At 39.0% G+C, this 130,137-nt stretch overlaps 6 protein-coding genes and 1 long non-coding RNA gene across 11 annotated transcripts; 4 read left to right on the top strand and 3 right to left on the bottom strand.

The window, feature by feature from the left end:
• The first annotated feature begins 10,993 nt into the window (after positions 1–10,993).
• On the top strand, positions 10,994–18,992 carry wdr41 (WD repeat domain 41). The gene is made up of 13 exons (XM_074690414.1): positions 10,994–11,403; positions 13,782–13,897; positions 14,666–14,714; positions 14,802–14,930; positions 15,017–15,079; positions 15,531–15,642; positions 15,761–15,823; positions 15,900–16,004; positions 17,224–17,408; positions 17,494–17,615; positions 18,331–18,416; positions 18,505–18,638; positions 18,710–18,992. Exons 1-13 carry the CDS (start codon positions 11,356–11,358, stop codon positions 18,848–18,850), a joined length of 1,353 nt encoding a protein of 450 aa, XP_074546515.1. The 5' UTR covers positions 10,994–11,355; the 3' UTR covers positions 18,851–18,992.
• Positions 18,993–20,793: 1,801 nt separating this feature from the next.
• On the bottom strand, positions 20,794–67,577 carry pde8b (phosphodiesterase 8B). 3 transcript variants are annotated; one of them, XM_074690193.1, is made up of 22 exons: positions 67,341–67,577; positions 51,048–51,104; positions 43,608–43,798; positions 43,449–43,508; positions 43,303–43,360; positions 42,946–43,034; positions 42,774–42,852; positions 41,217–41,357; positions 41,053–41,141; positions 40,904–40,958; positions 37,819–37,870; positions 36,059–36,136; positions 33,698–33,774; positions 32,660–32,824; positions 30,466–30,511; positions 29,631–29,760; positions 29,354–29,552; positions 28,975–29,192; positions 28,750–28,888; positions 26,195–26,362; positions 25,969–26,098; positions 20,794–23,831 (listed from the first exon to the last, which is right to left on the bottom strand). In XM_074690193.1, exons 1-22 carry the CDS (start codon positions 67,431–67,433, stop codon positions 23,722–23,724), a joined length of 2,424 nt encoding a protein of 807 aa, XP_074546294.1. In that variant the 5' UTR covers positions 67,434–67,577; the 3' UTR covers positions 20,794–23,721. The 3 variants fall into 3 exon arrangements, with proteins under 3 accessions (XP_074546294.1, XP_074546295.1, XP_074546293.1); XM_074690194.1 differs by lacking the exon at positions 67,341–67,577 and adding an exon at positions 66,471–66,531; XM_074690192.1 differs by lacking the exon at positions 67,341–67,577 and adding an exon at positions 63,131–63,808.
• Positions 67,578–67,863: 286 nt separating this feature from the next.
• Positions 67,864–80,927, top strand: crhbp (corticotropin releasing hormone binding protein). 2 transcript variants are annotated; one of them, XM_074691019.1, is made up of 8 exons: positions 67,864–68,040; positions 75,931–76,042; positions 76,153–76,246; positions 76,618–76,775; positions 77,092–77,302; positions 77,754–77,899; positions 80,565–80,682; positions 80,773–80,927. In XM_074691019.1, exons 2-8 carry the CDS (start codon positions 75,950–75,952, stop codon positions 80,925–80,927), a joined length of 975 nt encoding a protein of 324 aa, XP_074547120.1. In that variant the 5' UTR covers positions 67,864–68,040; positions 75,931–75,949. The 2 variants fall into 2 exon arrangements, with proteins under 2 accessions (XP_074547120.1, XP_074547119.1); XM_074691018.1 differs by lacking the exon at positions 67,864–68,040 and having other exon boundaries at positions 75,828–76,042.
• Positions 78,758–100,039, bottom strand: LOC141805826 (uncharacterized). Of its 2 annotated transcripts, none has more exons than XR_012599737.1 (3): positions 99,738–100,039; positions 80,224–80,996; positions 78,758–79,280 (listed from the first exon to the last, which is right to left on the bottom strand). It is a non-coding gene; the product is annotated as an uncharacterized LOC141805826 (long non-coding RNA). The 2 variants fall into 2 exon arrangements; XR_012599736.1 differs by lacking the exon at positions 99,738–100,039 and having other exon boundaries at positions 80,224–80,357; positions 80,548–80,664.
• A 1-nt stretch (position 100,040) lies between these two features.
• LOC141805824 (5'-AMP-activated protein kinase subunit beta-1-like) lies at positions 100,041–109,821 on the top strand. Its single transcript, XM_074691020.1, has 8 exons — positions 100,041–100,193; positions 102,484–102,666; positions 102,752–102,921; positions 103,947–104,040; positions 104,219–104,333; positions 104,594–104,727; positions 106,642–106,710; positions 108,332–109,821. The coding sequence occupies exons 2-8, from the start codon at positions 102,517–102,519 to the stop codon at positions 108,407–108,409; spliced, it is 810 nt and encodes a 269-aa protein (XP_074547121.1). The 5' UTR covers positions 100,041–100,193; positions 102,484–102,516; the 3' UTR covers positions 108,410–109,821.
• A 1,913-nt stretch (positions 109,822–111,734) lies between these two features.
• LOC141805653 (phospholipase A2-like) lies at positions 111,735–112,385 on the top strand. The gene is made up of 3 exons (XM_074690798.1): positions 111,735–111,783; positions 111,861–112,142; positions 112,267–112,385. Exons 1-3 carry the CDS (start codon positions 111,735–111,737, stop codon positions 112,383–112,385), a joined length of 450 nt encoding a protein of 149 aa, XP_074546899.1.
• A 5,189-nt stretch (positions 112,386–117,574) lies between these two features.
• Positions 117,575–119,264, bottom strand: LOC141805820 (protein phosphatase 1 regulatory subunit 3C-B-like). The gene is made up of 3 exons (XM_074691015.1): positions 119,198–119,264; positions 118,994–119,056; positions 117,575–118,654 (listed from the first exon to the last, which is right to left on the bottom strand). The coding sequence occupies exons 2-3, from the start codon at positions 119,005–119,007 to the stop codon at positions 117,613–117,615; spliced, it is 1,056 nt and encodes a 351-aa protein (XP_074547116.1). The 5' UTR covers positions 119,008–119,056; positions 119,198–119,264; the 3' UTR covers positions 117,575–117,612.
• Between the last annotated feature and the right edge of the window lie 10,873 nt (positions 119,265–130,137).

The raw sequence follows: 130,137 nt of genomic DNA, 5'->3' as shown, positions 1-130,137 counted from the left end.
AGGTCATCCCTGCGCTTTTGAAGCCAGAAGTGTGCTGTTAAAATTCCTGTGAGGTTCCAAGTGATCTGGAAATAGTCTCACTTCTTTATTTTGACATGATATTTCTCAGGATCTGTGATCAGATACTAGAGCTGGACTGACAGGCAGAAAAAAGACGTCAGAGCAGAAGAAAGCTTAGCAGGAAAGTGATAGAGCACGGGCTAAACCACGGGTTAAACTGTTTGTGATATTGTTCATTTCAACCTACATGCAGCAGTTATTCTGCAGTGGTCTGTTCCAAACTTAAAAAGTAAAATAAAATGAGTGAGGTTATGTTAGCTCTGCTTGGTGAGGTTAGAGTTGGTAGATGACCACTGGTAGGACATAACCAGGATTTACCAACATTGCACGTTAGGGACATGTCTTAAAGCACTTGGCTGTGAGGAACACTACACACAGATAGTCTGCTCACACTTAACTACAAACTGGGTTTACAAAGTTTGGTTGTTGCCACCCTTAAAGCGATAAATAAATGCATCGCATTGCCGCTTTGCATCCTGGGAAAAGTAATAAAAAGAAAAGTAGGATCAAAAAAAAAACTTAAAAACAAATGCCTTAGAAAGAGTCATGTCCTCATCACAGTGGGTGCTAGTGCTCATGGGAAATGGAGTCTTTATGATGTAAACACGCTAGCTCTTCCAGAGAGACGCCACTAGCAAGTAGAATGACCATTTTCAAAATTTTTATTTTCAATGCCTAAAATCACCTCAAGGGGGTAGGTGTGCAAAAAAAAAAAAAAAAAAAAAAAATGACAGCACATCAAGAATCAACATTTTTTTCGTTTGTGTCTTTAACAGCAAATATTCACAGGAAGTGTCAGATTGCAATGTTAAAAGTAAAATAGACAACTTACACAACCGCAGGTAAGAACCAACACAAGAGGTACTGCTTTGTCTACAGGGGGCGCCATAGTGAACACAAACAAAGGGTTTACCACTGGAGCTTTTAAACCTCCATGTACTGTGTTTCTAAATTTACCTGCTTTTAAACTCCTTGGTGGGTTGAGTGCACGCTTCATGAACAGAGGCTGTTGCAGTGCCCCCTTTTACATTCCACGTAAAAGTGCAGAGAGCTCTTAAAACAGAGCCTAATTGCAAAATTTAAAGAAACTATCACAAACATAAATTTTCATACATTCCCTGTAGTGTTGATCAGCACACAGCCTCCCAGCTTTGTCTCATGACCCAAGCCAGGGTCCTGATCCCCGTGTTTGATCATACAGCAGCCTGTTCAACTTATGTAATTAACACATAAGCACATTAGTCTCGGACTCATTTTACACCTAAATTTAAAGTTCTTGAGGTTAAAGTCTCCATGTTCTGTTCATGCAGAGTTTTTCTGATATCAGAGTGGTTTGAACAACGAAGACAAAGCGATCCTGACGCTCCAGGATAAAGATTTCTGCACTCAAACGACAGACGTGAAATAATATTACATAAATGTAATAATTTGTTTCACTATCACCCAGGTTAATTAGTTTGTGGAAATGTGTAACCTATTTCTCATTGGGTAATTTGTCACACGCTGACGAGGTAGCCAATCAGTGACCCTGCTGCTGGTGGGATCATTTCTCCCAGAATGCTGTGCAGCGAGTGTGTCGCAGAAAATGTGTGAGCGAGCCAATGTTTACCTCCGATTTATTCCACACAAATAAATGAAATCAGTCAATAAACCATCCAAGGGTGAATATGGCTCTCTCTCCTGGATTATGAATGAGAGCTCATTAATTTTCCTCTGTGTGTGTGTGTGCGCGCGTGTGTGTGTGTGAGTTAGAGAGAGAGAGTGTGTGTGTGTGTGTAAGATGGAAAACATTATATGTGTTAGTGTGCATGCATGTTAGTATTTGAGAATGTTTGCTGTTTTTTTATATCAAGAAGTGTCTCTAAATTTGGATTTAATTTTTTGTATGTATATATATATATATATATATATATATATATATATATATATATATATATATATATATATGAAGTATAACCTACTGCATGTGAAACATTACATGATTAATTGCAGAAGGTTGACATTTTTGCAACCTTTTATGAAACACTTGCTCACTACTTTCCACTACCTTAATGAGAAAATATAGTTTATTCTTTATTTTAATTTGTACTTAGCCATAAACTCTAACTTCCTTCATTCAGATTAAACGATTTTAAACTAACTGAGGCTGCTTTCTCAGGTGTCTTTAACTTTTTGGGGATTTCTTTTTTTGGAACTAAAGACTATTAAGTCAAGTCAAATGATGTTATTTATTAGAATCTATTACTTTATACATTTTGACTGTAGCCTCTGCAGTTTTACAAGTCATGTTTTTGCTATTATGTTAAAAACAACATTTGATGGAGAGTTTGGCAGATGAAGCTATCATTGCGTATTTATAACAAATTTGGATCTTAATGCCAATTTGATCAACAAAGAAGACACTGTTTATTCATCTGCACATGATGGAGATAGGATTCAAGCCAATTTGAAGTCAAAGAGAGTAGGAAACAGAACAAAATTATATGATACAATGGCCACAGGAGACGTTAGTAAAAGAAAATTGGTGGTGAGTTGGTGGTGCCTTGCTAAATGTTCATGGAAGCCTCAAGTAGACTCTATTTTCTTGTGGTCATTAATTGAAGTCCATCTAGAAAAACTCTTGTGAAAAGAATAATCTACTTACCTGCAATAAGTTGAATTTGGTGGTATGTCTCTAGAAAGCCTCTTTCTTTCATGTGTATACATTAAAGGCCAAGTCAGGTAGAGCAGCAGCAAAGAGCCCAAGGGTTCAAAACAGAGCGAGCATCAGTGAGGATAGAAACGACCCTGATCATATCAGACACAGCAGAATAGGAATAGTAGAAGAAGTTGAACGCACATGTTGCTTTTAGCTGAATGGATGTGTAAGTTAAAGTAGCTTTTAATTTGTGGGTGGGGCTTAAATTAACTTAATCATACCTGAGAAAATAAGTCCTTTTTTCCAGGTTAATGGTAAAATTACCCTGCAATCTGGAAGAATATATTAGTCTTGACTTGAGGCTTATTAATCAGCTGGTCAATGCATACAATATCTTTAACAGCTATGTTCTTGTGGAGGAAAAACAAAGTTTGAGTACCACATAATTAAAAAGCTTTTTGAAGAGGGAGAACAGATTAAAGTCAATATATTTCAGTACTGCTTCATGTATATCAAAACAACATGGGGTGCATCATTCAAAAACTGTCCAGCAGAGGGCGCCTCTGGCATGTACAGAATATTAGTCTGACTGAAATGCTTACATAAATTAATTGAAAAATGAAACTTTTTTTTTTTTTCCAAAAAAATGAAAAAAATCCTTTAAGATATAAAACATAAAATTATGGGTTTTACAGGGTGGAAAATACGAATTAAAAATTAACATTATTTTGGCCTCACACCCTATACTTTCATCGACAGAAGCATGAATCCAGTCTTTAAGGTTCCTCAGGTTTTACATTAGTGGCTTCACTCTGGAGTTATGAATCCGAATTCATGAGCGCTTTAATTTTATTTGACAGGCAGAGTCTAGGGGAGTCTTGGAGATTGTTATTCCAGATGGCGGTGAGAAAATCCCATTTGAAGGTTTTATTAATTTCTGTTAAAACGGAGCGCTTGGCCTGTGCTGTCTGCTCTCCCTCTGACTGACACCTCGCTGCTCCCTCCATTTGTCATTGTTTGAAAAGGTCTTAATTGTATTACATGCAAATGAAGAGATTTGATTTTTGCCCATTATCTATTCATAAGAGAAAATGAACAGAACATTAGTGGGTCAGCCAATGAGGGAGGGAGGGAGAAGTGAGGAGGGAGGAGGAGGGGGAAGCAGACAGTGAGGATGAGTTAGAGACAGGAATTTGAAAGAGAAACATCACTGAGCGGTTTGTCTTTAAACTTTTTAAACCTGCACAAAAATAATCTTATCATCGTATTAAAGAGTGTGTGTGAGAGACAGTGTATGTGTGTGTGCAGGAGGTCAAGGCTGATAATTAACCCATGATGACTGAAACACACCAATTACAGTCAGACTCATGTGACAAATCAAAGTGACAAGCTTGAATGCTCTCAGTCATCCTCCGTGGTCAGCTTTAGACCATGATCCTCTTTCATTTACCTACCTTATAGATTTAAATCAGAGCCTCATCCACCTTCTTTCATTATACCTTAAGATATTTTAATGTCATCTACTGCATTTGAAGGACCTGTGCTCATTGGATCTGCTTTAAACCAAAAAAACTACTCCTCACAAAGACAGCTGTTTCACTCTAAATTATCAGGATGAAATCAGGAAATTTTTCCCATTTCTGTACCCATCTATTTCAATTTCTTTGCATGTGATCAAGCAAGTGTAACATCATTTAGTCCATGCACGCCCTTAATGTCGCTTTTGTGAGTATTCCCCCAATCCTGAACCAGTGACAGAAGCTGTAGACTCAGTGCTTGGAGCCCGTGCTTAAAACATGAGAGCATCACAACACTATACGTCTGCAGGACCAGAAGCTACAGTTTCAGGGACAACTATGATTATGTTAGACACTAGAAATGAAATCTGGTGGTCTGTAGACCTCAAGTAGGTCTGAATCCAACCTGCAGCCTTTTTGCGGCACATCACTTCCTGCTCTTACCCTGTGTCCACTATCCTGACCTCTCCAAATAATGGCAGAAAAGACCCTGCTTTGGTCCCTCAACATTCAAATCTCTGTTAAAAACTCACCTTTTTACGTTAGCTTTGGATTTGTGACTGCACTGTTGTTTTGTTTTGGTTGACTTGTGCCTTTTTTTTTTTTTTGCTTGTATTAATTTTAACATCTGTTCAGTGTCTTTGAGTTTTTCAAAAGCACTTTATTAATAAAATGTGTAATTATTATTATTATTATCATTATTATTATTATTATTATTATTATTATTATTATTATTATTATTATTATTATTATTATTATTATTATTATTATTCATTTACAGGGAAAAAAAAGAAAAAGATAAAATGAGGCACTAAAGGATATCATCATGAGGGTCTTGAGTCCTGCAGTCCTGAGTTTGCATCCCTAGGGGAGTTGGCCGACTGGTGGCGCTAGTTCTCATATGTTGACTGATTTTAGCCTGAGCATGTGTACAAAGAGTTTTTTTTTTAATTACTAAGAATCTAAACCTTCTGTTTTTAAACAGCCAGATCCATCTTATCACAAACAACTGACATGGAAAACACCAAACAATAGATAGTACTGCAACATTATTACTACTTCATCTGACACCTTTTCCTGCAGCAGAGGTTAAAACAAGCAAAGCGTAACAGTCAGACCCTTTTATAGTGTTTACTTCTTGGGTTTTTACACCTTTGTTTAGGGATAGGACAGTGGACTGAGTAACAATATGATAATATAATATTTTAATTATGGAGCACATTTCAAAATCTGCATAAAAGTTCTTCAAAATCCACCAGCTTGGTGCATAAAACCAAAACAGTGAAAAGAAAAATCACTCAAGAAATAGGATCAGCACACTATGTGACAAGATCCAGGGTAAAATTTGTACAAAAAAAGGGTCTTAATGTGAGTAAGAATGTCAAATTATGACAGACTCTTTTTGACAAACATTACTCTGATGCATGTGCCCAAAGAGAAACAGAGCAGGAGAAGGAATAGACCGAGTCAGGGATGAGATCCTGTGAGTAGCCTGCAAGTCTGAATCCAGCCTGGGATTCACTTCAATTCAGGGACTAAAATTTTTGTACATGGGGAGCAAGATTTAAACTGCAGAGCTAAACTGGTGCACAAACAGCTTTTTAGCTTTATAGCTGCCTAAAAACCCCTCACAGGAGCTTTAAAGTGTATTTTTTCGCATTTAAGTTAAATACTTGATTTTGATTGGCTGTAGGGGGTTTATCAATTCCAAAATAAATAGACCCCAGCTGGAAAATATCACCCACTATCTAACTTGAGTTAAGATGTGGTCAAAGCCTCTTTATGGACAACTTGTTTCATATTCTTGCCCAACTTCTTCATGAATGTTATGAAAGTCCACTTCAGACCAAATCTACTTCATTTGCTGATGACATGCTGGTTGTTCACTTTGATTTGATAATGTCCCAAATAGATACAATTCTTGCTCTTAACTTTGAGAGGTGTTTTCTTTCTTTGTTTTAATCTGAAGTTCTTGACTTGTAAAAAAAAAAACAGCTGTTCGCTCTTAGAAAAAAAGAGGAGCAATATTTGCTCAGCCTCCTGCTCTGAGTCCTGCAGGTCATCCCTGTGTTTTGAGGTCTGTGCACAGCTCCCATGTGATGCAGAGGCCGCTGTAGGTAAAGCAGAACACAGTGAAACCCTGATGAAGAGGGACAGTGAAGTGTGTTGGTCAGGAATGAGCCTCTCTCCTCTCCAGGACCCCTTGGAGCAGCGACGGAGCAAGCCTCTTATTGAATACTGTTGTTGGTCCATTGTTAAATTACAGCTTAATTCCTTTTCCATCATCATAACCATTTGTTTTCCTTACAGGAGGAGAGAGTGGGGATGAGATCAGGCTGAGGGAGGCAGAGGTGGACCTGTTTCTTTGCTCTGGCTCTGTGTTTATGGCCGCCATCGCATCATGACTTCACCTCTGGGCTGATTCCTGCCATTGGTCAAATCTGACACCTCGTCCACTTCAGGCTGAAGCTGCTGCGCTCAGGAAGAGTCGACTTTTTATTTCCTGTTTCTTCACAGTAAACCCACAAGTCTGTGCTCACCTTTTCATCTTTTCTCAGCACTGTAACGTGTTTGTAAAAGTTGCCTTTGAACTTACACTGCAAAAACTGAAGTCTAAGCAAAGAGTCAGAGCACCAAAAAAGTTATAACATCACAACAGCAGAAGATCATGAATATTTGTATGACATTATGTAGAAATCCATTCAGCTAATGGTCACATTCTTTCAGAGTAAGTCACTAACTTAAACTAACAATGACTCAGATCAAAAGTCAGTAAACTACCAGTGTTTTTAGAGTTTTATCACAAAGCTTCACATTTTTATTTTGGCCAGAATTTCACGACAATTCACACAACAATTATTAATCTACTTCAGTATAGAGACATGTGACTATTGAGGACAAAGACAGTATCGAAAAATATGTGTAAGGTTAAGATTTATTCATAAGAGATACACTCCAAAAACAGAACTCTGAGCAAGTGTCTGTCGTATTTTTATTAAAAACGGTCTCATCAATAAGAGTCACATCCAACTGACAAGTCCAGAAAAATGTCCAATTTCAAGATATTAAAAACAAGATATTTAATCAGGAGGTTTTTGGATCCAGTCTGGATCATTCTATTAGGCACATCGACTGAACAGTGACACCAGGGACCATCTCAAAACCAAGGTGCAACATCCAGTTTAGAAAGATGGGGCCTATGCAGAAGTGCTAAAAGTTACACACCAAGCCAAAACATAAGACTTTAACAGCATTAACAAAACATATTTCCAGCCGGGTTAAAAAAAATCAAGGGTCTGAAACACTAATTTCTCCACCGGCACACACTGCATGGGGTTATTTTCTTCCTAATTCATTAGTTTGTCCAGTCAAAACTACAGGTCAGCTCACGTGATAGAGAAAGCTCAAAGCCAACATCATACCCAGTTTGGTGACGTAGCAGAGACGTCCATGTTTGATACAGTTGATGCTCAAAACCCCACATTTTGATCTTAAATACTCTGCAAAAACACAAATCTAAGCAAGAGTTTCCGTCTTATGTATAGTAAAAAATGTTTTTATTGGACTGACGGGTTATTGTGTTATAGCCACAACAACCTGACAAGCCTGGAGAGCTACTTACGTCGTTCATAATACATTTTTGCAGTGTATTTCTCAGGACATATCTCAACCTTACATCTGTTTCCATGTCCACTTTGACACTGTAAAAACATTGATGTTAATATTAAAGAATTCAAATTATCTTTTTTTGTGTGTGCTTACAATCCTTAGAGATTTATAGTTGGAAGACCTTTTTTCCAGGTTGCTTTAACAGTTAATGACTATTAAGATTACAAAACTTAGTTACAGTGCTACCTGCATGGCTCTGATGATTTTTGATGTTTAATCTGAGAGATGAAGAGCTAAAAATACTGACTTATTTTAAGAGAAGTGAGTTATTTTTCCACTTGGATTTATATAACATATGAATATTCTCCATCTTCAGATGATGTGCCAGTATGAATTTGGTGATGCTGTAATTCTCCTAAAAATCCTCCATGAAAGTTAATTATAGGGTTTTGAGACTTGCCTCTAGTTCCATTGTTTGGTTGATTTCTCTGCCAGAATGGTCCAGACCAGATCCAGAAATCTCCTTAATCATATTTCATTAAATCATAATCATTAAACATCTTGTCTTTGAAATCTGGATACTAGACATTTCTGGACTTGTCCGGTGAATGTGGGTCATCTTAGGTCCAGTAAGACATTTTTTTTTTAATAAAAAAACAACAACAGTTGCTTTGATTACAGTTTTCGCAGTGTATTTCTTTGGACAAAACTTAACCCTTAAGCAGTCTCATTTTTTTTTATCCATGCAAGCATCATGGCTCTACACTGAACAACATAAACAAATGTTGCCTGGATTATCATGAAATTTGGCAGAATAGAATTAGCTTGGACAGGTGAAAATGTTGGCAATTTACTGATTTTTAATAGGAGTCATGAAGACTTAAGGAAGGGACTTATAATGAGACAGTTTGACCAATTGCTAATTAGATTTTTCCACAGTTTCACACAAATATTCATGAGTATGTGATAATATAGCAGTAGAACTGAAGTGACACCCTCATTTCTCCTAAAGAGCCCCCATAAAGGACTCTGGTGTCAGTGTTTTGGTTGATTTGTCTTCCAGAGACATCCTGACCTCTGTTTGGATTAGAGTTTGGTGCAAATATTCAAATTTTAGCTTGTATCAGTCCTTAAATTCAGCTTCATTGAGCTACAAGCATGACTGTAGTATATCATCTGAATTATATTCCTCCAGATCTTTGAAATATTCATCCACTGACCCAAAACACTTCTCTTTGTCTACATATGTGACCCACGCCTTCAGCTGTCTGACACATAGTTAAACAAACAGAGCATCACCCATCTCCAAATCTAAAACCCATCCACAGCACCTCTACCAATCCCTCTCTCTAACCCTCCTCCTCTCTCCAGCTGCCCTTGAGCTTTTCTATTACCGCATGGAAAGCACCTCGCAGCCCCTGACAAGCGCGGCGGATCGACACTAAATCAGAAATCAGTGCCAGCCGCAGATCTGAGCCACCATGAAGGTCACAGGCCCTACACTGCGTGTCGTCTCAATCGGGGGAGCAGGAGTAGAAACAGCTAGGGTGATGTGTGACTGTGGGTGTGTGGTGAGTGTGTATCTGTGTGTTAACAGGGTAGACACTGAGTGAGAATAAAAAAACAGAGGAAGAGAGACATTAAGAGGAGAGAGAGAAAGAGGTGAGAAATAAACAAATAAAGCTCATGAAGGGTTAAAATTTCCTAACATCATTCAAGAAATGTCCTCACAGTTATATAAGCGCAGGGAAAACATTTGTAAACCTGTTATTTCATGGTTAATGAAGGTTTGAATGCTCTCACATCTCATGGGATTGTTACACACTGCCATCTAGCTGTTCAAAGGAGCATGACACCCAGTGAAAAAGAGGACACACATTTATGAACATCTTCTAAAAAAGAGAGAAGCTTTGCATGCCATGTTTTCACTTGGAAATCAAAGCTATTGGAGATTATTTGGACATTTGTCTGGAGAATAGACTCATATTAATCTCTCTCTGTCTGTTAATAGTCCTGTACATGCCACAAACATTACCTTTGTGGATGTTTTGTGCTACATGACACATTATCCAAGTCAACATCTCTGACTCCAGAAATAAAATCAAACACCTATTTGACTTTCTTTTAAGGAAAAACTGCCCAAACAGTTCATGATGTGACTTTTGCTCAATTCCTTGACAGTATCCAACAAATTAAAATCCACTACAGTACAGATCTTTGTTAAAAACAGTGGTTGTTCAATAAAGATCAGAAAAAAATGACATATTGTGTCTTTACATATAACTCTGTGCACAGTATTGACTAGTATCTTTTGGAAATTTTGAACAAAACAGACCAGGAATGAGTCAAGTCCATGATTCATATTTTTCCACTAAACTTGTTAATTTAGATGCAGTGTGGTGTGTATATTTTCTCCGCTATTCTGTCATTTTTGACTTTATTGGTTGTTTTGGTTTTAGCTTTTCCTCTTTTTATAATTCTAATGTGGCACATTTTGAGTGTTTACCCTCAGAGATCACACAAGTCTAAAAATCTGCTTCAAAGTAAGCCTAAATCTTTCAATTTGAATCTATTTTTGTATTATTTTCTTGTCTTCTAAAAGTCTTCAATACCTCAGATATTGTTCTCTTTTATGTTGTAGCCTACAAAGAAAAGAAAAATACCTGTGCAGAAAAAAATCAACAAATCTGGCTTTGAACACAGTGCTTGCAAGCTCATTCTAAGTTTTAAGAATCAAATCTTTTTATGCATTAACCCTCTGATGCATGAAATATGAAAACCTGTGTCAAAAATGTCAAACATGTCTACTCCAGTGGACCATAGTATTCAACACAAAGCAAAATGAAATTCATTTTAACATGAATTTAACTTTTTTGTGATTCTATGGGTAATTATTTCATAGTATGCTTTGCAAAAAAATTTAACATATTTTCATGTGTCATATGCCACCCCGGTAGTAGCTAATGAGCATCCAAATAAACAGTGTCTCTAAGGATTTCAAACGAGTTTTCGAAGAATTTTCTGGAAAAATAACAACGAATAAATATTCTAACACAAATATGTATCGTTGAGTTTCACAAAAAAATGCACAAAACACAAAATGTTTGCTGCTGCAGCTCTTGTACTCACAGTGTCACGCTTCTCATCCTGGATGAATTTTGTCCCTCCAAAGCTTCCGTAGTCTGAGTCACATGAATGATTTGTTGTGGTCTTCTGACTGAAACTGAAAAAAAAAAAACGCTATTTAGACATGTAGCTCTCTTATAATGCTCTGTTTTTGAAGCGATTAAGTTTCCAGATGTGTTTTTTATGACGGACTGAAAAAATAATCTACGAACAGCTCTTTTAGGGTTGATTATTTGTCGTTTTGTTTAGATGTCGAAGCGGTTTCGTGTTCCTCTACAGCCTGTTTGTTGTGTTACTGTTGGGTAACGAAGCTTGATGCTAAGATATGTTTGCGACACATTCTCGGAGCATATGTGAGTAAGTCTAATAAATATTTATTAACTTAAATCGGTGAAGAACGAAGCCATGTTTCGGTGGATTCTCGGTGGTCGGGAGGCTCAGGGTTCAGTGGAGGTAGGATGTAAATACTGTACTAATACTGTTAGCTGCACCAAAAACAACACACATTTACCTTTATATGTACATTTTCATCCTTATTCGTGTCTTTTTTATGGTAATGTTATACTGTACTCACCTCTTAGACTTCACTTAGCTGTATTTGACAGGAAACAGCAGGTGCATAGCTCATTAATTGAGCGTTTAACACATTTTCTAACACATATTAAGCAATATGTGGTCAGTAGATTGACTGAAAAAATGCTAATGCCATCAGATAACCTGATACAGTATCTCTTTTGCAGTTCTGGGTATTAAAACATTATGGATCCACTGTTTTCAGTTTGTTTAAGTAAACTGTATGTGTCCCTAATAGATGCACTATGAACAAATAACAGAAAACTCATATACGAGGTTCATTTCAAATAATCTGAAGTCATCTTTTGGGAATATGAATCTGAATTTGTTGTAGAGCTGTTTCTGTAAAATGTGCTGCTTTCAGGAACTTGAACAGATGAATAGGAAGCAACTTTCCAGTCCCCAGCTTTATACAGATAATGTGTTTTAGCTGGTTTTAACTCAAATACCCAGTCCATTATTCAGGAGAGGATGATCTGCATCCTCACAGCCAGCTCCATAATTTTCTAAGATCTGTCAGAGGCGAGCTGGGTGTGTTTTCACTACCACTCCTGGTGCAGGGAAACAGGTGAGGGGGAGAGGGAAAAGCAGGGAGATTTTCAACACTTAAATTTCTGAGCTCTTTATCACCGTACAGCACAGATTAGTACAGAAAAGCTGCCTGTCTCTGTATGATTTTAAAAAGGTATTATTGTCATCACTGGGGTTCTTAACCTGTGTTGAAGTGTTTTTATAGTCAATGGTAAGGCAGCCCTGTGGGGCTAACAACAATCGAAACAGTTGAACCCATATAGAATACACAGAAACCACTTTCAAATTCTTAATGAAGGGATTTATTGTTAATATTATTATTTTTATTGTTGTTGTTGGGTTTTTTTGTGAGTTAACTTTGTGTGTTTTGGTATTTGGTTTAACAATGACTTATTCATTGCTATACCCCTTCATATGTCACTCATAGAAATTCAACATATGAAGCCTAAAGTGCTTTTGGAGGACCAGACAAGAATTTCTTTTTTTTTTTTGACTGTCCATTGTGTTAATTTTTTTATAGTGTGTACAGAAGTTAGCAAATGTAGTTGTTTTTGGGTCAACCTCTCTTTTATATATTTCCCTGCAGGTAAGACAACAAGGTTTGACTGCTGCTAGGTTTTATTTATGTGTGTATTAGCCATTTAACTTGTTTTTGTTTATTTCACCACAAGGAGCACTTCAGGTAAACAGGCAGGTAAACGCTACAAAAGTTGCTCAGGTGAAGCAGTGGTGGCTGGGAACAGCAATAATCATAGAGATTATTGTTACCCTCACCACATGTATCACCACTGAAGTAACTTGTATTCACCTGTTTTTTTCTTGGCTCAATAAATGGCAAACAACACCCCAACAATAACCTCAGATTTGACAGTGGACCCTTTAGAGAAGTGTCAAAAACACCTCACTCCTGCACCCAGACTGTGACTAAAATAGGTCATTACTGTATTATTTTTTAAACTCTGTTACTGCATAATATGATATTCTTCATGATTAATCCCATCATTAAGCATGAGTCAGCTGTTAACCAAAGTGAAGGATTTCAGTAATACTTTTTCAAAACTTAAGGAGACGTTGAACTTTTCAGCACTAACTTGTACTTCACAGTGACACAGAACATAAAACATACCAGATTTGCCTTTTTATGACCCAAACTCACTATGAATCGATGAATTCTTGCACAGGAAAGTAGCACTTTACACCATTATCCCCTCTGGGGAGTTTGTAGGTTGGAATATCTTCTTTTTAAAGTTGCAGTAACTTGTTGACATCTGAAACACAATGATCAAACAAACGCTAAGGTAGGAAAGTTTGGTAGCGAACGCCTTAAGCTTCAAAAATGTGTGACACAATAATAATACATTTGTTAAAGCTAGAATAACAATGATTTCATTATCGACTCAGCTGCTGGTTATGGATTAGTGTTTAGATTGAAACTTGAAATGAGCTGAGAAGTATTTCTAAGAGGGCAGCGTCACATCTTTGATTCATTTTGTTCGTCCGATTAACAACCAAACCTAACTCACAGTCTGTAGTTTGAATCTGAAGTGATGCAGTAGTCAGAAAATCCTGAAACACGAAAATCAAGAGCAGCATTTTCTGTGTTTTTCCTCATAACTGAGCGTCTGATCCTTGCAGCTCTGAATCTTGTTGTGATAATACTGTAGTCTCTCTGCAGCACGGCCTCTGTGTCTCACACTACTTTCTCTTTCTCTTTCCCTCGTCTGCAGAAAAGCCCTGTGTTGTGCATCGGAGAGGAACAGCCCAAAAACTGGTTCACTGAGCTGCAGGTGCTGAAAGGACATTTTGACATTGTTCGATTTCTGGTGCAGATTGATGACTTCAGGTAAGCAGACCACGACCCCCCTCCTCTCCCTCTGCCTCTCTAACCCCGCTCCTCTCCACCCTCCGCTGGCCTCTATCCCCTCTGTGATTGACAGGAGATCCTCACCTACTGCAAACTTACAGAGCATGACAAGAGCCCAATCATCACCGCTGTGTGATTGTGTGTGCGGAGTACAGTAGAGCCGAAGCCTTTCACGACGCACACACTGAAAGCTTTTTGCACCTGCTCTCCTTTGTGGAAGCTTGCTGCACATCGGCATGCTACAGTGGGTCTGCATAAGTGCTCAGATTGGGGTTGTAACAGAACTAAGTGTGTGTGTGTGTGTGTGTGTGAGGAGGTGGAGGTGGAGGTCGCTTCACGCCTGGTCTCCTCCAGTAATAACCCCCTCCTCTGGGTCTCGTCCTCTCCACACACGGGTCCACAGTCGGGGGCAAAGGCCAGAAAATTCTCTCCAGATTGCTTTTGAAGCCCAAAAAAATGTATCCTGGACAGTTCCTCTCTGCTCATTTTACCTCTCTTCTTCATCCGCTCATCCTGTCTGTTGATTTTAGAAGCAGGGAGTGTGTAAAGTCTGGGGTCAGAGGGCGAGTGGAGGTGTAAAACCAGCAGGACAGATGTTATTTTTAAGGTTCTGAGGTGGAGATGAGCCTGCAGGAAGTCATTTCTCACACACGTAGAGATTAACAGGGTGGATTTGCTGCCTCTTTCACAGTCTTACTGTCTGTTCCTGTGAGAAACATCTCTTACCTGTCATCTCGTCCTGTCCAGGTGTGCCTCAGCAGGCGATGACGGCCTTATTCTGGTGTGGAACGTGGAGGTAACACTTCCTGCAGGTTGATAATTTCACTGCATTGTGAAATTGAGCTCAACACAGCTGCTCTAATTGCTTTTCTGTGTCTGTTAGACCGGAGAGCGTCTGCAGGAGCTGAGGGGACACTCTCAGCAAATCACCGCCATCACCACCTTCAGGTGTAATAATGGAGTCCTGTCGCACACATCGCTCATCACAGCCTCCTCGGACAAGAGCCTCAGTGTATCCTGGAATAAAAAGACAGAGATATTACATCCAACACTCGTATCAATCCCTTTATGTTTGATTTTCTTAATGTTATCCTTCAGCTGTGGGATCCTGACACAGGCAACAGAGTTCAGACCATTTCAGACATGCAGTCCTCAGTGAAGGTAAAACATCCTCTCCTTCTAAAACTCATGATGATCTTCCACTCATACCACATCTGGTTTCTGTAATAGCTGTTATCCGGCTCAGAGGAATCCTCAGCATTCATGAATCAAATAAATAAGACATAAAAAGTCAAACATTGTGAGTTGTTTTGAAGGTTCCAGAGTGATAAACGTCTCCTCAGTGCAACCTGATAGATAAAATGTGCAGCTCTTCTTCCTTGTTGTGATATTTCCTTGGATTTTCCTCAGTGTCATTCAGCTCTGGGTAATTAACTTTGTGTTGTCTGGATGTAAAACGCTCTAATGAAAAGGTTTGACTCCAAAGATTCTTCTGCCAGTTATGCTTTAAGATGAAATCACTGATTAGCTCCTCTTTAAGGTTAATTACAGCATCTATAAGATAATTAACTGTGATTCCTTTCACATTAATTCGTGTGTGTGTATGTCTCAGTGTCTCCTGGTGCTGGAGCGGCTGTGTGTGTGGGTGTCCGGTGGAGGGGAACTGTGTGTGTGGAACAAAGACTTCCAGCTGCAGTGTCAGAGACCGAACCATAGTGACACAGGTGAGATAAAAAAGAGAAGAAGAGACACACACTCAGAGATCCCCGAGTTATTTTGTTGTTACACAAACACTTATTGACCTCTGACCTCGCTGTTTGAACACTTCCTGTCATTTTCAAGGAGTAACGGCTTTGATTGAGCTGCCCAAGAACTGCATCGCTGCTGCCATGGATAAAGAGATCGGTAGGAGATGAGAATATTCAATAACTTGATTTTAAAAAGAAGAAACACAAACGTTATATTCCTGTCATCTCTGCAGTGATCTATAGGCTGACCGTCTCCACCGACTCCTCTCTGTCTCTGTCTGAGATCCGCTGTTTGTCCGACCACCAGGAACAGATCCGAGCTCTGATCAACATCAATGGTCAGTCTTACTTTTCTCTAAAGTTTTTTTTTCATAACTTTTTATGCTTTTATTCAAAGAGTACAGGTCAGTGGATAGAGTCTGATGAGAGTAGGAAAGAGGCTGGACTCAAACCCATTTTAAGGGCTAACCTCTAAATCATATCTGCACCCTGTTTTCATCTAGTCAAGATTTCCCTTATTTTCTACCGGTTTCCATAGAGGGGTGAAGTTTCGGTGCAGATCTAAAGATGATCCAAATCTAGGATTCATTTGTAGTTCAGGGAACCGTAGGGCACTGCACACAGGAGATGTACAGCCTGCACTGCAAAAACTGAAATCTTTTTAATTTTTTTAATCCTATAATCAGTATAAAATGTCTTTTTAGACTAAACATGAGCCACACTTACATGACTAGTCCAGAAAAATGTCTTATTTCAAGTTATTTGAAGACTAAATGAGGTCTGAATTGCTATTAACAAGTCAAAAAATCTGCCAATGGAACAAGAGAAAAGTGTCTTGTATTAAGACATTATTCTAGTTTCAAGCAATTTTTCTGGCAAATTTTTCTTGTTCCATTGGCAGATTTTTTTTTAACTTTTTACAAGCAATTCAGACCTCATTTTTGTCTTAAAACAACTTGAAACAAGACATTTTTCTGGACTGACCAGTTGAACGTGGCTCATATCAAGTGTGATAAGACATTTTTTTACTTTAAATAAGACATCAAACCACTGTAAAACATACAATATTTAGTTATTTTTGCCTGAAATGGACAGGAAAGATGTAGAGAAACAGGGTGAGGGGTAGAGGAAGTGTGGAAATGGTCATGGCTTGGAATTTGTAACTCTGTAAGGCATCAAATTTCTGGTAATGTCTCTGGATGTATTCATATAAGGGTAAATAAAAAAAAAAATCAGCTTCGGTTGATATCCCAAGAGTCTTTGGGGAAAAAGAGGATGGAAGTGGAAGTTTTGATGTGAACAAACATTATCAGTTAATCTGGATCCCCTCAAATATTGGCCTGCAAATCTCAAGACCAGTTGAGAAACTGCACAATTTTACATTTTGCTCCTTTGGATCTTTAGAAGAACCTAAGTAGAATTTTAAAATACAAAATGAAGAAATGGGAGGGAGACAAAAAATGGAGTAAGCAATTTGTTTAAAACCATTAAAGTAAAATAGCTTGTACGTAACAAACATAAGAAAAGATGATAGTAACTTTGTGTTTCTTTCGTCAGACGGCCTCTTTGCCACTGGCTCCCATTCAGGTGAGTTAATATTATGGGATGCAGTTGACTGGAACATCCTGGCCTATGAGCACATCCTGTGGGAGGAGTCACAGTCCTCCGCTCAGGCTGAGATTCGATTGGCCGCCCCCAAACCCAGCGAGATGTCCATCCAGCACCTGACCACCAACGGGAAGGTGAGAGCACAGGATGACGTCACCTTTGTTTTTTTTGTTGTTCTATGTGATGTGTGTGATGACTGACGTTTGTGTGTTTTTGCAGCTCATCCTGGCCGCTGTGGGCAGCGGTTTGTACGTTTACAGTGTCGTGATGAAGATGGTCGTGGCTTACAGGAAGGTGGCTCATGACTCCAACGTCCTGCACACCATGCTGTTATCTGACAGGTAAAGACATCAAATAGAGGCTGAGAAGCTGTAATCTTAGAATGAACTCTCAAACCAGCTTCAAAGGCTGAAACCACTGATTATGTTTGTGATTTGACCTGTTTTCTCCACCTGAGGGCGCCACTGCTTTCCTTCTTGCTGAGTATAAGGAGCCTCACATCTTTCTTACATGTCTGCATTCAGTTGTCTCCTGTTAATGCTCCACACAACTCTGAGGAGCTGCTACTTGAACAAGAATTTCAAAATAAAAGACTGCTCAAAAAAGAAAACTTTACAAAAATAAAGTTTTAGAATATTTAAGTTGAAAAAATAATACCTCCACTTGCCATTTTTTCTTGCACATTCCTTCACCCATTTTATTCCTCTTTATTTAAGGATTTTTACTATTAGTTTGTCTTTAAATTCCTTATTTTTTCGCTGCTTATTAGTCCACAAAAATACTTTTGAATTAAGACTGGAGTACCTCAAGGAATGAGACATTTTTCTGTAAAACCAAGTTGTTCAATTCAAAAAGAAAACCTTTAATAAGATTAAATTCATGCAGCAGGGTTTTCATTCTAAAAGAGACTGTCTCTTCAAAATAAAAGCTTTTCCAACTCAATTCAACATAGAACCCAGTACAGAACTTTTATGATTAATAGTTCCTTAATATTTTGTCCTCTTTTGTTTCATTGTAATGTGATGTTGTGATGTTATGACTCTGTATTTGTTTCAGTGAGCTGATGTCGTGCTCTGAAGACGGCAGTGTGAGGATGTGGGAGATCCAGGACCTGCCTTTACCTGCTGAGCCAACCTCTCCAGGTGACACACACACAGAAAAAAGCTGCAGAATTTAAAAAAATACATTCAGTTCATATCAACTGTATTTTGTGTTTAATGAATGCTCCAGGCTTCTTTGGGATGTGGACTTTCGGCCGCTCGAACAAACAGTCCGGTTCTTCGTCAAAGAAAGTCGCAGACGTCCCACACATCAGGACTCTGGAGCTGACTGGTGATCTGATTGGACACTCAGGGGCTGTACAGGTAAGATTTAACACTTAAACTACCTTAAATCTGATAAAAGAGCAAGTCTAATAATCTCCATGTTCTCTCAGATGTTTGTGAGCTTCAAGGAGAATGGCCTGCTGACGTGCTCCACAGACCACCTTCTCATCCTGTGGAAGAACGGAGAGAGACAGGCTCACCTGCGAAGTCTGGCTCTTTTCCAGAAGCTGGAGGAGAATGGAGGCCTCTGACCTGACCCTTGACCCCTCGTGCTACTGCCTTAAGAACAAACAGAGATGTGAAGTTGTGTGTAGATGATTTGCGCTTCCTGTAATGATCGTTATTTGCACTTTGTGATGATGTGATTGGTTGTTTTTTTTTTTTTTTGCTTTGTGCCTGAAAAGTGTTTAATTTAAACTCAGTAAATACCTCATCTAAAAACAAACTGTGCAGTGTTTGATTCCAGGTGATGAAATCATCGTGCAGCTTTTCTCCTGTGGTGGTGGGTCATTTTCTGAAGGCTTTTCAGGGATCAGGAGGTATTCTGTCGGCCTCTGCTGTGTGAGCACCTTCCTGATTTTGGCCTCTTCACGTTTGGAGTGTAAGCCTGTTTCACAGCTCTCTTTTAGGAGATTTGGAGGTTTATTTTCAGCATCACTGCAGTGATTGTCATCCTTTAAGCTGCTGCTTTCTCTGCAGACTTGCTCCTGCTCCATAATATCTGACCATTTAGAGCCATGAGAGACCTCTTCTCTGAGCTCCAGTTGTCTCTGTGTTGTTAGCTTGGGTTAATAGGAAAGGTCAGACATTTTCTTGCCGACCTTGTTGAGAGTTTGGGGGAAAACAGCAGGTCATAGTAACAGTCCGTTAGTTTAACCAGGAGGAGGAGGAGGAGCTGGAAGGGCTAGTTCTGGCTTTAAAACTATCTCTCTAAATGTTTTACTTAGTTTAAAAAACAAGAAAAGATTGAGAGAGAAGAGACTCAGTAGAATCCATAGTTCAGGCAACGTCCCATAATTTAAGTTGGACTCTGTAATTTTGGCAACATTCCAGCATATCGCAAAATTCCAGAATTAAAGTTACATCCTTTGAATTCAAGGAACTTTTCAGAATTACAGAAACAGTCCCTAGACATTTAAGAATTCTAGAAGAAGTCTGGAAATATAGATTACATTCTAGAATTTTTGCAACATTCCACATTTCAGGTAACATTCTGGAATTTAGGTTACATTCCAGGATTTTGGTATCATTCCAGAATCTGCCATGTTCCAGAATGTATAAGAAATTTAGGTAAGCTTCCAGAATTACAGGCACCATTCTAAAATTCCAGAAATTTGGCAACATTCCACATTTCCAGTATAATTTCAGAATTTCAGGTAACATTCTGGAATTAAGGTTACATTCCAGAACTTTAGTACCATTCTGGAATTCAGGTTGGATTCCGGGATTTTGGTAATATTCCAGAACACCAGTAACCTCCAGAATTTTGGTAACATTCCAGAATTTGCCATGTTCTAGAATGTATTTAGGAATTTAGGTAAGGTTCCAGATTTACAGGCACCATTCTAAAATTCCAGAATTTGGCAACATTCCACATTTTCGGTATAACTTCAGAATTTCAGATAACATTCCAGAACTTCAGTACCATTCTGGAGTTCTGGCTACATTCCAGAATATTGGTTATGTTCTAAAACACCAGAAACATCCAGAATTTTGGTAACGCTCCAGAATCGGCCACTTTCCGGAATGTATTTGGAAATTCAGGTAAGGTTCCAGAATTACTGGCACCATTCTGGAATTAAGGTAACGTTCTAGGATTTCAGTTACTTTCAGAATTCAGGTTACGTTCCAGAATTTAAGTACCAAACCAGAATTCCGTGAACATTCCAGAATATTGGTTATTTTGAGAATACTGGTAACTGACTTTCAGCAACATTCCAGAATAGGCTGCATAAGAGCCTAAGCTCAGGATGTGTTTTTGGAATCCTGACATTATTGGTTAGAACTATTCCAGAGAATCTGTGCTGCTAAGCACCGCTCAAGCAGTAGCCATCATCAAACTCCTCTGATCGGTCCCCTCTCTTCGCGACCCTCTCAGAGACTGATTTGAATATCTAAAGCTCTTCCTGTGGACAAAAACTGCTCAAAACATTTTCGAATGGGAGGAAACATCCAGACTTGAAAACACTGTTAAAAAAAAATCTTTTTTTGTTTAATGGAAATCTGTGACATAAAGCAGCTGATACACAAGCACACTGTGTAAAACAAAGCAGAGCAGAAACAAACATTAGAAGACTATTTACAGCAAGAGCAAGTGGCTTACTGTGAACTTTAGCAACAGGAGACAAACATTGAGACCAGAAGAGCTTTAAGGCTTTGATTAAGACCTCGGTCATCAAAAAATCAACTAGACTTCATCATGAAACACTGAACGTGGATGTGACTCTAACTCTGCAGGGGACTGAACGAAAACAAAGAACTGAGGTTAGATCTCTTGCGCCTCTGGTGTCAGCTGAGAGGAAAAGACAGGAAGAAGTCTATATCCAGAAATCTATAATCCATTCTTGCTTATTTGAAACATCTGGGATTGGTGTAGATAGATAAGGAATCAAGAAGTTTGATAGAAAAAAACAAAAAAAAACAAAAAAAAAAACAGAATTCAATCTTAAAGCTCCTGTAAGGAACTTTCAGGTTGTGTTGATTCTGGCACCCCCTGTGACAGGAGGTTTGTCGTATGTCTTTCCTAATTTTTTGAGTTTATCAAGTATGTTTGAGTAAATTTTGCCCTCAAACAAGTCATCAATTGTAGAAATTTGCAGTGGAAAAGCATGCAGTTAGTCACTTTGTCACCTATCCCCAGCTGTAGAATTCAGATATTAAAAACAGCAGATAAAAACTTCTCATGGTAGCTTGAAGAAGCACCGAGTGCTTACACAGATTTCCACACAGCCCTCTCAGTCTCATCTGACACCAGGGGGCTCCAAAAACTCCTTAAACATCTCAGTCATTCGGAAGAAACCCTGGTACAGACTGCGGACACTGACTCAAAACTTACACATCCACAACTCCTCAGATTTTAAAGTACTTTTATGGCTTTTAGAGGAGGGAAAACCTGTAACAGCAGGAAACAACTCACCAAAGACTAAGGCACCTGTGCCTTTGGTTACTGCAGGGATGAACACACAAATACTGAACACTTGCTGTTTTACTCCTCTCTGTGGTTTAAACAGAAGTTTCAGTAGAGATGCTTCCACAACGGTACAAAAACTCAGGCTGATATCAGAATGAAGCAGATTAAAACCAAGAAATCGCTTTAATACCAGTGTTACATCTACTCCTGGTTGGGTTGTTTTGTTTTTGAAATTGAATATATGGCATGTTCAGTGTGAGAAACCCAGATTTAATATTGATCCCAGGGCCTGAGATAAAGTTTTAGGTCGAGAAACAAGACAAAAATCACATCAAAGGAGCTCAAATTAGAGAATTTGGGCTTCTCTGATTCTTAAAATATCTCCTCAGCTGTTTTTTGGTTTTAAAAAATAGTTGGCAATAATCTAAAATCTGCAGCCTGATACTGTGAGTTGTATATCCATCACATAGCTCGTAACACTACTTCAGTGGACGGTTTCAGCAGCCATACGACTACACATGATGCACCATTTCATAGACTGAGCATTACTGCTGTAGCACCCTCATGTAGCCAGCAGAGGGCAGTCACATCATAGAAATCTCCACATGCGGATCTACTTTTTTTTTGTCTGGTAGATCCAAACACTTTGATCATATTTCCACAAGATGAACCATAAGGAGCTAAAAATTTTAGCATTGTTATTTTGCAGTCATATCCTCTTAGACTCAATATGACCAATCCCCCATCATAAGACTGAATAATCATCTTGGGTCGATATGCAGCAAACACAAATTAAGGCTCAAAATTCTTGGAATGACCTAAAATACTTCCCAAATGACATTTAATATCTTTATATAATTTTTTTTAAAGAATTGTTACTTAAATTTGATCCACATTGGCAGAATATGAGAGTCTTTATCGATGTGTTGCAGCTGGCAGCAGCTACGTCTCGACATCTAACATCCTACTGTGTCAATAGGGACACGCGCCCCCTGCAGGACTGGAACAGTAACGCAGCAGAGAACAGTCAAAGCAGTTCTTATTTGGATGAAACTTTCTACAGTTAGTGTCACAAAACTGTTCAACATGTGATGAAGTTTTGAAGTATCAACTCTGACTTTAAAGGCTGTGTAAGGACTGAAGCGTTTTCCCCAAGGATAAAAACTCCATTTCCCATGAGCACCATTACTCACTGTTCTGAAGATATAACTCTTACCAAGACATACATTTGTCTTTCTTTTTAACTCTACTTTCTTCTGCTCTTCTGTCCTTTTTCTGTCTGACAGTCCAGCTCACTGATCTAGTCCTTACAGTGCCTCTGAATGCAGAAGAGATAAGTTGCCAGATTCATAAATATTGTGTCACCATTTGGACCCTGAAATATTTAAAAAGATAAATCTGATGACCTTTCCAATACAGTGCAATTGCTCTCCTTCTCTTGTTCTTCATACAGATGCTTTCACAGTGCAAAAAGCATGATTCCACAACAGCAGATGTTCTTCCACTTTTGTTTCTTTGTAATCCTACGATTGAGCATCAACTCTAAGGGATCTGGTGCTCTGGATTCTTCTCTTTCTTAAATCTATGCAAAGAGCTCTCCTATTACAGGGTAGACAGATGCAGGGATAAACGGTCAGGGTTTTCAGATGAGCACCTTCAAAAGTTGGCAAATGAAGATTCAATCACATCACAAAAGTTGTGTTTAGAGGCGAAAGAAAGCAAAACTATTGAGAGGGAGCCCAAAAAGTTAAAGTGCAGGTTCGTGTTACACTGGATGGTGCAGATTGTCAGTTTCCTCAGAAGGTCCACAGTTTCCTGGCAGCAGAGAGGACAACCTGTCAGTGAGGAAAGAGGCTGCGATTGTTCGTGAGTTGTGTTTTCTGCACTTTGAGTCCTCGATCCCACAGAGTACGGCAGTGAACGTGTCCATGAGTTACCTGTGAGGGCAGAGCTCTGTTTATAACTTCAGCTCAGATGAAGAGGAGAAGTTGGTCAGGAAGGAGGTGGAGGACGTAGACTCTTGCACTTCATCTCATCTAAACTCTTCCAGTATTTGTAGTTTTCTGAGAGATGCTCCATGAGATCGGGCAGGGTGGCGAAGGCTGAGGAGAGACAGTGAAGAGAGGATTTGAGAGAATTCAAACACACAGTTCGCACATTTCGCACAGCTTCCTTCACGTTAAAGGTCTTACTGCTTTCTCCAGTGTGTGTGTATGTGTGTGTGTGTGTGTGTGTGTGTGTGTGTTCCTACATCCTGCCTCTCTAGGGAACACTGACCCCACGCTGACCTCAAACGGACCCTGACAGCAAAGGATTGATCGCAGCTGCTTGTGTGTTTTTCTGGTTGTGATCATAAACCCTCATCTCTTCTGTTTTCCAAACTTTATCTCACTCTTTTTCTCTCCCTGCCGCTGACATTTACAATGTTTCCGTGACATCAGATCCGTGTTGACGGTAAACAAGTTTCTCTCTAGGGGAGACTCAAACTGGAAGGGAAATTCAGAGGGACAGCTCTGTGATATTCCTTCTTCTTCCCGATTCTTCTACTCGTACTGTCTACTTTGTCTGTCCTGAAATCTTCAAATTTAAAATACAGAATGAAGAGCACTGGGCATCTTTGAGGATTTATAAAGTTAGAAGAATCTTTTGTTGATCCTCCAAAAAAAGTTTGACAAAATGAGGGTTTATCTATGAAATAAATAATGGCACAAAGTGTCGTATCTCATGGTCCTTTGGAGGATAATTTTAAGCTGACCTGCTTCTTAATTACTGAGCTGTCCTTTTTTGGTTATTTTAGGTTAAATAAAATATTCTTGGTGCTGAGTACACACTGTTTATTAGGGTTGTAGAGCCTAGGCGTGGTAGAAACCTGGGACTACTGATTGGTATTGTAGTGGTTAAAATCCCCATCCCTATAAATAACTTTGCATGCAAGAATATTAAAACTCCTCTATGTCTTAAAACTATACCTAAATAAATAAAAAATAAAATAAAAATTAGAAAAATAGATAAATAAATAGTCAGAACAGCTAAGGCAGGGGGAGCACACCTCTCCTCTCTTTTATGACCATTTACATACAGCGCAGGTAGGCAGAGTATACCTTCCCATGCTCATGAAAAGTAAAGCTCTAGAGCACACACTTGCCCTCTCTTTCATGTCAAAAAGCAGAGGAAAAGAGAGCACACCTCTCCCCTCTTTGACGCGCAAAACTAAAAATCCAAGGCATTTTTCATTAGCATACATGAAAAGCCGGTAGAGCACACCTGCCCTCTCCTTCATAAGCTTTTATAAACCTGGGCAGGGCCTCACCACTTTTACTCTTTGGCAAGTGAGACAGGGAGAGCACACCTCCCTGAGTATGTATGAAAAACCAAGGCAGAGCACACCTCACCTCTTGTTTATGACAGTTTGTTTAAATATAGACAGAACTAACATCCTTCTCTTTTACCACACTACATACATTCAATAAGCCAAGGCAAGGCGAGCACACTTCCTTGTCTGTTTTATGAGCATTCATGAAAAGCCAAAGCAGGGAGAGCAATAGCAAAGACCCCCAGATATACAGAACAGAGTGAGCATCTGTGTCGATACATACAACACTGGTTTAATTAGACACAGCTTGAATCTTTGTGGCCTGCCTGAATGAAGGCTACACTCAAGTTTTAAGAAGCTTTAACATTTTCAGTTTTTGTTGCCATGCCTCAAAGAACAGATCTGTAGCACTTCAAAATCATTTTTTCCAAAAAGTGGTGTTTCAAAAAATTTCTCTCACTGCTTTTCTAGCAGTTTAAAGCTATTAAAAGACTGATAAGTCAGTAAATTTACTGACTTATGTTCAGTTTCTGATGGAGACAGATATGGGTACAACTTCTTTTCAATCATTTTCAATTTGTTCCTTCAAAGGTGTAAAAAAAGGAAGTTTCATCGCTGAACACAGAGAAGGTGGAACTTTTAATGGAGGGAGAATCAGGAGTGAACCTGAAAGCAGACACCAGACGTCCTGCAGGTCAACAGTCAAAGAGAGAGGTGAAGAAGCTCCGCTGATCCAATTACTGTAAGTACTTAAGTTGTTTGAGAGTAAACGTTTAAGCCTGTAGAGAGGCCCTTTCACCTTCCACTAACACAATCAGACTCCTCGTTTAAATACACAGAGATCCCTCTCATTTAACTGTCAGGGAATGGAAACAAAACTGATTAAAGACAACAAGCAGGTTATAGAAAAGAGAAAGTGATCTCACCATCCCAGGCATCAAACATATCTGTGATGAAGTAGTCGATGAAGGAGATCTGAGATTTGGGCACGCTGCAGGTGTTTCTGTCAAACACGGGCATCACCACGGGCAGCCCCTGCCTCTTCTCCTCATCTGTCTGCAGAGCACGCACAGAAACATGATGAATGAGTAAAGACTTAGCATAACAAAAGGTCAGAGCGTTTGCATCTTCATCAGACCAAGTTATTCTCACCTGTGCAAAGTATTCCTCTGAGATCCGTCCGGCCCATTCGATGCAGAGCTCCAGCGGCCTGCAGGGGTTGGACACGTCTGCACACTTGATCAGCATCCTCTTGATCAGCAGGCGGTTTTCTGGAGAGTTCCTGATGTTGGCCTGACCCTCGCTGTCGCTGTTCACGCTCTGTGGGAAAGAAACCCTTTAAAGTTAAATACCAACAGCCTGATCAATAAAAAACACATGCAAACTTCATAGCATCTGCAAAACTGGTTTTCTGACTGGGCGCACCGCAATCCATTTAGCGTGTTTGCCCTTTGTGAATATGCAGAATATATGCACACTATCAGAACAGCAAAATACTGGGAGGAGGAGATGTAAATGTAAACATTAGCACCTACTTTGTGATTTATTAAACCTGAAACTGATGGAGATTGGTGTTTTTGTGTCTACATATCTCACGTTAGAAAGGCAGGTGCAAACTGGCACAGTGTTAGAATCTAACAGCTGTGGTCACTGTGGCGAGTAAGAGGCAGCGGTGCAATGACAGATGGCAGGCAGATAGAGAATCTTCCATATGTGTGTAAACACATTTGGACTGTCAGAAATAAAAACAGTAGAGACATATCATCTGTCCAGTAATACCATTTCTGAGCTGCTGGATGACCTAAGGGCTGATTGGGTGCTAGTCATAAAAAAGAGCCATGCCATAACTCCTAAGTCCTAAGTAAAAAGTCCTTGCAGCAGTACAACTTCCTGCGTCTGGATTTGGAAGAAAAGGATGACTGGCCAGACGCAGGACAGATTAATGCTGCAGGACTGCAGACACAGGCCAGTCTGAGTCAAAGCCATTTCTCATGAGGCATTTGAGGTATGTTTTTTAAGCAGTTAAACCAAAACAAAAAACACCACAAACAAACTTGAATATTATGATATGTTCTGAAACAAAGGAAACCAAACAGAAAAATGAAAAAAAAAAAACAGAGAACAGAAAACCATTAAATATTTAAGAGTTGTGAACACAGTTTTTATAGATCACCCACTAACACACGCAATTAAGGGCTTTTCATTTAGTTATCTTAGCAGACCAAGACCTAAGTTTCATAAAATAAACAAGTTCTGACCCAATAATTCAGTAACTGCACTGTAAAAAACTGAAATCTTATCAAGTGGTCCCCAAATTTCATTACACTAAGGATATAATTAGACCAAGGTTTTTTTTATTTCTTTGAAATTTTCATGGGATCATGATGAAATTAGCACATAACTTCTGGACAGTTTCTGTTTTGCAGTGCGCCTGTAATCGCAGTGTCTATCACAATCAGGTAAGGCCAATTTACAGCCCCACTCTTGGTGAATATCACATCTGAAGCCTTCTGTTGTTTCATGTAAAACATTATAGGCCTAATCATAAAGGTTTATTATTTTGCATGTGATCTCAATTATGGATCAACAAACTCAGTACTAAAGAACTTGGCGAAATCAAATAACAAATAGCAAACTGTCAACTGCTTATTGGGAAACTGAATTATTAACTTAACATTTCAAAGGTAATTATCAGAGGAAACAATGAACCTAACTTCTGCATTCAAGAACTAAGCAGCTATTTATCACATGCTTCCCTGGAAATAGCAGAAATATTGGGAAACTTCTAAAAACATTTTGTGGTGGGTTGTGATTTAATTTCGAATAAATTATTTGCTAATTGTCGCCTTCTTGCAATTAAGAGTACATTTCAAAGAAACTGGAAGAAATAGTAACCGACCAATTGTGTCTTGCAACAATAAGTTTGGACATTTTTTTCAAAGAAGTAATGTGCTAATTTCAAAGAAATAAGAAAAAACTTTGTCTAATTATTACCTAAGTCTGAAGAAATTTGCGGACCTCTAAAGTAAAGTGTTACCCTTATTTTCAGTAGATAATCACTTTTTTGGACTTAATTTGAGCCACATTCACCTGACCAGTGTAGATAAATGTCTCATTTTAAGATATTAAAAGAAAAAAATGAGATCTGAATTGCTTGTAACAAGAAAGAAAATCTGCCAATGGAATAAGAGAAAGTTACTTGTATTAAGACAGTAGTTTTTTTAAAGTTTTTTTTTTTCTATTTTTTCAAGCAAGTTTTCTAGCAATTTTTTTTTTAACTGTGTGCCTCCTTCCTGTGGCTGTAGGTCATCACATTAACCTTATGAAACACTGATTTTCTGTATTCTTACACAAGTAACTGATTTCTCTGATGCTTTAACACCAGATCCCACACTTCCGACCCCAACAATGATCCTCTCTTGCTTCATGTTGTGCTGCAAAAACTTAAACCTGTTGACTCCTGGTCTTGTTGATGAAGTAAAGCTATGTACAATCTGTTTTTGTCACTGTAAGTTTTAATTTACAGTCACCAGATGTTTTAATGCAGTTTCAGCACCTGACTTCCTGTCCTGCTCAATCTGCCCTGTGCAAATTCATGCATTGTTGCTCCATTATCCCGCAAAAATAAAAGTCTTGTGTATCTGCTACATGACATTTCATGTGCTCTTTGCAGAAATGTCTCTCAGACTAATCCCAGCCTCACTCACGTTGGAGCCGGTCTCTTCTATGGCAGCCATCGGTTTGTTGATGCTGTTCACAAACTTGCTGACATGTTCGAAGTGTCGGGTCATCTCTGTGGCCAGAACCATGTCGATGATCGCCTGACGCAGAGTCCTGAACTGATTCCTGACAGAGAAATGAAGAAGATGAAGTGAAGATCACTCCTTTGGCAGAAACATGCTGTAAACTCTGTCTGAAACCCTCTGACAGACCTGTCAGTGTTCTTGAAAATGTTGCTTTTGCCGTCCCGCATGGTGAGCTGGAAGGCGAGTGCAGCGTGGTGGCTCTCCAGGACAGCTGTGTCGTTGTAGAGGATCGCCAGCTCGCTGCCTGCGTTACACAGGAAGGAGTTGGTCCGGCCGGGGTGATCCACGTCATGAACTGTGGCTGCGATGAGAGATGCTACCTCATCCAGCTGGTCCAGACTGCCCTGAAAGCAACAACACGGGTACAGAGCGAGGTCAGGAGGAGACCAAACATGGCACACACATGGGTCTCTAATACAAGAATATCAATGCAAAACTCACGACAGAGTTGAAAAGTGAAGGAGCTTCAATGCATGTATCTAAAAACCACATTTTTTCCTCTCACCTTGACCCTCTCCTTGCGCAGGAAGAAGGCCGTAGCATGCAGCACGTCTGCAGCATGCGTGGAGTTATGGTATGAGTTGGAGGAATGGTAGCTGCTCTCAATGAGCTGCAGCCAGGAGCGCAGCGTGGCCTCGGTGCAGTTCAGGAAGTCACACACGCCAAAACTCGTGAAGATTTTCAGCCCGAGGTACGTCAGCGGTCTGGAGAGGACACAGATGATTAAGACTTCTCTGACCTAATTATTTGAGTTTTGATTTTACGAATCCTTATCTTTCTACCTCTTATGTGTCGCTGCCTCCAGCTCCAGGATGTTGAACTCCCAGCACTCCTCATCGTTCAGCATCTCAGCGATGGACGGAGGGACGTCGTTCAGAGTTATTGGGATGGCCAGCTGGCTCTGACTCATATCTGACAGAACACACACACACACACACACACACACACACACACACACACACACACACACACACACACACACACACACACACACACACACACACACTTAAAAGGTAATCAAACCTAAAAAGGAACCATCATGCTGCTCAGTGTCCCTGTGACTTTAATCACTGTGACAGAGATTACATAAGTGAAATGTAACACTCCAAAGCGCTCCAAGAACATCCTAATTCCTTCAATGAGCTCAATAATTTGAATATTTATTCATGAGATTCCTCCAAAGCAGAATCAGATCTGAACATTAGCAGAGTGTGACTGAGTCCAGCAAGCAGGAATTATATCTTGAGGTTTTCTTGTAATGGCATTACTTATTGAGTATGAAATGATTTTTGCATTCCATTTCCACAGAGAGAAAAAACGTTTTCAGTGACTTCACCAAAAAACCTATATTGTGCATTGCTGAAAATCTACTCTAACTTAACAAGATGCATCCTGCTGGAAAGTCTAGATCGCTGAATGCAACTCTAATAAAAAGACTTCACTTAAAATTAAAACTTTTGAGCATTTCCAGTTATGTTAAGCTAAGCTCATGAACTCATAAAGCTATGTAAATTCTTCAACTTCACCCTTTAAGAGGCTAAGAATATGTCTAAAACACAAATGCATCATTGAATCAGTGTTGATGATTCTGTCGTATTTAAGCCCAGTGAGACTTACTTTTGCAGAAGACGTATTCATTCCCAGAGAGTCTCCTTAAACCGTCCTGCAGTGAGGAAAACAAAGGTTTCAGTAAAATGGTTTAAAGATAGGAGTGCTCTTGGGAAAAGCACAACACAAGCTTGTGTTATGTAAAAAAAACTCCCCCAAATTCCAAATGTCATGTTTGCATCTTTTCAACAATCAACTGGTGTGGAGCTATGATAGGTCACACCTGATCAAAGTCTTAAGACCAGTTGAAAAATTGCAAAAATCTACATTTTCAACTGTTGGATCTTAAAAAAGTAGTAAGTACTGCTTAGCTTAAAGCTTATGAAAAAAGAAGGAGACAAAAAATTGAGTAAGCAATTCATTTCAAACAACAATTAAAGTGAAATAAGCTCCTCCTCATCAGATTCTTAAAAAAAACTGAAAACCCATTAAAAAGAAAAAAAAGTTTGAAAAGCGACTCTGTAACGAGGAGCTCCACAGCTCTTGTTGATCATTTCAACAAGGACACTTGAAGATGGCTTCATGGAGGGCATCCCCTGTCAGGAACTGATGTACATTTTTGTAAACTTCCCTTCCAGATGTTCTTAATGTGATCAGGATCAATGCAAGTTAAAAAATTTGGATTGCAACATCCAAGCTACCCAGGACAGGAAAGGCAATACGGGCACTGGCCTATCAGAGCGCTGTCTGTCAGTCATGTGATCCACGCAAGAACGCAAGGCAGCTGAACCAGCGGTGTCTATGGACTGGTTCAGTGGTTATATTTTCTTTTCCTGTCCTGTGTAGCCAGGATGTTGAACCTGAATTTTCTAGGGTTGGTACGATATACTATTTCTGTGATTCGATTCTATCACGATTTTTGGGGTGCCGATTTGATTAAAATTGCGATTTTTCAATATTCATTTTGCGATAACTAGTTTTTTTTTTAACACTAGACAATGTGAAAAAGTTAGATGATGATCATGTCTACAGACTATATCAGGAGCCATATTTTCTTCCCATTGAATGCACATGACATGAGTCAGAGAGAAACATTTCACCCTTTGCTGGAGAAAAGTGGTAATGTTTTTCCGATCCAGTTTTTAAACAAAGACTGCAATGAAAATTTGAATGAAAAAAAAAAAGATTTTTGACAAAGAATCCTGATTTTGATATTGTCAAACCAAAACTCCAGATATATCGATTTTTTCTTTTTTTTTCTCCCACCTGAATCTTTTTCCTGTTAAATTATCGAACTTGAATTTTTGGATCCAATTTTTAAATAAGTAAAATCTAGACAAAAAAATTCAGATACATGGTTTTTTAAAGTAAAACAATTTAATACCAGGAATTTAGAAGGGATTTTAACCTTCAGTGGCTATTAAAATTCAAATAATTACGAATTTAATTTGCTCCCATAACCTTGGAACAAAACAGGCGACAGAGTCTGGGGTACAATTACTAGAGAGGACCTGGAAACAAAGCCTGTTATATGTGCATATGTGCTCCATTAATGCTTGACATTGTTTGACACAATTTTCTATCTTACAGGCTTCTCACTGCTGCTCTAATAAAGACAATTTCAACTGATGACGATAAGAAAGTTATCCAGCCCCGTTAAGATTTCAGGCTGTAATTCAGGCCTTTGGAAACTACTATTTTATGAAAAAAGAAATGTCTTTTGGGATGTTTCGTCCCCTGTTTCTCAGTACTTTCAGACTGGTGCACCACGTGTCTCCCTGACCACTTTTATTCAGTGAGGATAGAAATCTTTTTGGCACAGTTTGAAACACTTTTGATTTCTTAAAGACAAATATACTTTGTATTTTAGTGTTTGCGATAAAGTATTCTAGCTGAAGTTTTCCATCTCCTTTCAGTCTATCTTCGTTGCATGGTACACTGTGAACCTGGTTGCTGTGACAATTTGTGGTCACAGATTTTTGAAAGCATTTTTTGAGCTCATGCTGTGATTTCCACTACAGAGTCATATCTTTTTTTTAAAGCCACCTGGGAGATTTAAAGAAAGCAGCCAGATTTGTTTTGAAACAGGGGTTGTAAACAAGTTGTCTTCAAAATTTGTTTTTGTGGTTTTACAAAATTGCTGCTCAATTTTTGATGCATGGGGTCAGATTATCTTTAAAACATAATAAAAAGCCTTTTCTCACAAATTCTTCAAAGCATGTGATTTCCTGAATTTACTAATAAGTGTTTATCAAACTCTTACACTCATGAGACCTCCAACCAGGTCGTTGGTGTGGGGGTCGTCTTCTTTGGAGGCGAGCTGGGGGGAGTAGAGCTCAGTTGTTCTCAGGATCTCCAGCACGCGATCCAGAGCCTCGGCCACCGTCACCGGGCTGCTCTCCTGAGCGGCGTTTATTATGTTTATTACCTGAGGAGAAGACAGAATTATGGTCCCTATTCAGCTGAAACAGACACACACACACACACTGAAAGGATCCTCTGCAGAGACAGAGCACTCTTTTCATGTGTCATACAGAGCCATGTGTCATCGAGCATGCATGTGATGCTGCAGGGAACTTTGCTGAAAGGGGAATCTGCCAAAAAAAGAGGCTGAGAGGACTCACAGAGTATCACAGGACCAGGAGGAGAGGACAGAGTTACACTGTGTGAGCTGTGTGTTATCAGAAGTCTGATCTGGATTCAATTTGACCTGCTTTAGTGTAGCTCCAAGTGTCTCTACATCATGACAGCTGAGACACAGAGCATTCAAAAGCGAAGCCTCTTTTTCAGGAACATTTCCAGAATAACTACGAAGCACTTCATCCTACAGAGCATGCTCAGGCACTGAATAAAGCTTTTTAACCTAACTAACTCAAACACTGCAAATTAAGGATTTTGTAACACCGATTTTCCTCCTGCATCTCATGAATATCTAAAACGACTCTGAGGGTTAGCTGGGTGTCTTAGTCTCTATCATCGAACACTGACAACTGTCACGATCTGTCATCATGTCTTCATCATCCCGTATCAATCAACAACACCACACGCTCTTTCTGCTTTCATAGTCTCAGCTAAGTATCTGAGCATGCTCAGTCTCCTTTTTCCGTCTAATGCGGGGAAAGGTCAAAGCTGCTCCAAAGATGTCTTTTCATTGATGGGATCTTATTTATTTATTCATGCGATAGCACAGCAAGAGGATGTGAACAAATTAAATTTTGCTCTCCTTATGCTGGATTATGCAGTATTTTCTTTTGGATGTCATCAGTAAAAGTGGTTTTAACGCTGAAATCATCTGCCGTACCTTGGTGATGGGAGCCTCGATGGTCATGGAGTGAATCCTGGCGACAGAGGAGTATCGGCGGTTTTGTAAACTGGGAGCTGCAGGACAGAAATTAGGATTTTTATGAATAAAACTACTGAGAAAGGAAGAGGCATTAAACACAAGGACCCCATGTTTTTGCAGTTGATAAATGATAAAAATGATTTGTAAACTGATGTAGAAGATGTAAAGAAAATGTCCATATAAGAGTAAAAACATAGACTGTATCAAACATTAATGGAGGCTAACTTTCGGCTAGTTTATGAACCAGAAAGAAACTAAAACACACCAGCATCAATCAGCCAGATAACGGTGAAAACCAGCTTATCTTCTCAACTCGTTCACAGCCATACATGACTGGATAAATGACAACTTACCCCAGAAAAATGCCAACAAAACAGAACAGGTTTGCCTCTGATAGCATTGCAGCAACTTGCATTGTTTCCTTTTCACTCAGTAAAAACAAACTTAAGATATACAAATAACAATATTTCTCTACATTTAGCTAAAAAAATCACTTTTTAAAGAGATTACAGAAATATTTGTGAAATATATTTGTCATTTTTTATATAATATTGAATTTTTTATCTAAATGTTAATTTTATTTTATTTTATTTTTTTAGAAATGTTATTAATAAATGTCCTAATTCTAAATATTTAGCTAAATTTATATACATTTAGCTAAGACTAAATATTCATCAAAGATTTCTAAATGTTAAGCAAAGATTCCTAAATGTTAAGCAAAGATTTCTGAATATTTGCTAAGGTTTCTAAATTTATTGTCATGATTTCTAAATATGAAGTCAAGATGTATAAATCTTGAGGTCAGATTTCTAAATATTTAGCTAAAATGCAAATTCACAAAAATAGAAGTTTGAGAAAGGGATCCAGCCAAGTGGGATTTTGAGAATGACAAATGCACAAGGCTAAATCAGCTGTTAGAAAAGAAATGTGCCAAGTGCTGTGATGGCACTGTTGAAGATCCTGTGGCCGACGTTGAAGGAGTAGAGCTTGGCTTTCTCAAAATCATGTTTTTAGGACAAATATTTAGATATCTTTTCTCAAGATTTAGAAATCTTGACTAAATATTTAGAAACCTTACCAAATATTCAGAAATTCTGGCAAAAGATTAAGAAATCTTAGATAAATATTTGGTCTTTGCTAAATATTTAGAATGAAAACCAAATGTTAAGAAATATAGCCAACATTTATTTCTAACATTTAGACAAAACATTGAACATTTATACATAATGTTTGACAAAGATATTTCAAAAATATTTCAAAAATATTTCTCTAAATCTAGATAAAAAGTGATGTTTTGGAGCTAAATGTGGAGAAATGTTGTTATTTGTAGTGTCTGCAACTTAACAATTGGTGCCCCATACAGATATCTTGGTGTCAGTTTTGATCACAGAGCACTCTGTGCACATTGTCTCGCATGCAGAAACAAACAGAGACGTTGCCTCTTGCATTTTTGTTCCTCCTGGTTTGATTACTGTAATTCCCTTAACTCTGAGGCTTAATATAATCCAAATACAGACGTGAAAATGTGCTCCTGTCTCACTGTCACATATAAAGATATGAGGTAAAGAGAGCAGAACTGTTCTTTGAATCACGCCTGTAATCATCTACTCAGTTCGTGCTGGTGGCAGACAAAGCAACTTTCCAGCTCCTCCTGGGAGATCTTATACCACTGGGATTTGCAATTACTCTAGTGCATTCTGCTTTAACTCCAGGGTCTCCTCTCTGCTCCAAATTTCTAGAAAATTTCCTGAGTGAGGTACCAGGAGGTATCCAACAAGATGCCTCGGGATCACCTGAAGGTGGTGAGGCTGAAAGCAGATCGAGCTTCAGCTTTAGGCTCAAGCTCCTACATCACTGCTGATGTTGCACAAACGATCAATTTTCCTCTTTGAACAAGACCTGGAGAGTTATGACCTCATGTTTGTTTCTGCTGTTATCAGAAGTATCAGAGGACTTTACTATGAGCTCTCTGGAGCCAGCCTCATGTGGACACTGGAGGAACTGCAGCTTCATTTTCCACCACTGAAGGTAAAGTCTTTGGTAACAAATGAACAGATGATTAGAAAGTGGTTTGGTTCCTGGAAATAGCATCAGCTGTGACAAAGCCAGCTGACGAAGGGCGGTCTGTGACGTCACCAGCCCACGCCATCTCTCCAACAGATCACTTCAGTTTAAGTACTGATCATAAAGCAGTGTGACTCACACTTATCTCCCTGTATTCATCTTCTCTCTCTTTCCTTTATCCTCACTCTCTTCCTCTTTCTTTATCAGAATCTGCTGCTCCCAACAATTGCTGCACAGACAGATAATGCATCTTACCGTCACTGCTTCTGGAGCTGAGCGATCGGGACTCGATGGAGTCTTTCCTCCTGTCCCGGTGACGTAGAGAGTAGCACTCTGTGGAAAGATGAGAAGAAGAACAGATTTTAAACATGCATTATGTTCAGGGTTGTTAAGAGACAGATTTATGCTGAGAAATGTGAGAAATAGAGAGTTATATTCAGCCCTGCTGAAGCTATTATTAAAACACAGGGTGACGGTAAAGATTATTTTTTACGAATAGGCAAACTTTGAAAGTCCAGATTGCTACATAACTTTTCCTTTCCTTTCTTAGGGGTGATACAAAATAATTCAGACTTAAACAATGTAGCTCTCGTTTCTATCATCCAATAAAAAACATGTCTTCCTCAATGTTAAGCGCCACCCAAGTGGCTGCCTGTTGCCACAGCTCTCTCTTCTTTGTCTGTTTCTTGTAATTTTTTCCATCTATTTTTCATCATCTTTGAGTATGAAGTGGGTCATTACTTTGTATGGCTGATTTGCTCTCATGGACACCAAACTGGTTTTGTCTTCAATTATATTTTTACTACTTTTGCTCCTGTGTTTGTCTGGAGATCCTACATGGCTGCATTGTTTACATATGATATCAGCTGTTAGCAGCCTGTAGCATGTCAATGCTAACCAGTGCAAGGCCTGATGTTTCCCCGCAAGGTGAGGAGAAGAAGGTGAAAACGGTGTACAGGTTCTAAGGTATGAGCTGAGAAGTGACAACATGGACCTGTACTTCCATCCATCGTTATTGGGAACGCAAGATCTATCTCCAGTAAGATGGACAAGCTAGCAGTGCTAACCCAGCCACAGAGGGGATACCAGAGGGCAGATTAGCATCATTTTATTCACAGACATGGCTAACAGAGCGAATATCGGACACCAACACCTCACCCCACCTCTATTCTATTCTATTCTATTCTATTCTATTCTATTCTATTCTATTCAGCTTCTTTTGTATAATATGAGTTGCATTATAATTAATTTAAAGTGATATAAAGAATACCTTAATGGCTTATGTTTTTTAATGGTTTGATTTCATTCTTTTATCGAAAATCAGTGTTAGGTGGCACTCTCAAACAGATTTACGTGTATAAAATAAGATTAAAATAGGGAAGTTTCCCCAAAACTTTACAAATTTTTTTGCTAATTAGAGTTGTTCAAATACTTAAACATTTTTGGGGGGAACACCTGAAGTGACTGTTTTGTGACTTTTTTCATTTCGATACAACATAGACAGAGAAAACAAAAGCAAACACTGAACAATATTGGCAGACGTTAAACATTTACAGTCTCAGGTGAGTTCCACAGTCATAATTTTTGTAAAGTATGTCTAAACTTTGTAATGTTTTTAAACGGTATGAAGTGGATCAGACACTCCTCACATCCTGAGGTGTCCTGTGTCCATTTTCCCACCTTTTAATATACAAATCTTTTCTCAATCTCAGCAGGAAAGTCATTTTTTCCATCTCATGAATTTCTGTAATGATTTGAAGCCAATTTTTTACCGTGGACAAATTAGCCTGTTACCATTTATAAGTGACTGTTTTTTTGGCAGCAATAATGAATATTTTTAGGAGATTCTTAGAGTCCCCTGATATGTCTTCTGGCAAGTCACCCAAGTAAAGAAAAACAGAGGAATCACCAATCCATTAATTTTTTTCAGAATATTCAGAATATTTAATTGAGAGACCGCTGCTATGTTGAATACATACCAGACACTTACTCTTGGTTTCAGTGTATTACATTACCTGATTGTGAATGTTCCCCGCTGCACCTCTCCTCCTTGTTGAATTTGTGAACCTGACAGAGAAATAAGCCATGACTTAGACAACACCAGGAGGAAACACTAACCCAAAGTAAAACCCTTCAGATTACTAAAACACATACATCTTTATCAGAAATATTCAACATTTTGACTTTTAGATAATTTAATCTTCTGACTTTTTCTGCCAAAAAGAACATTTTGCTTTTCTGGATCAAAGACAGCCTGGCACAACCTTATTATGGACAATATCCCGAATGAATCTATTTCTTGTTTGTTGCACTCCTTGCTGGGCTGTTTTATCTGCCCTGGGCGCCATCATTTGAACACAATGGACCTCAAAGGGCAACCTTTGTCTAGCTTCTATTCTTATTACTTCCTGTTTTAATGAGCCTACTGCTGTTTCCATGAGCACTACTGTATACCTTTCTAAGCCTCTGTGAATGATGCCTGACTGCAAAAAAATAAAATCTTATTGAGGGTTTTTGTCTTATTTTAAGTAAAAAATTTTCTTGATTTAGTTGGAATAAGCCACATTCACCTGACCTGTCGAGTCTGAATTGTTTGTAACAAGTGAAAAAACCTGCCAATGGAAAAAAAAATTGCTTGAAAATTTGCTTGAAACTGGAATAAGGTTTCAATACAAGTAACTTTTCTCTTGTTCCATTGGCAGATTTTTTTAACCTGTTACAAGCAATTCAGACCTCATTTTTCTCTTTGAATAACTGAAAGTATGATTTTTTTCTGCACTGTTCAGGTGAATGTGGCACATTTTAAGTCTAAAAAGAAATTTATTACTGAAAATAACATCATAACATTTGATTCTTTCTTATTAAGATTTAAGGCATTGAAAAAAATCTCTCCACAGTCAAATCCTGTTGGAAAAATGTAAAGTTGTGAAATGAAAGAGTTCTTAATATCTGTAATGTAAGGTTGCATGTGTAGGGAGGGTTAGTAAACAAACAGATTGACCCACAGCTTCTACAGATTGTAACAGAGATATTTTTCTGCACTAAAGTGCAAACTGTGGTTCAAGCTTTTACTCTATAGAGGGATTTATGCAGCCATGTGGTGAGTCATTCTGGTGTAATTCAGAACCCTTTATTTATTTCTAATGTGCATTAGCGCTGGTTTGACAAACCATACTTTGCAAGGCAAATAACAACTTTTATGTTATCCAGTAAGATGCTGCCCAAATGAGACTTAATTCATCAAGAAGGAAAAATAAAATTCTTGCTCTTGCAGTTTTTCTGGACACTTTCATTTTTAATGGATGAATGATGCGTTGTGTTGCAAGACAAACACCTAACACGATGGATGCCAATGTTCCTGATGATGCTTTTCTGCAGACAGAGAACGTCCAGCACATCCTGTTCGAGGTTACAACAGATATGAAGAGCCTCTAATCCTGTTATAGAAGATTTCTCTGCACCTCCACATGCTGCTGACAGAGCAGCCTGCTCCATTATGCAACATTATATAAGCCCATCAGACCACAGTTGTCACTTCTTGTGTAAAAAAATAAATAAAATCAGTCTTTTTCTTTCATTTCTGAGTCACCCCTCCCAGGTCTACAGAGCATCCAGCGCAGAGTACACAGGATTAAGACAGCACAAACACTCCTGATGACAAACATTGCTGCCACATTGAGCTGATTACAGCTACATGGTTTTCCAAACAGATCTGAAATTAAGTAGACTAAATCTGGAAAATACTTGAGATTTATTTGGGAGGAAAAGGTAAACACAAGCAGCCGTAAACCTGCTGTAGGTCTGAAGTGATTCAACAAATACTGCTAACTTAATTAGACAATGAGACGGAAAATTCAGCACGCAGCCAAGTATTTGGTTGAGTAGGAGAAAATGTTGGTTCTAAGGAAAAATGAGCCATCCTCTAAAATCCTCTTTTAGCCTTCATTTCTTTAAATACATAAAAGTTTTTCTCTTTGGATAATTTTGTTGACAGTATCATCAAATCCCAAACTTCTGTTTCCTGCTTTAAAAAAAAAAAGCTTGAAAAGAGGATTGCTCTGTTCAGTTTGACATTGCACATTCCAGGTTATCAGGTTGACTTTCGGGAATGGGATCAGTCTCCTCCACGTCTCGGGATTCCCGCTCCCAACGAGCAGGACCGAGGCTTTAGCAGACAGATGCCAGCGGCTGACTCACCCTGTGCACACATCATGAAAGAGAGCAGCGAGCTAAAGCGGCTCTCTGTGCAGCTTTGTTGGGGTATAAATAGATCTGGCGCCTGGCTGTTAGCCCTCACAGGCCTTAGCGGGGGATCCTGGGGTTTAGCCGTAGCTTAGCATAGTATGACGTTATTGGCCTCGAACACAGCTGAGAGCAGCGACACACCTGCTGTGGAGAGAAGTGTGCACGCTGCTGAACAACAAAGCTGGAAATCTGCACGGCTGCAGGCCCAGTCTTTAGATCAGACTTTGAATTATTTTTTGATAAACTGGAGAGTTCAGTCTTTCATTTCATCACCAGGCTTGATGAAGAAAAACAAGCTGAAGTTATCCAGGTTTCATGAGAGTGAAAAACTAGAAAACTCAGAAAAGCACTCAGAGAGCACAGACCTCCACCAAGCATACTGTGATTGTGACACAACATTTTGGTCAGACTTTAATGTTATACTCCCTTTCAGCAAACTGTCTGCTACGATTTGGTGTTAGTTGCAGGTTTGTAAGTTAATTTGATGACCCAAGATATATTTCATATTTCGGATCCAGAATATTGCCAGGATCTGGATCGTACTTTCACATCTGTCAGAAATTGTGGTGACCTTGTTTTGTTTTGTTTTGCAAAGCAATCCAACCATTTATCACAGAGTTATATACACATATGGTGAAAACCGCCCTATCTCACAATCATAAAGAATCCTTTAAAAGAATACTGGATCCAGGCAGTGATCTGGATCACCTCCAAAATTTAATCACTTCTTCCTTATCCCATTTTGAACATTTCCTGAAAATTTCATCAAGATCTGTTCATTACTTTTTGAGTTATGTTGTTCACAGACAAACAAACAGACAGACAAACTCTCTGTGTAACACTCAGGGATCTCACCTGGTTGTTGTTGTCCAGGTGAGGTCTCTTTATGGCGACGAAGTGTCGAATCTTCCTGTGAGGAGAACAATAAATGCATGTTAGTGTTTTGTGATAGCTTAAAAAAAAAGAAGAGTTACACCTTTGAGTTGAAAACACTCGTGTCTCACCCTCCTTGGCCCACCACAGGTGTTATCTTCACGTGCTGCTGTATGCTGTCCCCTGACTTCTTCCTGGCGTAGTAAATACCCTGCCACTCCTTCACAGACAGAACAAACCATCAGGATGTGACACTCCTAAGAAAGAAGAATAGATGAAAAGAAGGACTGCTCACCTTTCCTTTCTTGATGCAGGTGTTGATGGTGTCGAGGAGGTCCGCTCGGTTCTTGTCGCTCTTTGGGAGTTCGGTCAGCTCCTTACCCATCAGCTCCCCCTTGTGGTAACCCATCATGCGTTCAAATGCTGGGTTCACGTACTGTAAAGACACCAGGAAGAGGTCAAGAATAACAAAGACTCATCCTAAACCTTTAAAAAGTACAAGCTGTCTCAGATCCAATGCATACGGGGTGAATATCTGTTTTAGAATATGGGCATAGCCTTCATGACATCACCCATTTGTTTTTGATATAGCGATCCGAAGCCGTTTGACATCAGCTGCCATGTTAGAAATGCTGGTTCAACCTCGATTTGTTTGTGTTAGGATGAGACAAAGAGTCTCTTTGCAGACAGCTACGGGGTGCCCACCTGTCAGTCAAATAAATCATGCCCTTAAATGGGCAAAACTCGTATGTTCAGTGAATTCGAAAATAAGACATTCTGAAAATCCAAAAAATGAGCTTTGAAAATCTCAAACACCTGCAGTTTTTTAACACTTCTGCATCACCTTTATGTTTTTCAACCAGAGACTGCTTCTTGGTTTTGCGGTGCCTCAGTCATACTGTATCCTACAATGCACGGTGCTACCGCTGTTTGTCCATGCTGGTGGCAGGTTTTGGTGAATTACCGCCATCTACTGGAATGAGTCGGCATTACAATTACTATACAACAGCACTAATGTTACGTTCTGTGAGATAGAAACATGGGTAAATCTCATCACTTCCCGTTGTAAAGAGGCGTTTACTTCTACAAATTCATTTAAGCTCATTTAAACCACTAATTCACTATTTTAACCATGGATTTTAACATGGATTCTATAGAAGTGGTTTTTCCATCAGCTGTAAAAAAAAAAAAAAAAAACCTTCTTATTTATTTTCAGCAATCAATATAACTTTTGGTGTAAGATTAGAAATCAAGTATGATGACTCTGCTATGACATGATTAACAAAATAACTAAATGCCGAGATCTGGCCAGAGTATGTGTTGTGCATTTGTAAAAAAGTTAAAAAGTTAAAAAAGTTAAAAAAAAAACGACATTTGTAGCTCTGCTTCTCAAAACAGGAAACCAGCATATTAAACTATAAAACAGACCCAAAAGAACAGCCATACTATTTACTGCACGCTAAAGCAGTAGCAGTAGTAGTAGGTAGTATGTAGTGCCTACTACATACTACATACTACATTCACATGTAGTATGTAGTAGGAGTTTGGAAAACAGCCCTAGTGAAGAGAAACACTTTGGTCAATGGTGGAACTTTGTTGGGAAAGATCCTGAAAGTGGGTCAGAAACTGTAAACATTTTTTTGACGTTAACTCAAAAGATCATCTGAGCAGAGGTCAAAGGGGAACTCAATCTCAGCTGGAAGGCACAAAGGAGAAATGAGGGTTTATGTGAGTGCTCTTTAGTGGGTGCATTTTTTGACATTCATCCCAACAAAAAGGATAAATGGAAAGATGTTGTTTAGAGTGAAAGTATAGATTTTAATGAGATACTGAAGCATGACTGAGCCTTCACCTGGATGATGTGATCCTCGCTGGTGATCTCCACAGCCTCCTGACTGTGCTCCAGAGCAGTGAAGACAGAGTTACAGGCCCTGAGGAAGAACAATCCACAGCAGCTAATGTTTAATATCTCTGAGCGTGAGCTGTGAGATATGAGGGTAAAACATGTTTTCTTTCTACCGTACCTGAGTTTAAACTGGCAGCGCACCTCTCCGTGCTCGATCTGTATGAGCTCATTGTAGCAGGCAGACACACTGCTGTTCTCCATGAACCTCTGCAGTACGAGCGAGGTTAAGTGTTTGGAGGGGAGAAAGGGGGAGAGAAATGAGTCAGGACTCACTCAGCAGACACTTGTTTTGTAATCTCCTGTGTCATTTTCACACCATCAAACATAGCAGATAATAAGAGCCTCTTTCAGAAGCATGAACATGTTTCTATTTCTGTGTCTACAATCCCTGAGGGGCTAAAATAAAAGCATCCATCAGAAACAGTTTAACACATCCAGTCTGTTATGGCACAAAGTCACAGGTTAGGGGACGTACTCTGCTGAATCCGGCACAGAGGAGAGGAAGGACTGACGGCTCCTCCTGGTCGGACGCTCTGCACAAAGAGAAAAGTTTTAAGAGCTTTTCAAGCCTAAACCTCAAAAAAGAAAAAAAAAACAGACACAAGGTGGAATCAAACTTACTTTTGTGGCACAACAGCGAGAATAACCGTGTTTTCTGACGGCTTTGTGGCTCGGATCAACCTGCAGACAAAATAAAATATCTTGAAACTGTCATCTATTTCTCAGACTAATTTCACAGGTCGCAAGTTTAAATTTCTGAGCGACAAAGGTGGTGCTCACCTGCACACGGTTTCAGCCTCAAGGTAGCGCGAGTGTCTTCCATCGATGACGACGATCTCGTGGTGTTTGTCCAGGAAACATTCCACAGCAGAGTCCGGCGTCCGCATGATGTTACACCTGTACCCTGCTCGGTCACAAGCCCACCAGAAGGCGTCGCTCTGGCTGTCCTCTTTGGCAAACACCAGCAGGACCTGAGGAGACCCGAGGGAATAGACAGCGGCCCTGGTTAGACGTTTATATCTGTGCCAGCAGAGCCAAGTTAACTGCTTAGACAGGAATTTCTCCAGAGGGGCAGGCATCCAAAAGTGAGCATGTTTGACGTTTATAGGTCTGATGTAGCTGCCAAAACCTCACAAACACTTCATGTGCATCTATAACCCCGACCAGGGAGATATTAGGTTCATGCTCCAACAAAGTGGAACATGTGTGGGAAATTACTGAAAAAAAAGGAAGAAAATACAAATCTTTGGGAAAAAAGTCTCAAATTTGTGAGACTAAGATGCAACTTTTATGAGAAAAAAAACAAGGAGATTTATGGGAAAAAATAGCCAATTACTTTGAAGTAAAAAAATTACAAACTTGTGAGACTAGAAAATTTCAGATTCTTAAGAAAAAAACACAAATTTGTGAGGTATAAGCTGCACATTGACTGTAAAAAGTTGCTTGTTTGGAATTGAGTCCCACCTTTTGTCAGAGAAAAAGTTGCAAATTTATGAGGAAAAAAAAGACAGGTTCCTTTAAATAAAAGTCAGAATTTTGTAAAATCAAAGTAAACTTGTAAGTGAAAAAAAAATCAAATTAAAGTAAATTAAGTCATAAATTCAAAAATTTAAAATTGTAAAGGTAAAAAAATTGACAAAAAAGCACATTACAAAATGTTGCAAATTTGTGATAAAATAGTCAATAAAATGTGAGGTGAAATTTGCAAATTTGTGAGAAAATAGCCAATAAATTGTGAGGAAAAATTTGCACATTTGGTAGAAAAAAAGGGCAAATTCATGAGGAATTGAGTTGCAACTTTTGCCAGAGAAAGGTAAGATTTCTTTCAATAAAAGTCACAATTTTGTGAGAAAATTCACATAACTGAGAAGGGGGCTGCAATTTTGTGAGAAATTTAGTCTCAAATCCTTAAGAGATTTAGTCACAAAGTTTCATTTAAACTGTTGCAGATTTTTGAGAAGTAAAGATGCACATATGAGAGAAATAAGTTGATTTTTATGCGAAAAGAAATCCCCAATTTTTTTTTTGTTCAAGTTGCAAATCCTTGAGGGATAAAGGTACAGTTTTTTTGAAAACTCTCTTTTTTCCCCAACAGGATACACAAAAAGTGGTTTAGCAGCTGTTAATTTGTCAGTTACATAGAAAAAGAGAAGATATGAACAGATATATTTACTTTTCTCCCAAGAACCCAAATTAGATGAAAAGAAATATGAATATTTGGAAAGTTTCACCAAAATTCCTTGGCTCAATATTTACTCCAACATCTCTAAAAGGAAATAAAACAAATCCACTTGTTTGATCGTCTGTCTGAGTGAATCTGATCCAGTACATCAACCTCACCACAAGTCTGAGCAGAAGACAGACTCTCTTCTCTCACACAACTTATCTTTGGGACCTCTTAAATTTCATTTTATGTTTTTTTCTAAACTTAGAGCAGTCACAGACCCCTCGGGAAGGGTCTGTCCTCTTTTCTTTGAGGAGTTTTTCTCTGAGTATATGTGGATTTCCTCTCACAGTCACATGACAGAAACAGCTCAGGGGGGTTGAACACCATGATCTGTCTGTAATTGAAAGTGTGAGCTTGCATCTCATTTTCTCTCCTGTGAGAAGCTCAAAACCTGTGCGCGACTCCTGTTCGCATTCCTGCATTAGATCCGCAATCACTGATTCATACATGTTTTTGATCCACATCGAGATCTGACTGTGAACACACAGCTGACCTTTGGTTACACGCTTTCATGCACACACACACAAACATGGACACAAAAGCATCTGGTCTGCAGCCAGAAGAAACAGCACTCAGCCTGCTTGCAGCAGCTTCACCTCCTGACTCTTAGCGCACAACAAAGGATAGAGTGACTGAGGGAGAGGACAAAGGGTGAACAGAGAGGAGAGACATCAAGCTGTGAGGGTGCACAGTGTTTTTTATGTGGTTTTAAAACCAGTGAGACAGGATTTCATCATGTTTCTAGGAGCTGGACAGAAAATAGAGTGAGCTCTGGTGAGTGTGTGTGAAAGGTCCACACTCTTTGATCCCGCGCTGGCTTGTGTAACCACGGTGCTAACATGTGAAATTCCACACACACAGCACTCAGATGACGACGCTGCAACCCGCACACATCTCTGACCCACCGACCAAATATACCACCAAAGATGAGCCTGCAAGGCGGCGCTGCTGGTCTTAAAAACCCATTAATATCTGCTCAGTCAAACACAGAAAACAGACGGCTGCAGTCTTCACATGATGTCTGTCTGAAACACACACGCCTCTGAATGTAAATCACGCGTAGTAACACACTAATGGGTGTCAGTTCAAACATTTCCAGGGATGAATAATTTAGATTCGTCATGTGTTTGTAGCAGCATGGTTGCCTCTACGGTTCCTAGAAAAGCGGTGGAGTGTTGGCGCCTCATCCCTGACGGCTGCTTGAGTCACATTCCCAGAGTTCAGAGGTTCATCAGTCATGTTTGCACACCAAGAACAGATGCTTTCAAACACAGACAGAAACCCCAAACACTGAAACACAACAGTGAGGAGTTAGACAATCAATTGAGAGCCTAATGAAGCTCAGGACTGGAACCAGCAGCCACTACATCAAGGACTTCAAAGACACATATCCAGTAACAGTTATGGCTCTCTCAGTGAGGTGTTTCAGTATCTAAGAGGTTAAAAGTCTTCAGGACTGAGAGGCAGAATAGTTAAAGTCAAAGAAATCTACACGCTCCGTCCAGCAGAGCGTTTAATCTCCCTCTCCTCATCTCTCTGAGTATGGAAACACATCCAGCAGGAGGCTGATGCTTTAACTTTATTGGGCTGCTTTGCGAGGGCACTTTGAGGGTTTATTGGGCATGATACGAGCTCTTAGAAAGACTTTTAATGAAAACCTGCTCCGTCCACCTGCAGATTCCTGGAATGATGTTATTTGGCATGCTGAATAAGGATACTGTAACTCTGCATGCACATAAGCAGCATGCCAGGCCGGTAACGTCACCACTTGGGAGCGGGAACTGAGCTGAACTGAGAAACATTTGGAGACGAGTCAAACGAGTGCAGTAAAAATCAAGGAAAATCACATTTATTCTAACAACGGCCACTTTTCTTTGAAACATGCTCACTGCAGGAGGCTTGAATGTTAAAAATACTGTACCTCTGTGTTACAAGCTGTAGGCCATGTCAAACAATAATCATTGAGTGACAGGAAAGATGTTTTATAGTTATGATCAGAAGTGTTTTAGGGTAAAACACACGCAACACCTGCATCCTCCTTTCATGCTGTCTCTAAGGCCATGTCCACACCTTGCCAGGTATTTGGGAAACTGCATATATCTTTACACGTTTAAGCCTGTCGTCAACATGAAACCGCTGTTTTATTTACATCACTGGAAACAATGTTTTCTGAAAACTACGGCCAAAGTGAAGATTTTGGAAAACTCTGCTTTCGTGCAGCAGCCAGGACACTAAGTTTTTGGTTCTCAAATAACACAGTTGAATAACGGGGCTTCATCCTGATTGGATGGCACAGGTTTTACATCTGAAAACACTGCCAAAAATGGGACTGGCATACTTTGAGCCACACTCAACGGTGGATTTGCCCAGTGCATGTGGACGAAAGTATTTTTAAAAACAGTATGAGGGAGGATATTTGTTTTTGAAAATACCTGGCTACGTGTGTACAAGGCCTAAATTTACCAGGGTCATATGCTGTTACTGGCTGCGTTTCCATGCAGTCATTAACCCTTTCATATTCAGAATACTAGCAATAACCTGGTTGCGCAAGGGCCATGTGAACACCAATAACCCCTTTAAAATATCCCCATCCAAAGGAACACTGATTTGTGTTCTGCCCATGTTCTGTTTGAAAGGAAGTCCGCCGTGCTACTGCTGTTGTTGCTGCTGTTACCATAAGCTGCGTTTCCACCAAGCAGTCCGGGTCGGTTCAGTACAGTATGGGACGGTTTGGGACAGTTAAGTCTGATCCCGTTTGCGTTTCCACAGCAAACTGTGCCCTCTCGTGGTGGGCGGGGTGTAAGCTGGATGCTGGAAGCCGCAGCTAAACAATAGCGCGACGCCGTAGCAGCTTACCCCACTATCAAATCCAACAAAGAAGAATACGCGACACAGTAAACAAAGAGCACAGATGGAAGACATGCAGCATTTCGTCCTCTCTGTGATTTTCATGTAACTCTCTGTTACAAAGTGCAATCAAGCTTTGTTTCAGAGAAGTCTCTGTGCTGCCAGGAGACATGCAGCCGCTGTCGGGGTAAGTGATGATTCTTTTGACCAATCAGTGGTCTGCAGTGTGTTGCTCCACCTCCCGAGAGCGGATCGGTTCAGTCTGGCACCCATACGAAAGGGTCCCAAAAAAGTGGGACGGCTCGTCTCGGTTTTTAGGGATGCGTCCCGGGATGAGTCAGTGGAAACGCCACTAAAAGCGCACCGTACCGAGACGAACCGACCCGGACTGCTTGGTGGAAACGCGGCTATAGATACAGCAAGAGGAAACAGAAATGACCCACATTGCATCATGATGTTACCCGTGCGTTGCTGTTTTGATTGGGATACCATGTACAAAGGAATAATCCTGTTTTCTCACGTAGGTAAATGGATTATTCTGAATGTTCCAGAAACCAGGATATTGACTTTAACCTGGATATTGACTGCATGTAAATGTAGCTACTGATGCTCATTGGGGTCTGTATGTTTTGGGGTCTTTGCTGCTACTTTACCTGCCTTAGGTTTTAACTTATGCACATAAAGAGGAAGGAAGGTGTGCTCTCCCTGCCGCTGACATTTCATTTTCACTCATTTAAGAGAAAGAAGGTGTACTCCCCTACTTTAACTGTACTTTATATACAGTTATCAAATAGAAGAGGTGTGCTCTCCCTGCCCTGGTTTATCCTGTATACCCATAGAAAAGAATGAAGGTGTCCTCTCCCTACCATTCTTTACAAATATAATCATGAAAGAGAGGGAAGAAGTAGTGTGCTCACCCTGCTTTGGATTGTCATGTATGTGCATGGAAGAAAGAAAATGTGTGCCCTCCCTGCCCGGGCTTCTTCTGTATGCACATGGCAGAGAATAAAAGTGTGCTCTCTCTGCCCTGGTTTTAAATACTGTAGTCATGAAAGAGAAGGGAAGTGTTTTTTTCCCTTCCCTGGCTTTTAAATATTGTTAAGGAAGAGAAGGAAGGTGTGCTCTCCCTTGACTGGTTTCATTTGCATAGTCATGAAAAAGAGGGAGGGTGGGCTTTCCATGCCGTGGCCTGTTGTGTGTACACATGGCAGAGAACAGGTGCACACTCCCAGGACTCAATAAAATGAAATGTATTAAAAATAAGTTGTTGCTTGTTTTTGTAAAAGCTGTCAAGACAGAAATTAAAATCTAAATCTGAATTTATGTTTGACATCCTTTACAACCTATTAAATGCTTTCTTTCTGTTAACTATTCTTAACAGACAATGTTTTATGCCTACATGCACAGGGTAAGACATTCATGGTGCTCTGCTGCAACCATTTATTGAGAGCAGCATAAGTCTTCTATATAACAAACTTCACTTCCTGTTTCTTAGTGACATGGTTACAGAGGTCACTCTCCTTCAGCAAATAATGTAAACAAAGAATTTATTGTTTAAAAAACAGCAAGTGCTAGCACTCGACAGCTTGACAAAAACTGTTTACCATAGCATGTTTCATCCCTTACTGTGAAAATAAAAACAAAAGTAGGGGTTAAATTCATAGAAAACCATGCAAACAGGAAATGTTTGATCTGTTTTCAGTTTCTGTAGCCACAAGACCCCAAGCTAAATAAACCATGACTATGATGGTATCAGAGGCTGAATTATCTTAAGTTTTTGTTTTTATTAGTCTTTGGGTTGGCCTATTAGATTATTCCAGCAAAGGTAACCAGCACCAATTTTTTAGGGGTCATGGGCTGAAAAGTTTGGGAACCCTTCTTCTCAAGAAAAATGATTTTAAAAAGAAAAATGGCCTAATATCCTCTGGATTATGTACTTATTGTTGTTGCTTTTAAATCAAGATGCAGTGAAATGATTCTGACTCATCAGTTTCCCTTTGTTTATATGCAAATCTGCATCACAGCATTTATAAAGATTAGACAACATTAAGTGTCCCAACCTGACCATGAGGTCAACCAGGTGAACGGAAGAATGCGGTGTTTACCTTCACCTCACTTCCCTGATCACTTCAGGGAACTCTCCGTTTCTCTGTTACATAAGGATAAACCTAAGCAGCACACGGCCTAATCCCCTCACCGGAGGATGAGCACACTCAATCCCTGACTCAACTCACCCTCAACCTGCAATATTCACAAGCTCCTGGAGGGAAGACCAGATCCCTGCAGGACTGAAACCTCAGAGACACAACAAGGTGTCTGAGGTCGGCATGAGGTTAACACTTAACATGAAAACAGCTTCTGACTGGGAAGCAAAAAGAAGAGTGTTTTAGAGACAAATATCCAAATTCGATCCCTATTTTCCAATGTAATAGTCTCTTTTCCTAAAGCTGTGCTGTGTATTTTTGTTTTTCTTCATGCATTAACTGTAAATAACTCCAATGATTACATCCTCACCCATGAGGATCTGCAGCACGCATAATACTCTAATCTGGCAGTATGCATGTTTAAAACTTACATCTCAACACTGCAGATGCAAACTGACCTCTGTGCATGCTTTAGTTTTTGCAGTATGTGCAGAGTAAAGATATTCTGACAGCTTAATCTTCAAGACAAATAAAAGTGCATACATTGGTATTTGGGTTCACTGTGGAGCCATATCTTTTCATAAGTCTCTTAAAATCACCAGGGTATGAAAAACCTGGATGAAATCAGCTGAAATTGTTCTATTTTGAAGCATATTGTTCATTTAATTCTGCTGAAAAGAATTTAATGCTGCTTAAACACACTTACAGAGTTTGCAAACTGAAGAAATACGACTTTAGACCATCCAGGTAGTCTAAAATGTACCTCCGTGTCGTCAATCAAACCCATTACCGAAAGCTATACACGTCATTGTGTGTGTTGCATGGAAAAGTGAATTCAAAGACGATAGGATCAGTCAATAAATCATACAAATAACATGCATCCAACTTGGTTAAATGCCAAAAATACATGACTCTTGTTCTTGTCTGGCTAGAAATCACACAAAATTTAACCAATACACTCCCTTAATGGCACAAATGTGACCCCAGATACTCTGTTCCTACCTGAATCGGTTCCTGAGTCAGCCTCATTGGTCCAACACATTCTTCTGTAGAAGAAACCTGCAAGAAACAAACAAGACTGAGTGTAAATCAGAGTTACAAGTATAAAAAACAAACACCAGAAGAAACAAAACACAGAGCTGGGAACCCCTTCTTACCATTTTGCCGTTAATGTCCAGAAGCATATTGGCATGTTGGTTGTTTTCATGCAAGACCTGTTCTCTATTAATCTCTTTTCTCAGCTTCTCTCTCCCAAAAGATGAGAATCTCCTCTGATAACTCTGAATTAACTCAATTACCTGCAGGTTGTTTCTCTCTATGCTGATGATACAGTTATTTACTCGCAGCGTTTGCAGCAGAAAGCGGAGCTGTCCTCTGCAAACAGGCATTAGCCAGCGAGCACAGATTGAACTCACAGGTTTACCTTCATAATCCCTCTGCTGGAGCATCACAATCTGAGCCGTTTATATATGTGTGTGTCGGCTTATTTAACCCTCTGCGTCACGCCGGTGTGAATAAGCAACTCAGCTCCATGTGTATCCTTTGTACAGATGCTCGAACACACACATGCTGGATCAGCTGTGCAGCGTAGGTGCAATGTTTGGGAATTAACCACCTGGTGTCCGGTTATTTGTGCTCAAACTGTGAGAGTGAGTCAGTCTGCTGATTAGACGGTTTTAATGAGAGCTCACTCGTAACCAACACGGGAGTGGTCTCAGGAAAACATCTGTGTGGTTTCCCCGGCAACAAACAGGGAGGATAAAGAAAGAGGGGTATGTGGGATTTCTGCTAATTCTGCCGGACCAGGAGCGACGCACACAGCTGTGTGAGTAAGACAAGGTGAGGTGGACAGGAGACGGTGACTCAGACGCAGACACACATCAGTCTTATTTGTCAGTGATAATTAGGCTTAAAGGTGAACACACTTCAACCCACATGTAGGCTCCTATGGGCTCAAACGTCACCAAGAGCTGCACTTAAGGAACAGAGTGGAACTAAAAAAATACAGCATTAGTCAGGGTGAAAAATACAAATATGACAAAGAGTCTGAAAAATTCCAACTGGGTGTAAATAAAACATTTTATAACATGTTAGCATCATGAGGTCATGACAACATGCCAACAACAAGAAGTTTTGAGAAAATGTTTTCAAATGTTAAAAACTGCAACAAAATTCAAGATGGATATAAATTTGATTTGAAAGCTTAAGAAGACGAAAGGACACCACTCTCATCCTTCAGTACCTTCAATGGCTCCCCAAACCTGACCGAGCTTCATAACCGCAATATCTAGAGGCCCTGTGATGGAGTAACACCAGTATCATTTGATGAGAAAGAGGCAATGGCTGCATGGCGAGACTGATGGTTGATTTGAAACCAGTTAACAAAGATGATCATTCTTTTGGCAGTTAGAATCTGGGCAGTTACACAAACATTTCACACATTTTCTGTGTCTCAGAGTGCTTTTTTGCAGTGATGGGTTTTTAAAAATACACAATACAGAGTGCATAATTTAAATCGTTAGAATCAGGACCGAGGGTGTTTGCAGCACTTCTTACATCAAAACGAATGCCATCACATTGTGAAATTTGAAGTCATGTGTTCCTCTATTCTGAAGTTTCAACTCAGTAAAAACAATTTTCTTTAATCTTCAAGTACACTTTTTATGAATGAACATGGTTTTATAACATGTGTTCATAAGTGTCTGTCACACTGGAACTCAGATGACCTCGCAGTCTAAGTAAATGTCCACCCCATGAGGTTCGGCCTTGAGCAGATGGCCAGGCCTGTGTCCTGCGTCCTGCATGTCATTCCCCTTTCTCACCCTGTTTCCCCTCTATCCACTGTCCTTTCCTCTCTAATTAAATGCACCACATGCCCCCCAAAATAAAACAAAAAGCTGTGAAAGTATCTGAAAAATTTGATTGCAGTTTTGTAAATGGATTGTTTTGGTGTTAATGACTCAAATTTTTCCCTTTCATTCATTTTCCCTTTTATTTACATCTTTAACAAATTGATTATATCTTTTAAAAGTAAGTTATGTATTGACCCAAAATGAATTCAAAGTGGTTCCAAAGTATAAAGACTATAGTGTTTGACTCCGGCCTCCCACTGTGCTCTGAGATTTATCACAGGTTGTAGATGCTTTACCCACCACAGGACACTGTATGCTAAAACGAGCATGCTACCCTTAAATTAAAGGAATCATACACACTGGATGACTCTGGTATACAATACTCTTTCTGACTTTATCGAGTTGCTTGCATTTATTATTAATTTTTGTTGTTTTTTTTAATCAGTTTTATTTACTATGACATGTGCTGCTGCCCCTCTTGGCCAGGTCACCCTTGTAAAAGAGGTCTCGATCCTAAAGGGTCTTTTATCTGGTTACATAAAAATAAAAAATAAAAATATAATTTTGCAACTTCTTTAAATATTCCACTTTGAGAAATACAGCTGTGAAATTGAAATTGAAATGGAGAAAAACAAAATTTTCTTTTCTTTTTTAAAGTTTTATTGCACTCTTAAGCAATTTATTGTAGTAGTTACGACATTAGACAATTTATATCAAAATTTGGGTTAAAAACGTAAAATTGATGTAAAGCAAATAAGAATAGTAAAAAAAAAAAGTATGTAAAAATGTAAGAGTATGTCCTGGTATACTTGCAAAATCGTAGGTCTTAGCTTTTAATATCTTTGCAAATTCTTCACAAAAGGGGCAAGATTCAGCTGTCCAGTAGTTTTCTAGAGCTGGGACTTGGACCTTCAGATTCATTCTGATCCCGAGGACATGTTACACACTCCAAATGATGTCCAGAGGTGTATGATGTTTCCTGTATGAGAAATTACTAACTCTGTTTCACTTAAAGACAACAAAGTTGGACATGGAACAGAACAGGAAACAGCGATCACTGCCGAAAACAGCAGATGGTGGAGGTAGAAGCAGGCAGAGGTTGTGTTTGAAGAAAGTGCCAGAGAGGACATCTCTTCTTAAAACAGGCTTCAGTAATCTAATGGAGCAACAAGAAGGGGAAGTATTAAAAAGATTTAGGACAGACAGACAGGAGGTGGTCTGAACACTCATGAATCAAGAAAACTTCTGAGAGGAAGGTGAGAGTAAAGGAAGAAATGGATCACAGAGATGTGTGACAGCGGAGATTTGTTGTGGAAAAAGTAGTAGAAGTGAAAGAAAAAATAGCTTCTTGTAATCTGGCTGGATATTAGAAAAAATATGTATGATGTTTGGCAGTTTTGGTGCAGTTTACTCATGTTTTGTGTCAGATAGAAGGGATAAGCTGTTAGCATCTCCACTATCTACTGCACAAACTTTTTCACATTCAGATAAAGAGCTGAATGGAGTGCTTTATTTAGAACTCAACAATATTTTGCAGCATCCATACAAAATTCAAGCTCAAATGCTGGAACTAAGATTGAAAACAAGCACTGAAATTGACAAAGGTTAAAACTTTCAAGGATTTGAAAAGGTTGCATGAGTTGAGATACAAAAATGTATAAAAATTAACACTCACTGAATCAATAAAAAGTTAAATAATAGGGATAGAATCTTGATTCTCCCCGGTTTTTGGGGTGCCGATTCGATTTATTCTTTGTCTAATCTTTAATCTTTGTTATTTCCAATTTTTGCGATTTTTAGTTAATTTTTCAACACCCCACCAGGTGGAAAAGCTGAATTATGGTGATAATCTCTAGAGACTATATCAAGAGCCAAAAATGCATACCATGAGTCTGAGAAAAACATTTTGCCCCCTGCTGGAGAAAAGTGGTACCTTTTTTTAATCCAGTTTATAAACAAAGACTGAAATGAAGGATTTAAATTTGATTTTTTTTTTTTTCACAGAGGATCCTGATTTTAATATTGTAGAACAAAAAAATCCTGATACTCAAGTGAATAGATTTTTCTCCCAATCCTTTTAAATAAAACCATAGATGCAAAACAGATATTTTCAAAACAAATTAAAAACTTTGACCAAAACTCAAAGACTTATTTCAGTGCCATTTATTTCTTCTTCTTCTTTTTTTTTTTTTTACATCTAGAAACCCCACCAAAGGGTAAATCTACTTCATGGTAAACCATGCAACAGCTGTTCAGATAACAACTCTTACTCTGAAGATGTCAGAGTAAAATAGGGATTCTTTTTCAAGGAATCTTGTCACACTCACAGCCTCTTCACTTTGCTTTTCTTGGTGGTGTAAATGTTAAATCTGAAGGTTGGATCTGAGCTGAGTTCACCCACGTCAGCGTATCATCTGATTCAAGTGAGTTTATCATGACTTCACCCAGAGCAGAGAGAAGTCTAAAGAAAGATAAATGTGTCAGCGTGCAGACTGAAGCTGACCTCAGGTCTGTCTCTGGTACAGAGGACTGCCTGTGCTGCTGATAAAATGAGGCCACGTCACAAGGATGAGTTTCACGTAAGACACCAAGGCCGAGCTGTCAGAGTGATGAGTAATACGAAGCAACGGCAGCGTGGATTTTATCTAAAAAAGAGCCAGATGAAGAAGGAACTGAAGATTCAGTCCTGAAAATGGACCCACCAGCAGGACCTTGTTCTGATTTATCTAAAATAAAATCTATAAAAGTAGGAACTCAAAATCTTCATGCAGCAGAGACAAAACCTCCGCACCAATGTCTCCACTTCTGTTGCAAAGTTTACTGATTAAACTTAACTTTATGTCATTCTTGATTCCTTCACAGTCTCAGTTTCAAAATAAAAGTCTTAACAAGGTCAAGTGTAATTCAGAGAAACCCCTTCCCCCTGAGAGCTCAGCTCTTTCTGTTACTTTAGAGATGAAGTAAACAAACACGTCATCTTCATCATCTGAGATCACTATAAACACCTTCAAACAAAAACATCAAACATGGAGTAACTCTGTTAAGTTGAATACATTCAGAAGAATAAACCTTGACTTTAAATGAGTTTAAATGTCAGAGTGGGTCTGTAGAATGAAAGCTTTGTTTAATCTGTTTCATAGCACTGTGTGTGCTGTTTATACAATGACATGAGGTACCTGGGCCCAGCGCTGTAGATAAAGGTTTGTTTATACGTGGCACCTTCAGAGCCAAAGTATACGAGTTTTACTGAAACAATAGATCGAGCTAAAGTGACTCCAGAGGTTTATAAAGTAAGCATTTAGATCAAGATTTAAGACGGAGGGGGTTAGAACTTTGGAGCAGCAAAAGAGACACAAAGTAGGGTTACTGCTCATGTTAAAAGGGTAAGAAGCCTGCTGGTGTCCTAATATGTATTAAGTTAAGCGACTTCTTTCTTTATTCCATCTTAAATCCTTTAATCAGTGAAAAAACTTAACCTGAAGATGATACACTCTACTCCACATTGTAGCAGTTTGTTTTGGAAAGCTGGAATCATAAGACTTCATTATTTCAGATTAGGGCTGCAACGACAAATCGATGAAGTCAATAAAAATTGATTAGTAAAAGCGTCAACAATGTTTTTCCATGATCGCTGCACTGTGCTGCCCCATTACTGTATTGGTTTTTCTTCAGTCATTCTGTCTTCTTCCTTTTTGTTGAATTATTTAGCAATTAGTAACTAGCTGAAGGTGCATTACCGCCACCTACTGGACTGGAGTGTAGATTACCTGGGCTGCTGGGCTGTACGCGTCACATGTAAACAGATCAGTGTGGCAGAGGAGAAGCCGAGCCGGCAGGTGAGGGAAACAAGTAAACACAAGAATAATGGCAGAGCTGGAGAAGCTGTTTGTCCAAAAATCCCAGAGTTTGGGAGTGTTTCACACTGCTATTATTTGAAAAAATTACCTTGGATGGCACGGCAGTAAGACTGCAATGATCCAGTACTTAAAACGCAAACATGTTGGGCTCATTGACGACGAGCTGAGGAGCTCAACAGTGAGGCAAGGAGCTGCAAAATCCCACATACACTCCTTCTAAATGTTGTGAAATGCATGTCTTTTAGAACTCATTTAGTCTTTTTATTAAATCGTCACCCTGTTTGAAGTTCATTAAACTAACGTTAGCATTAGCGTTAGCTGCTGCAGATGGTGGTAGGGTAGAGGGGGTTTACTGTTTGACCTGCAGGTGAAAGACAGAGGACACATTTTTATTAATTTCCCTTTCCGGCCCACTAAGTTTTTAATCTGATGACTTAACAATATATTTTCTGTTATTTTGCCCATACTGTTGATTCTTTAAGTGACAATACATTCATGTCATTCATGATCTTTTTTTCCTCTATTTGATAAATCATAAATATAATCGTCAGAGTAATCGATTACTAAAATAAAAGCAAGTTGCAGCCCTATTTCAGATGCACCTGGCTGCGATGTGTAACATTTGCTCCACCAGTATAAAACTGTACCCAAGGTTAAAATAGTTAACTAAAACGAAACTGAAAACGAAAACTGAAATTTAAAATACATTGCAGTTAACTCAAAATAATAAAAACTAGAAAAGAAAACAAAAATAAAAAGTAAACTATAACTGTATCTTGTGTTCATAAAACTAACTCTAACTGAAATTATAGACAAAATTTCCTTAGTTAGAGTTTTTGACAATATTAATAGCCTTCAGAATTTAAATTAATCAGACACATTTTCCCAACCAATTTTAGACAGCTTTCGGCAGTTGTCAGCGCCGTACCGCACCATCATAGTGACGTACTGGGACGTGCTTGTTTACTGCACTGACTGGCTGTGCTCTGTGCTGCGACAAAACGTAGGGGAGCAATGAATCAGAGCATCTGTAATAGTTTCATTGCATGTGAGTCTGACTTTATTGTTACAGAGTTCAAATTTCTAATTATTAATGCTCATATTTTACTGTTTTACATGATCTATGTTTATATTTGTTTATTTAAGTTTATATTATTTTCTTGTGTTTAAGGCAGCAGCCAACATTTCAGTATCAGCATTGCCTGAGCAGTGAGCACTGTAATGGACTAGAAAATAAACAGTATTACAAAATATTTATTCTGACCTTTTTGAATCCTGCACCTGGTTAATAAGGTATGAAAAAAACTAAAACTAAACTGAAAATAGACTAAAACTAAACTAAAACTAAGCCGTGTTGCAAAAATCAAAACTAAATAAAAACTAGAATGCCCGCTCTAAAACTAATTAAAACTCAACTATAATGGAAAAAAAATGTCACAACTAACTAAAACCAAACTATAATGACAAATCCAAAACTATTTTAACCTTGACTGTAGCTCAGTCTATCTGATGAAAATCTTTATCTTTGGTACAGGATGTCATCAGGGACACCGTTGCAGGGTGGAAAATCCAGGGTTAACCCAGATGTTACCTCGCAAAGAGAAAATTGCAAAATCACACATCACACACTTGATGTCGTATTATGCTGTGGCAGATGGAGTATTGCTTGCAAAGAAAAAAAGCTGGTGTTGCATGAATTTGGCTTGAAATTTCACCAAGAATCTGTAGCATCCAAGTAAATTTCAAGAAGAGCAACATATCAATCAACACTTATAAACTTATTGTTCAGTTGACTATGTGCTGTGAAAACTCAACTGTTCATGTGCCACAATGTCAATGTTTTTTCTTACATAACACATTTAAAAAAAATATCACAAAAAGGAGAAAACTAAGAGCAAGGAAACATGACTGAGCAGAATAAGAATCCAGACTATGCTCCTTTGAGGTAACTTTCATGTAAACACACACCTACAGGAACTTCTGTGGAAGTAAACACGCGTCCCGTTCCAACATTCAAACCATTTTCCACTGCAGAGTCTGGACGACGTCTCTGCACTCACACATCCCCCTCACAACCAGTTGCAAGAAATAAATCTTAATTTATACTTTTCACAATCTCATTACTTTGCTTTGGTGGCTGTAATGGATGATTTTGAAGCATCAAAACTAGATAAACACAAGCTGGTAAAAAAGATGCTTTAAGTTGATTTTCTTCATCATCTATAAAGATTATACCCTGAAACTACTTCCTGCTAGATATGACAAAATCTGACAAACCGGATATAGTTAATCAAGTGTTCATTTCCTTTTAAAAAACTGTTTTATGATCACTGAGATTTCGATGATGTGGAGAAAATGCTGATTTACTTTCCAGACTGTAAACTCTCAGAGTTAGTATTTGTGTTCAGACACCCTGCAGGGATTTGTGTACAGACCACCAGCATCAGCTCCTTCACATGGCGCTGCTCACACTGCTCACAGGACTGACCAGAGGGGTACACAAACAACTCCCAGACACAGAAACACTCACACACACAGGGGCACAATCGGCATCCTGGCAGTTTATGAGGATCCTGCAGGGAAAGGCAGATGGTTTTAATAACAAATGGTATCATTGATCCTGCTTCTGTCACCAGAGATGGAGAAGGAGCAGCTGACTAACCACACACTCAGACACACAAATAGCCACTCTCTAAACTACTGAAAGAAATCTCTGAAGGTATAGTTCATCAGATTCAAATGGGATTCACACTTTCTATGAAGCTTCCTGTTTCATTTTCTGCTCACTAATTATCCACTTGAGCCAGAAAGGACTCATATGTGAGAGAAAAAGAGCATGGGAGCAGCAGAGCCTCTAATAAAAGTATGAAAATAAGGCTCGAGTTTATCAAAAACACATATTCAAGACTGTTTGATAAAGCAAAGTTCAAGAAGAGTTGAGTAACAGTGTCAAAGGGTTGAAATAAAAAGTTATCATTATTAAATGTGTTTTAGTTGGAAATCTCCTCCAGATCTGGTCCAGGCCGGCAAGGGTTAATGTGTGTTTGAACGGTCTGATGAGAGGATCATCTGCTGTGTGACTTCTTAACAAAACACAGCTCTATCCTCTGGGGTTCAATCATAAATATCAAGAAGTATCTGTTCACATGCTCCCTCATGGCAACACATGGACACAACGGAGGAGCTTTATGGCCTGAAAGCCGACGATCCGCTCTCCGTTTAACACTCATTAACAAAGTTTACTGGGAGATAAAAGAGTTTCTATTTGTGTCTTGAGCTTTTCAATAAAAGATAATGTGAATTTAGGATGTGCGGGTTAATCCCTGACAGGGAAAATAAAGAAAATCTTGGCTCATGCAAACCAGATGACACACAGACATATACACACACACTGTCCCTGTTTGAGGTATCCGACACTTCACACTTACTTTTCATCATAATCGCTCATTTGCACTTTTAATCTTTCATGCAAACAGTTACACAATAGTCTGTTTGGTGAGTCACATGTACCAGCAGCAGTGTTTTAAGTGATACAAACACTTTCATAAAGGGAAAACTTCCTGTGCTGTCTCTGGTCCAATCAGATTGCTTGGTTGGACCTTACTGTTGTGTAAATACTACAAAGAGTGTGATGAGTGATTTCTGTTGTGATTTTGCACCCACATCTTCTCACAACTAGACTACATAACATTGTGCTCAACCCTTATAATGTTAATATTATGCTTTGGTACACTGAAGAAGGCATTACAGTAAGGTTTTACTCCAAAGTGACCTCCTAGATAAGGTGAACTTGTGTCACAGCACATCTAGATTTGCATCCGTTGTGTTGTTTATGGTAAATTAAATGAAGCAAGGCTAGTGCTAAAGTTATTTACCGATAACAGCCTATTAGTTATGATGTGATCTTTAGGAAGTAAAACAGCAGCAGTCGTGGAGCCAGGAGGAGGCCATGACCATCCCTGGAGTCTGTATTTCAACCACAGCTGTATTATACAAGAATATTGTTTCAGTGACATCAACCATTTGTTTCTGATGCTGAGTTTCGAAGCCTATTGTCGGTAGAAGCTGTGTTGGAAATGTTGAATTCAACCTGACATTGGAGGAAAGTAAAAGTAAATAAACTGGTGAAGAGGGCCACCTATGTCCTGGGCTGTCCTCTGGACCCTGTGGAGGTGGAGGCTGACAGGAGAATGATGGCCAAGCTGTCATCTCTGAAGGAACAAGTCTCACCCCTTTCTAAAAAATGTTTACCATTGCAGTCTGTGCATATTTCTTTGTATTAGGGCTGGACAATTAATTGGATTTTAATCGTGATTTCAATTTTGCCATCTGACAATCATAAAAACAATATAATTGAAGAAAAACAATTAATATGCCACACAGTGTAGATGTATGCAAGTTCCTGTGCTTCATAGCTCTTCTGTGTTCCATGTGCAGCCACAGCGAGTGTGTGTGACTTATGTGTATCAATAATACTGTATGTGCCACTTGCTGGTTCTTTAAAGTTGTGTTTAAATCAGTACTGAAGTTTTTGAATAAATGAATAATTGTGTATATTAATTGTGATTTCAATATCACTTAAAATAATCGGGATTCTTATTTTTTACCATAATCGCCCAGCCCTACTTTGTATATTGTTTTTTTTACATATTTGCTGTACATATGACACTTATTATATTATTCTATTTGATATATTCTTATTGTCATGTTTGACTACATGCTTTTTTGTTTATTGTTGTAATTCTTTAAGTGTCCCCACTGAGGGATGAATAAAGGATTATCTATAAGCTATTTAGGCTAAAACTGTATTTTAGTACCAGGATATAAACATGTTTTTTGTTGCTGTAAAGATCTGCTCCTTTTAGTTAGTATGTATGTGGTTTGTGGTGTTTCTGCAGGCAGCCCCAGGTGGAGACTTGAGGAACTGCAGTTTGCGACTTAAAAGTTGCCTCTTGGTTTCAACAAGCTACTTGTTGCTACTTAGAATATCAATGGGTCATTTTCTTTTGTTGGTACTTTAAAAAAGCCATCTTTGGTGATATCCTTATTTGGTTTTAGTTAATGTGTGAGCCATTTGATGCACTTTAAAAAGAGTGCAACACAATAGGGTGCACCAACAGTTTTAAGGGCACAAACAAAACATTTGTGCAAAGAAGGCACTTTAGCAAACTTTTTTTGTTGTTTACGAGAGATAACTATGATGTTTCAACCAGAAAAAGGGGAAATTTAGTGTGTTGTGCCAACCCAATGCAACCAAGAGGGGATGCGCTTCTTCTTCAACAACTAGGCCATTGTGCACACACCACTGGTCCAACACCTGTTGTGAAACTCTTATTTGGTTATTCATTTGCCATTAGTTGATCCATCAAAAACATAGAGTGCAGACAACTCACTTTATTAGGTGAGGGTATCAGTGGTTCACCTGCACTTTAATGTAAAGTTACCCATGTGGCGGTTGTAAAGAGGACAGAAACAAAGACAAGACAAGTTAAATGACTTCTCCAGTGTCTTTGGACAAATATCTTCTTTTTAGTCTGCAGTTAATTTAGTTCTACAAGTTTAAATGTCACCACTCTGTTGTGCTAACTTTTAAGGTTGATTTATACAAAGACACAACATTTTTACTTCGATTCTTAATTTTAGAAGTTCAATGATTTCTAGAGGAGATTATCCTCCCGAATTTGAGGCTGTCATGTGTACGTATGGCAATCCCTGTAATAGTTAATGCCCCAGTTTGTGAACCCCATTCATAAAATGTCCACCCCATAAGAGCAGTTGCACTTTGTGCATAGGACTGGGCTTGCAAGTTCAGAAAATAGTCATCACATATTGTTTTACTGTAAAGTTTGCAGTTGTATGTGGGTGAAAAAGAATTAGACAGGATATGATACAGTTTGTTGTCCCCATGGGAAATTTGTCTAGAACTCAAGAGCTGCAACACTTTAGGGAATATCAGGTCATTAAACTTCAAAAAGCCTGAGTTACATCCTCTGACTGCCAAAAGACTGTTTATTTGTAGTTTGACTGCAGGGGGGAAGGGATATAATGAAGCTTTAAAGCATTAAATATTTTACTTTTACAACTGTAAACTGTCTGAAACGATTATTTCTGAACTCATGATCATTCATCTTTGATTGGTTGCGGCTCTAGCATCGGATCTTCAGATTTCAGAGGTCCCAGCTGACTGCAGGGATTGACTGACTGATGAGGGTGGAGAACAAGAGCAATGATTTTGTGTCAGAGCTCCCCATCAGAAGGCTCAGGCCTCCTCCGGTAACAACAAACAACCTGCTCACGTGTCACCTCCCCTCAGTAAACCCTCCACAGCCTGCTGTGCATAATAAATGACCTCCTCTCTGTTGTTGTTGCTCGGTACCTTGACGCTGGTGTGGCTGGTCTGCGTCTCGGCCTCGATGCGGACGTGTCCCCCGCTGTTCTCCTTCCGATCCCGGTGAGAGTTGTTGCGCGTGTGCCTGCTCTGGTAGGTGATGACGGAGGGGATGGTCTCGGCCGCATCGCTCTTGATGAAGAGCCCGTGCAGCGTGGCCGCGGTGCCCTGAGAGATGGTGGTGGTCTGATGCGGGGAGTTGGATTCGTCCGAGTCCCGACAATAGATCACCCCGCTCTGAGAGACGTGGATGCTGGGAGCGCAGCCCATCACCTACGGAGGCAGATCCCGGATAAGATACGCGTCGGGTACCACCTTCCTGCCGTCCACACAGGCGGATGTGTTCTCCGGGCATCGGCTGCTTTCTCTCCGGTGTGAGCGCGTAAATTTCGGAGGGGAGCCAAGCTGGGTGTTTGATTCAAACGTCCTCCACAGATTCCAGGATCATTTCCAGGACAGAAAGGTGTTCAGGATCTCATCTAACCCTTCCTGATGGCCTGTACCACCCGCTGCACGAACTCATACATGGACTAAACCACCTTCATCACCTCTCCGCTCTCATCCTCAGTCACAAATGCTGCATTTAAGGCCCGTGGAGAGTATCTGGATTTATGAAATCTCCGTTTCTCCACTTTCTGCTGCCTGTAGATCATTGGCTGCAGTCCACCCCCTGTCCTCCTCTCTTCTCTCAGCCTCCCTCCTTCTCTGTGACATAATATCACTCCCATCTCTTCATCATGACCCTCTGATCCCCCAGAGGCCATGCCCTGACTCCAAGGGTCACTTAAAGCCTCAATTTGCAGCTTAATGACTATGGAGGTGAGGAAAAAACACTCAACTTCCTCTCACCTTCCACTGCAGATGTTATTTAACAAAGATTACACAAGCAAAGCAAGAAATTAACACACACACATGTTCTGCTGCAAACATGCAATCCTCTGTTAGGGTAACCTCTGATATCAAAGATTATGAACCAATAAAAACCACTTCTCCAAAGTGTTTGCAACTCTTTATGTCCTGATAATGGTTGGTTATTTATGTAACCATTAAATGTAAACGAATAGAAGAAACTGTCCAATAAAGAGAGATTATTTTCCCCCTTAGTTGCACCAACATCTCTGACAAATCTTTATCATTACACTAGAGTTACTGATGCTCATTTCAGACACTAAGCCTAAACACAAGACCTCACTTTGCATGATTTTTACAAGATACTCAACTATCAATAAAAAAATGACACATACAGGCCAGAGATGGAAAAATTTGAGAAAAATGGACAGCAATTCTGCTCCACTATGGATTTATAGCACTGTTTGCTACCTAATAAAACAGTTTTTACAAGCTAGAGTAAATGGTGATAAAATATTAATTGATCTTTTGAAGCTATAATCTTCCCTGATGAGTAGTTTAGCCACATGTTTACATATAACAGTCACAAGGAATTGAAATAAAATGAATAGACCGTGACACTGCCAAGGACTAGCAAAAAAAAAAAAAAATGAATTTGAGAAAATCTCTCCAGGTTTGTAGAAAACTTAAGCATCTTTCAGCCTTTGTTTTTGTTTTTCTCTACAATTACAGCAGCTTTACATTTTATAACAAACAAACAGACTGACTTGAAAATTTCTTAAGTGATGTAGCATGCTTTTCAGAGAGCCTTGATGCCTGATTGAGCCTCTGGATACCCTACCTGCAATGTACCCTAAAGAAGAAAGTCGAGCATTAAGCTGAAACAAAAGACTTATACTCTTCCTGGCAGGTGGAGGAGACCAAAACTGAGCTAAAAGAGTAGTTAAACTGGAATCCAGATCAAAATTGCTGGTTTTGCCTTTTACCTGCTGGACTTTTTCAGAGCAGACATTAGACACCTCAAAAGCAAATAATTTGTTGGTGTTCTGTTTAGAAGTTGTTGTACTTTCCTTCAAAGCTTAGGTTTTATTGTACATGCTCGTTACAGAGGTTTGTGGACTTCAAAGAGGGTAAATTACTGATAAAAGTCCCCAAAGCTCTCTTAATGCATAAAAAGCGATTAAATCATATTTAAATCTGAACATATTAAGAGTAATCTTTTTGTCACGCCACATAAACCCATGATGAAACTTTTTTAATGATTAAGCATTCTGTATCATAAACCAAAAAGTGAAAGTGTGATCCAGTTTCAGGGATAGTTTTGGAGAAAACACTGGTTCAGCAAACCATGAAACACACTACATGTACAGTATAACAAAGCCAGAGCAGTGTGGATTTGGTAAAGTCTAAGTGAGTGGCACTAGAGGGACTGATCAGTCTCACTCCATCCACGTTTACTGCAAGAGTCTCTGCTGATTTATTGACTCCCCTACAGATCCCTGGAGACAGATACTTTATGTATAAGAGCAGGGAGAAAAGCCTTACATATTCTATGGGGTCAATGCACAAAGTAAAGGAGGCTGAGGCCAAACATTAAGCTGACTGTTAAAGCAAAAATAGACTTTTCTTCTGAGGGATGTTGTACTTGTACTCTAGTGCAGTACAGTTCTGAAATATGGCGCTTAAGCTTGAGTTCCTGTGATGTTTCTGATGTTTTTGCCCTGCATGTTTTTCAGATGGCACTGCTCTTGCTTTCTTTTGCACTAAAGTTGCATAAATAAAATAATGTTAATGTGCTACTTTATGTTAAAATAAGAGCACTTAGAGCATGCATCCAACATGTTCAGCACTGTCAAACCTGCTGTGTAAACTGCACACTGCCCCCTGGTGGCAATGAGTGCACATAATCAAACATAAACTGTGTTAGATCACCATTTAAAGCAGCAAATTCAGGAAAAAGAAATATGTAATATCAGTAAAGTGACAGCTGACTTTCAGGGCTGTTAATCTAAAACTAGAAATTTATTTCAGACAGTCTGGGAAAGCGCTTGAAATCTCGCAAAACAACTGTAAACAAATAAAATCTTATTAAATTATGCCATAATCAGCTATGATGCTTCCCGTTTCTTAGTTTTTCAATCATAATCCAGCACTAATTTATTACCTAGGCGTGATTTAGACGACAAAAACAGAGAAACAGTTGATTTTTTTAAGCGAAAATGAGTTTTTAATTCAGTTTCAAGCTTCTGTTAACCCTTTCCTCCACTTTACATCTATTTATTTAGTCATTTCATCCTTCATTAATTTACTGACACATTATCCAGTCAATGAGTGGCAAGTTCACAGTCATTATGAGTGGGAGAAGACTGGGTGTGTAGTTTAAACTGATTATTTCCAGCATAAGCAATGAAAGGTCGGTAAAAGTTCAGGAGATTTAAGCCTGAAGCACAAAGAAGACTCAAACAGTATGAGCTCTTACCTTTCGTGGTCCGTTTGAGAGTGAAGTCTCTGTTGTCAGTCCACTCATGTCTCAAAGAAACGATGTTTTAAAGTTAAATTAAAATAATAAAAAATGTATCGTAAATGTGTGAACTTCAAAGGGGAAACACATACTCTGAGTAACAGTATGACAGAGTTATGGAAGTCGTACAGGTACTGGTCGCTGGAAAGTTAGCTTAAACTCGGCCCCCAAACTTCCCCATGGGCTCGATGTCCGTCAGGCCCTAGTGTCCTCTACTTAGACCACAGGTCGAATGTTGAATAAAAAGATATCAAATGCACATTATCACCGTGTCCATTACTCTGAGTGCACTTTAATAACTCCAGAGCATCGATAATACAAGTTAACATTCAAGCTCTAGTCCTTAGCACATCCTGCTTATCAATCAATACGAAATACTTAAAAACAACATTAGTTACTATATATATATATATATATATATATATATATATATATATATATATATATATATATATATATATATATATATATATATATATATATATATATATATATATCCAACAGGTTAAATTTTCTCTTAAATAGTACCAAATTTAGTATTGTGTGTTATAAGTACCAATTATAAGGATTGTACTGTTGTAGCAGAGTTTGACACCTTAATTGGACTGTTTCATTTGACTCTGTTTCCTGTGATACATCTATTACTGGAGGTTTTCTTGACAGTTGAGAACTTTCATAGCTTTCTAGGTCCCCAGAAATTTTTTTTTAAAAAAATCAAATACAATTATATATATATATATATGATTCAACTAGATGCATTTTACAGCAATTGATGTCATATTATGCAAATTCTTTCCCATAAATAAACACAGAAATAAATCAACTTACCTCGTAAATAGAGTCATGACAGCCTGTTGTATTGTGGTCAAACTTTTCAGTGACCAACCTAAAAAAATATCTCCAAATTGTAGGAAACTTCATGTGTTGGGTAAAAGAGTGTTGAGTTGCTTTTGTTAAGGTGTGTTTCTTCCTTATTTGGCGTTTGTTGCATTTCTTGTGTTTTTTTTTGCTCTCTGGGTTACATTTTTGAATTATTGCAGGCTGGTGCTTGTATATTCACCAATGTTTCTTAAGGCTATAGTTCTTGGTTCCTGTATGTCTGGTTTAAATACCCTCCTCTCTAATTATCCTCCTACTTTTCACCTGTGTCTTGTGGCACACCTGTGTCTGATTAGGTGTGACACAAGACACAGGGCGGGGATTGGGTTTTATTGTGTCATTCATTAGATTTACCTAGATCTATTTCTTTATTTGCTTCTTACAGCTAAATGGTTTGTTTAGCCCTATTGATCCCCAGAGAAGCCAGAGAAGTTGTCAGGTTAATAGAGGATATAATTCCTTTGCAGTGTTTGGAATTGGCCAGCAGAGGGTGTGAGAAGCACAGCAGATAAAATACACTCAGGTTCATACAGCCTGAGCTTTATCTGCTTTTTAAATCTTGTGGAAGAAATGAAGTGAACGTAACAAACCAATGAAATAAGGAGAATTGACCAGATGGGAGAAGATAGCCTCTTTACCCAAACAAAAGGTGAGTAATATGAGCTGAGAAAAAGTGCTTTTAAAAACAAGTTCCTGTAAACTGACACTTATGAATTGCAGGTATTAATCTTGTTTTTTGTTGGTTATATAAAAGCATAAAACCAGGAAAAGATGAAACAAATCTAAAGATGCTGAGTGCGTCTCTTCCGGTTTAGCAGCAGCTGGATTTCCGCCTCTTCTGCTCACCTTGCAGGATTGTGAAGCTTACCCTGTTATGACATAAGCAGGCCTTTGTTTTCATAAATCTGAATTATGCATGGCTGAACTGAATCTGCCTCACATACACACACATACTGCCAGCTTAAGCTACACTCTGATGCATGAAGGAGGCTTTCATACCTGTTTGAGCATGCATGTGTTTACACTCGAATGTTTGGCTGTCAAACATCACTTATTTGCATGCTTGTGATTTTAGATTTCAACAGGAAAATGTGAAATAATTTTGCAGATTCTGATGCTAGAGTTTGAGAAATCATCTGCATCTTGCTGCATTTGCTTTTTGTCATATTTGTCTACTTTATTCAATCATTTATGATAGTAACCTCGCAGAGAGGCTTGAAGCTAAGACAATAACAATGCTTCATTTTGTGACATTTATAAAAGTGAATTTACATAACATAGTTTGTCTACATTTTTTGATCTGAAGGTATACCTCTGCCCTTTTTGGGGACTCTGCAAAATTGTAATACACTTAGTCTTTTTAAATATATTTTTACAGTCCAATGACTCATAACAAACTCATAATAACTTCCTGCACACGACTCTCGCAGTGTATTAAGCTCCAAAGTTTTACCAATGTGCCTCTAAAAGTCAACTTTCTTTCTGTTGCATCAATCATTCAAAGATTTCTTTGGATAAATTGTGCATAGCACACATGAAAACCTGTGTTTTTTTTGTTTTTTTGCCTTTGCAGGATTTGGAAAGGCTGGGTATCTCATAGGGTCGGTTTGTACACACTCTCTGTTTGCAAGTTCTGCATAAAATTGCAAAATCTGGGAAGGACTTTGAGTCAGAAGTTTACTGGTGTCCACAAGCATTAGTAGTACTTGTTGCTTTACACAGGAAAACAATTTGCAGTGAGAGCAAAAGGGGAATAAATGACACTCCAGGAAGTCATATGAAGTCAGAAATATTGCTGTAACTCAGCCCAGGCTGTGAACAGAGGCAACGGCTGACATGGAAGCAGAAAAGTATTTCTAACCTTTCACACTAGAGGTCCCAAAGTCTGTCAAGTCAGATAACAAGAAAGTTTCAGGATTGCTTTTTGCAAGACTGTAGACTTTTGTTGAGAATACCTTTACACTGCATACTGGGGATGGATGCTTCAATTTTAGCCACTGTTCCCTTCTCAGGGACTCAGAGTAACTTCAGTAACCCTGAGCTCAAACTTTAGGATTGCTTTTCCCTGCAATAACAGGAAACATAGGGTACTTTAAATTTAGTTATTTGAAACTTGTTGTCTTGTTTTGTAATCAAATCAGTCACATAGATAGGATTGGGTATGTTTTATCTCTGAACACTGTGCTATCGTTTCAATTGGCTAAGAGTGTGAATCACTGCAGGGGCTAATGGCTAAAACTTCTTTGAGTTGTTTCAGCTTGTAACTGGAAAAGGGTCAAATTGGATCTGACATCAGAGGTTAATGAACCCAAGTTTCTGAGAGCAACTCTGAGCAAAGAGGGGACAGAAACTTTTATCTTAGTGAGGTGGTGTGGTTGACCCCATTGCAAGGTATGATGCAGTCTTTCGAAAGCCGTGATTGATAGTTGCAAATGGATGGAATCAAATGGAAACGATCATATAATTTGGACTGTATCCAGACGAAACTCAGCAAAACTAGATTAATTGTGACACAACTTCAAAATGTTTGAATGAACCGCATTCATTCATGGTCTTTTGCTGTCTAAGCTGGTTATCTTGCAACTTCATGTGTTTGGTTTTAATGGTCGAAGCAGACTCAGCTGTCAGAACTTTCTATGATTCATGGCATCCTTATAAAAATGGTTTTATTTGTTAGAACAACCAAAACAATGAAAGAAATGGATTAAAAAAGAACCTTAAAGCCAAACTGGATACAAAGCAGTGCCTGCTGTTGGCACGTGAAAGACAATAAAAGACTATCATGAGGGAAACTGGGTCCAGGGATCACAGCACAAGGGAAGAGGCAGACTTGGGAGCACAGTGCCCAACAAACCAATGAATAGATCCCTTTTCTTGGGCCCACAAGCGACGAGTGTGACTGTTCTGTGTCCGTTAGGAAACTGTCCTCCTAACATTCATTGTGGCTGTTCTTCCATTGTGTTGTGGCTTTTGCAAATTGTCTGACAACTATTGGCCACCGTTTAAAACACGTTGTGAATAACTTTAATCTTACCAAAGGAAATATCTAAGGACAATCTTGGAATTTGAGGAGTTCCAAGATTTTTCAAAGAATGACATCACTAAGAGCTACTAATACAGGCCCTGGGGTCTAGCTAGCACTCAACTGGCTCTCCTTCATGGGTATTCAAAACTTTAAGGCCTGTGTTCATTGTTTTGATTATGTTTTTACATCTCTGAGCTTGGATTTTGTAAACTGCCAAGAGCATTACATGTGTTTAACTTTAACGGGACAGCAGGCGAGAAAATGACTGAGATGACCAAGCTCAGATTGGCTCCAAATAACTGTCTTTCTCCAAGCAATCGAGATAAAAGGTGGAGGAAAACTTGAGCCATATGCTACTGATTAGCATTCCTGAATTTCAACAGCTGTTTTTTTGATGGTACAGTTCCATGAATGTTTTGATTCATCACTCCTTTTTTTTTTGTAACCATGTCACATGTGATGTATGAAATGAAACTCGAAGTTTGAGTCTTTTTCCTCTATCTGTCCAAAGATCCAATAACCCTTTCTCATCAAAAGCTGGAGATCAAGTCACAGATTAATCTTGTCTCAGCGTGTCTGACACGTCAGAGAGGAGGGAAGTGATGTCATTCAGAGCTCTCCTCTAAACCCGGACAGATACGATCACACCTGAACCTGGTGATCTTCTCACCTCTGCTCTTTTCTATATTAGTCTGAGCATTGAAGTGTATCAACAGGATATCTGAAGTGATAAGAAATGCAATTTTCCTCTTATTGAAATGCTAAGGAATTGAAATTCTACATTTAAGTTTTCATTTTGTGCAATTCCAGGGGCGTGTGAGAGCTGTTTGTCAGTGTCAAAGAAACCGTCTCAAGCAAATCAGGCTTTCAATATCTTGATATAAGACATTTTTCTAGACTTGACAGCTGAATGTGACTCATATAAGGTCTAAAAAACATTTTGGCTAGAAATAAGGATGTAAACGCTTATATTTTATTATTTGCAGTGTAGTCATTTTTTAAATATTTGGCTCAAATTCCAGGAAATTAAGCTAAATTTTGTTAGATAAAATGGTTTAATATGTACTAATCTAAAGCTGCCAATCGCAGAAGTGTTCCTCATTTCTAATAAGGACATTTTTGTCTTGACAGCTCCAGCTCCATGTGAATACTTCCTCCTGCATATTTTTAAAATCTCATTATCCAAAGTGGACATTTATTATGCCAGAGTCTCCTCAACTGAGAGATAATGTACAGGACTCCCAGAGAGGACACAATGGGATGCATCTAATTCGATGGAGCCTAATGAAGCTACTTTAGCAGCACTTAATGGTTCCGCTGTTCAACAAACCTCTCAGAGCTGAAATTAAAAGCTACCGAGTCCCTTGAGTGGCCGACATCTCTGCAAATACATCCAGAGATCAAATTTAAGCTCCTACGCACATCAATTCAATGAGGTAGAAATAGCTTTAATGAGCAGCAAAATGAGGAGAGTCTGCGAGTATAAAAAAAGCTCAAATATGATTTATAAAAAATACAATGCTAACATTTCAGAATGAAGCAGAGGCTGTGATTCAAAACAACAACAGTAAATCAGCTCTAATGGAAACAACAACAATTTGTTTCTGCAATTCTCACATGGTTGGCTTGATACAACTTCCTGACCACTGCATCCAAAAGGAGCTCTATTTGATTGAGATCTGGTGACTATGGAGTTTATTGGAGGAAAGGGAACTCATCGTCATGTTCAAGAAAGCAGTTTGAGATGATTTGAGCTTTGTGACATTGTGTGTTACCCTGCTGGAAGTCTCCATCATAAAGAGATAGACATGGTCAGCAGCAGCTACCTCTGTCTGCTCGTCTTTCTTCTTGTGTTCCTTATCTTTGTATTTGGGGTCTCTCTTTATTTTTTATGGCTCATTTGTTAGCCATGGACACCAAACTGTTTGGGTTTGGCATAGTGTTTTTACTTTTTTTTTTGTTCCTCTGTGTGTTTAGAGATCCTTTGTGCAACCATGCACTTTATACCAATGAGATTTCAGCTGTGAGCAGTCTATAGCATGTTGACGCTAACCAGTGCTAGGCCTGATGTTCCCTATGACCTGATTCCCAGGGGGATACCAAAGGGCAGAGTAGCATAATGCTATTCACAAACATGCCTAATAGAATAACACTGGACATTAATACCACATTAGAAAAATTTAATACAGGAGAGTGAGGCTGATCAGACTGGTGAGAGACCAGCTCAGTTCTGGACCCTGTGGAGGTGGCGGCTGACTGGAGAATGATGGCTCTGCTGTCTCCTCTGATGGACTTTTTTCTTTTAGTTGACATTAATCCTTTTAATTATATCTTCTTATTTTTTGTAATATCAACCTTCTTGTATTGGTGCCGTGGCTCTGAATTTTCCTTCAGGGATTAGTGTAGTGTACTGTATTGTATAACATCCCCAGCAGCAGCAGCAGCAGCAGCAGGCTGAAGCGTTGATCCAAGCCAGGATGGATCCATGCTTTCATGTTGTTTCCTCCAAATCCTGAGCCTACCATCTGAATGTGGAACAGAAATCCAGACCCATCAAGACCAGGCAATGTTTTTCAGTCTTCTATGGTCCAGTTTTGGTGAGCCTGTGTGAATTGTAGCCTCAGTTTCAAACCATACCATGTACAAAAGTCTCTTAAATCACTTTTCTTCTTCAATCTAATGCAGAGTTTGAGCTTCAGAAGTTTGTCTCCTTCATGTCTATATGCCTAACTGCATTGAGTAGCTACCACGTGATTGGCTGATCAGATATTTGTGTTAACATGCAGTTGAACAGGTGCAGCTGCTCAAGTGTGTGACACTGGAATGAAGACAGTAACAAAGATATCTTAAAACACTGTAGGACAAAGTTGTGCACTAACTCGAGAGACAATGCAACATCTATAAATCATGTTTAATTTGTCTGGTAATATCTTATCTATCAAGTTTGAAGTAGAGTCTTACGCTGCCTCTAATTGGCCTGATTTAAAATGTTCTCTGAACTATTTGCACTCTGATGTTCCAACTTTGGGACCAAAGAGGGACTAAAATAGATCTGTGACACATCTTTAATTCAATAAGGAACAGGAAGCAGCTTCAGGTGCATTGATGATCTCTTTGCACCATTTTTAAATCATAAATCATCTCTATATCCAACCTGAATTGCCATCTGCCTTCGGGGTCCTCTAATGAATTTCCCAAGTTTTGAAACTTGAGTGCCTACGCAGCACTAATCCAGACACAAACGTGTTGTTTTGTACCACTCACCTCCAGGACGTTGAATAACACCGTCATCCAATTTCTGCGTCTAAATCGACTGACCTTTCCAGCAGCCTGAGGCACCTGCAGACCGCGGGGACGGAGCTCAGACAGGTGGAGGATGAGCTCTCAGTGTCCTCAACTCCTGATGAAGTGTGGATGTGACTTTTTATGAATCAATCTGATCGTTGTTCTGAATTGATTAATTCTATTTCTGGTCCATTTCAGATGTATACCAAGCACTAAAGCTCTGTGGAATGCATCATATCTACACTGATGTAACATGCAATCTACATGTGTAATAATGGCATGACAATTCACTTTGACCTTTGACCTTGTGCTCAGTTAGCATCAATAAAAATAGATGAAAACATGTTGATGACCAGAAGAGCTGCAAGTGCAGGAATGGAGGCAAACAGAATATCCTGTTTCACTCTTTGATGAATACAGAGGGTCAGTGTCTTTGTTCTTGATCTTAATCTAAACTTTAGTTGAGTATAACTTTTTTCCTAAATCCTTTCTGAATAAAAGTAATCTGTTCTTATGTTCTTCTTGTGCTGCTAAACCTTGATGTCATAAGTCTCATGGTTGAGGATCCTAACCCCAACAAGCCGTATGTTTTAAGTTAGGATCACTTCAGTGGTGGTTGAATGTAAAGGGGCTGTGAGGACTTCTTAAGTGATCTTGAAGAAGTCTCCCTTCTAGAAATATGTCTGACTGTAATCTATAATTTCAAAATGAGATTATCAGTGCCCATATATGTTCGTAAATACTACATCTTAGCTTTCCTATTAGGTCGAGCAGGACTAGATTGATTAATGGCACATCAAAGTCTCTATCACTACACCGCTCCGGCTGATTAAGTTTAGTAGTTAGATTAGAGATCTGAGTTTTTCTCTGCTAAATGTATTTCTGGATTAGTTTTGTAGTAATGATGGAGCCTAAAAAAGCCCCATTTCCACCGAGCAGACCGGTACAGATCAGTAAGCAAACCATACCCCCTCATGGTAGGTGGTGTGTGAGCTGGATGCTGATAGCTGCATCATCCAGTAATTTGCTTTTTTGTGATTTTCATGTGGCTCTTTGTTACAAAGCATAATCAAGCTTTGTTTCGGGGGAGGCTGTTGGTGGGGAGAAGAAATACAGTTGCTGTTGCTCGGTAAGTGACAATTCTTTCAACTAATCAATGGTCTGCAGAGTTGTAGATCCACCTTCTGGGATTGGATCGATTTAGTCTGGAACTTGGACAGAAGGGTCCCAGAAAGTGGGACGGTTTTTCTGAAGAGCTTGGTGGAAATGGTGCTTAACTGTCAGACATCCAAGGTCAGAGGAGCAAAAGAAAGCAAAATAGCTAAAACACAGGCTGAAACCTTAAATGCTAAATGCTAAAACACTGGTTAAACTTAGAGTCTTTCAATAAAATTAGGTGCCAGGTTACATTCCCTCTGTTTGGTTGATGAGCACTGGTAGGACATAACCCCAAATCACTAACGTTACACATTACGGTCTTTGTCTTTGAGCACTGGGCTTCCAGTGGCGCTACATATAGCTGGCGGCTAAACTACGGTACAAACTTACATTTGCTTGTTGTCACGTTTCAAATCGTAGCACTACATCACTGTTGATACCTTATCTTATTGTATTGTATTTGGTATGAATATGTATTTATAAAAAAAACACAACTTGCTAAAAGCCACCTCACAATGCTGTGCGAGAGACTCTGGGCCACAGGGTGGCGCTGCAGTCCAATATAAACGGCTTTTCCTCACAGCACGTTTAACACAAATTACATTTTAATTAAATCTCATCTTTTCTGATGTAACACTTATTTTTAATCTTATGGTTAGATACCAGTAAACTCTGATTTTCCTCGATGCAAAATCAGCACTGATGCCCTTCAACTCCTCTGAGGGAAAGTGGCAGCATCCTGTCGTGTTAGCACGAAGTAATTTCTGATTATGGATCAGTTTTCTCTTTTTCTGATCAGCAGCTCTGAGACACTTTGCAACAAGATGACGTCGATTTCTGTGGTTGTAGCATCTTTACTCATCAACTGACTCTTAACTCGCCTGTCCATCGTTCTGGCGCTCTCGTCATAAACACGTAATTGGCTCAAGGAAGCAGGAAGGAGGGTTGAGTGGGGGTGGGGGTCTGAGCCCACAGTGGGTGACAGGGACCATGTCCGCAGCTTGTTCCAGGACTTGTCTCTATAAAAAGGCTCTGTGGTCTTGGAGCAGCTCAGTCTTTCTCTCCGCTCAGGTGCGTCCTGCAGACAGAGATGCGCGTCATGATGGAGCGCACGTTCCGGGAGCAGCTCTTCTTTCTGGTGTTGAGTCTGTCTGTGCTCAAAGGGGACTCCAGGTACATCGAGGTAAGACTTAAAGGGAAAAACGAATACTTCAATCAAACTTATTTAAACTTTGAGTGTTCTGAATTTCTTTTTTAAAGTCATCTTATGTTAAAAACGTTTTTTCTTTGCAGAACAACGAGATCTCAAAAGATGAATTATATTCATTTTTCAACCCGGAACTGAAGAGAGAAACACCTGAAGAGCTCATGTACCGTCGACCTCTGCGTAAGTCATGCAAAATGTGTAACTTATCTTACAGCTGATACCAAATAAGACAGAAAATTGATGGAAAGTGTGTTTTTTAATATTCATCTTGCATGCACACCCTGAAATATTATAGAAACAAGATGGAATATTAATCTTTAGTATTAAAAATGTTGCACTAATTTGATGTACCAGGATGACCCGAAAACCATCTTCTGACATCATATTTCTGTTTGCCAGCTTTATTTGACCTGGATAAATTTGCACAATCTTTCAAAAAAAAAAAAAAAAAAGGAATAAAACGATGCAAAAAGCAGAAAAACTCATGAAGCAAGAATGTAACATGGAAATATAACTCGTGTATTGTTTTCATTTGACTGTCTGTGTCTCAGGTTGTCTGGATATGGTAGCAGTGGAGGGTCAGTTCACCTTCACAGCTGAGCGTCCTCAGCTCAGCTGTGCAGCTTTCTTCATGGCAGAGCCAAACGAAGTGATCAGCGTGGATTATGATAATGTGGACATCGACTGCAGCGGGGGAGACTTCATCACGGTAAATTCATCATTTGACATTTTAACGTAAAAGTGCACGCACTAGTCCTGATCAGTGACACATGAGTGTATGAGTCATCTGTCATTTTATGGACTCTTACTTGTGGTTTGCTTTCATGACACCATTCTGAGGTCTGTTCCCTTCTTTTCCTAAGATTAGAATCACTTCCAGATTAGACAGAAAGCTCCTTTAACATAAGCAGTAGCTTTAACCTCCCATGCTGAAAAACTGACCCTCACAGCCAACAGGATGTTTCCTAAAAGACTCAAATGCCTCCTTTACTAACTCAGGAATCCTTCTTTAACGTCTGATTCAGGTGTTTGACGGCTGGGTGATGAAGGGAGAGAAGTTCCCCAGCTCTCAGGATCATCCTTTGCCTGTGTACGAGCGTTACGTGGATTACTGTGACTCAGGGTCTCTGAGGAGAAGCGTACGCTCCTCTCAAAATGTGGCTATGGTCTTCTTTCGCATCCACAACGCCGGCAGCAGCTTCACCCTGACGGTCAGGAAACACATCAACCCTTTCCGTAAGTTAGATTCACATTTTGTCTTGATCAGGGTGCAAATTTTGTCCTATGTTGACTTAAAGACTAAAGAAAGACAAACAATGTTTAAAATGTCTTGATTTCTTCCTTTGTCTTTGCACCAATTTGTTTGAATTAATAGTTTTTAAGCAGCTATAATTCACCAGCTCAGAGAAATGAGCAAAAATGCTTAGAATAAATTGTCAGAAAATCTTCGGCCTGGCTTTAAAAATCTTTGTCCACGTCATTTTTTTGCTCACACCTCAAACTACCAAAGGTTTGACTCTAGTCTTGACATTTCACTTCAGTATGTGGGTTTATTTGATAAGTAATGAGTGTACTTTTGAGTAGTTTATATTTTTGCCTGGAGCATCCATCCATCCATCCATCCATCCAGCAGATCCCTTGTAAACGCACCTCCTTTCTGTCTCTGTGTCTCTTCTCCCTCTCGTAGCGTGTAATGTCATCTCCCAGTCACCAGAGGGCAGTTACACAATGGTGATCCCACAGCAGCACAGGAACTGCAGCTTCTCCATCATCTACCCAGTGGAAATAGACGTCTCGGAGTTCAGTCTGGGACATGTGCACAACTACCCCAAGGTGAGAAAAGCATCACATGATTTTACTTATACAAAATTCATCCAAGTACTGTCAAATCTTGGCTTCATAGTCGAAAACTGCTAATATCAGTCAGAATACCTCAGAAATAGTCACAAATTCTCATACTTTTCAGGCCACCAGTCTAAATTTGACATCAGCACCAGTGAGGTTTTCTGAAGGATGGTGGATTTTTTTAATCTTTAAATATACACTTAACACACCTGATTTTTCCAGAAAGAAGTTATATCCAATGACAGAATGTCTGCTTATGAGTTCATCATGTCAAATGCAAAGGTGAGGAAACAATTGGTGAAATGTTGGATTCAACTACATGATCCTACTTGAAAATCAAGAGTTTGGAGCAGCAGTTTTGTATTTCCATTTCAATGACTAGTTCTGGCCTCTCTGTCTGTTGCGTTTGGTTCCATAATGAGCAGAAGTTTATCTTAAAGTAAAAAACAAAAGTCTTTGTTTTTGTCAGTGAGCAGACAGCAGGAGCTTTCTTTGATTACATTAAGATGGTTAAATATCACAAATGAGGAGGAGGATCACTGTTCAGATCTCCAAACAAATGTTCAATATTAAATCCATAAATCCAAATAATCCAATAACTTTAAAAGGAATGACAAGACCATAAAGATAAAGGAAAAAAAAAACAAGATCGCTAGGAACACAGTGGGAAGGAAACACAAGGACTCAACACCAGTAACGGAGGCAATTAGTCACTGCTGAAACAAATGGTGAGGCACAAAACAGGCGAAATAGGATGATTAACCAAAGGAAAACAACTCGAGGAGGCCAAATCAGTTTATTCATACAACAAATAAAACAAGGTAAGAGATATTTCAAACGGGAAGAGCTAACATAAATACAAAACATGAAGTACCAGGGAACAGGGTGAGAGTTGAAACTACAGCACCTTTAAAGTCCTGTTAGAAAATAAAAACAAAATCCGGTGTTTAAAAGAGTCTTAGAACAGGAAGAGAAAACATTTTTCTAAAGTATAATAATGATAACATGAATTCTTTTGGAAATGTGACTCAAAGCTCATAGAATAGAATAGAAAAAAACAGACTATTATTGATCCTTGTTAGGAAATTTGGCAGTTACAGCTGCAGAAAGAAAAACTAAGTGCAAAATGCAGTAATAAAGTAAGAAAAAGATACTCCACACTAAACATTTAGAAATTCCATTTGGACCCAAAAGCAACTTGGAAACAGTTGAAGTGAGGTTTATTTTTGAAAGGTGAAGTGGAGGGTGATAAACACAAGACCCAAGGTGAGAGGGAGGCCGGAGAAGGTGAGGTGTGAGGCTCAAGGCAGAGGCGTTTGAGAGTCTGGTAAGAGCTTGGCAGAGTTTGGGCAGGGGGCTCAAGGAGGCTCTGGAGAAAAAAGAAAACAGCTGCTGTTTGTCGAAAGTGAATCAAAAATGTAGAAAACATGAAACCTGCAGACACTTAAAAGAGCTCAGGTGAGTCAGCGGACATACCACAGGTGAAGTGGGAAATAATGTGGTACTGGACCTTTCTTTCAGGCCTTGTACACATGTAGCTGGGCATTTTCAAACATTGAATATCTCCCCCTCATTCGTGTTTAAAAAGACACCTGCCGATAAGTGTGGCTTGAAGCATGCCAAACCCATATTCGACAGTGTTTTTCTGATGTAAAACCCAAGCCAGCCAATCAGAATGAACTGTCATTCAGCTGTGATATTGAATGTATTGATCTATGAAACCATGAAACCAGAGTTTTCTAAAACCTTCACTTTAGCTGGAGTTTTCAGAATTGTACCTCCAAGCTGCTCTTGTTGTCCTTGCTACCCAAGCTCCTGTTATTATTTTAGTGTTTCAAATCAACAGTAACATCAGGGTTCATGTGACCACTGCTCATGTTTGATAAAATACCGACTGTACAACCTTTGGGCTTTGGGCTCTGCTAATAAAATTTTATTAACATTTACAGGTCTAGACCTGTAAATGTTTTTGTAAAGGGTCTTGAGATAATGTTTGTTATGATTTGGCGCCATACAAATAAAGATTGATCGATCAATTGATTGACTGATTAATTGATTGATTGGTTGATTGATTGATTGATTGATTGATTGATTGATTGAATGGGCGGCCAGGTGAAGTTAGTCATAAAAGATGGGCCTTGTGTCCATTTTTGGCTGGCTTAACTATCAACAATGCTCTTAAAAAGCAGTGTTCACCAAAAGATTCAGACCCCAAACAGAGACACAAACATAAACAGTATTAACTATAAAGCATTATATAAAAAGAAAGGACATAAAGGGGTTGTCACTGACCTTGCAGTTCAAGTGCATACCTGGTTTACAGCAGCTGGTTTCTGGTTGGACTCCCAGTCTTGACCTTTTGCTGGACGTCTCTTTATGCTCTCTGCTCACTACATTTACTGTCTCTCTTCAGCTTTCCCATCCAGGAATGGGAACATACCTTAACCTTGAAAAAAAGGGATACAAAGGTAGAAAAGAAAAATAAAACCTCTTCAAAGGCCAATAAAAAATCTGTACCAAACTGCTTTATTGTAAGAGTCGGGTTAGAGTTTTAAAGTTGTTTTCCTTCTGAATTGATTCCTCATGTTGCACAAATAAATCATATTTACTGTTTAAATATAATAAGTGTCATTAACTGTGTGTTGACTTCCAGAGGTCCATGCCCGGCTGTGCAGACTCAGGAGACTTTGTGCAGCTTCTGGGTGGCAGTGGCATTGACACGTCCAAGCTGCTGCCCATCACAGACCTCTGCATCTCCTTCACTGGACCCAGTGAGTCCTCAGTCTCCTTCCATACCTCTAGTTTGATTCCTGATGAACACCTGTCTGATTATTCTCCTCCTCTTCTTTCGTCCTCTGCAGCTCACATGAAGATCGGCTGTGACAACACGGTGGTGAGGATGGTCTCCAGCGGGAAGTTCGTCAGTCGAGTGTCGTTCAGCTACAGACTTCTGGATAGCCAGGAGCTGCAGACCATCAAACTCAACAACGTGGAGGATTTCTGCTTCAGTAACTGATTCAAACAGGACAAACATGTTATGTGACTGCAGATTTATTTTACTGAGATCACCTGGTCATCACTCCGTCTGAAACCCAAAGACAGAAAATAACAGTGTATTAAAGTAAAGTTATCTACGTTCACAGTGATGTGATCATCATGACCTTTTGAACCATTTCTTTGTTTCCTTATCATGGACTTATGGTTTGATGCCTAATAAAGCTGGATGAAGTGTCCTTTGTGTTTGGTGGAACTGCTCTTGTTGTTTACTTTCATATTTATATGTTGGTGGTCAAGGAATGGTGCTAAAATGAATGTTTTACCTGCTGTTTGTTTTTCTGAATGATGACATGATTATTTCACACCACAGACGACAGAGAAGGCAATATGTATGACGTTAGATTAGATAAATACATTCAAGTGTCCATTTCCATTATGCTGTTAAATTTGTATAAAATCTTTTTGTAATAAAATAACACTGCATGGCAAAGCAATGACCTCTGGTTTGGTCTCTTTTTTGATGAAAACCTGTTCATTAATTTAATTTCTGTGACAACAGCAGCGATCACCCAGAATGGTTAGGTTAAATACAGCTCAGCATTACAATGTTTTGCGTTTTCCCCATTAAAAGTTAGAAAAGATACCAAAAGAAACAATCCATACTTCCAAAATTTTAAGAACCCTTCTAGTTTTGGTACCAAAATGACCCCAGGAGCTAGACTGGATGTAGTCTCTGTGACTTTCCAAATTTGTTTTTTAATGCCCATCATAAGCAGCTGCCGTACTGGAAATGCTGACTCAACCTTACCATCCAGTAAGAAGCACAATGGTCCAGTACAATCCACAATCTTGATCATCTTTAGCCCTGTTTCCACCAAGCAGTCTAGTGTAGCTCAACATGGTTTGGTACGGGTTGGCTCGGTTAAGCTTGGTCCTGTTTGCGTTTCAACAGCCAACACTGCCCCCTCGTGGAAGGCGGTGTGTAAGCCTGATGCCAACCGTAACATAATAGTGTGATCAAGGGGCAACATCCGGTTAGTAAAAATGAAGCCTATGTGGAAGTGCTAAAAGTCACTGTTCATCGAGAATCTGCTTGAGGCTGGCTGCAGAAAGACCTGAAGTCACGTACACACCCAGCCATAAAAACGGACTTTTACGGCATTGAAATGCATATTTACAGTCTGGTTCCAGAAACGGCTTGGTCTAAAACGCTGATTTCACTATCAGCACACTATGCGATGAGTAAATTTTTTTCTATCTCTGCTGTTGAAAAGTTATCAGGATCGTTTGATTTTCCAACCAGAAACAGAGCTCAGGTCACGTGACCTCAGGGTGCCCTGTAGCTGCTTGAAGAAAAACTAACTAAGAAATAACAACAACAAAAACTAACAGCCAGTACCATCGCGAATGTGGCTGTGTCCGCAAATTGGCTTCATTTCACGGTTTCAGGAACAGACAGGTGACATCGTGGATGCTTCATCCATGTTTTATACAGCCTATGAGTGTGATGCCATAGTAGTGCGACACAGTGTACCCGGCTAATGAATCCAACAAAGAAGAAAAATGCAACACAGCCAAAAAAGAGCAATGATGGAAGACATCCAGCATTTCGTCCTCTTAGTGATCGGCATGTGGCTCTTTGATACAAAGTGCAATCAAGCTAGTTTCAGAGAAGGCTGTGCACTGCCAGGAGAAACTCAGCCGCTGTCGCACGGTAAGTGACGATTCTTTTGACCAATCAACAGTCTGCAGTGTTGTAGCTCCACCTACCAAGATGGGATTGCTTTATTCTGGCACCTATATGGAAGGGTGCTAAAGAGCGGGATGGCTTGTCTCGGTTATTTGGGGGTCTGCCCTGGGATTAGTCAGTGGAAAAGCCGTAAAATGTGTGCTGTGCCAAGAGGAACTGAACTAAACAGCTTGGTGGAAACCAAGCTTTAAACCCCTCTCTCTTCTCCCTGCCCCATGCCAACCAAGTCTGTAAGTCTGGAATGTTACTCCTCAAAAACACTGCTTGCCTTCGTCCTATCTGCCTTTATCTGCTGTTCAAACACTCATACACACCTTCATCACATCTTGGCACGACTACTGCAACAGTCTCCTTCTTAGCACCACAACAAAAGTCCTAAAAAATCAGGAACATGTCCAAAACCGTGCTGCCCATCACCAAAGACCACATTACACCAGCTCTCCATGAACTTCCCTAGCTACCCGTAAAATACCGGATGCAATTTAAATGTCTGCTCACCACTTACGAAGCCCTTTATTACCAAGAAGCCCCCTTCTTCTGTGTTCTCCTCCAACAAGACACACCATTTAAGTGCCAGGCCAGGGGTGACTGGGCTTTTCCTGTTGCTGCCCCTAAACTCCAACATTACTTTTTTAATGGGTGCGTATGTAGTTTCTGGTGTTTCTGCAGGCAGCCTCTAGTGGACACCAGATGAACTGCAGTTTTGAGCACAATCTCAAGCAGGTTGTTGCTTGAGCTTGTCACATTGCAATCCATTAATGGGTCAAATGAATAACCATTACCATTCAAAAGCGCTAAAAACAGACGATCCCGTTCTTCGACACTAGCCAGCAGAGCTCTGGTTGAGGAGTTTCTCCAAAACGTGTTCAAAACATGTGTTACTCTATTCACTGTTTGCAGCTTTATGATAATTTTCAGTAACATTTCAATAAATGTTCTCCCGGACTTGATTTTACAGCTGCTCTGTGTTTAAAGTGAATTAATCTTGAGCGCATGGGTTCATATCTCTGTAAACAACCTTCACATTGTCAGCTGCCATTTCACGATCTCTCACCCTCCTGTGGAATGATGTCACAGTGTGTGTGGGGGTATAAAACTAGCCTTCATTGTCACTACAGAGGAACAGCAGGAGATATCTCTGAAAATAACGGCTCCAGTGGTATGAAGCAATGAGGCGAGCAGCGATTAAAGGCCTGCAGGTGTATTATCAATGACAGACACCTGGAGCCGCAGCTGTGATGGACGACTGTGTGATGATGACCCATGTCTTTATTGCAGAAAAGTCTGCCTCTGTGTGTGTGTGTGTGTGTGTGTTCAAACATATGATTGGAAAAAGCTCTCCAGGTGGTCTTGCACTAATTTAATTTTGAATATCACAGAGCACAAAGGTGAGAAACTGATAGATGTGCAGCTTTCTCACAGAAATAAACACTTCAAACCTCAGCGATATATTTTAGAATCTGAAAACACTTATTGTGTGATCGAGTTTCAGCACAAAAACAACCCAAAACAAACTTTATCTTTATTTCCATCGTGTTGACAGCGATAATCAAATGCCAGTTAGAGAGAACATGTGAGAACATGAATTTTTAAGTATTTGATAAACAGATGGATGTTTGTGAACACTAATAATGTGTTTATGAGGGGTTTTAGTAAAAGGATTGAATAGTTTTATGAAAAAGGAACTTGACCAGATGTCCCGTCTAAATCCCAAACTATTTATGTGTATTTGACTGATTGACATTCAGCATAGTTAATTTTGCATCATTCAATTTATTGTACCATCTCAGGAAAATTTTATTATTTATTTAATTATTTTCATTAAACCTGTATTTTTCCAGGATTATTCCCATTAAGAAGCAAGATCTCCTTTACAAGGGAGTCATGGCCATGACAGTTGCACAAAAAAGTTTCCCAAAGAAGGCAGAGACATAAAAAATAGACAACAATAGATTAACAATACATCAATTAATAAATCAGATGATTCTAATCTTATTATTGAAATAGTCCAAACTAACATGAGGACGCCATGGAGTCAATTCACTTGACTGAAAGCAGCCAGTGATAATCTTAGGAACCAGTAAAGAGCATAAACAAGACAGAAAATCAATTAATATTACCATAAAGATATTCTAACGCTCCATTCATCTGTTATATAAGGAAGACAGACCTTTGTTTTTCACACAAGACACAGTGATGTGTATGACATCCTAATCCAGAGACTACGCTCAATGCAGCATGGTGAACTGAGAACAGCATGCAAATAGACAATATGGTCAAGAAAAGGTAAAAAAAAAGGTTGCTTGAAATAGTTTTTTTTTCGAGCAACAAATGAAAAACAGCCTTTGGTTCTGTTAAAAAAACAAAAACAAAAAAACAACTTCACCCTCAGTGCTTTTGTCAAGCTCTGGAAGTGATGGCTAACAGAAAGGCTTTCATCCAGGAGAAAATCTGGGCGTTTTTTTGTGGATGTTAAGAACCAGCCTTAGTTTATAGATATTTCTATGGACAGCGGTTTGCAGTTGCTTAACTGCACTCAAAAAGAAAATCCTGAGACGTAAAAGATGGTGTCATCTGCATAAAAATGGAACTTTCTCTCTTTGATATTTTTACATAAATTATTAATGTAAATCAGAAAAAGAAAAGGGCCCAGTATGGATCCTTGCGGAACACCATTCCTTATATTCAAAGGTAGAACAGAAGGTATTCACTTTGACACATTGCTTCCTACTACTCAGGAAGCTTTTGAACCACTAAACAGTTTTCAGCAAGAAATCCGACTTTGGCGATCCTCTGCAGAAGAACAGAGTAATCCACAGAGTCAAGACCTTAGATGAATACAAATAGAGCAACACAGTTCTCTCTGGATCCTTTGGTTTTTATGTCATCCAATACCTTCATTGTAGCAGTACTGTGTTTTTTTTATTTTGCCCTAAACCCAGATTATAGATTGTAAAGAATTACATATTGGGATAAAATCTCTTTCACTTGGTAACTTATTTGTCCCTACAGTTCCTTTGCCAACACTGACAGTTTGATAACGGGCCTGTAGTTATTTAAATAAGATAGATTACCACCTGTTAAAACCGTAAGCAATCTCAATTTATGTGCTTACCAAGGGCCAACATCAGGTAAGTAAAAATTTAAGCCTATGTGGAAGTGCTAAAAGTCGCTATTTGTTGAGGATCCGCTTGAGGCTAGCTGCAGACAGGCCGGAAGTCACGTACACACCCAGCCATTAAAACAGACTTTTACGGCATTAAAAAGCGTATTTACAGCCCGGTTCAAAAAATGGCTTGGGTCTAAAATTCTGGTTTCACTATTGGCACACACTGCGGTTCTGAAGTTTAGAAGTTATTAGGATTGTTTGATTTTCCAATTAGAGGCACAGCTCAGGTCATGTGACCACCGGGCGCCCTGTAGCTGCTTGAAGAAAAACTCACAGGCGATGTCATAGCAAATGTGGTTGCGTCCGCAGATTGGCTTCATTTCACAGTTTCAGGAACAGATGGGTGACGTCATCCATGTTTTATACAGTCTATGGTGCTTACTCATAAATAAACCAGTCTCAGGATAATTATACATCATAAAATAAAAAGTTAAACAGTCTTGGTTTGATTTTATGGACTGTAACAAAAATAGAACGAGATATCTTCTTAACATTCTTAGCAGATGTCTGTTTTGATCACTGCTTGCTCTCTATAAGGTGAAGAAGTTCAGAATAAATGTACTTCTGATTTGACTTAGACGGGTTGATTGTGATGACTGAACTCCTCTGTTATCTAACGGTTTCAAAAAATCAAGCGTGACATTTAAATCTGAACTTTCAGAGACGCTAAATAATCAATAGTTTGTCAATCACTCAGCAGGGGCTTCAAGAGAGACCAGACAGGGATATTTTTAGTGCTTTGACTCTCAGACAGATATTTCAAGAGTGTAGCTGAGACTTTTAGAGAACTTTATGTACGAGCAAGGAACAGAGGATTTATGTTTTTAATTCATTTTAGTCTTATACTGACATTTCTGTTGGATGGCTGCTGTGAAAATTCATGTAACATTCATGTCTCCATCCCCCCTGATCAGGCAGCGGACTGACCTCTCTCACCTTTGTTGTCAGCCCCCTGGAGAGCTGACCACACAGTTTCCCAAGGATAAAACAAGCCAAAGTGGGAACTCTGACTCCTCATGTTTGAACAAGATCATCCTCCACCTGTTGCTCAGCTCTACTGAAGGTGTTCAAACACATGTCAATGGGTGTGAAAGCTGCGAGGAAACACAGAGGCCTCACTGTGTGATCTGAAATCCTTTTCTCCTGAATATGTTTTCATCAAAGTTCCGTCAAATTTAGCTTTATCAATGTCTAAACAATCAGAGGGCTAATTAAGTTAAGAGCGTTAAGAGTTTTATGTGGATCATACAAGACTAAAAAATATCACTAATTAATCACAGATGCAGGCTCACTCTCTAAATATAAAGCCATCTTAATCCCCACGCGGCTCTGTAACCTTTCTTCACGTCCACGAGTTCCACATCACATTAAATTTTCACTCAATTTTCACCTCATCACCATCAGCTGAGACTCCAATTAATCCAAGAAAGTATTCACACACACACACACACACACACACACACACACACACACACACACACACACACACACACTGTCACTCCTAATGAGAAGTTATGACACTAACGGTGACGCACAGAGTGACGAAACAGAGACGGACAGCATGTGGGAGATAAGAGCCAGAGGCGTTTCTCAAAAACGTTCATCACAGGATGCTCGTACATTTGGAGGACTGACACATGGAGTGAACGGAAGATGTCCTGAAATATAAAAATACAAAAATAAAAAATGTTGTTCCAGCTGCTTTTAGCATCACTTCTACAAACCATGACCTTGATTCCCCTGTGTCATTTTTTCCTCTTTAGATTTTAAACTTACAATTTCTGTTTCTCTCTGTTTCACATCAAAACTGTCCCCCAAAAAACACTCAAAAAACACCAACCTCTTCACAGTTTAGTTCATGCTGACTGTATATAAATATAGATGACACACCTGAAACTGACATTATTAAAAAAACTAGAAAAGCACTCAGGGAGCTCAGACCTCCGCCAAGCATATTGTGATCGTCACCAACACTTTAGACCGACTTTAATGTTATACTCCCTTCAGCAGACTGTCTGCTACAATTTGGTGTTAGTTGCAGGTTTGTAACATAATTTGTTTCCTGACAGTGTTGAAAATGATGATCATATTCTGGATCTTAGTATACAGAATATTGCCAGGATCTGGATCATACTTTTACATCTGTCAGAATATTAATTTATGGTGACCTTGTCTTGTATTGTTTTGCAAGCAATCTGAACATTTATTTTGGAGTTATATACACATTTGGTAAATACGGACCTATCTCACAATGATAACGAATCCTTTAAAAATTATGGTATCCAAGCAATGATCCAGATCACCTCCAAAATTGAATCACCTCTCCCTTATCCCAGTTTGAACATTTCCTTAAATTTCATCAAGATCTGTTTGTTAGTTGTTGAGTTAAGTTGTTCACAAACAAACAGACAAGATTCCCCAAAATATACCAAGGGATGCACATTTAAGAAATGTTTTTTTTGGGGCTGTTTTAAGTTAGTTTTTCACAAATTCAGTTGAAAAATATGATGATTTTTTTGCACTGATTCTTTTGTCTTTCCACTTTTAAAATTTCAGCCAATAAATCAGGAAAGCTAAAAGAAAAACAACCAAGCTTCATAAAATAAGAACAGTTGCCTTAAAGAGAGGGTACTGAACTTTTAAAGTCTTTATTCTGTTCTCTGATGCCCCCAAGTTATCTTAACATGATTCACAGCTCAGAAAAAAACTATTTTTCTCTCACTGGTGTTTTAAAAAAGCCTTATTTTAGCTTCTGTCTGAGACCCGTTATTCAGCTGATGTCTCTTTAACCCTTTATCATCAAAGTACTTTGCAGGCAAACTGGTCTGTTTTTTATTCTCTTCAGTCAGAAATCATGCCCTGAAAGCTCATTCTCTCTTCTTTATGTACTGTCTGATTTTTTTTTCTCTTGACCAAATAGTCAAAGAGTTACGGTAATCCTTACATGTCTAAGGAGCTGTTTGTTTTTTTCTCATTAGCCCAAATGGTTCGAGGGTTACAGCAATTTAAAGAGTACTTCAAAATAGGAGTGCTGGTGTTTCGATGGACTTGAAAGAGTTAAGGCACCAAAAACTCTTCACTTTGATTGGCCAAGCCCTCGAGAGGCCTGTCAGAGGGGCGGAGCCATATGCTGACCTTTGGTGTTTCAGGCCTGGCCTCTTCAACATGTCATTAACCAGCTAGGAGATCCTAATGTGATGACATCATCATTCCAGCCAGATGTCTGTCAATCTGCACGTTTAGTCCCAACATCCAGCATCGTTACTTAAGGTCCATGTTTAAAAATACGTGAAAGCAGAACACTCCCTCTTTAAATTATCATTCTGTTCCTTTTAATGACTTATCCTTTTTTTAAGGGGCAAAGAGCATGGATCCGTTTTTTTTTTTTTTTTTTTTAAACACATTTCGTTTTTATTTTCAAGCTTCAAACTCTTTGATCTGAGTTTTATGTCTTTCTATGTTGTTTTTATTCTTTTTATTCTTAAAACATTCATTAAATGGCCCAACATTTTTTTTGGATCTACATCATAGACCCTTAGACATGATCCAAACTTTATTATGTGCTAGAAAAGTATCTACAAGAAGTTGATTTACAGGAAATGAGACAGTACATTAAAATGAGTGAATTTATAAGTGTAGGGAGTGACATCCACAATCTTAATTGATCAAAGGATTCTTATGATTGATTGCAACCTTTTGGAAACTGAGCAAAACGCATAATTATTGCCTGGAATTGTCCAGAGGGGGATTGTGTGATTATCCGGCTCCATTACAGCCAATCAGACATAAATTGCATTGTAACCGTGAGGGTTTGTGGGAGCACCATCTGCTCGCATCAAAGCATCACACTTATCGTTGTAATTTTCCTCCACGTCACAGCTGAGGATGTCATCGTAAATGAAGTGCCTGCTGGGTATTTTAGGAAGTGGGACACACAGAGGAAATCCATGGGAAAGCAGCTTCACTTTTGTCCTCCCCAAGGTGAGAGTATCACGACTCCGCCTGAGGGGAGGCGTGGGATTGGCTGTTGCTGCCGGACCCGGGTGGTCTCTGCGGGCTGGGATCGCCATGCGTCATTGAGACACGGGGTGTACAGTCATTTCCCAACAGCACGGCCCTTTACAACTCTTACATGTCGGGTAAGTGGATGCTAAGTGAGAGGACATTTACTTTCACACACACATTCAACATGTTTGATGGTTCAGAGTACATGAAGGGTGTACTTGAATGCCACACAGGAAAGAGCAATCACATCTTGTAGCTGTTAGACTTCTTCATCGTGACATTTAGGATGGTTGTACAGCGAGTAACATTTACTCACATGGTGTTATTATATTTAATCCAAGAAGACTTTAAAGTGGGGTTTTTTGCTTCCAATATTCTCAACATGGATATAAATTAACAATGATGGATGTTCATACTGAATGTGTGCAGGTTTTCAAACCTCTACATGTGTTTTATAAATATCTGAATCTGTCTGTAAATGATTTGACTAGTGCTTCATGATCTTCACCAGATCTTGATGAGCTCTTCCCAAGATAGTCACAAGATCCTCCTGAAATTGCCACAGGACAGTCACCTTCACATGTCATATTAAAGTTCTTCACAAGATCTTCACCAGATTGTCACAAGATCCTAGTGATATCATCACAAGATCTTCCCAAAATCTTCCCAAAATCATTACAAGACCTTTGGAAGATCATCACAAGACCTTTGCTAGATCATTACAGGATCTTTGTGAGATTGTCACGAGATCTTCGCAAGATTTTCGCAAGATTGTCATAAGATTTTCCCAAGATTGTCCCAAGATTTTCCCAAGACTAGGAATGGGTACCTTTCACATATGAAACGATACGGTACCGATGCCGGGTTCCTGGCAATCGGTACCGGTACTCAACGGTACCAATTTTAGGTACTTTTTTGTGCTTATTTGGTAAAAAATATAAACTTGTTTGATAATATATATATATATATATAAATTTTTTCAATGTGACGCATTTATTCTTTAATATATAACCTTGTAATGCTGTGTTTATGTCCAGCATGGAAAATTGTCTACTCTTCCACTCCCTCACAGTCACAAGGTTGCATTTAGGTACCTCAACATGGTACCTTTTGATTTTTTGTGAATCGGTACCAGGTACTTTTGACAGATTTCGGTTGGTACCTATAAAAGTACCTAATTGGGTACCCATCCCTACCCAAGGCCGTCACAAGATCTGTACAAGATTGTTAAAAGATGGCCACAGGAACTCCAAGAGATAATCATAAGATTCTTACAGTATCTTCCCAACACAATAACAAGATCTAGTTGAGACTTTCACAAGATCTTCCTGACATTGTCTCAAAATTTTTGCAGGATTGTCACAAAATCTTTTCAAGACTGTCATGAGATCTTCCCGAGATGTCACAAGAAATCTCTGAGTTTGTCACAAGTTCCTGTAGCATAGTCATTAGATCACAAGATCGCTGCAAGATCAATCCCAAGATCTTCACGAAATCTTACTGAGATTAGTACAAGATCTCTGCAAGATCATCACAAGACATTCACGAAATCTTATTGAGATCATCCCAAGATCATCACAAGATCTTCACGAGATCTCCAAAGGGCTGGCCAATCAGAGAGAATGGGGTTTTATTGAGCAGGGAGCCTTAAAGAGACAGAAGCTAAAACAAAGTGTTTCACACTGTGGCTGAAACAGTTTTTCTTAAACAACGGTGTGAGAAGAAGCTTTTTTAGCTGTAATGCACAGCTAATATGTGGGCAACAAATCTACTTTCTTGTGCTGCTCTTGAAAGAAGTCATTGCAGGTGTCAACAAGGGCAGCACCCAACACTACAAACTCATCGAAATCCACCTGGTTGATTTGAGTCCAGGCCGTTCATGATCTTCTCTACTAGCAGTAGATCTTTCTAAAACAGGGAGAAACAGAAGATTTAACCATCTTTAGCTTAAGTATGGACACTTCAGATTCTTATTAGAGTAATTAAAAGTCGCTCTGTGTCTGTATGTGATGAGAAACATTACTCTACTCGTTTTGATTGATATCGGCGCTCCGTATCGACTGGAGGCGAGAGCTGCTGCCACAGGCGTCCAGCGGAGAGCAGAGTGATGTTTGAGCTAAATGAGGCATGAGCTGCAGCTGATCACACACCACATTAAGTGCTCTGCTCATGTCCTCCAGGATCGGAGAACACGATGCAGCTTTCCTTTCTCCAGCCCTCAGAGCTCAGAGGAAGCTGTGATCGTTATGCTGTGGTATTCATTAAAGGCTTCAATTTAGCAAAGGTCAAAGTAAGACTCTAATCCACACGACAAGTGTCTCAGAGAGGAAACACTCAGTTAGGAAAATATCATCACAGAGGACAAACAGCTGAATATCTTACAGGTCTTGTTTGAGAGTTGACTTTCTTGTTTTAACCTTTCGCTAAATCGTTGATTAACCTTCGAACTGTAGCATATTAGCAGAGAAGTAAAATTAGGTTAATGAATTCGTCACAGTGTCATCTGTAGATCAGTCTACCATATGGCTTTTGGAGTGTTTTATTTTGAAAGTCATTCAACGTTTTTAGGTGGTTTCTGTGCAGCCCAACCAGAGATATGGAGCCCACCTTATTGTAAAACTGGCCCACTCATCTGAAAATCGACACGTCAGTTCTTCATAGGAAAGATTGAGTGGGACAGGAAGTAGTGCACAGAAACTATCTAAAAACACCAAGTGGTTTATGATATCAAAAATATTGTCAAAACCAAAAGGTATCTATCTTGACTACAACAACAAACAGACATATTGAGCAGGGCCAGACCAGGAGTCAACAGGTTTGAGGTTTGACAGCCCACCATGAATAGAGAGAGGCTCAACAATGGAACCTCAGTCTATGACTCCAGCTGTCTGTCAGTCATACGCAGAGGTGTCTAAAGTATTTACATTCATTTCTCAAGTAGAAGTAAAGATACTAAGGTTTAAAAAGACTTTTGTAGAAGTTGAAGTATTTACTCAAGCTGTTTACTTAAGTGAAAGTGTAAAAGTACTGGTTTCAAAACTATTTAAAGTATAAAAGTAAAAGTAAAAGGGGGGAAAATTCCATCAAGGTCAAAAGCTGAGGCTGTGCCACAGGGGCGTATGGTTCATGTAGCTCATCCCCCCTCCTGAGTCTCTGCCATGGGAATCTTTGTACTACGCCACATATGTCTGTTATGTCCTTGCTGAAGTGAGGCATGGTTTGTGTCGTGTGTAGGTGTGATGGATCGTGTACAAACCAATAGGGTGTTGGAATGGTTTTATGTTTATACATCTCATCTACTCACAATCAAATTGACTCTTTCCAGATGATGCAATTTTAGGATAGTTTTTTTTTTGTTTTTTGGAGTGTGTCTTTTTGAATAATGACAAGCTAGAAAAAAACAGGAGTGGCGAGGCAATTTTTTAAATGTGTGGAGTAGAAAGTGAAGATATTTGCCTGAAAATGTAAGGAAAAACTGTAAAAAGATACCGAAAAAATTATTACTCAAGTAAAGTATAGATACCTCAAATTTTAACTTGAAAAACAAAGTGTTTTTATTTTACTTGACGCCTCCGATCATGTAGCTTGCTGGACTGAACATGCGGCCAGTACGAGTTGACAAACGCAGTCAACATTCAACAGAGTGGAGCCAGACTACAGACATATTTGCGTATTCGAGGTGTAAAAGCATCTGTGGGCTTGTAGCAAAGGGGTGGATCCCGCCAAATGCATTGTGGAAGGTTGTGGAAAACAGTGGCAGGAGAAAGACCTTCTGAATATTTTTTAAAGCTTATATGCGTATATGTCACTTTCAAAGAACCTCAAGAGGAAAGTTGAAGCAGAAAAGCTCAGCTTCAATGAAGAATGGACTGGTATGTATCTATTTATAGTACCAATAAATCTGAGGCGCCACTACAGCACAAAGCTTGTTTCAAGGAGTCATATCCTGAACAGTCAGAGGCCCTTCGGTCAGAGCAACACTTCTACTTTGAAACCTTAATACTCCCATGAAGAAGCAAGTCTCCGTGGGCAGTGAGTTTGTTCGGAGCTATCACACTGATAGCTGAGCAGTGCAGCATTAGAGGTACAAGAAAGAGCTACACATCTGCATAGAAAGTGCGCATTTCTGAATGCACAAGAGGGCTTGGTTTTCTGGTTTAGAGGCATATAATATAAAGGGATTCATCAAAAGTGAAGCACTCTAGATCTTCTTCCCCCTCCTCATCATTCTGCATCTCCAATCCTCTCATTCATAAACTGAATCCACACAGCTCATAAATCCTGATCCACCAAGCCGTGGTCTGTACGTCTCCTGTCGAAGGAAACTGAAGGTGAATGTTTCCCCACTTGGGCTGCATCTATTCTCAGAGGTGACTCTGGCCGAAGGGGACTCGCTGACATCACAGGAGAATCTATATTTGGATGGGATATGGGCCACTGATGATGCTGCGTGAGCACCTGAGGCCTCCCATCCGTAGGAGGAAGGACAAGAAGATGATAAAGACTACATCTAAAAGCAACAGAGATGCGACCCTGTGGCCTTTCATGCTTTTTCCTAACGTGCCTGTCTCAATCATTCGGAGGCGAGGACTTGTCCACGCCGCTATCACAAAGACTCAGGGTCCCGGGCTTATCTGAAATGACCTTATTCATCTCCTCCTCCCACTCCTCATCCTTTATTTCCTGCAGAGCTGTGATGAAAGGGCCAACAGCAGTTAGATTTTAACAGCTGGACACCATCGATGAGGACACCATTTCCACAAACAAGGTCACAGCAGTTTATGAAATTATTTTATTTAATTCAGCTTTGAGGCCTCAGGGGACTTAAGGACAGAAACTAATAACCCTAAGTTACCCTATCCATGATTATGACCCATGAAACTGAAAGGATGCAGAAGTCACTCACAGTTACTTAACCCCGTCACAACAAAATATAATTTGCTGAAAAATAACAGTAAAAGCAGAGATGCCAGTATTTTGCTGTTATTTCACATTCATATTCTGTAATTTAATGTAGAGGGTGCATGCTCTGCTCAGCTCTAACCTTGTACTTTCTCCTCCTTGCAGGTTTCAGTCCAAGCGTCTCACACCCTGACTCATTCTGTTCTCCACCTGCTTTCATAGAAAATCAGCTCCTGTTAGTTAAGCTGATGAAACAGTTTGCTTCACAGTTACAAAGGTGCAACCTTAACACAAACTGAAGGTATGTCAACATGGAAAGTCGGGCAACATTTCAAGACAAGAAAATTAACAGCATGTTGAGTCACGTTAAACTCTGGCTCTTTGTATGATTTCAGTTAACTGTTTTAGATATGTTATTTGTTTATTTATTTTTTTATTTTGAAAAATGACACTTTCCCAAGAGGATAAATGAGAGGTTTATAAGTCTTGTCTGATAGTTGCAGTGACCCAGTTTCTGAAGTTATCTTTACTATCATCTGTTCTGATGTGTCACTTTAATTTCCCTTCACTCCTATCTTTTACCTGTTTTATTTTACAGACTGAACATGAACACATCTCGAGTTCTGACTTTGGAGAAGTCTTTAAATCTTTATTATGAATCAAAGACTTCCTTCGCCAGCAGCTCTTTGGTCCAGACAGAATTATCTCAAAGAACTGATGAATTGCTATAATTGAAAAACGTCCTCAGCGACTCTCTCTTTCTCCCACGCCTACGAAATGACCTCATGTTTGTGGTTATGCGAGCATATGAGAGCTCATTGATTTCAAATTTAGGTGTGTTTAGTTGACCAAAGAATTAAAGGGAGTCCCAGACTAAACAGCAGTACTGATTCGTGCACAGCAGGAGAATACTTTTTTGCAACCCTGCTGGCTTGTCCTAAGTGCAAAGTGAGGAAGAGTGAGGTACTCTTCCAAAGTCTAGATTTAGTTACACTATGGCAGTACCAAAAACTAGGCCACTAGATGGCGCCACTTTTCTGTTTTGGTTTCTGTTGCATAGAAGTTAAGAGAAGAACGTGTCTATTTCTGCTGTCAAAATCTGCTTTTTGAATGGTCTCTCATACCTCTGGAACTGCAACTTTTAGCACCTCCTTTCTTACACTGCAAAAAACTGAAATCTTATCAAGTGTTTTAAATTTATTTTCAGTATTAAATGTCTTTTTAGACCTAATATGAGCCACATTCACCTGGTCAGTCCAGTTTCAAGTTATTCAAAAACAAAAATGGGGTCTGAATTTCTTGTAACAAGTTAAATAGAAAAATCTGCCCGTGAAACAAGAAAAATTTGCTAGAAAATTTGCTTGTAACTAGAATGTCTTGGTACAAGAAGCTTTTCTTTTGTTCCATTGGCAGATTTAAAAAAAAAAAACTTGTTACAAGCAATTCAAATGTCATGTTTGTCTTTAAATAAGTAGAAACAAGACATTTCCAGGACTGACGAGATGAATGCGGCCCATATTAAGTCTAAAAAGACATTTTCTACTGAAAATAAGAAAAAAAAAAGATAAGATTTCAGTTTTTTGCAGTGCACAGCCACTCCACCCATGTCTTGCCTTTTCTTGAGCACTTTTCCTCCCAAATTACCCTCAGTTCTTCAGAAACATCAAGGTAGAAACATTATTCTGTTTTTATCTTTTATTTTTGACAAGGATAATTGCAAGATGAAAATCTGATTTGATGACAGCCCTGATCACAAGTTTGGTTTCTGTAGCTGAAGGTCTTTTCCCCTGAGAAAAGGATGCATAGCTATCTTGTTATAATAAAGAGATGCCAAGTATTACTCTTTCTGATATGCATATTAATTTTTGGCACAAGGAGGATCAAAGAAACATGTTTTTCTTTTTCTACCTATGAGACCAAGTTGTTTCTTTTTGTTGTTGTTTGTGCTTGTCTTAATACACTTTTCTTCTCTGTGTATTGCTGACAGGTGAGAACAGGCCTGCTGATGTCACACTCTGAACCTCTGGTGTTTCACTTCTCCGTGCAGCACACGCTGACTGCAGGCTGAACCTCTGCACCTGTTGATAAACTCTGACATGAAGCTCTTTCTTTTCCCAGAAAACATTATTCAAACTTACATGAACTCACAGAGGCTCGACACGAGATGAAACTTTGCTTCCTAACATTTGGAAATAGAGAAAACCTAAAAAGGAGTCTGGATACTGTTTATGTTGACCCAGTAATGTTTATATCTGCATCAGTTACATTAAAGACCATTCAAAGAAGCATGCAGTTGAAGTTAATGATAGATGTCTCCTTTCATTGCTGACAGGCTCTGCTCCGAAGTGTTATCAAAGCTGTGATTCTCACCCAATCACCATCAGGGTAATCCTGCAGGATCTCTCTCTGTTCCAGACTCCTTCTGAAATATAAAGTTTACTGATGGGTCACGATCACATCACCTCTGTCTGTCCAGTGAGAGGAGCAGTCTGACACCTTGTCATCGTCTCCTCAAACACCTCTCTGCATGTCTGTGACGAAGCTCCACCTCTCATTCAGTTCGACACTTTTCCAGGAAGATGCTTACACAGAACCTAAAGTGGCTTTTTCCACTGTCACTCTTATATCTGTGGCCTGAAGTCACCCCCTTTCATTGTATTACAATATCAAGCCAAGACACCACTAATTATTAATATAGGGATGCACAATATTATCAGTTATCAGTGTTGGCTGATATTGTCCTCAAAATGACAACATGCTGGTATTGTCTGATATAAAGCTGCATATATATATATATATATATATATATATATATATATATATATATATATATATATATATATATATATATATATATATATATATATATATATATATATATATATATATATATTTCTACACTTTTTGTTGTTTGCTTGCAAATTGAGTTGTCATATTATTTGGATTTTGTTTTAAGTTAAATTTAATCTAATCAGCAGTCTGCAAGGTTCATAATGATGACTAATTTAGAGAAAGTTACTGTCAAAGAGTAAATAATTTTATTTGATTTAGGTTTACTTGCTGTACTGTTGCACCTCTCATGTGTTCCCTATGAACACAGGTTATGTTTACTAACTATGTAAATTGTGAAATTAGTTAAATTTGCTCTGGTTGTGGGTATAGTTATGACTGGAAAGCATCATCCAAGTTGAAGTATCTCTTTGTTTAAAAGCAACTGTCATAATAATAATTATAAGTTTTAAGTATAAAGTATTGTTCTTGTTTTGCACAAGAAATATTGCATAACAAATGTGATAAAAGTATGCACCATAATACTGTACCATATATCCAATACAGAAGATAGTTTATTATCTCTAAAATTGAGATAGTTCAACATAAACAGATAAGTGTCTAATCAATAAGGAAGAAAATAAGTTGGTTGCTTTAAATGTAAAAAAAATTATTAGCAAAGGTATTCAATAAAGAAAACAACAAAAAGCAAGATAAAATGGGCTTAAGCAACATAGTTACTTTAATAATGAGAGGTTGTACAATTCACTATGTAGGAATGGATGATGGTGTCTGTTAGGCTACAAATCATATAACTAGGAGATCGCTCAGAGACGCAAAACACCTCACACAATTACCACTGCACACTTTGATAACACCAGGAACCATATTTGGGGATTGGTTAGGAATAAACACGAGGAAAATCCAACTTTTAAAACCTTAAGTCAGTCACAGAACTCTACTGCTCATATCCAGTTAAACTACACATTAATACAAATTGGGAAAAAAAACAATCAATGCTGCACTTCACAGCCCTAAAAAAGTAAACACAGAATTGAAAAGAAATACACTGTGGAAATACAATGAATTGCTCCCCACACCTAAAAAATGTGTAGTTTAATTTTAGTTAGTAATATGTGGATTGACTTACAGGCATTTGTAGATGAGGTAAAAGGGGTATGATTAAATGACCTTGGGAGGTTGAAAAAGATTAGTATGCTGCCCTGCAGTGGCTGCTTTTGGCCACTGTGAAGCTTCGAGAGGTCAGTCCATCAGTGGTGACAGTAGCTAAAGGAGCAGTGCATAGAATCTTCGTTGATTGAAGAGGTCGGACAATAATTTGTTGGAAAAGTTGGATCTTTCTTTGATTTTTGGTTCTTGCATTTCAGGCATTACTCTGGTTAAGAGAGGAGATCGAATTGGTCAGAATTTTTTATTGAACTCAGCAGGGGAGCCATCAGGACCTGATACTTCGTAGTTTGGCTTGAGATTTAGGGCTGTAGAAAAGTCCTTTTGCTGTAAGAGTCCAGTGCCTTGGATTGTTACGGAGCAATCTGAGTCAATGAATTAAAATAGATTTTTCCTTTTTATGTTTTTATTTAGTTGGAACTGATATTTTACATCTTACATTACATCTCTTTGGGTTTCTTCAGTTAGGTTGCTTGCATTCAGTGTTTATAGTTAGTTTTTTTTTGGCTTGAGTTTCACTTTTTGCTCCTTTTTATAGACAAAGAATTATATGATTTTCCTCATAGTACTACTTTACCTGTTTTCCACAGAGTGGAAGTGCTTGGGAATCATTTATTTTCATGAAAGAAGCCTACTCTCTCCAGAGCTACCTGTCAAACTCTCAGTCTTTTAGAAGAGATGTGTTAAAGCGTCATCTAGTGGTGGTTTTGGGTTAGTGTAGGGTGTAAGGGAGGCTTATGTTGCACTTGCGTGGTGTAGGAAAACAAGACGGGACGGAATGTGATGTCCTTGTCTCGAAATAACTGTCCATCATTGTGTAGTTCTTCAATTTCTGTTTTGCACCCAAAACTTACAGCATTGCTTTTTTAGCAGATGGACAAGAGCTGTTTTCGCCTCTTGATAATCTCGTGTGATTATTGGTCATTCAGTCCATTGTCCGTACCTTTGGGCTGTGGAGTACCTCAAAAAGCCACTCACCCGTCCGGACCAGAAAGCATGTTGTCAACTGATATGATATGTCGTGAACCTCGGTGCAGCATGTTTACTTGCGTTATATAGACGGTGAAGGAGGGTGAAACTGGGGTGTCCGATGTCCACTGCTTCTTGACTTTTTGCGAGCGTCCCATGCAGCAAAGTTCGTTAAAGCACTCCTTAGTGTCGTTTTACAGGTGCTCCAGGGCTCAATTGTAATCCGGTTGAAAATAATGAGTAAAAAGAATAAACACTGAAGCAATAAAGAGGAAATAGAAAAGAAAACAAGCCCGAAAAGTTTGTTTACAATTGCCGAGTAGGAGGCTTCCATGTTTTGATCACGCACATACTCGCGAGAGTTCAGGCTCTCGCGCCATCCTTTCCCATTTGCTTTCTGCGTTTTCTGCGCAATTTCTAATGCGCATGCGCGCGCCAGGGGGCGGCTCTGTTTGCACGACGAGATGTTTTGTTTTCTCATTAAAAAGGTTTCATGACCATAACAGGCAGCTTCAACAGTGTACTCCTCACAGGTAAAAGAAAAAAATCAATTTGCTCAAACAACTGTTTAAATGCATTCCGTTATTTCTTTAATTATCAGTGGATTCATTCGGCAGTCATTGGCTCTGTTTGGTTAACGGGACATTACCGGCTACAGTACATAGAGATGTTAGCTGATAGCGAGGGTTAGCTATGCTGAATAGCCAGCTTTTGTTTCTGCTACAGAGAAACCCGATGGTTTAGACAAAGCGACTTTCTTGCTTTACAGTGAGTGTGCTCAAACTAATCTAAAATCTAACAAGAGACGACAACCTAGTGTGTAACAATCAGGCTAAAGTAGCCTTAGATTTGCCTTCAATTTGGGTCACTCCTGTTGTTGGTTTACTCAGCATCAAAGCGCTCTGCGTAGGTAAAGTTTATTTATGTTGTCCGTAGATTTTGCGCACCACTGTGGGTAAAACTAGGATGTTCAACGATTCGCTCGTTTTATTTTATCATCCCACGACTATACCAACACTGTGACCGATGCTTAACAGACACTGACAGATCATTGACATGTTTTGTGCGTCTTTGCAACAGACTGTTCTAATTGTCTCCCTACACATGAACCTTGGACACGACATCCCCTGCCCTTCAAAATCAGGATTTAGTTATCAGTTACCTATGCAGCAATATAGATGCATGTAATAATATCGTGTGATAATTCATGACGAATAGAGCACAGTTGTAAAGTAAGTAAACAAGTAGGGGACAGCAGGATTAGTTGTCATACTCTTTACTGTAGTATGAATTTATCAACGTCAAAACATCTTCCAATCATCATTCCTACATTTACATAAGTTGAAGCTAACGGTATTGGCTTGAAATGTGTATCCCTCTCGCTTTCTGACCGATTGTTATAAAGACATAGTGGACTTTCAAAGATACTCTGACCCATAGTGAGTGGCAAACAACTCTATCACAGGGATGCTTGTCAGAGACAATGGGGTTTGAAAGTTTGATTGCATGACAAACAGAATTATGATAATAATGATAATAATGTATATAACATATATGTGACAACCAACCCCAAAGAGAATGTGAGGACTAACCCCCACTGCTATTTCTGGCTAGCATCAAGGCTAACAAGTGTGTAACAACTAGTCAGCTAGCTAATATCAACCTAAAGTATATCTTCAAGAAGAAAAATTTGAAGGGGATGAATGTTAACAATTTGACATGTTGCTTCAGTTCATTTTTTAATGTTGGTGCTGTTGGTTTTATCTTCTTCAAACATGAAGCAAGACTTATCTGGTTACAATTCTTAACAAAATTATCAGACCACCTGTCATAAAAATGAAAAAAAAAAAAAAATAAAAAATAAAACAAAGAAAAAAAACAAAACAAAACATAATAGCAACAACAATAAAAAACAAACAAAAACAACAACAAAAAAAACAAACGAAAAAAAAAAACAGCCAGCATCATGAAGTGTTGCTTTGACTCTGTTTTTCAGAGATTTTCTTTCACTTCACCAAACTGATGTTATGAGATTTGAGCAAGAAAATTGAAATTCTCTGAGAGGTCAGAAATAAATCAAGTAAATATAACAACCACTAAGACACATTTTATCGTTCAGAAACACTGTAATTTGTCAGCCAAAAAATAATTCGGTGCTTTACTTTTTTCACATTTTTTGCAGAACACTTAATTTGAGAATTCTCAATCAACAACAACAACAGTTATACCATTATGCAAACATAAAAAGTGTTTAGGTACTCAACTAAGCACTACTTCTTAAGCACTGTATCTTTAGCCTTTTGTAGGTCATGATTGCTTACTTATATAGTTGGCTGAAACTCTATTATAAAGCTGTAGAGGCTTGTGTAAAAAACAGGTGATTGTAATAAAGAAAAAAAGTTTTATCAACATATTTTTAAAATACAGTGAAACTAAGTCATGAAAGTATGTATAATAAGAAGCAACTTGTAGTGAAAGGGAAAAAACAGACAGAAACTGTTCTAACTGCTGGGATTGCTTTACAACCTAAAGTGAGTAGTATGAGCCTTTCAGAGTCCTTTGGCACAGTTCTGAGCCCCTGCTGTTTGGACTTTATGACCTGCACCTTTGAGTTAACTTATTCTTCCTTGGCGCCCATTGTTAATCATTCTAGATTGGAATTTGGAAACTGTTGTGTGAACTTTAATCTCATTTGAATGATGAGGTCTTTTAAAGGAAGTGTTGCTGCCAGTTGCCACGATTGATGATCAGCTTATCTGAAAATGACAGATCTGGCTAAGTCTTTTCTAGTTTTCTGATTGACTTTAAATCTCTTTCCCACAGTGACCTCGTAGCGACCAACAAGAAGACAAAACCATGGGGAATACAAGCAGTGAGAGGGCTGCCATGGGTCATGGGGAGAAAGCTCAGCGGAGGGACAGCCGAGGAAACAAGGAGGGAGGGGGGCCAAAAATCCTCATGGACAGCCCAGAGGATGCAGATATTTTTCATGGTGAAGATATGAAAGTAAGTTTTTCTACTGTCTAACTTACAGGTTCCTTTTTGCCAACATGTTCTTGCTTGTTAGGTATAACAATCATTCACATTTTAGGCCCCTTTAGAGAAAGAGGAGTTCCTGGCATGGCAGCAAGACTTAGAAGCAGACGATAAGGGACCAACTCTAGACCGGCCAACAGTATTTCGCTGGACTGGAGATGGCAAAGAGGTCTTTCTCTCTGGATCCTTCAACAACTGGGCCAATAAGATCCCCCTAACAAGAAGGTAAGGGCTGTATCTTCAGTTTCTGTCTGTTTTAATTCCAAACTTATGTCCTTATAATGGTTTAACATTCTTGGTTTGAGCTAACAACACATTTAAGCCACTATTATTGAACACAGAGGTTTAATTCCGCCTCTGTTCTCTGAGTTTATCCTGTCACCACAGCAATGCAGACATTGTTTAAAACACTGAAACATGCAGCATATCCAGCAGCCAGGAGTAATGTGTAATCAGTCTGTCCTGTCAATCACTGCAGCAGAACATTGTGAATATCACTCAAGCAGCAATTATAATCATTCTTATAGCTGGTGAATACAAAAAGGATGTGCTTTATTTATTTATCTCCAGAGCAGGATACAATCATGAAGAACAGACCATTTCTGCTACAAACGTGCAATCAAATCAAGAACCTGAGCAGGGAGCATGGGGGATATTAGTGACAATAGCCGTGTACAAGTTGAGGCATTGAATCAACGTCTCCCAGAACTTTTTTTCTTAAATATGCATCATAATGTTTTCACTTTCTTTATCATTTAAATGTACGTACAATGTTTTTCCGATAAAAATGAAAAATAAACCTTGCCATGCCTTCTCTTCACTGAGAGATATATTTCATCCTGTTGGTATTTGCTCATGAAAAAGTGAAATAAATGTTTTTCTTCCCTGTGTTGTAAATTTCCTCTTCGTACTCTTGGCCCCAAACAGTGGTTGCAGGTGTTAAGAAATGCTAATGCTAATGCTAAAGTCTAATTTGCTTCTGTAAGTCAAAAAAAAACCACACACTGTTTCATAACTGGCTGCACACTCCTTACAGGAGCTTTAGATACAACGTGCCAGATTGTTTTTCATCAAAGCCTGGCTGTTTCAGTGATCAAAAGAGCTGCTTGATACTCAAACTCAGTTTTCTCTTTTGGTGTCTTATCTAAAATCAACCCACTAGCAAAAGGTGCTACATATAACTGATGAGGTTGAAGACTCATAGAGAAAGTTTGTAACTCACCTTTGCCTTCTCCTTTTATCTGTCAAAGTCAGAACACCTTTGTTGCCATTGTGGACCTACCTGAAGGGGAGCACCAGTACAAGTTTTATGTGGATGGTCAGTGGACCCATGACCCTGCTGAGGTAAACAGTCTTGTGTTTTTGTTCTTGTTTGCTTGTTTATTTCTCTTATGTAAGCTTCCTGTTTTTGTTTTGTTTAACATTCAATCTTGTGTTTTTTTTTTTTTTTTAGTAAGATTGCACCTGTTTGTTATGTCAACTATATGCTCTTGTTCATGTACAATTTCATATTTCTTTACAGCCTGTTGTAACAAGCCAGATGGGCACAGTGAACAATATCATCCAGGTGAAGAAAACAGACTTTGAGGTGTTCGACGCTTTGATGGTAGACTCTCAGAAATGCTCTGACATGTCAGGTAAGTGCTGACGAGAGCTTATTAGAGCCTGCTTCTTTCATCCACAGATATGTCTTTTCACTGTGCGGAGGAGTTTGTAAAACCTTATCTTTTAATATTTCATCACACAACTGACTCTGATCACTTCATAGGAATGGAAAAGTTAGCCATATGATACATTATTTCACTTCCAGTGAATGGTTTTGATTTTCAAACAGATCTGTGAAGAAATGAGCAATGATTCCTTCCATCCTTTCTCTGTCTCTCCTCCTTGTCATCAGACCTCTCCAGCTCCCCTCCTGGGCCATATCATCAAGACTCCTATGTTCCTAAGCAAGAAGAGAAGTTTAAGTCTCCACCTATACTCCCCCCTCACCTGCTTCAGGTCATCCTCAACAAAGACACTGGAATTTCTGTAAGTAGCTGCGGTGCACTCTCTCCTCCACTTAAGCCCTGTTTGCATGAGATTAGTGTTACATAGGGGCCTCTGGTAATTTTAGAATTACCCCCCTGACGTTTGCTTTTGGTGTGGCACATTCACACGGGATAAGCAAAGCCTGTAAATAACTTAGTGTTTCTCATGTTTCTGATTGAGGACGCCGCACAGACCGACTGTGCTTTAGCAGCAGCACCTCACTCTGCAGCGCACAGCCAGCTGTACATTGTAATAAAAGAAGAAGGCGTCCTTATCCGAGGTTCAGTCTAACAGTGTGCATTGAAAACTCATGCTGAACAAATAATTATCAAAAAATTTAAAAGCTATGACACAAAAGATCAGCTTTTACTGAGCTCTACCACCATCAGAATATTGCATGCACAAGTGAGTTTGCAAAGCAACAGTAACCAAAGCGTGTGATATTACTTTAATTCAAAAATCTACAAAAAAAAAAAAACATATTGTGCCTTTTTTTTGCTGCTGATGATGCTGCTGATCTGTGTGCTCCATGAAGACAATGAACGCGTTCTTTTCTGCAGTCTGCAGCAAAGCTTCTTCTCCTCATCCTGGTCTCCGGATCTCTGTCCATAAAGAGCAACTATTTGTATTTATATATTGGACAAAAACTCTGACTCACCATACATGTCTAATAATCTGCATTTAGAAGCAATAAAACGCTGAGAAACAGAGACCAATGCTGTTTCCAAGTATTCAGTATAAGTTTTATTATAAATATGATCATGTTCTTTGAGACAGCGTGTCTGTGCCAACCTGTCGTGAGCAGAGTGAGACTCCAAATCATGTTTTATGCTCTGTGATCTTAGACCTCTTGATTTATGGAGCTGTCTAAATATTTGACTGTAGTATGTTTTCTTTTTTATTATTATTGGATGAGCCTCATATCCTGTGAGTGACACTGAATCAGTGACATCCGTTTTTTTATATAGTTGTATTTACGTCTATGAATCAGACTTTTCATAGCCTATTTATTGATGACATCAGGGTACATAGAGAGGCTCCTTCCAGCTTCTATCCAGAAAAAGAGCTGTTAAAAAAATATTTTTGTCTTTTTCTTTTTTAGTATTCAACTGTCTGATTAATTTTTGAGCAAAAAATGATGGGAAAAAGCTGCAGAGACTGTCTTAAAAACTTTTTAACCACCTGAAATCACAGAGCTGCCAATTTGGACTGGATTAGTATTATTAGAGGACTATGTGTGTCTCAACATATGGTCGGTGATTTGCCCGAGAGTTTTTACTTTTCTAGTCATAGACTAAGTCCATTTACAGGGGTTTCAAAACACATATGTCCTTTGCAATTAGGGCTGGGACTATATGTTATTCTCATGAGTCTATTCTATTACATTTTTTAGGGTGCCAATTCAATTTAATTTGAGATTCTTGATATTTACATTTTTTGTTATTTTTAGTGTGCTTTTTTTGAACACCACACCATGTGAAAAAGCTAAATGATGATGATAATGTCAGACTACAGACTGTATCAGGAGCCATATTTTCCCATAAAATGCACATCATGCAAAGTCAGAGAAACAGTTCGCCCTCTGCTGGAGAAAAGTGGTAACATTTTTCCAGTTTATTAAAAAAAAACCTGAAATGAAGAATTTGAATGAAAAACAAAACAAAACAAAACATTTTTTTAAAGCGAATTTGTGATTTTGATATAGTCAAACAAAAAAAATCCTGATGTATTGATTTTCAACTTTTTCTCTCACTCTTATTTGCAATTGTTACAAATTATCAGATCAAAATAAAAGCAGTCATTAGATTTATACAATCAGTACCTGATGGAGTTGATCAATCTGTATGAAACGAGAAAAACACATCTACTGATAAATGTGTAAATTTTGCTGTTGTTTTTTTCCCTCCTACCCAGTGTGATCCTGCGCTACTGCCTGAACCAAACCACGTCATGCTCAACCACCTCTACGCTCTCTCCATTAAGGTGAGGAATTACGCTGACTGCATCTCTCACAGACTCTCTCTGTGTGCGCCCCGTAGCAGCTGAGCAGTGGGGAAACTTTTCTGTGGTGACACATGAGAAATGACCAGCTTTGTTATCATTTTTAATACAGACTGTGAGCCACTGCAGCTGCTTGTAAGCTTTCAAGCGGCCAGCAGAACACACTGTAACGACAGCGCACAGGGGATGATAACATGCTGGCCAAGGGGCAGCTGAAGTGCAAATAATTACCTGCTATTTTTGCATTTTGTGGTACAGGGTAGAGTATTAATAGTAACTTCAGTCTTAGAGTGTTAACACAAAGACAGGCTGCACAGAGAGTACATACTCGTCTTCTTTACAAACATGACACTATCTGCTGTAACCACTAATAATAATGAAACAGTGGGAAAATAAAATGACTAATTTCTCTTTATTGGAAATAAGATAAAGCAAATTAAAGATAGTAAATGAGACTGTACATCCTTGGAGTTACGTGTTTTTCATGAATCAACATTTTGATTTTAGAACTGTCTCTGATATTTAATAAATACTTAAAATAAGATACCTAGGAAGAGATTTCATGGCTACCAAGTTAAAATATGGTGATACAGATTGAAAAGTCATGTGATTTGTAAAAAAAACATTTGAAAAACAAACATGTTGAAATCTAGAGCCTAGTAGCAGTACTTTTATGTCAGGTTCAAAGTATTGGGTGATTTTTTTTCTAGAGATAGACTGATATGGATTTTTTGGGGCCGATACCGATACGGATTATAAGTAGGCAAGGAGGCCAATAACCTATATTTGAAGCTGATATTCATTTACAGTCAAAGTGAAAATATTGGCTGCCTTTTACAGGCATGTAATGCAGTTGAATTAATTTTCTGTTTGGTTTTACATGACTGATTTAAATGACCATCTAGGGCTTCCATAGTGTAGACAGAGAGAAATTCTTTGCAGAGAACCATCAGAGCCAAAACGACATGGTTTTGAATGGGTTTCATTCTGGTCGTCGTGTTAAAAAAAAGGCTGATGTCAATACGCCCCAAAATGCCAGATATCAGCCCGGCTGATAATCTGTCTATCCCTATTTTTTCTGACACAGATGAAAAATCTCCAAATCAGATTGTGGTGAAACAAACATTTCAATAAAAGGAGAAAAAAAATGAGATGGCTGTGTTAGTGTCTGATATTTACGTTAGTAGTCTCACACCATCTTGTGAGAGTTGCGTAGATTAAATGACTTGAACATCAAAACTAGCTGGACTGTCTGAGTTAAACAAAATTACTAAGAACAAGACACATTGTAGCTTTCACATTTTACTATTTATTATCGTTAAACCACTAAACAAAGTGTGCAGAAAAGTGCAGAACAGGCTCTCCATGGTAACAAGAGGAGGAGAGTGGAGGTGAATGATGTAGCCTCTTTGTTGTTGGGGATTACTGACTGGAGCTAGAGCACATTGTACAGATTAGTGGGCGGCCTTCCCTCTAATCTCCCCGCTTGACTCTATGTTTACTGCACATGGTTTGACTGATCATATTTGCACCTTTACCGTGAGCATATTTTCATAGTTGAGGTTTAATAATCTTTGTCTCTTCATTTGTTTTTTCAACACAGGATGGAGTGATGGTGCTAAGTGCGACACATCGTTACAAGAAGAAGTACGTCACCACTTTACTTTACAAGCCCATCTGAGCCTGATTTCTAAATCCTGGTCAAGTTTAACTGAGTGTACAAAATATGAGCTCACCTGTTCCCTACTTAATGTGGACGGAGCAGAGATACCTCTGCTAAATCTATCATACTTGAAGAGGTAACAAACCTGCTCTTAAGCTCTTTTTAGTGACTTTATAGTTAACTTGTTGAGTGAAGAGAGCGGTGGTCTTCCCAAGAGTTCTAATCTAATTAATCTAAAGCTACTAAAAGGCCTGGAGGTTATATTTTGTTCACTCAGTGTTTAGCAAGTTCGAATCAATCCTATATATCCTGCCTTCATTTGTTCAGTTATTGCCGTATAGAAGAACTCACTCTTTGTTCAGCAGACACAGAGAGGCAGTAATAATAAGATGGATCTTGTGTGACTGACATGAAAAAGAAACATATAAGTTGAGAAGAGGATTGAGAATCTATTGAATATCTGAGCGTCTTCAAATCTTGAATTTTCAATGACTGAGAAGAAGGTATGGGTACAGTCAAGAATGTGAATGTAGAAGGTCAAAGAAAGAATTGCACAGCAGTAGTTCACATCACTGTCTTTATTTTGATATTGATTTAAAGATTTATAAACTTATCTATAACTGCACAGTGCACATAGAAATTAATATTATTTGTAAAGTATCCACATGTATGTGTTCATATTATTTTGTACAGTGATTGTGATTTATCTTGTGTTTAACACTTCTTGCTTTAGTTAGATGCAGCCTTGTTTTGAGCAAGTTGTTAGTAGGGTTTGTAAGAAAACCTCATCATTCAGATAAGAAACTTTTTTTTTCTTCAGAATAATTTGGCCATACATTCAAATTCAATTAGTTTTGCACTATTTATATGCTAACAATCTGTGTACGCTGAGACTTATATCAGTAGGATAGACAGACCTTAACTTCAGAACAGCAGGTCACACCAGATGATTAATTTGTCTGTAAGTTTCAGTAGTTTCAGTAGCAGTGTTATTTTAGATCGCTTCATGGCTTGAAAAAGAAGTACAACAGGAAACAAAATGTGAAATATATTTTTCAAAAAGCTTGATTAAACACTGGCTGTGAGGGGACCAGCACAGGATCATGTTCCAACAGAGATTATATTTTTCTGTAGTTTCTGCTCTGAGTTATTTTATGAGGACTGAAGGTTTGACTGTGTTAAAGCTAAAAGCATAACATGTAGCATTGATTTTCATCAAGGTAGTTCATGTGTCTATATTTTGTCCTATGCTGTAGACCAGTAGAAGCTGACAATCACCTCAACTAAACACTTCATTGTACTGTTTTGTCTGAACTGTCATATTTATTTATTTATGCCAGTAAACCTGGGTTTCAAATGACTGAAGTATCATGAAGACGGTTTATGATCATTTGAACCATGCCTGTGTGAGGACATGTTTGTATTAAAGACTCATCTAAAAAATTAAGATTTGTCCTTGGTGTTTCTTTAAACCATCTTCTGACCCTTTAAGGTCAAGTTAAACAACTTTTTGTGTGTTATCAACATCAGACTACATCTGTTTGAAATTAAATGCAAACCTACAGATATTTGTCTCTATGGTTAGGAGAATGTTTCAAGTTCGTAGGGTACATTTATCAATTTTTCTAAATACCAATTTCAAGCAATGACCGATTGGAATGGGCAGTTTTGGGCAGTCCGATTTCTTAATTGATAAGTTTGCTCTTTAACACTAGAAAACCTGTTTGTGTGTTGTTTTTTCAGTGTTATTTGTTCAAAATAGTCATTAAAACATGAAAAATACAGTTTTAAATTATGCAGTAATAAAACAACTATTTTAATAATTAATATACAAAGAAAATCAGTTTGTGTGTGCCTGAGAAATCCTTGTCAACTGCATTGCCCTTTGAAAAAATCCCTTTCACATGTCACATGACCAAATCAGTTGAGGTCACATCCTTGACGAAAGTGTGACACGTTTCAGCTCCTCCTCATCAATAGTCCATCAAAATGATTGTGATGCATAAATTGTTCATAGACTGTTATCAACACAAAATGTAAAGAAAGTGCTCAGACATATGAGGTCACCAAGGTCAGATGGTGGCATGTTGAACGTCTGTAGTAAGCACAAGAGCAAAAAAAAAGAGAAAATGTTACTCCAAGTTTTTGTGCTATAGTTCTTTAAAATGTTGGCTAAATGGTAACATAAATGACAAGGGACATTTCTAGAGAGCCAAGTCTTACATGATAATGTTGAATAACTCCTAATTTGGTGTAATATGGATTTATGTTACAAAAAAATAGCCATCATTGATGAAAGTATCTTACAGAATAGTCACAGTCCAGTTGGAAAAATGTTACTTTCAAAGCAGTCAGACAACCACACACCCAGCATTTATAGTGTGAAAAGTTTGCAAACAAATGTTAATGTTATCAGATGCGTAGTAGTGCATTTATATCTTCTATAACAACTTTTTGATGTTAACACAGTTGACAAAATATTGAACCAGATGTTTATCTTGTTTTGAATGTTTTTGAGTTCCTATGTGGTTAAGCATGCCAATTAATAAATTAAGTACATTTCAGGGATATATGATACAAATAGAATATTGAACAAAAAAAGCAGATTTTTTCAACTTTGGAATATCTGAAATGAACCCTTTACTACAGAAACACTCAGCAGTGAAACATTTTCACAATGATCCAATCTTTGTTTTTGTACTAACACCAATCTTATGTTTGCTAAAGCTAACATTATACAAGATAAAAATAAAACAGCGGTAAGCTTCCTGCCTGGTGTCAAAGGAAGTTGTAAATGTACACTTGTCAGTCACTTTAGTAGGCAAACCTGTTCAACTCCTTGTTCACATAAATATCTAATCAGCCAATCAGATAGCAGTAAGCAGAAGCATTAAGACATGTAGACATGAGAAAGGTGAGCTGCTGAAGCCAAAATGTACCATCAGAATGGAAAAGAAAGGGAAATTGAGAGACTTTGAACATGGCAGAGTTTTCACAAACTGCTGATCTCCTAAGATTTTCACAGAAAACATCTCTGAAGTTTCCAGAGAAGTAAAGAGAGTTTTTTCCAGTGGCTTTAAATATTGAAACCCTATCTGCAAGGTTGAATGACTCAAGTTGGGAAAATCAAACATTCTATGACAGAGCTCAGGGTTCACAGAGTTCTGAGATGTTCCACAGCGTGGGAAGTTTTACCCTCTGTTACATGTGCAGGTTTGTGCACAATCTCACGGTTGTTTCATGACACAGCCGACACACAAACCCCAAGGTCTCTGACTTGATATATAAGAGAGCAGGATGTAGGAGCAAACGCGACTCTGCAGACTGCCGTCCATCTCACACGATGAAAGCCATTCAGACTCTGCTCCTTGTGGCTTTTAGCCTTTCTGTTGGTAAGTCTGGTTCTTCTGCATACATACAGTCTTTCTAGTACACTTTAAACTGTAGAGTGTGTTTTTTTTCTCTTCAGCCCAGTCTCTGGACTACAAGGCTCTCAACCAGTTCAGAAACATGATCCTGTGTGTGATGCCTGATAGCTGGCCTGTGTTGGACTACGCTGACTATGGCTGCTACTGTGGAAAAGGAGGCTCCGGCACTCCTGTGGATGATCTGGATAGGTGTTGTCAGGTGCATGACCAGTGTTACACTGATGCCATGCAACATCCTGAGTGCTGGCCCATCATCGACAACCCTTACACCGAGTTCTACAGCTACAGCTGTGACGAGGCAAACAGGAAGGTCACCTGTGGCAGTGAGTATTTCTTTTAAAGAAATATATGAGATGATTAAAAATGTAAATGTCTCTGTTGATATCTTAACTTCAAAGAATGGTTGTTGGCCTCTAACCACAGTGCTCTCTGCTGGCTTTCTTTTAGACGACAACAATGAATGTGAGATGTTCATCTGTGAGTGTGACAGGAAGGCTGCTGAGTGTTTCGGCACAGCTCCTTGGATCCCCGAGCACGAGCACCTGCCCAGTGACCGTTGTCATTAAATAAAAGACTTTTTCCATATTTTTTCCAAAATAAGAGAAAGTGTCAGTTTCCTGAGAAATATTTGGCTAAAATTAACTGTCCTTTCAGATCTTGCACTTTTAAAAACAAAGTGTCCAGTCCAACTTCCCCGACTGTGCAGAACTATATCTTTTTGTTTTGCAATTATGAATTTGTCCACCTGATAATAAATTCATTGGGCTCTGCACACCTCTTTGTTTCACATGTATTGATGACTCAATAAATTGAGGTAATTCCACTAAACTTACCATAGAGGGCACTGCAGTCTAACCCATCTCCTTTGTTGAGCCATATGCTTGCTGATCAAGGCTTTGATTCTCTTTGGTGTTATCATTCTAACCACACACCAAATTTAGTAAATCAGTTACTTGAGAGTTATCTGTTCATGGCACATTTGATATGTTCTTTTTTTCCAGTGCCTCTCAATAAACAACAAAAAAAAGTAGGTAGTGTAAGGTTTTACGTTCAGTTTTGTCTGTTTGCACCCTTACCTTGGGGACTGTAGTCTGGAAAGTTTGTGAACCACTGTGCAAGACAAAAATATGAGACTGTACTGTGAATGGAGTACTGTAACTCCACAAATTTCTTTCTTTTCCTTTTTTTCTCACTGAGTGAAACCGTTTTCTCTCAGTTTTTTCCCTCTGCTTTCACATTTCTTGGCACCAAAATGAAAGGAATCAAGTTACTGCAGCACAATGTTTTGGTTTCAGTTATTCATTCCTGTTCGAGCAGAGTCTTCCTCTCTACCCCTATCTCTTGCTCTCTTTTCATCTCTCTGTACTCCTCTGTCTTTCCCTCTCAGTGATCACAGCTGTGGATGAAGCCCACTGCATCAGTCTGCGGGCTATTGTTCAGAACACGCCAAGCATTAGCAGCTGGTTACTGGTCATTGACCAACCAAGACTGCTAGACGGATAGAGATATAACAGAAAAATAACATACATAGAGAGGTGGTGAAGTCAGTGGTGTACATCTGAAAGTGCCTTACAGGTGATTTGCAGTGTGATGCCAGGCTCATACTTGTGGATTTGGCATCAGACACGTCTGTAAATATAGTCTGCTCTAGACTTGAGATCAGTCTGGAGCACTTCTAGACAAAAAGGTTTATGAACAATATGACATAAGTTATTTTTATAGGCATCACTGAACACCCATATAACTAATTTCAGATCCCTGCCAGTGGGGTGACGTCATGTCTGCATGCAGTTACTCATATGGTTCACACCATGCTCTAATTTTTTTGCGGCAACAAAGGAATGTAACTGAAGCTCAAAGTCAGACAGCTATGATCTCTGTTAATACAATAAACCACAAATGATGTAAGGACAAGTCTAAAAAAGAAAGCAAGCATCGGCTCCTGAAACACATGAAGTTAAAAAAAAAATAAAAATAAATAAAATTGTTAAGACTTTAATCCCCAACTCCGTCCTGGAACTTAAAGCAGCAGGAACGACAAGGTCTGACTTTGTGATATATTAATCTACAAGCTCTGGCCCTCTCTGTATCCCCACCAATCAAGACTGGGAATAAACATGCTGGGGAGGCCTTGGAGATGGTTTAAGAACAGAAATAACTCTAACCCTGAAAATGACAAAGAGCTTCTAGCATCAAGCCATCAAGTCAGCAAGCAAAAAGAGAAATAAAGACATCAAAACAAAATAAAACCGAAAGATTTGCTGGCTTATGTGCAGTATATTAATCCTTTTATCAAATCTTCTATCCTGTTTTTCGTCCAGAGAGTCAGTCTCATGATAGCAAGGTTTAAGTTAGGAGTGAAACCTCTTTCCCTGCACACTTTGAGGTATTTAATCTTAACTGATTGATCCACAGCAGGGGAATTCAGACTTTAGGCAGGATGCAGAAACAGCAGTGGATTTCTCAGGGCAACGCTGACTCTGGAAAACTTCCACATTACTAGAGATTATTTTTTTTGCACAGAGACAGCTCCCTGAAGCCGTGAGGAATGGGTTGTTGGTCCCAGTACGGTTATACCTTACATGAAGTACTTTTAACCTAATATCCTGCTGTTATGACTTTGAGTGTATGTGCAGTGTACATCCGTATGAGATCTTGTCAAGAAGATGTGTGAAGCTGTTGGTGTTGGTTTGTGGTGCTGGCCAAGACAAGAATCACCAAGTTACCGTCCAGGCTAGCCCAAGAGATGTCTACTCAAGTTAATGTCACTGAGTAGCTTTTTTTGTACTTTTAAGTTGTTTTTGTAACAAATACTTTTACTTCTACTTAAACATTTTCTGTGGGAAGTATTTTGCTTCTAGTACATTTTACTTTAAAGCAGTCACCTGAAAAAACAAATAAACAAATGAAAACAGAAATGATCCGAGCTGTCCATCAACAGTGTGACTGTCAGCTGATTGGCTGACAGTCACACTGCCAGCCACAACACGGGCTCACAATACCTCTTTCTAACCACAGTCAGGTCAAATGTGACCCAAAACCTGATTTTGATCAGAACAAGTCATCCTGCCAACCAAACACTTCGTAGTGAACTCTTCACACAACATGCTAAAGACGTTTTCAGTGTCATCTTCGTAACTGTACTTGTGAGCAGAATTTTTTGTAGTCACCACACCCCTTGTGGCAAGACTGGTGTATGGAATGGAAAAGAATGCTTTTATCTATTTATTTATTTATTCATTTATTCACAACATCCATGTAATTGTGGTACAGTTAGCCCAGGCTGATTTCTATCTGTAGTCCGTGGCAGGCCAGAGTTCACAGTGATAGAAAATGAATCAAAACACAGATGGAGACATTACACTGTGATAGCTTGAAGATCAAATGAATTAAGTCACAATCTGTACAATACGTTCACGTATATTACAGAGCAAAAAAAAAAAAAAAATACTATTAAGACATGTGCTACCCGTAGAGTTGTACCAAACAAAAGGTTACCTATATCACATAAATAAATGTCTACACACACACACACACACACACACACACACACACACACACACACACACACACACACACACACACACACACACACACACGTATAAATAAAAATAGAAGAGATTTTTTTTTGCCACAACAGTTTATACCAATCCAAGTGAAAAAATGCACCAAAATATAATAATAAAAATAAATAATAAAAATAATAATAATAATAATCATTATTATTATCATTATTATTATTATTATTATTATTATTATTATTATTATTATTATTATTATTATTATTATTATTATTATTATTATAACTTAAAGATAGAAATAAAAAAAGAAATAAAAATACTATGTACAGTAGAACAAAACAAATACAAGAATAAACAGTGAATAATAATATGACATGCCAAATGACTGCCCTTTTTGAATTTGACATATAAAAGCACTGCGATGGTGAATTAGGTTACAAAATAACCTAAAGGTTACAAAATAACCTAATTACAGAAAAGTTACCAGAAGTGGTAACTTTTCTGACACCTCCTGCTCAAAACCCAAAAAGTCACAAGGATCGTGAGGCCCCGCTTTCACGGTCCGTATTCATACTGAAAATCAAGATCAAGCGAGCTTTTGCCCTTCTGCTCTAGTTACCCTCATGGGACTTTTAGGACCTACTGTTGACATTAACTTTTAGGTCATTTCCTCGCCTGTGTCAGAATTTTATGGCTATGATTAAATGGGTCAGAATATTAAATCTAGTCGTTGGCCTGATTCTTGTCATGCCTGTTGTGGTTCAGCAGTTTATGCCTCAACAGGTTTTTTATTTAATGGGCCCCAAATACTGCTAGTCATGATGGCCTTTTGTGTTTATAGTAATCACTGTTCTGGTGTCTATTCATGCCTGGTCTGAATAAGAAGTATCAGTTGATTAATAGATTATTTGCATTATACAATGATGGGCTCTGTGTCATGTGACGTGAGGAAACTCAAGAATATGGGCGACCAAATCTTTTGTACCACTGTGGCGGAGACATTCCTTACAGCTTTGGTTTTCACTCCTCTTTACATAATTGCATTTATTAGTAAGTTTATAAAGAAAAGGGAAGCACAATAAATGCAGTTCATTCATTTCAGTTGCATGATTTATCTAAAAAACATGACAGGCAGGTTATCCCACCCTTTATGAAAAAGGTTGTGTGTATCTGTTTTAGTTGTACTTTTGCTTTGAGGGTCTATACAATAAATCCTTCACAGTCAGTTAAGAACGGGCTTTATGTAACATGTTCCCAAAAAGACGTGTTAGGGACGAACAGGACATGTGCAGACCCCTCATTTGCAGCGCTATAGCTTATGTCACTCAGATTTGCCTGTGAGATCAGGGCGCTTGTCCCAGAGCGAGATGTGCCTCAGAGGAAATACGGAAAACAAGTCTAACCGACAGCTGACTAAGAAGGAGTGGGAAATGAGAGCCAGACAGAGATTGTCTCACCTTGGCAGCCACTGATGACTCCACCCATGCCTGTGAACACACGCCTAAAGAGCGCCTGTTGGTTGCTGCCATGGTTACTTGCTGTTTAGCCAAATGAATCATGTTCAGAACAAGAAGTAACAACTCCCACTGTGTGTGTTACTCTGCTTCTCACAGCCTGGGATTGGCTGTCACATGCAAATCATGTGTGCTGTTGTACCCAGGAGATCTGTGAGTGTGTTGACTTATTCTGTCTGGTATGAATGACACACCTGATGAAAGGACACAGCGGAAATTGAAGCCTGAGCCAAAAGAAACACGAGGGCATCATGAGCAAAGTTTTTTTTATTGTTCATTCATGTGAGATAAAAAATGTGTTCCAGCCTAAAGGTTCAAAAGGTTCTCTAAATAAAAAAGTCCCTCTGTGTTGTGCATGTGTTCCCTCTTAAACAGAATAACAGGTCACATATTTTCTTTCTCCCTGTAGGGCTTCTGTACTTTGATCAGGGCTTTTGTGTTACTCACATGTTTTAATACAGTTAAGTATGAGCCTGCATGTGCAAAAAGGCAAGAAAAAGTAAAAAACAAAACAAAACAAAACAAGTAAAAAAAAAGGTTTCTTTTTTATCTTAAGGTAGGGCTAGGTCTAGGGGTTAGGGTTGGGTTGGGTTAAGATCATTACTGCGGTATGTATTCATCACATTTCAGCGGGGTGGGTTAGCTCATTTCAACCAAAATCTTTGGTCCCTTCATCCCATATAAAATAACATATATTAGCTACCAAATCGAGTTATTTACACATTTACAAAGCCCCGTGGGAAATGGGCTAACAGCACTTAGCTGAACACAGAATCCCACTCTGCTCTGATCCTGCTTGATAAGCTGTTCTGGAAATACAGAGGATCACCGTAGTTCTGCAAACCGAGGGGCACATGTGAGGGCCAGGACAGTGGCTGATACTTTGAAAGTGTAGAATAGCCATTAGCATTTCCCTGGTTAGCATTAGCCCTGTCTTTTTCCACATACACCCTGTAATTCTGTCCATTGTTGTCATCCCAGTGTGTTGCTGTTCCTGCTCCGGTTCTGAGGTACACGCAGAACTCGACCCTCTCCTCTGGATCTGCATTTTTTGGTAAGTTTAGGTCGAAGGCGAAATATTGCACCTCAGAGCCGCCAAAGCGCTGCTCCTGCAGGTACGTGCAGGGGATATCGTGATGGCTCTGCCAAGAGTCAAAGGTCACTCTCACGTGTACGGCCTTTTCAGCGCCAACGTGGGAAACGCGGACTCTGCCGCTCAGGCAGTTTCCAGAAATGGTGCAGCTTTCCAACTGTACCCTCATCTCACGCAAACGTGCAAGTGAACTGTCCAGATCTGACGGAGGAGAGCGCAGCGACTTATTCGTGGATGACTGCTGCTGCAGGATGATCAAGGGTGGCTGTTTCTGCAGCTTATCCGACGGCCACTGTTGGGTTTGCAGGTTGGTCCTGATGGGTTTTGCTGCCACAGTAGGAGCAGGGATAGAAGAGTCTGGGATGAACAGGCGCACAGCAGTGAGGGCCAGTCCTTTAGCATCTGCAAACACAACACGCTTCTTGGTCTGACCGCTGCTGTCTCTACGGAAGCAGCTCCGTGGCCCTGTAGTCACAGGGGCTGAGGGTAGCAATGACGGCTGACAACGTGGGGATGAAGGTGAGCGGCTTGAGGAGTAAAAGGTGGCAGCTCTTTGCAGACAGTGAGCTGGCCGAGAGCTTTGCTCTGCTGGTTTCAGAGGGGACATGGACAGCAGCTCATAAAGAGGCTGGCGTTGGCTGAGGCGCATGGCGAGGTCAACGGGTGTCACAAGCGGCTGGGGGTGACTCCCCATAGCACTGAGAACTCTGGTAGAGAAAACATGACAGGGTTAGAATGACATCCATCATCACAGCATGTTTTTTTTTTTACTTTCACATACATGCTTTTATGGCTGTAACTGTAGAGAGGCTGGATTTCCAAATACCCAGAATAACCAAAACATAAAAAATGTATAATACAACACTTAAGTTAATATATATTTAATATATTCGGACGATATATATAAGATTCTTTTGCATTTCTTATTAAATAAAGAAGAGATATGAAGATGAGACATATGTTTGGAAGGCAGCAGTTTATTCTTCAGCAGCAGTCCAAACCCATTAAAGCCATTTCAGTTAATAAAATGAAATACATAAACTCACCTTGTACAAGTCATTTTCAGGCTGTAGATGTGATCCAAGTTTGCCAAAAAGTTTCAGATCAATCTGTAGATACAAGTCATGATATAATAAATAAATATAAACTTCCAATAGAAGATCAACTGATTAGAAACAGGATATGTTGACACAATAGCTAGTTAACTAAAAATGAAGGTTATGATACATTTTGATTTAGAGTATACTCACATCTGGTAAAGCACCAAGTGTTTTATTGAAGCATTTCCAGAGAAAAACAGAGTATCCTAAGTCTCCACCGTGTCTGTCTTCTCTCTCTGAAGCTGAACTCCACTTAAGTATCAGTCTGTACTTTCCCTTACACCATATTTGCATGTTGAGAGAGTTCAGCCAATCAAATAAGGCTCCATTGTTTGTGTCCCGCCCCTGAAGAACTATTGCATGGTGCATTGAAGGAAGAGTCACAACATTGAAACACGTTTTTTTCTTTAACCCTTTAAAGCCTCTTAATGTCTGCCTGGATTTTTTTTTTGTTTATTTCCACCACAAATAGGTCAGAAAATGTCCTGTGAGCAAGTTCTTTGACCTGTTTTTTAATCTGGAATACTTGGAACTTCTAATATCTGAAAGTTATTTCCACTTTACTGGATGTTATATGAGGGTAAATAGTTAAAATATAAAAGTTTTAAATAAAGAAAAGCACAAAAACTGAATTTGACAATAGAGGTTAACACACTATGCAAGCCTCAAGTCATGCTCACACTTACAAAGAAGACTTGGTGCACTATTCTAAAATAACATCAACCATGAATTTACCATGCTATGCGGTGCAAGGCGCACACATCTACACATACAAGGTACCAACAGCATGGTGCTCTGTTCTAAAAAGGTTTACTGACTACAGATTATAAAGATTGAATCATGCATATATTGTAAATTAGATTCAGAACACTGTTCTGAAACAGTCACCACACAATACAAGTGCCAGTCTTCACAAACAATTACATATAAGAAGGAAAAACTAGATAGAGCATAATCCATCCTGGAAACTCAACTCACCTAATGTTACCTTTTTCCTCATAAATTTGCTCCTTCAGATCTACCTCTGGTCTCAAAATCATGTAGAAACATCAGTGGGGGATTTTGTGACCCAGGAGATCTTCTTTTTGGAATTCTTGGACAAGCTCAATTTTTCTGATCGTGCAAACCGTTAAGAAATAGCGGTCAGTCAAAGTGCTCTTGCTCAAAATGTGTTCGCACCGACACATCCACAGGTAAAGACAGCCAATATCCCAATGGATTAAACCCTTGATGGAAAAAACCTACAGTGAACTTATCTCAGAACATTTCAGTTGAAAAGATTGTAATGGGGCTCTGTCTGCCCTGGGTGAATTGCTTTGCAGATTTATGGTCAATACTGATGACCGGTCTTAAGTTTTGTGCTCTCTAAATTAGGAGTGATATTAAAATCATCTTTCAAGTTTGTACCAATGTTATTGGAAAGTGGTGTGTGTTTTGAGTGGCAGAATCATGAACAGTTTACTGGCTGTGTATATAATGTGTGATGCAGGTGTTATCAAGTGCTTCAGAATCAAGGATTCAACTCAACTGGGTGATCAGTAAAAAGAGCCAGCTAGTAAATTGTTTCAAAATGAGTTTTTTTGCTCTTACTTTAATTGGCCTTGAGGGACCAATCTGTGTAATACAATGACTTATTTTATGTGATTTATCATTTTACCTGAAGATATTCTATGCTTGGCCAGGCCAAGTGTGATAGCAAAAAATGGATCAAAACGTAATTCTTCTGGCTTGCTGACAGCGTCACTGCAGCACAGACACAGTATTCAACAGCAGGACTCACGTTGCAAAAAATCAAGGTCAGAGTTTTTGTCACGCACCCTGGGCAATTACAGAAAACGTGCCAGTGTTTAGACGCTGGATCGAGTTCAGCAGTTGAATGACTGAGAACAAAAAGGGTGTCTCTATCTAGGTGCAGCACAGGGCTTGTTTAGAGAAACTGTTTATCTGATGACGGGCCGAAATAACCACATTCCAAAGGAGGGGCATGAGTCAAAATATATAATTTAAACAAGGATCAATTTTTATTAGTCAGGCAGGCATCCAAATCACATTGCAACCTTTTTCAGATCAAAAGCACTCACTACTGTTTTGTGTAAACAAAGAACCTGAGATCAGGTGTGGCCTGCCATCCTAGCAACTTCCAACTCTGCAAATAAAAGATCAGGAGTTTTATCTGTTTAACTCTCTTATCATGTAACTTCCCTGCAGGACTAGTATCTTGTGAATGATCTGGAGATAAACATCAGTAAATCAACCAAATGGTTCTATACGTTTTCATTTCCTTCCCTATCAGTCGTGGGATAAACTGTGAAAAAGTCCAGTTTATATGCTGATAAAAAATAGAAACCCGTATTGACAACTTTCTCAAATGCATCGATGCAGGCTACACCTACTCAGGAAGCTAAATGATTTTGGGGTTCATTTTCTATCTAACTAGGGGTGAGGTGAGCCCACCTTAGTGTCTGTGGGGCCATTAGCCAGAAAATTAGTTCAGATTTAGAGAATATCAATTGAATTTAAAGATGATTTTCTGACTAATCCCAGTGTGATTTTCTGACTAACAGGCCTTCTGGTTTTCTGACTAGCAGGCTCTCTGACTAAAGGGCCTTCTGACTGATGGGCCTTCTGATTCTCTGTCTGACAGGCCTTTTAAATTTTCTGAATGACAGACCTTTTGATTTTCTGTCTAACAAGGGGGAGGTGAGCCCACCTTGTTGCCAGTAGGCCCATTAGCCAGAAAAATAGTTAGGATTTGGAAAATATTAATTGAATTTATACTTATTTTCTGACTAACCTCTGTCTGATTTTCTGACTACCAGGCAACTTCTGACTACTGGGTCAAACACAGCTTATCGACCATTTAAAGCTTCAAAACACTCAAAAACAAGTCCTTTATAGAAAAAGTTCATTTTGCAATGAGTATTGTTGATTACAAAGACTATCATCATATAAAAAAAACATAGACCATACAATACAGTAACCATATGCTACATCATTCTATGATCCTGTGGCAACACTTAAAACCCTCGTGAGGATCAGCTGTGTGAATTCCATCATAAAAAGGACAATGAAAAAATCACAGTGTTTGGACAATAAGCCAGCACTGTTAAGTATTATTTATTTCATACCTGCAGTTTATAAAAATTCTTACTTCCATGCAAAGATAGCTAAGCTAAGATCCATGGAAAGTGTTTACTTTGAATACACATTCTGTTGCCAACAGCCTGATGTGCCCTTCATGCAGGTTTACCCATGCGTGGTGCAGTCAGGCGAGGTGAGGTAAGGTAAGGTGATGTGAGATGAGTCATGAATCAGTCTCCTCACATACTTTCCCTTGCTGTCACTTCATCTGTCTGCAGTCTAAGTTCACTGCTCTGTCTGCTCTCCTGGTATGAAACGTAAAACAGCTCTCAGTGATTTTAAGATGAATATCACTAAAGCAGGTTGATGTGAAGTGTTTTTGAAAAGGAGGACACTGATAGTATTGTCTTCATTATGTTTACCTGTTGCACTCTTTCAGGAGGAGTGTTATACCCTAATAGGACACAGTCAGCTTGGCTGGCTCAAGGCTTAAAAAACTGGCTTGAATGCTTGACTATCAACTGCTGCAGACTGGGTCAACTTTACCATGTGGCGTAGCTGATTCAAACAAAGTCCAACTCAAACAGTCCCATCAGTGTCTACAGAAAAAAAAGCTCAATTTGAAATTATCTGCACTTTATTTTGATCCTTTAGCTTTTTCTCTATTTTCAGACTCAACACAGACATGCTGCTTTGCCAGAAGCTCACTATTCAGATGTGGGAGTCTTTTTGCTTCAGCAGACATGAAGAGAAACAGGAGGTGGGGAGCAGAGAGAGGAGCAAACAAGGACACAGCCTATGTACATTTGGTGTGGTAAACTGTCCAGCAATCCATAGCAACATGTCATGATTTACAGCAAAGGACTGGACAGAGGATATGTTTTTGAACTAGAATATGAAGAGTAAGGAGGAGACATGCCGAAAAGAAGGAAAGATGATGGAAACTCATTCAAGCTCAGGGGCCACAAACATTCTAGTTTAAACTTGTTTGGACCCGACCAGTAGAATTATTGTATAATAACCTCTAACTAATGACTCTCTTTTTTTTTCTTTGAATTACTGGAACAAGAAATCTTTTTGTGTGTTTTTTTAAATGTATGTATTGAAATGTCTCAATTTATCATTTACAGCCTCGTACCACAAGGTATTTACAAAGGGAGCCCCCCCCCCCCCCCATTTTGTCTGAAGTCATATTGGTCAGAAAATCACTAGACTGATCTTCTGACAAACATGCTTTCTGAATTTTATTTTTATTCTTTTTTTTTTTTTTTTTTTTTTTTTTTTTTTTTTTACCAAAGGTACTTCTGACCAAAGGGCCTTCTGACTAACAGGCTGTCTAATTTTCTGACTAAAGGGCCTTCTGACTACCAGGCTTTCTAATTTTCTGACCAAAGGACCTTCTGACTAACAGGCTTTTGTTTTTTTTTCTGACCAACAGGCCATCTGACTAACAGGCCGTTTGAATTTCTGACTAACAGGTCTTCTGATTTTTTTGACTAATAGGCCACTTGGCTTGTGGGCCTTCTTACTTTTGGGCCTTCTTTTGATCCACAGATCTTCTGACTAATGGGCCTTTTGATTTTTTTGACCAATGAGCCTTCTGACCAACAGGCCTTCTAATTTTCTGACCAACAGGCCCTTGATTTTTTTGACCAATAGGCCACTTTACAAGTGGGCCTTCTTACTTTTGGGCTTTCTTATCTTTTGACCCACAGATCTTCTGACTAATGAGCCTTTTGATTTTTGGACCTTTGGGCCTTCTGAACAACAGGCCTTCTAATTTTCTGACCAACAGGCCCTTGATTTTTTTGACCAATAGGCCACTTTACAAGTGGGCCTTCTTACTTTTGGGCTTTCTTATCTTTTGACCCACAGATCTTCTGACTAATGAGCCTTTTGATTTTTGGACCTTTGGGCCTTCTGAACAACAGGCCTTCTAATTTTCTGACCAACAGGCACTTGATTTTTTTGACCAATAGGCCACTTGACAAGTGGGCCTTCTTACTTTTGGGCTTTCTCATGTTTTGACCCACAGATCTTCTGACTAATAGGCCTTTTGATTTTTGAACCAATGGGCCTTCTGAGAACTGGGCGGAATCCTTTACAGAGGCACAGAACATGGAGTCACAGTGCTTTGGAAATAAATTCAATTTTTTTCACTTTATCAAATCCACTGGTTAAGTTTGAAATTTGTTTTCAATTTTACATTTATTCCCATAACTGTGTAAATCTGACCCACTGAATTGACCCTGTGTACCATACAAACCAACCATTCACGAAGAAGGTCAACGGGTCCCACTGCTTCTTATATTTATGAAATGTACACATAAAGAATACATAAACCCGTCAGTGCTTGAACAATTGAGTCTACCAAACCAAACTCTTTGGACTGAAGTAGCTTTTTTTTTTTTGCAATATTCATTTTACAAAGCCATCCTGCGGACTAAATCAGACCCCCCAAAAGAAAGTAAGGCACTATCCTGTTTAAACTGTGCAAACCATTGCCTTTCAAATGTCTATACTAAGAAAGATATTGCTTTAGATTAAACAGTATTTTAATATTCTGAATGTATTATGCAGCCATCATTCAGGACGTTTTTTTTTTTTCTTCAATCATCACCACATGACTTATTCATCAGAATTTACAGTGCTGGCCATAAATGTTCACCCTCATGAATTACCTCATATTAAATGTGCTAAGAGGCTCAGCTGGCTGTGCACATTCTTCTTCACTCTTCCTAATGCCTAAGTTTGGTCGACTCAACACACACGCGTATCATTGGATGACATTACTGGGTATGAATTCAGGATAATTTATGATACCATAAATGGATCTGTAATGATATCACTTTGTCAGTCTTGCCGCAGAAGTCATGATGCATGCCCAGTGACGGCTTTCAGCTCCATGCAGATGTTCAGTGAGTTCACATAGAGTCATATAATTAGTTTATAGGCCTCATCTGCCCGCCTGCCTGCCTGTCTGTCGGACTGCCTGTCTTTCTGTCTGTAGGCATTACTTGTGTCTCTGCCTGCCTTGAAATGCTGACGTCTACACTTACGTTGTATGTGTTACAACACCAGTTTGTGTACGTGCAGAAGCAAACGTATATACACTCCCTCTGGCTCATAAACATACCTGCTGTCACTAAATGCCTCTAATGCGTCAATAACACTTTAGGAGCCGGTGTTTGCTGAGCTGTTTGCTCTCATACAGCAGGGAGCTTCCTGAGGTCGGCCATATGTGCTTGTAAGACAACTAATTAGGCCCTTAATGATATGCATTAAAGTCTTGTAAGGAGTTGTAGCATGTGATAATATTTGTTTAGCATCCAGTTTTTTTAAGCAGGCCTTTTCTATAAGCTGTGTTTGTACATGTTTCCTCATGAAGGAGAATAGAATTGAATACACTCACCGGCCACTTAATTAGGTACACCAGTCTAGCATCAGAATGGGGAAGAAAGGTGATTTAAGAGACTTTGAATGCGGCATGGTTGTTGGTGCCAGACAGGCTGGTCTGAGTATTTTAGAAACTCATGATCTACTGGGATTTTCACACACAACTATCTCTAGGGTTTACAGAGAATGGTCCCAAAAAGAAAACCTATCCAGTGAGCGGCAATTCTGTGGGCCAAAATGCTTTATTGATGCCAGAGGTCAGAGGAGAATGGACAGACTGGTTGGAGCTGATAGAAAGGCAACAGTAACTCAAATAACCACTGGTTACAACCGAGGTCTGCAGAAGAGCATCTCTGAACGCACAACACGTCCAACCTTGAGGCGGATGGGCTACAGCAGCAGAAGACCACACCGGGTGACCCTCCTGTCAACTAAGAACAGGAAACTGAGGCTACAATTCACACAGCAACACCAAAACTGGACAGTAGAAGATTGGAAAAACATTGCCTGGTCTGATAAGTCTGGATTTCTGCTCCACATTCAGATGGTAGGGTCAGAATTTGGCGTCAACAACATGAAAGCATGGATCCATCCTGCCTTGTATCAACAGTTCAGGCTGCTGGTGGTGGCGTAATGGTGTGGGGGATATTTTCTTAGTACCAACTGAGCATGGTTTAAAGTCCACAGCCTACCTGAGTATTGTTGCTGACCATGTCCATCCCTTTATGAGCACAGTGTACCCATCGTCTGATGGCTACTTCCAGCAGGATAACGCTCCATGTCATGAAGCTGGAATCATCTCAGACTGGTTTCTTGAACATGACAATGAGTTCCCTGTACTCAAACGGCCTCCACAGTCCCCAGATCTCAATCCAAAAGAGCACCTTTGGGATGTGGTGGAACGGGAGATTCTCATCATGGATGTTCAGCTGACAAATCTGCAGCAACTGTGTGATGCTATCATGTCAATACGGAGCAAACTCTCTGAGGAATGTTTCTGGTACCTTGTTGAATCTGTGCCATGAAGGATTAAGGCAGTTCTGGAGGCAAAAGGGGGTCCTACCTACCACTAGCAAGGTGTAATTAATAAAGTGGCCAGCGAGTGTATATTGTAAATATATGAGTTTATATTTATATTTATTTTCATTGCCCTGAATCTTCTGCCAGAGAGCAGCTAAACAAGTGCTGTCCCAGGTGTGATGGGTCCCTTGGAGTCCTTTGTAAGGCCGATAAGATTCATAAATACTGTACTTGGTGAGAGACACCATGACATCATGCTGGTGAGTCCAGATTAGTAAGTGAGATGCACGAGACAAAGACACACTAAGCTTTCACGTGGATTTGATTCAGGGTCATGGAACAAAGCCAAACTTTTACTGCCTTTTTCTTCTTCTTTTTTTGTGTGAAGAACTACTGCCAGAAGGCATCCGATTGCTCCACTTTTCCTCTCAAGCCTTAACACGACTTTCAATGGGTGCTCATGTAACATCATAATTGCAAGCAAAACAGTTGTTTGACTTTCAATTACGAACAATACCACAGCTATGTGTGTCCCACAAAGAGCTCACCTGATGAAACTGCACCACAAAGAAACAAAAATATGCGCTTCCAAAAGTCGGTCAGTTATATTTCTGTAGTTTTATTTCTCTGATGAACTGTTTTTTATGAATCCTATTTGTTTCAACTTTTTACGTCCGATGCTGAATTCTTTAAGCACTGACACACTCTTCATAATTCAATTTATATGTCTTGCAAATGCAATTGTCTTTTTGCTTGCTTGCATAACACACTAAACCCTGACCTCAATGCAAAGAAGTGTGGGTCTACTTATGACAGTATGTGCAGAATGCAATGCAGTAGTAAGTCCTTCAGGTTTCCTGTAATTGCGGGAATGTGAAGCTAAGCACATAAAAATGTCATCATTCAAAAATAAAGGCACCAAGGGAAGAAAATAAAATGCACAAAGAAAGACTGAAAGAGGAGCTGACATCGTAAGACAAATATTGGATTGAATCAGTAACCTGATTTCTCCCTTTGCAAACCTGTTTCCTCCCGGCTCAAGTATCAGTGCTACTGTTGATGTCTGTTGATTTTACTCAAACATCCTTAACATGGAGTCAGTCATGAATCACATAAACTGTCGAAACATTTCTTTATTACTTCTCATTCAAATTGTTTCAGGAAAAAATGAAAACTTGAATGCAGCTTTCACACATATCCAGCTTTAAAACTTCTGAAGCTTTACTATCAATTCAAAATGCCAGAGACCCTTTTAAAGACACATTTTTTACTCTAAATAAAGAATTAAAATAGCACCACTAACAGTATCTTCAAAGCCAATACTCTATCCCTTTGGGGGGAAAATAAAATCTTCAAAGCCAAAAGTATATTTCTGCTGGAAGAACGATTAGGAGTCTTCTTTTAGAAAGAATGATGAGAGGCTGATGTGAGCTTGCGGTGGTACAGCAGCACATCTCACATTGTAACCCCATTACCACCCTATGCTCAGGGAAGATGACACCCTGAAGGAGCTCCATCAGAATTTCTGCTGACTTCCTCTGCAGCCAGAAGGCACAAGGGAGGAGCACCCTCCTGTGGAGAGAGGAGGAAGGGCTCAGAGCTCACGGCAGCATTATATATATATATATATATATATATATATATATATATATATATATATATATATATATATATATATATATATATATATATATATATATATATATATATAATACATTTATTATATTTATAACTGAGTTAAATATCCTTTAGACGCTGGTGGGACAAAAGCTTAAGAGAGACCTTGAAAAAAATGTTAGAAATGGATATAAGCAATAAGTATACTAACTTTCTACACTGCAAAAAATTAAATCTTATCAAGTTGTATTTTTTTTGTATTATTTTACATAAAAATTGTCTCTTTACACTTGATATGAGCCACATTCAACTGATCAGCCCAGAAAAATGTTGTGTTTCAAGTTATTTAAAGACAAAAATGAGGTCTGAATTCCTTGTAACAAGTAAAAAAAAAGACAAAAACAAAAAACAGCCAATTGAACAGGAAAAACATGCTTGAAAAATTGCTTGAAACTAGATATTGTCTTCATACAAGTAACTTCTCTCTTCCTCCATTGGCAGATTTTTTTTTTTTTTTTTTGTTATTGTGTTACAAGCAATTCAGACCTCATTTTTGTCTTTGAATAACTTGAAACCAGACATTTCTCTGGACTGGTCAGTTGAATGTGGATCATGTTAAACCTAAAAAGACATTTTTCTACTGAAAATAAGACAAAAATACTTGATAAGATTTCAGGTTTTTGCAGTGTATATTATGTATATATAAAAGAAGTAAGCTTCACTGTTTTACTTTTGGTCAATGCATTTTTTCTTACACGGGGTTGGGATCAAAAATCAAGAATAACCTGGGCACCCCCACCCACATACATCTAAACAAGAGGGGTCAACTTACATTCAGAGAGGCCTGCACACAGCACAAATGTTCATAATGTAATAGGTAAATGAAGAAAAATAAATTACAAAAAGCATGTATATGAAATACAAAACGAGTAACAGAAAAACGAACAAGGAAGTGCATCTCCACCACATCATCACACTGGTTCCTTCATAAAAGAAATATAGCTGCCCCATTTCAGGTGGAATGCTTTTGTCCTAATGTGTTTGGAATGTAATGTGACATATCATTTACTGTTTGATTGTCATGAAAAATTAAAAATAAAAATTGCAAGTCATGTAAAAAAAAAAAAGAATAACCTGGGCAGTGGTGTGCACAATGGGGGCAGGGTATGGGGATGGGCACCCCTCTCATGGCTCAATTGTTGAAAAATGTGTGCTTAGGTGCTCCTTGGGAAGCCAAAACGCAGACAAAGTGCCATCTTAGGAAGACATAAAAAGCTAATGTGCCCTCCTGGGTGCCAAAACTTGTGCTAAAGTGCTCACTTGGGAGGCAAATGTGCACTAAAGAGCCTTTTTGGGATCCAAAAAACAGGTCAATGTGTCCTCTTGGTTTACAAAACACGCTTAACTGCCCTCTTGGTGATTTTAAACTTGATGAACAATTTTTTTATTGCCCTTAAAGACGTGTGAAACTTTGTGCCCTCTTCAGTGGCTAAAACATGCAATAGGTGCCTTTTTTTCCAACCCTGCTCTTCAAAAAGTCTGTGCACACCACTGCTTCTGTGTAAACCTGATGAGGAAAAAGTACATATATATCTCTGCATATTAGCAACTGCCAAACGTTAACAAATTGTTCAGGACTGTTGATGATAATGAAGACTGCTGAGGTTTTATTTTCCAAACATGAGGCACTCAGCCGGTTTTTCAAACCTCCCACTCGTGCTCAGGTGTTGCTCTGAGGTTGTAATGACCTTGAATAGCTTCCATGTTTTTGTGGTTGGATGTCAGTTTATCATTAAAAATCAGGTTTAGTCTGGAGGTTTTGACTGATCTACTGGCTCGTGTTTGTCACGTTGCTTCATCAGGTTTGTAGGTCGAGCCGGAGGCGAGCGTTATGTCAGATTGTGGGTGTGTCTCTGTCTGTGGCCTCTTTTTTCCTTCTGTTTATAAACTCCAGTGCCATGTAGAAAATACTTGGT

This window comes from Halichoeres trimaculatus, unplaced genomic scaffold (assembly GCF_033239565.1).
Source record: "Halichoeres trimaculatus isolate MK-OKI-2021-1 unplaced genomic scaffold, fHalTri1.1 fHalTri1_scaffold_16, whole genome shotgun sequence".
Lineage (NCBI taxonomy): Eukaryota > Metazoa > Chordata > Actinopteri > Labriformes > Labridae > Halichoeres > Halichoeres trimaculatus.
This window is presented reverse-complemented; position numbering and strand designations above follow the sequence as displayed.

Coding starts and splice junctions, on each gene's coding strand:
- wdr41 (XM_074690414.1), top strand. CDS start 11,356: ATGTTTCGGTGGATTCTCGGTGGTCGGGAGGCTCAGGGTTCAGTGGAG. Junction 15,080..15,530: donor ACATGCAGTCCTCAGTGAAG/GTAAAACATCCT, acceptor TGTATGTCTCAG/TGTCTCCTGGTGCTGGAGCG. Junction 17,616..18,330: donor ACCATGCTGTTATCTGACAG/GTAAAGACATCA, acceptor TATTTGTTTCAG/TGAGCTGATGTCGTGCTCTG.
- pde8b (XM_074690192.1), bottom strand. CDS start 63,412: ATGGGCTGCGCTCCCAGCATCCACGTCTCTCAGAGCGGGGTGATCTAT. Junction 28,889..28,974: donor ATTTTCAAGAACACTGACAG/GTCTGTCAGAGG, acceptor TTTCTCTGTCAG/GAATCAGTTCAGGACTCTGC. Junction 26,363..28,749: donor TAGAAGAGACCGGCTCCAAC/GTGAGTGAGGCT, acceptor TCTTTCCCACAG/AGCGTGAACAGCGACAGCGA.
- crhbp (XM_074691019.1), top strand. CDS start 75,950: ATGCGCGTCATGATGGAGCGCACGTTCCGGGAGCAGCTCTTCTTTCTG. Junction 76,043..76,152: donor GGGACTCCAGGTACATCGAG/GTAAGACTTAAA, acceptor TTTTCTTTGCAG/AACAACGAGATCTCAAAAGA. Junction 80,683..80,772: donor CATCTCCTTCACTGGACCCA/GTGAGTCCTCAG, acceptor CGTCCTCTGCAG/CTCACATGAAGATCGGCTGT.
- LOC141805824 (XM_074691020.1), top strand. CDS start 102,517: ATGGGGAATACAAGCAGTGAGAGGGCTGCCATGGGTCATGGGGAGAAA. Junction 104,334..104,593: donor GAAATGCTCTGACATGTCAG/GTAAGTGCTGAC, acceptor CCTTGTCATCAG/ACCTCTCCAGCTCCCCTCCT. Junction 106,711..108,331: donor TCTACGCTCTCTCCATTAAG/GTGAGGAATTAC, acceptor TTTTCAACACAG/GATGGAGTGATGGTGCTAAG.
- LOC141805653 (XM_074690798.1), top strand. CDS start 111,735: ATGAAAGCCATTCAGACTCTGCTCCTTGTGGCTTTTAGCCTTTCTGTT. Junction 111,784..111,860: donor GGCTTTTAGCCTTTCTGTTG/GTAAGTCTGGTT, acceptor TTTTCTCTTCAG/CCCAGTCTCTGGACTACAAG. Junction 112,143..112,266: donor CAGGAAGGTCACCTGTGGCA/GTGAGTATTTCT, acceptor GCTTTCTTTTAG/ACGACAACAATGAATGTGAG.